The sequence below is a fragment of the Lissotriton helveticus genome, chromosome 1_2 (genome assembly GCF_964261635.1).
Source record: "Lissotriton helveticus chromosome 1_2, aLisHel1.1, whole genome shotgun sequence".
NCBI classification, from domain to species: Eukaryota; Metazoa; Chordata; class Amphibia; order Caudata; family Salamandridae; genus Lissotriton; species Lissotriton helveticus.
The window spans coordinates 347,251,832-347,396,010 of NC_136058.1; the positions used below are offsets into that span (position 1 = coordinate 347,251,832).

General features: G+C 48.1%; 1 long non-coding RNA gene and 3 other non-coding genes across 5 annotated transcripts; 1 reads left to right on the forward strand and 3 right to left on the reverse strand.

The window, feature by feature from the left end:
- Positions 1–26,426: 26,426 nt before the first annotated feature.
- Positions 26,427–73,102, reverse strand: LOC144803749 (uncharacterized). Of its 2 annotated transcripts, none has more exons than XR_013605502.1 (3): positions 72,965–73,102; positions 28,456–28,493; positions 26,427–27,008 (listed from the first exon to the last, which is right to left on the reverse strand). It is a non-coding gene; the product is annotated as an uncharacterized LOC144803749 (long non-coding RNA). The 2 variants fall into 2 exon arrangements; XR_013605501.1 differs by lacking the exon at positions 72,965–73,102 and adding an exon at positions 55,144–57,701.
- Positions 73,103–108,635: 35,533 nt separating this feature from the next.
- Positions 108,636–108,708, reverse strand: TRNAM-CAU (transfer RNA methionine (anticodon CAU)). The gene has a single exon. It is a non-coding gene; the product is annotated as a tRNA-Met (tRNA).
- A 1,064-nt stretch (positions 108,709–109,772) lies between these two features.
- Positions 109,773–109,845, forward strand: TRNAV-UAC (transfer RNA valine (anticodon UAC)). The gene has a single exon. It is a non-coding gene; the product is annotated as a tRNA-Val (tRNA).
- An 8,207-nt stretch (positions 109,846–118,052) lies between these two features.
- On the reverse strand, positions 118,053–118,125 carry TRNAM-CAU (transfer RNA methionine (anticodon CAU)). Its single transcript has one exon. It is a non-coding gene; the product is annotated as a tRNA-Met (tRNA).
- Positions 118,126–144,179: the final 26,054 nt, after the last annotated feature.

Here is a 144,179-nt window from a genome sequence, read left to right on the forward strand (position 1 = left end):
ACAGGCAGGCAGGCCAGGCCGGGCACCGCGCTGCTGGGCAGAAAGTAAGTGAAGGGTCAGGGATGCGGGAGGGGCTGCATCGCTCCTTGGAGTGGTTTCAGGAGACTTGAGCTTGAATCTGGTGTCCGGGCCCTATGAGGCCTAGAAACGGGGACAACTCGATGAATTAACGTGCACAATGTAAAGACGTTGGCAACATAGGCCTAATACTCGTTGCTTTCACGAGGACTGGATAACTGGTATACTAACGTTGGACACAACTATAATTGCGTCTTTATTCGGTCAAGGGGGTAAATATGCATATCGATCATGCACATATAACATATAATGGGGAACACGTAGGGACACATGACAGGGCAAAATTCAATTTTCCTCAGCACCCTGCCCTTGGGCCTACCATAGGGGTGACTAATATGAAGTTAAGGGAAGGTTTGGAGACTGGCAAGTAGGTGCACTTGCCCAGTCAGCATGACAGTACCAGATTGCACTCAGGTTCTGCAATGGCAGACCGTAGACACATTTTACCAGGCTGCTTCTGTGGGTGTCACAAGTGCTGCAAGCCCACTAGCTGCATTTGGATTTACAAGCCCTGGGCACTCCTGGTGCACTATACTGGGGTCTGACAGTAAACCACATACGCCTATCATGGATTCCAATCAATGTATACATTTTATACAGGGAGCACTTGCACTGTGGCACTGATTGGCAGTGGCACAGTGCTCTGAGCAGCTAACACCAGCCAAACAAATGAGGCAACAGCAAAAGAAATGAAAGGGAGACCCACGCCAATGGTGCCAGGTCTAACAGCACAGGGAGCAGACTGCGGACAGCCACGCAGCCCACAAGAACGCCATCCGCAACCACCATCACCTCATCAGGACTGCCAAGAGGACCTCCTTCGTAGACAGCCTCGATAACAACACACACAATAGCAAGGAACTCTTCAACATCGTGAAGGAACTTTCCAACCACAGCTCCAACACCAACGACATCCCGCTGTTGCAAGCTCTGTGCGACTCCCACGCCACTTTTTTCCACCGCAAGGTAGCAGACATCCACGACAGCCTCAACAGCCAGACAGCCCCAACAGACATCAACACAACAGACTCTCTGCATACCATCGATCAGGGCCCCCTGCTAGCCTAGGCCAGCGTGAGCATCGATGACACCATCAAGACCATGCACACAATCCACTCCAGCTCTCCATCAGACCCATTCTCGCACCACATCTTCAACAAAGCCAGCAGCTGCATCGCACCCCATCGCACCCCATCTGCGCAATGGCATCAATCTCTCCCTCGAGACCGCAACCTTCCCAGAGAGCTGGAACCACACCAATATCAACGCCCTGCTCAAAAAACCCAAGGCGGACCCAAGAGACCTCAAGAATATCTGGCCCATCTCTCTTCTTTCGTTCCCGGTCAAGGTCATCCAGGAGATCGTCAACCGACAGCTAACCCGATACCTTGAAGAAAACCGAATCCTGGACCCTTCCCAGTCAGGGTTCAGCAGCAACCACCGCACCGGGACTGCCCTCGTCACTGCCCCCGATGACATCAGGGCCCTGCTGGACAATGGTGAGACCGCTGCCCTCATCCTCTTGGACTTCTCCGCCGCCTTCGACACCGTCTGCCACTGCACACTATGCGCATACCTCCACACCGTAGGGATCCGAGACAAGGCTCTGGAATGGACCACATCCTTCCTCTCCGGCAGAACCCAGAGCGTCTGCCTCCCCCCATTCCGATCCGAAGCCTCAGACATCATCTGCGGTGTACCCCAGGGATCTTCCCTCAGCCCAACACTGTTCAACATCTACATGTCCCCGCTCACACACGTCTCCCGACAGCACGACCTCAACATAATCTCCTACGCCAACGACACTCAACTGATCTTCTCCCTCACCAAGGACCCCATCACCGCCAAATACAACCTCCACAAAGGAATGAAGGCCTTCGCCGACTGGATGAAGATCAGCTGACTGAAGCTGAACACGGACAAGACGGAGGTCCTCATCCTCGGCTCCAACCCTTCCGCCTGGGACGACTCCTTGTGGCTGACAGCACTGGGGGCAGCCCCGACACCCACCGACCACGCACGCAACCTGGGAATCATCCTCAACTCAACGCTCTCCATGAACAAGCAAGTCAATGCCGTCTCCTCCTCCTGCTTTAACACCCTCTGCATGCTCCGCAAGATCTACAGGTGGATCCCGACAGATACAAGAAGAACAGTCACCCAGGCCCTCGTCAGCAGCAGACTCGACTACGGAAATGCCCTCTACGCGGGAGCCCCGACCAAGCTCATCAAATTACTACAACGCATCCAAAATGCCTCTGCACGACTGATCTTCGACATACCGCGCAACAGCCACATCACCCCCCACCTGAGAAATCTGCACTGGCTCCCCATCAACAAGAGGATATCCTTCAAGCTCCTCATCCACGCACACAAGGCACTTCACAAGACTGGCCCAGACTACCTCAACAGACGACTTTCCTTCTACATCCCCAACCGCCAGCTCTGCTCCGCCGTCCTCACACTCGCCACCGCCCCTCTCATCCGAAGAATAACCACCGGCGGGAGATCCTTCTCCCAACTTGCCGCCAAGACCTGAAACACACTCCCACTGAGCCTACGACAGACCCAAGACCTGCTGACCTTCAGGAGGCTACTCAAAACCTGGCTGTTCGACCAGTAGCCCCCCCCCCCACCCAGCGCCTTGCGACGCTCATGGGTATGTAGTGCGCTCTACGAATGACTGATTGATTGATTGATATAAGGTGTAATAATCTATCCAACTGCAAGAACGAGCAGCTTAAGAAGCCTCACACTCACTCTTCACTCACCAGGTAGCCTACAACTTCCTGGAAGGATGTGATCAACATACATATCCCGGGCTGACCAATGCGACGGCAGCCCAATCCAAGATGGCCACTGTGCAGAAAGAAGAGGAAGCAACCTACCACCCTCTCCATACCAGTCCACTGGTGGGTGCCATCATGTACAGCCGCGCACAAGGGACATTTCATACTAAAACAGGAACTTGCCCCAAACCCAGCTAGGAAGGGAGTTCGAATGGTTTGTGCATTTTTGCCTGGCTGCTTTTAGTTCCCCTCTTCCCGTGTTTAATTTGAGTTGGTGGTTGCCAGTGAGGACTACAAGCACTTAGTTTTGGAGATCTGCAATTATTTTTCCTCCTCAAATATTTGCTGAGAGCAAGAAAGAGAAGAAACACACAAACAGGAAAGAAGGAGGAAGACAACGACGGAAAAAAGGTCTGGGAGAAAGCAGGAACCAGTGAGGTGAAAATCCGTGCACTGCAGGCCGACCGACTCGTCGCCGCAGGTGTCCCTCATAAGAGGGCGGACACCATAGTGCCACAAGATGGCAAGCGCACCAGCCCTATAGATCGCCAGCTGCTAGCAGCTAGCTGCAGGCGCGTCACTTTCAGCGGGTGGGGGGGGGGGGTTCGGGGTATTTAGGCTTCCCCCTCCCTCTAGGCGGCCTCTTTGTCGTCCTTCTTCCCTCGATGTTGGTCGTGCCCAGGGAGTCTTATACTGAGGTGAGCTGATTTCCCCCTTCGTGCCTGCTTCCCCCATTATGGGGGTTGAGCTGGGCCAGGCGGCCTGCATAGTAGCGGGTCGCGTAAGCTGGGGCACGCAATTTTCTTCGTTTTTGCATTTTGGTACTTGTTTATGTGTTGTATTTATTGGGTCTGGGCACGGCGAGGTGTCCCCCCCCCCCTCTGGGCTACTTTCGGGGCCTTGTCTCCTGTTTTGAGGGGGTTTTGTCACAGGAGTGGGGCGAATTTGGGCTTATAATTTTTAGCTGCCCCGGGGCTTGTGTGGGGGTTGTTATTCGTTATCCTTTTCTGGTTTGTGGGTTTCTGGATGTTTTTGTGCTGGGCTTAGAGGGGTTTCTCTTCTTCTTCGGGTAGCTACCGGACTTGTTCTGACCGGGGACTGCTTTGCGTCTGCCGGGGCGCTTTCATCATGAGCCTACTTTGTATCTTTACTCTAGCGGAGCGTGTTTGGGGGATTTATTTCTTCTGCTCGGATGCGGGTGTCGCTGGAGGGTTTGTGAGTGGGGGACAGGTTTGCCGCTTGGGCGACACAGGCCAATGCAGCGCGGAGGAGGTGTGTGGAGTGTGCAAGCACGGACTGTGTCCACACCCCCCCTCTTTTGTTTTCTGTAAGATGCGTACCGGTGTTCTAACTAGCTGATCTTCCCCATCGGTTTGATCTTCCCCTACGTCAGAGGGGAGATTAGAAATACAGCACGGAGCTACCTAGCTGATCTGCCCCATCGGTTTGATCTCCCCCTACGTCAGAGGGGAGATTAGAAATACAGCACGGAGCTACCTAGCTGAAGCTTCCCCGTCGGTTTGATCTTCCCTTGCTATAATGTGCTTTGCTGTATTTGCGCTCCTCCTACGGGGCTTATTAATTCAGTTAAAACCTGGTTTATTTGTTGCCTGGCTTTTGTCTATGCCTCCCGTAAAGCGCTGCTGCTATTTGTACGGGTGCCTTATTTATTTATTTATTTTATTTATGGTATTTTATATAGCGCGAACTTTACCCGAGGGTGTCAGAGCGCTTTAAATAAGAACCAGTTGAAAAACATAAGGACTTAGTATTACATGCGTTACATAAAGGATACAAACATAAAAAAATTGCAAATATACAAGATGTAAAGACACACAAGGAGGAGATACAAATGGATATACTCTAAGAGTCACATAGGAATGTTAAATAGCACAAATGTCTACTGCATATACTAGTGATTAGAGTTATCTCTATATACATAGGGAAGGGATACACATGGATATACTCTAAGAGTCACATAGGAATGGTAGAGAGCACAGTGGACTACTGCATATACTAGTGATTAGAATTATCTCTAAATACATAGGGAAGGGATACGAATGGATATACTCTAAGAGTCACATAGGAATGGTAGAGAGCACAGTGGACTACTGCATATACTAGTGATTAGAGTTATCTCTATATACATAGGGAAGGGATACGAATGGATATACTCTAAGAGTCACGTAGGAATGGTAGAGAGTACAAAGGTCTACTGCATATACTAGTGATTAGAGTTATCTCTATATATATAGGGAAGGGATATGACTGGATATACTCTAAGAGTCACATAGGAAAGGTAGAGAGCACAACGGTCTACTGCATATACTAGTGATTAGAGTTATCTCTATATACAGAAAAGCAGAGTTTCATTAAGTGTGGTTGGAGGGGGAATGCAGTCGGAGGGGGGATGCAGTCACAGCACCAGGGGAGGGACAGAGAAGTGCAGGAAAGTGAGACAAACGAGAGAGGGAAGCAGTTAGTAACGATTAAGACAGCGAGGAGTGTGTCAGAGGCAACAGGATAGACAATAGAAAGGTCTCTAGGGCAGAGAGGGGAGAAGTCAGAGAACGCTAAAATGGCAGAGGAGAGAGGTAGCAGAAGAAGTGAGTCATGAAAAGAAAGGAAAATGGCGGGGAGTGCAAAGGTCCAAGCCCGAAAGTCCAGGAAGAGGGCTGCCATAGCCAGGAAGTCCGGAGGTAGAAAGGCAGTCCGCAGCAAAGTCACAGCCTCATCGTCCATGAGGAGCTGGGGCTGAGGATTTCGATTTGGAGACCAGGGATCAGGGAAGGAAGACCTCAGGCGCCAAGGCAGCTGATCGCAGAACGGGAGGCAACAAAGTCAGAAAAAGAAAGTTAAACAAGGGGGACGACCCCGTGCTCACTCTTGTTTTTCGGCACCTTTCTTCCCTTGTTTTGTAACATCAGACGGGCCTGGTGATCACCGGGGTAGAATGGCATTTTTCTACAGCGCTCTCTACAGCGCAGCCAGGGCTCACCTTTCTCGGCAGGGGCTGCATGGTGACCCCCTTTAATGTTGCCTCCATACTGAGCACGGTAGGAGCCGTCACCTCTGCACCCGTATCTGATGTGCTCACTGTCCACGAGCGCATCCGTGGGGGGGGGCACTGCCTCTCCTGCCGCTGGCTGTTCATGGTGCTCTGTCTCCGAAGCGCTTGCCGCGCGGGATCGCAGTGCAGCCCGCACCAGCACCCGCTCTGCCCCTCCGGTGTGATTGCTGGGGGGGGTTCTCTGGGCTTATTTCAGGGCTTGCGGTTGGCAAAGGAAGCGGGGACACCCACCGCTTTGATCTGTCCCGGCTCCGTCCCGGCCATCATCCCAGCCGTGTTGCTCCACCCTGGGTGCCGCCATCTTTGCTCACCTCGCGGCTGTGATCGGCTCCCCGAACTTTGCCGATTTCAGCCTCTCATCCGGGATTTCTAAGTCTGCGTGGTACAGCACTACCTTGTGCAGTTGCGAGGGTGCACTGTAGAATCCCCGGATTTGCTCAGGGCGTCCGGATGACCTCGGGTGGCGGCCGACCGACCGGAGCTCGTGAGCTTGCTGCTGTAATTCATGCGAGTAGAGCGAGCCGGGGCCGCGTCCATCATCCCCCACTCCTCCCCGAGTCTTCCTAATTCTGCGTTAAACCAGCAGCCGTGCTCGGCGTCTCTGTCCCGAGTGGATCCCGCCGGATCGATGCACTCCGCCATGGAGGGCACGTCAAGGTTTGACCGAGCGAGGAGCTCGGCCTCGACTGACAGAAACTCTTATGGCCTGTGTAAACTTTGCAAATATTTACAGTTTTAATCATTAATTGTTAATCTATTTTCGTATATAAGCATATGGATACAGTAAAGGGAAAAAAAATGTCACCAAGTTTTTTGTTTCTAAATCATTTTTTTATTTTTACAAAAGAAGTATTTTTTGTTGTAATAATGCCACAATATTTTATATAAACGATTGATATATTTATACCTGCAAATATATTTCTAAATATTGATCCATATTACTTTACTTATAACAATGCGAAAGATGAATCCTGCAAATTATAATCAATATGGTTTTTGTTCTTTAATCGAGTACTTCTAGGTTTGTGCCGACTGCCTTAAACCTATGCGCTCCAACAACTAAGGAGGCGCTTTAAAAATGTGCAACTGGATGTCTTAATCATGGTAGCATCTTCTGTTTTTTTTACTTTAATGCTCCCTTACATTTTCTCCAGAAGCCATTATATTTAAAAAGGTGCTTCAGTCCATCTTGTGAGGCATATGGTCTCTGTTTTAATTTTTTACTTTTTTACTTCCCCATGTATTCAAGTGCTTGCTTGTTCTGTTAAATATGTGAGATTCCTTGACAGTCTGCTTTTAACCTCTCTTGTCCGCACCCTATCAGCCCACCACCCAAATGAACTCATCACCAACTTTATTTGCACTTTTCCATAGCGTCTCTGTATTAAATTATTTTATTTTGGGTTTGTTTACCAGTCTCAAGATTACAAAAGTAACTACAATACTGCCTTGTTACTAATATGTTTATGAATTAAAATATTGGTTTTTTCCTCTGTATATGCTTTTTAACAGTGTAACGGCGCTATGATTGCATGTTATTGCACTAGTTTTAATTAACTGCGCTAATGTAATAAATTAGAGTGCCATTAATTTGATTAATTGATTTTTTTTAAAGCACTTTATAAGTCTATTGGGAAGCACTATGTAAATATTGTAGCAGTTGTATTTTAACCCCTTTTTCTGCTAGGGCTATCCCCCTCCCCCCCCACTATTTCCACCCCCTTTTCTCATCCTTATTTTGTTTATTTGTGGTAGTTTGTATTTTGGCCATTGTAAGTTTTTGTCCACCTATGTTTTAATGTAAACTTTCTGCCCTTATTCCCAACACACGGATGATTTTAAAGGTACCCAGTGGTATTGTTTTCCCCTTCAAAATACCCATAAATATTTAAAAATACTTTTATAAAAATTCCTTTTTCTACAAATATTTGCTCTAAATTGCTTCAGTGGAGTCTTGTTTATTCTTGTAAACTGCATCAGTATTTGTGGTGATTAAATTACCATCATCTCACAGTTCTTGTGCAACTTGACTTTTGACAGTAAAACAAATATTTCTTTCAAATTTTTATTTTTCACTGTGACATAGTATTATGTTTCTGTTTTTTTTATTTCAACCTCCTTCCATGTTTTGGTAGTAATTGGTTTGATAACAAAATTCGATTCCAGTAAACTATACATTTCTGAAAACTAGACAAACATTTTAAGTCATTAATGTGTGCAAATTTCTAAATCCGCGAATGTATATTTGACAATAGTAAATATTTCACTAAATTATTTAAAAAATAGCCATTTGTGTTAATGTTTCAACTGGAATTTTTGTAATTTTTCCAAATAATGTAACATTGAATCGTCATTATCCTTCTCTTTTTGGGATATATAGGACTTATAGGTTCTCCAATAACCCAAGCAATCCAGATTGAAAAACTGTCCAGCGTCTTGCACTTGTTTATCATTGTTTACTGTGTTTCTTGCAATTCATTTGGTAAATATAAACAGAGTAAAACAGGAGGATATAGAAATGTATCAATTGAAATCGTGCATTTCTCGTGCTCTTCCTTGCTCGCTTTAGTAGTTGCGCCCAAGTAGTGTCAGGAATCTAAAAAAAAAAAATAATATCCACATTTGTAAAGCGCACAATCAACCGTTAGGGTCTCTAGGCACTGGGGGCCGTCGGGAAGATTAAGCAAGCTATTGCCCAGAGTCACATGGTGCTGGGCTAATCTGCCGCCGGTGCCGGGGATCGAACCGCGATCCCCAGATTCCGGAGTCAGTCGCCCTGGCCGCGGCACCACACCTCTTCCCCACTTAGCCTTCAGTGTTATTAGTGGTTTTAACGTTTCTCGTAGCATTCGAGAGTAAAGGCAGGTCACTGCCTTATAGGTGCCAGCTGCCATCATCGTGTACTGGCAGGCCATGGATGTAGCGGGTTCCTGCAACCCATCCCCCCAGTGCGCCTGCATGGCTCTAGTCACAGCAGCATGCATCAGATAGTCTCCTCTCGGCACATCGAAGCGTTCCTGCAGGGTCTGGTATGGGAGTAATAACCCGTCCTCGTATAGATCACCTAGCATTTGTAGCCCCGCATCTTCCCACCCCTGCAGGCGCGACCAGTCGCCACCGTGGGGGAGTGCTGTCACCATTCCCAACGGTATCTCCGGTGCGTACATCCGGCGTACCCCTGCTCTCCGCCGCGCTCGATTCCAACATAGTCTAAATGTCTGCTCCTCCAGGGAGAGGTCTCCGATGAGGAGCCTCTGCTGCAGGGTGATGTAAGCAAGCACATGCCGGGGAGTGCCCCCGTCTCTTTCTAGTTACGGGCCTCGATACACCCTCGCTACCTCCTGTGTGAAGATCTGCAACTGAGCCGCCAGGTAGTAGTACTCAAAATCTGGCACTGCCATGCCCCCCTCATCTTTGGGTTGAAGCAACGTGTCGAACGCTATTCTGCGTCTGCCTGTTCCCCATAGAAAGGATATCAGCATTGATCTCAGCTGTCGAAAAATAGAGCTCGGTATCCACACCGGCAATGTGCGGAAGTAGTAAAGGAGACGCGGTAGTGCTATCATTTTGAGTAAGGAGATACGGCCTGTCACCGAGAGCGGAAGAGTGGCCCAGAAGGTCATGCTTCCCTTCAATGCACTGATACAACGGCCCACATTGCCCTCTAACATATCTGCCGCCGAATGGTATACATGTACTCCCAGGTATTATAAACAACTAGGCTCCCATTTGAGTATCTGGAGATTAGCAGGTCGCTCCTCCCCCCGTCGTAGCGGAAATAAACAGGATTTGGCCCAGTTAACCTTTAAGCCTGATAGCTTTCCAAAAAGTTCGAGAAGTCTTTTTGCTCCCTCCAGTTCCTCATCCGCGTTTTCCAAAAATAGCAAAAGGTCATCCGCATACAGTGAGAAAGCCTGCGGTATCCCCCTGTAAACTAAGCCCTTGTAATAACGCCCCGTCCGTGCTTCCGCCGCAAAAGGCTCCATCGCCAATGCAAACAGCAGAGGAGACAGCGAGCCCCCCTGCCTAGTTCCACGGCCCACGTGATATTGGCTCGAAATCAGGGAGCCTATCCGGACCCGTGCCTTCGCCGCCGTGTACAACACTTTGGTCCAACCGATATAATTATCTCCCAGGCCGAAACGCTCCATTACCCTATAAAGATATTCCCACTCCAAGCAATCAAACGCCTTCTCGATGTCAATTGATAATACCAAAGGCATGCTCGTCTCTGACATCGGGTCTCCAAGTAGCCGTATCAGTCGGCGTATATTGTTGGTGGTGTTCCGCGCGGGAATGAATCCTGATTGGTCCCTGTGGATCAGCTCCGTCATATGGCCCAACAGTCTATTGGCCAGTATTTTGCTCAGGATTTTATAGTCTGTCGTCAACATGGTCAGCGGACGATGGGAGGAGAGTTTACTACTCTCCCTCCCCGGCTTCAGCAACGGGATCATTAGAGCTTCGCACATGGACTGAGGCAGCCTCCCTCTCGACTTAGCTTCGTTGTATACCGCTTGTTGTTGCGGAGCTAGGAACACCAGGTATCTACTGTAAAACTCTACGGGCAAGCCATCCAGTCCCGGTGTTTTGTTTCGAGCCATCTGCTTCACTGCACTCCCTATTTCCCCCAGTGTAATGGCCCTACCCAGATCATCTGACTGTTCTTGTTCTAGCCGCGGCAATTGCAGTCCCTCCAAAAAGGTGTCAATCTCAGACTCTTGGCCATCTGTATCCGCTCTCGTATAGCCTTGCATAATATGCTCGGAACCTGTCCAAAATCTCTGCTTGGGTATTGTAGGTGTTTCCTCCGTCTTCCTCAATGGCCAGGATCGGATGGCTGCGCCTAGTTGGGTAAGCCAGCCAGGCAAGCATCGTTCCCGCCTTGTCTCCCTCAGCGTGTGCCCTCGTCAGGTAGACCTTATGATCAAAGCTTCGTAACCGTTCCATTTCCACCGCCACTGCCTCCTTGGCCTTGCTAACTGCTTCCTGGAGCTCAGGGTGATTAGGGCGCTCCAACTCGACTTTCCGCAGCTCTCTCTCAGCCCTATCAAAGTCGTCCAAGAGTGTCTTACGGGCTCCCGCATATGCCCCTATACAATTACCTCGGATGATAACCTTGAAGGCATCCCACTCCATCGCCCTGGAGGTCGTGGTGCCACTATTTTCCTCAAAATATCGAGTGAGTCTCTCGCCTAGTGCTTCCCTGAACAGCAAGTCGTCTAGAGTATCTGGTCGCAGTTGCCAGGTCGGGACTCGCGAGATCTCGGTCATCCAGTTTAGTGTCAGCAATAGGGGATTGTGGTCAGATAACGTGCGGGTCAAGTACTCTGCGTTTGCCACAGTAGAAATTACAAGCGAGGAGCACAGAAACACATCCAGCCGGACGTGAAGATCGTGTAGACTAGAGTGATATGAATAATCTCTCACGGTAGGGTGCAGTGGCCTCCAAGCGTCTATCAGTTCCCATCTCTCCTGCCATTCTAGCCTGTGCTTCGCTAGCCTATGCACTGGTGATGCTCTTAATGGTGGGTGATATCTGTCTAATGTAGTGTCTGCCACAGAATTAAAATCCCCTCCCATGACTATAGGACCTGCTAAGTAGCTCGCCAGCGTGCCTGATGGCTTCGTCAAAAAGGCAGACTGATCAATATTGGGAGCGTACACACTGCATAGTATTATGTCCCGACCTCTAAGTTTCCCCTCTACGGCCACAAATCTGCCCTCTGGGTCAATCATTTGCTTAGTCACTTGCAAGGGAACCCCCGCCCGAATCCATATCAGTGCCCCCCTTGCGAATGCAGAGTATGTAGTGTTGAACAGCTGCCCTCTCCATCGTCGCTGTAGCGCTATGCCCTCTTGTTTTGTCAGGTGTGTCTCCTGTAATAGTGCAATCTGAACTCCTCTACGGACTAGATAAGCATGCACCTTGTGCCTTCTCGCCATAGTATGCAGACCCCGCACGTTCCAGGTCACACATTTCAGTGCTCCAGAGCTAGCCATTGTCCCTTGCAAACCAGTTCACAGTATCAACAGTCAGCTCCCAGGCGCATATGGCGGCTTCCCCCGATCCCTCCTCCCCCACTGTGCAACGGTTCCCCAGATCCCACATCCCTCGCCTCGAGCCCCCCCCAACTACTCTTGGCACCCTCCCCCCCCAGAACAGGACCCACCTTTACTAAAGCAGCTCCCATCCAAACTTTAACAAAAGGGTCAACTACCCCAATCGCTATCCCTGTATTCTGCAGTCTCCACTACGGTGACCTTAGGGGCCAGCAGGGCGTGATGCGGCTCCGAGGGTGGCTATCACACTCCCGTCCCCCCGCCCCAGAATACCCCCATAATCACTCACGAGTTTCCGTTCTTCTACACCACAGTCTTTTGCATCGAAGGGTCTCGGTCCCCCCAGGTTCATTGAATAAAACAGCACTTTATACTTTCCCTCTCAAGCTTCTATGATTTCTTCCGACGTTTGTGGCGTCACAACTGGCCCCTTGGCACCACCAAGATCGTAGAGTTCCGTTTCCGAGCCTGTGGCCTGGCCTTCAGAGTCCGAACCCATGCATGATTGGCTGTGCACCGTTCCCGACAAGTCCACCACCGCTTGAAGTGCCGCCTTCCTCTCCTCTTCCGTTTGCGATGCCGTTGGCTTCTTAGTCCTTTGTCGGTGCTTCCGAAGTCGCTGTGATTTTCTGGTCGGTTGTCTCAGCTGTTCCTCCTCAGCTCTAACTCGAGCTCCGTCCTTTCCAGCCTTATAAGTATCCCACCACGCCCAGGCATCCGCTGATGTGGGGAAGAAGAGTGTTTTGTCATCCACCACGACTCTGAGCTTTGCCTGGAAGAAGAGAGAATACTTTATGCCCTCTACACGCAGCTCCCGTTTGATCGACAAGGAGGCCCGCAGTTTCTGTGTTTCAAATGTGAAGTCTGGGAACATTGTCACATTGTTATTGTCCACCTGAAAGGGGCCCGCTTCTCTGGCCCTTTACAACAGCCAGTCCCTGTCCTTATAATGCAGCAGTTTGATCACCACCGGACGGGCGGCTGGCCCGAGGCAGGCGGCCTGGCTGTGACCCTGTGCGCCCGCTCCAGCGTGAAGAAAGGTGAAAGCCCTTCTGGCGCCACTTCAGTCCGCAACCAGTTATCAAGAAATACCACCATGTCGTCCCCCTCATTTTTCTCTGGAAGTCCGACCAAGCGTACGTTATTGCACCTACTGCGATTTTCCGCGTCCTCCGCTTGCCGTTCCAATGCTAGTATTCGGTCTAGGGCATCCCTCAACCGTCCTTCCACAGATTTATGCTCCGGGACCATCTCTTGCAGGGTGACCTCCGTGCTCTTGACCCTGTCCTTTAATTTATCGTGGTCTGCGTGTAGGAGCCCCAATCCTGTTGCTACTTGAGCGATATCGTGTTGTAGAGCTTCTTTCATGGCCGTGATAGCTTCCAATATACGATCTTGCATTTGTTTTAGTTCCGTATGGCCCTGCTCCGTTCCTTCTGTCGTCTCAGAGCTAATAGCTCCGTCCCCTTTCTCTTTTGGTTTCCCCATCTCGATTTGTTCGCCCGACGGCGGTTTCTCTGCTTGGAATCCCAAAAATTAGGGGTGGGGGTCCTCTCACTGCTTCGGGCGAAGGTTTGACCGCCCTTACGTGGACCTCCTGTGGCTCCACCGGCTCCAGGCAGCAAGTTTTCGGCCAGCTCTTGGTGTCTCCTCTTCCGGCCAGCTCCCTTTACGCCTGAGTAACGAGTTCAAGGGTGGTCTCTCGCTACAGCGCGCTGTCCGTCTCGGGCTAGTCAGCCAAGGTGTCTCAGGTCTCCCTTCAGCCGCTGCAAGGCCTATGCTCCACCAGGGAATAGGGGTCCCCCTATCTCTACCAGTGCGCTGCCCTGATTCTCTCCAGCGCTCGTTGAAGCCTCGGATTAGATATGGCCGTTCCTGTCGTCGTCCGCTGCACAGCCCTCCTGGCCTGCCAACTCCACCGGCGCTGTCGCAGCCAAGCTCTAATGGTCGTCTCCAAGGAAGCTCCCCTTCTCAGGTCGGGGGTCCCCCACGTATCCCCAGCCGCCACCAAGTTCTCTCTCAGGGTGCGTGGGTCTGCTCGTAGGCTTAGTTCCACTCGTGCCTCCCCCGGGTCAAGCCCCCGCCGTCTGTGTCTTCCACTGTGCCGCGGGAGTACCGGTCTTTCTCCGATCTTCGCCCAAGGCTCCGTATGCCCCCAGCCCTATTAGAGCGTTTACCTTATTCAGGTCTCTGCAGTTAGACGCGCGTGGTGCCGCTTCCCCTGGGTCTGGGCTTCTCGCGATCGTCGTCACCCTTCCGGATCTGGGCTGCGTTCTGGCTGTAAGGCTCTGGGCAGGTCGCTCCTCTTTGTAATCAGGGGGAACCCTTCCCTCGCCAGCGGGCTCCGTACAGCGTGATCCCCGTTCCCCGTCTCCTCAGCCCCTTCACTTTGCAGGGTCTTCAGCTCTCGTCTCCTGGGACCGCCGCCATCTTGAGTGTGCCACGGGGGGAGTCCGATAGTCGCCGACCGCCGTCTCTTCGTGGGTGGTAGGAGATGTTATTTACGATCCTCACTGTTGCGGTCGCACAGTAGATTCTCCGGCGGCGCCCCTTATTTATCCGGTGTCTCTGGAGAGGAGATCGCTGACCTCCTTCGGCTTGCAGTTACCCCGGCTCGATCCTCAATCCGCCATCTTGGGTCGAAGCGTCTCGCTCCCCGAGCGGTTCGCCGAGTCGGGTTTCTGTGCCAATTAGCGGCAATTAGCTTCAGCCTTGGGGCTCCGTCGCCCCACCGATGCCTTCTGCCAACAGGACGGTCTTTATCTGCCGGATTTCGTGCAGTTTAACAGGATTTTAGCCGGGATCGGGCGCGGAGCTCCGGGCTCACGCTGCCTAACTCCTCGGCATTCAAGCCACGCCATGATATGATGATAAAGACATTTGTACAGCGCACGTTCACCAACGGCTTCATGGCGCTTTGGACAGGCAAAGAGAAAAGACTACAGGCAGGGAAAGTCAATCAAACGGAGATCAGTCAAAAGCTTGGGTAAACAACCAGGTCTTCAAGGCCCTTCTGAATGAGTGATAAGAAGGGATAAGACGAAGATCGGGAGGCAGGGAATTCCAAAGGTGGGGAGCTTGGAAGGCGAATCTTAGTCCTCCAAGCCTTTTCCGTTTGAACGAACAAACGGACAGCAAATTGGAGCTGGAAGAACGGAGAGCTCGGACGGGAGTATAGCGATGAAGGCGAGAGGAAATGAAGGACGGACCTTGATGAGTCAAGGCCTGGTAAGTCAAGCAGCCCACCTTGAGGAGGCTGTGCTGGACCACAGGGAGCCAATGCAGGCTCCTCAGAAGAGGTTTGGCAGAACTGGTCCTGGGCTGACGAAAGACCAGTCTAGCCGCTTGATTTTGAATGAACTGAAGTTGATGAGACTGGTAGAGGGGAATTCCGATGTACAGTGAGTTCCCATAGTCAATACGGGAGATAACCAAACCCAGCATAACTTGAACTAGGGCCTCATGCGTGAGGAATCTGCTAATCTTTCTTATGCGGCGAAGATGAAAATAGCATGTCGACATCACAGATTTAATTTGGGATTTCATGGTCAGATCCTCACTGATGGTAATTCCAAGGCTCTTGACCGAGCTCACCGGGCAGGGGGCACTTCTGAGGGAATGTGGCCAGAAGCTGGAAATCCATGGGTTACCAGGAGGTCCAGTGAGTACGAGCTCGGTCTTTCCAGGATTGAGTTTGAGCTGGTTTGTACTCATCCAGTTGCTAATGAATGACATAGTTGACTGGAAATTCTCAACTGAGGCAGGGGAGGAATCGATGTTAAAAATAAGTTGGAGGACATCCTACTCGACCCCCACGTTATAGTTGACTGGTTACTGGTGTGCAGCTGTATTTGATGTGGATTAAAATATTTCTTATTAAATAATTATTATTTGTTGTTTATTAATATTAATTGGAGAATTACGTTTATTGTGTAATACTTAAAGTTATTTCTGCTGAGTTAGCGATTTCGATTTTAAAAACATGTCAATTGCTGTCTTTTTAAAACTTAAATAGAATGTTAATCTATAATACATAATGAAATATTAAACATTAAAGCTTGATATGTACTGCAGATAATGTGTGTTTGATATCATTAGCGTGACTTTTGTTATATATAAATATGAACACATGAAAGTAAGATAATTTTCCACATTGTAAGTTATATACTTTATTAATTTTACATATTTTTCAACTTACATATTTTAAAATATCACAGATTATTATTTTAATCATATATATATATTAATATTTGGTATCATTTCTTATTCTATTTCTTTTTTATATGTATTTCAATAATTACAAATAGAATGTTACATTATTATTTTGGTATTCACTTCTTATTTATATTCATTTATAAAACATGTACTAATTATCTTATGTTAATACTTTAGTAAAGGTATTTGTACTCGAATATCTGTTACTAAAGCGTATTCATTTTTTGATGTAATAATACATTTATTAATAGTCTTTTTAACTTTTCCAAGTTTCTTATGTTATGGTAAAGACTTTTTTCCTTTTTTTTTTTTTTTAATGTAACTAACATTAGCACGGATAACATTATTTAGGATAATGATTGCATTTGGAAGACTGTTTTAACGCCATTGCTGCAAGAATGTGATCGACTCACAATTAGTCAGTACTCTCACCCACCTATTTTGTGAACCGACTGCCTTTGAGTCATGTGTAAACCTCTCTATTTTATAAACACTTGTGCTGCAGCCTGGAAAAGGTCTGCATCACAAGCTTTAATCTGAACAGGTTTGTTTTAAAACATCCCTACAGCCCATGCTAGTCACAGCATGGAAGTATGTCCATGTGGTACACCAATTGAGGATTCCACCATTGAGTATGTATATGTTTGTTAGAAACTCTGATCGTGACCCGAACAAACAAAATTACTACCAGCTTTATAAATGTAGAAAAAGCTGTATGAAATGCATGGCTGAACGTTGCATCGTAATCCATTGTGGTTGAATGCAAAACGATCTGCAACCATGGTCCTTACGCATATTGAAATCTGTTGCTCGTTTGATGCTTTTTCCTATCCCATCTCACCAAATGCAGCCTGATGTGGATCTGTCTGACTGCTTCGACACATCTCTGTACTAAATACACCCACGGTACTATAGATATTTCTATTGGCCCCATTGTATTCAAAGTTAAAAAAAAATGATGTCAATGCTGGTTTTTAAATTTTATTATTTCTGATATTATCACTTTCAATATTTTTTCTTCACATTATATTTTAATTATTTAGTCTCAATGTATGTATTTATAAACACATTTTTAGTGATATTTAGAATTTTTTAAGTGTTTTATTTTCTTTAAATTATAATCCAATGTTTGTAATGTTCCACTTAATGTAATATTAAGCAATAAACGTTAACCTTATGCAAAACAATTATTTCACTGTTCTTGCACTTATTACTGTTGCAACACTACATTTTACCTCTACATCAAATAACACTTTTTATAATGTTCACGCTGCTTGGAATTGGAAAACTTAATTTCACCCATCCACAATCCTACTTTCCCACTAACTTACTATTGTCTGTATGGTTTATCCTACAATTTACATGTTTCAGTTTTCAAATTTTGCTCTCAATAATATTGTATTCATCCCGATTATACCATGTAAAATTAAAAATGTTTATACTATATAATCGAAATCCTTTTAGGTATATGATTATGTTTCTTATTACAGACAACTTGCAAATATAGAAGTTTTTAAATATGTTTTTTTTTATAAAAAAAATTCTTAGCATGTTTTGTAGGATTTAATAAAAAATTTTAATAACAAAAAACACATCTTTCATTTTTATAATTTTTTAGAATATTGGAGATGTATGTGGGACAGTCGGAGCATGTCAATGGATAACATTTTCCCCATTGTATTTACCTAAATAACTATTTCTGCTTTGCTTTCTCTAACTAAATAACTAAATATAAGTATATAAATATATATATAGACATTCATGTATATCTCTCTCTCTCTCTATATATATATATATATATATATATATATATATATATATATATACACATATATAGGTACATTTATATGAAGCCAAATTTGCTTTATTCGAGGTAAAAACTCATAAAAGCATAATACATTTAAAAACCATTTTGGTCCATAATAAAATGGATTTACAGAAAAAAGAAAGTCATTTACACAAAAAAGTTTTAAAAGAATAAAGCGTCATGGCTTCACAAATATTAAAATCAGTAATAAAAACATACAGTGTTATAATTATAAAACCAGTAAACACCCAGAGTAGGTGGTCAAAGCATTCCACTTGGCTAGGGGGGAAGATGCCTAGCTTGATCTCAGCAGACCTACATTTACAATAAGAATTTCTTTCTGATGGACCATGACCACCCCAAGAATTTGGCAACCGCCACAGAAATAACAGGCAAAGTGATGGTGCAGATTATTCTTAAAGCCACCTTGCTCTCTCTCGTACCAAGCTGTTTGCACATCGCCCTTAGACAAACGCATCGAGGGATTGAATAGGCCCCACAAACAAAAAGAAGATGGGCAATAGACTCGATTTCACTATTACAAGCTGAGCAAACATTGGAATTAGCTTCTGCCCATCTTCCCGTCAGCGATCTAATTGGGAGCGACCCCACTCTAAGCTGGAAATAAAGTTTCCTGTCCTCAGGCTTAGTTATTATGTCCCAATAGGGCTCCAGGGACGGGGAAACTTTTACTTCCAAGAAACGGCCTTCCATGGAGGAGGGGTCTGCATCATTCCAATTCCGGTGGGCTACCATTTCCCAGTACTTTGCTTTTAGAATGTCTTTTGACGGGAACTGGGCTAGCTCTGGGTTCTCCCACAACCCCTTCATGTCCATTTTCTCCAGTGGTCTGGACAATTCCTTTAGCCAGCCTATCATATGGAATTTATCAGTTTTAACTACATCCAAAAAAACCCGCGCATAATGAGAAAGTTCAGGAGTGACCCAAATACGACGCCAATATAAAATGGGTCGTAGTCTAGCCAGGTCTGATATGGCTTTCCTACTTAGTTCATAGCGCAATGGCTTCATGGGTGTGCTTTTAGGGAGGCCAGTAAGATTACGCAGGAATTTGTTTTCAGCAAGTGTTAACGGGGCTAAATTGTCATAATCCCAAAGCTCGGCACCGTAAAGTGCCGAGCTGAGTGCTTTAGCCTCGTACACTTGAAGTGCTGGCAGGATCGGTTTAGTCAAAGATTTTTTATGCTCAACACTTATAGCACCTGCATTTTGACGGAGTTTGAGGGCCCCCATTTCTGTGTGCTTCCCCCACTTTACGCCCTTTGCTATGTGGATACCCAGGTAGACGAAGTCTGAGACCATTTCCACCTTTTGGCCATCCATATAAAAATTCCCTTTGAAGCTGGCATGTGGGTTAAATACCATAAGCTTTGTTTTGGTTACGTTGACTTCTAGCCCACGATCAACACAAAAGCCCTCAAAAATCCTCAGGGCATGCTGTAGTCCACTAGGGGTTTTGGACATAATGAGCGTGTCGTCTGCAAATAATAGAATTGGCGTTTTCACTCCATCCAAAGTGGGAGCATCTACGGCTCCAGACAACATAAGCTCCACTACACCGTTAATATATAATGAGAAGAGCGTGGGGGCCATGGCACAGCCTTGGCGTACCACCCGCTGTACCGGAAACTCAGCGGTGACTTGCCCATGCCTCCCCCACTGAATTTTTGCAGTTTGACTCATGCAGTCTCATCGCAAATGACAGAATTTCCAGCGGCATACCCATCTCGGCTAACACTTTCCACAGCTGTGACCGAGGAACTATGTCGTAGGCTGCTCGAAGGTCGATAAAAGCAGCATAGAGGCTACCCTTCCCTAGCTGCACTGTCTTCCAGTGGAGTAGCGTGAACCTGAATATTTGTTATATGGTGCTAGTAAGCTTACGAAAGCCTGCTTGGTAGGATGACAAAACATTGTTTTCTTCTGCCCAAATCATAATTTTTGCTAGGGTCATTTTACCTATCACCTTTTGTACCGTATCTATTAGGATAATAGGCCTGTAATTCACAGGGAGTGTTTTGTCTCCTTTCTTATACACAGGGATTATTACAGCCCCTTGCCAAGACTTTGGTACTGGTGCCCCAAGCACCTCCGCATTGGCCAGCTCCAATATGTACCTGCCCCATCGCGTTTAATCATACAGAAAAACATCAGCAGGAACCCCATCAGGTCCGGGAGCCTTCCCCCTTGGGACTGAATCCAGAGCTACTGCTACATCTGTGTTATTGAAAGGAGGGACTAAAAATATAGCAGTGTCTACAATTTCCCTAGTCTTATCCTCAGGGCGGCATGAATATTGGGGTCCAAAGTATTCTAACCAACTGCTCTGCGAAACATGATTAGTCGGTGGTTTGGGGAGACCTCCTTTCCCCCATTTAACGATACTCCAAAATAATCTGGAGTCCTTGGCAATGCTGGCAGCTTTGAGGTCTTGCCAGCGCTGGTCGTCCCATTGCTTCTTGGCCATATGTATGCTGGCCTTGTACTTCTGTCTTGCTTCCCTAATGACCATTGGGTCTCTATTTTTAATTGCTGTTCCCAGAGAAGATCTTGCCATCCTACAAGCCTCGTTATACCACCCCGTTATTTTTGGGCGATTATTCTTGCCTTAAGAATGGGGGACTACCTTATAAAAATGTCCCTTTCTAGATTCAAAAAAAGTCACAGTGCAGATCAATATTTTTTCCAGTTCATTTCCACTCTCAGTTCCTATCCTCAATATGGTTTCCATAGCAGAAGTAGTTTTATCCAGGTCTTCACTAATGCTCTTTAGCACCTCGCTCTTCGTCATAATTTGGGGCCACTTAACCCGCCTCATGTTATTCGTTGGAACGATCTCTGCTAGAACCTCTTTGGCGATTCCTTGTCCCTCCAGGTACCCCCCCCCCCCCCTTATGAGGTGAGTAATACACAAGGGGTTGTGATCACTCTCCTGTCTACTAAACACCTTCATGTCGCTCATCAGGTGCCAAATTGGCAGGTTGCAGATAGCATAATCAATCCTGCTTTGCGAGCGGCCGTTGTCGAAGGTGTTCTTACCCTGGCCGTCACTCGCTGTTCTTTCCATTCAGTGCTCTGAGCCCCCTTTCGCTACATATAGCGTTCATCTGGATTATGCTTTATGTCCATCTGCCTACCCGTTTTAAGTCCAGTTTGGGGATCCCCCACTCGGAATCCACATCTTCCCCAGAGTACCTGTCACCTACTGAGAGGAGTTCAAAGGTCATATTCAAGTCCCCTGCAATTAGTATGTTGCTCTCACTTGGTTGAGCCCCAATCAGATGGTCTAGGGCTGCCAAAACCTGGGATTTCCCACCACCCGACCCTCTTACGTACAAATTGTAGATGTCTAATGTATACCCCAAAGCCATGTTTAGCCTGATCAACTGGATGTCATTATTGCCAGTAGGGAGCTCTATTACTCTATCAAAGAGTGCCTGTCGGGCCCAGATGGTTAAACCCCCTTTCGGCTGGCCCTTGGGGCCCTTTAGCGCTGGCACGAATAAGGTAAAAAAAAAAAAAAAAAAAGGAGCAAGGGCTCGCAGGCCCACGTGTCTTGAAAAATGCAAACATCGAAACCATTTATAAAGGAAACCCATTCGGGTGAATGCATTCTAGAGCCCAATACCGCTATATTCCAGGATACTATTTTGCCCCCAGCCCTACTAGATTCGCACCACAGCGCTGGGGGGGCTATAGTCTGGACACTTGGGCCATGTACACTTAGGGAATTCTGACCTCCGGCTGCCCCTGGGCTAGAGACACCATGTCCCATCCCTCCAACATCACTGGGTACTTCAATCTTTGCTGCAGTAGATCCTGACAAACCCACATAATCAGTCTCTTTTACTATAATTCAATTTGCTTGGTGCTCCCTATCTCTGTGCCCCTGGTGTTCTTTGGTCATTTCGTCCGTCCCCCTTTTGGGTAGTCAATAATGGAATTGAGCCTAGATCTATTAGACCCATGCCTATTATCCTTGACTAAGGGAGGCAAGAATGGAAAAGGGAGCATCTTTCTCAGCTGTATACTCGAATGTATAGGGGGGCTTGATCTGAATTCTAGCATGAACAGATTCTCAACTAGGTTATCGGAAGACAAAGTTAGTTCAACAACATCATGAGTGGCCCCAGGATGGCTGAATCTCCTAGCTTGGACTAGGTCGTCCCTAATAACCGATCGACACCCTCTGACATTCCGCAGCCAGTGAATTGCCTTGTTAGTCAGGGAGTCTACCCCTTCCCTTGGGCAATCAGGTCTCTCTTTGCCTTGCCCCCCATTGGAGCCCCTCTGTGTCCTCTGGACGCTGGCGCTAGGCTTATTTACTGCCTTGGTTTGGATCGTGGAGTGGTCTGCCCTATTGTTGGTAGGAATAGGGGTATTACATATACTTGTCACTTCCCCCTCTGCATAATCAGCCCTATGCATTTTGCTACTTGTGGGAACGCTTTTCCCTACTAATGGGAGGGAACCTTGAGAAAGTTTAGTTGGATAGGCAGTAGCTGTCTTATGAGAAACCCCGGGTTGAAACCTAGGGTCACCTAGATTGTTTTTTGTAGTTACAGCTAAATTAATTATTAATTTTTTCATGCCCTCAATCTCGTCCCTAAGTAGTGAGACTAGATTAACTAAATCACTAATAGTTCCTAGGCTGTCTCTTTGGGTTATGTGGCCACAAGCATCATTTATGACTACTATAGGGGAGGTGTTCTTTCCACTACTAGGGGTATCTTTTTCTATCTCCTGTTGAATCTCTGCCAGTACCGTGAACCTGTTTGAGCATTGAGTTGGAATAATATCAATCACAGGTAAAACCTGGAAATTTTCCTCGCTTTCACCAGTAGGGATAACCTTTACCCTTTCCCCCTATGTGTAACCTTTTTACCCTTGTTGTTTCAGAGCAGTCATACTCGATTTAGCACTGGCTCTGAACATTTCAGGGATAGTAATAGTAGGGCCTTCAACCTCTGATGGATTAGGCTTTGGACACCCTGAATCCTTAGCCGGCTCTACGACCTCTAGGAATCCTAAATCAGAAGATAGGATTTCCTGGCAATCATCAATAATATTGTCCATAATGCAGTTCATTGCAGCATGCTTAGGTGTTCCCTTTACTTTCTTCTTTTTGCTCCGTTTCTGACGTTTGGCTGCCTCAATAGCACCCCCCTCCTTCCATGGATTTCCCCTTAGCCATCCTCAGTCACAGTGGAGTATAAATCCCACACCCCTGGACGGATATAGGTTACAGTACGCTCTATACCTTTTGCGTACCTATGACTTGCCCAGTTACCTTGAGGAAGAAGGCTCGTAGAGGGCGTTAGAGGTGTGGCCCGGCCCGTCCTCTGTCATCCCCGGACGGCCCGCCCTTTGTCCGGGCTTCGTCCTGCGCTGCGGAAAACGGATACTGATGTAAATGACGGTGGGCGTGCCTCCGCACAGGTGGGATCACGCACAGGCTCCTGGACAATGGAGTCCCGTGCGGCGTGCAGGATGAGCCCTCCTCAGCAGTTTGGCAGGCACTGGATACTGGATGCAGAGCCCCTCCGGGGGCGGAGGCAGTTTAAGTGCTACTGATACTTTCCACACGAAGCTACTAGATATTTAGAAGGATTTGTGTGTGTTTTAATTTTTGGAAGAAATGATAATTTTTTGAAATCTAAAAAAACATTTTGCAATTGGCTGTGTTACTACAATTGTGTTATCATTTGACTTATTTAAATGTTACTGTTGCTAATTTTCATTTTACAACATTTTTGAATACTTTTGGTAAAAACATAAAATTTGACTTCAAACATTCCTTAATGTATATCACTAGTATATCATTATTAAGTTTAACATATTCTTTCATAATATTGCAAAATGACGATATTTTGCGGTTTAACATTTCTTATGTAAACTCTACCTTACAAAGCTGTCTCGCTGACACCCAAAAGTAGTCAATGTGGAAATGTGTGCCATGGATCCATAAGGTCAAAGTGTACTCATTGGTCCCATTTAGGATGCCGGGCGGGCTTTGCCCGCCCCACACCCTTACGGAAGACAGGACAGCCCACCTTAAGGGTGGGTGTCCCGAAGTCTGCATTAGGATGCGCCCACCACAGTGGCGGGCGCATCCCCCATTTTTAACATTGTGGTGAGCGGTGCTCACTTCACCGCCCGCCACAATGTTAAAACTGAGTGCACGCATTTGCATAAACAAAGTGGCATGCACCGCGCGGTGCCTGTTGCTTTGTTTAGGCAAATGCTGGGGGGGTACCACAGGTACCCCGTGTGCACACCCCACCCCTCACTCACTCACGTGGCCTGCAGGGGGCCCCCCCGAGTGAACACCACATGCCTTTCCGTGCCGGCAACGCCGCCACGGAAAGGCATCAATTTTTGCACATTGCAATAAGGCAAGGCGGCCGGGGCAGAAAAGCGGCGGACGTTTTTTTCCGTCCGCCGCAGTCCCCCCCAACCCCGCCATACTAATATGGCGGGGGTGGATTTAAGAATGGCTGTTGAAAGGATTACCTCCACCAGACCAGCGGCGGCTACCGCCAGCTTGGCGGAGGCAATACGCCCGACATCGTAATGGGCCCCAAAGTTTTTCGTATGCGATCCATACAGATCTGCAGATACATTTTACAACTCATCCATTCAGATTTTGTATTCTGACATCCTTACTTACTTGGTATGTCCCCCACCTAAAAATGTTTTTTGACACTTCATGGGCTCTGTTAAGTCCACTCTACATGTTGTCATTTTGTCAAAAGTGAGATTTACCCACTATAGGCATTTGTGTTGTTGTTGCAAACACAGGCTCCCATCATACTGAATGACATTCCTCCTGAACATTTTTTGGAAGCATAGTATTCAGGCAGATTCAACTGTCGAACTCTAGTTTGTAAAATACCAAATAAAATATGTTTTGGGCCGCAATATTGCTGACTGATATTTTAATGATCTCATTGTTGTTTTGGCTAATAGGTCTTAAAAGAAAAAAAAATTAAAATACATTTTGATTTAAAGATGTCAAAATACTTAGTGTGGCGGGCGGACAAAGTCTGCCCGCCATTCTAATGAGGCCCTATCGGTATGCTGGACCGCCCGCCCTAAGGGCAGGGGGTTCCGTTGGGGGAATTAGGATATGCCCGCCACAGTGGCGGGCACATCCTTCATTGTTAGAATTGTGGCAGGCGGTGCACTCTGCACCGCCCGCCACAATGCTAAAAATGCTTTCTCACATTTGCATATACAAGCGGCAGGCACCGCGCGGTGCCTGCTGCTTTGTACATGCAAATAAAGGGGGGTACCTTCGGTACCCCCCTGTGCACCCCCACTTCTGCCTTCACCAGGGAGGCCCGCAGGGGCCCCCCAAAGCAAAGACCGCCTGCCTTTCCGTGGTGGCATCGCCGCCGCGGAAAGGCACCTATTCACACAAATCCAAATATGGCTGCCGGTGTCTGATAGACACCGCCACCATATGAACCCTTTTCCACCCCGGACGCAAGGCGACCGGGGCGGAAAAGTGGCGGGCGGTGTTTGCCTCCGCTGCGGTCCCCCCCACCATCGTAACGTGTCGGGGGGGAAAAGGGGTGTCGGGCGGGCATTTCTGTCGGGCGGATCGCCACCATGGCATTGGCGATCCGCCCGACATCGTAATGGACCCCTTAGTGTCCATTTTTTAAAATTTCTTTTATTATTTATGGAACATAGATATACATAATACATTTTTGATATTCTAATTTAGACATTGCAAACAACTTAAATTGAACAATTAGTGTTTTTTTCAAATGTTTAACAAAACATGTTTAAAAAAACTCGCTTTCCATCAGGCTTACCATGTCAGAAAGACTATGGGAAACCAAGCATCCTAATCCTAAAGGTGGAAACACCTTCCTATGGGACTACAGGCCGGTCTCTGAATGGCTTATGGGCTCCTGGAGCCAGTCGCAATCCAGCTGTAATGACAGGCCAGTTCAATTCTGACCGGCTGTATGGTAATCAGCTGGTCAGAAATGAAATGGGCTACCTCAGTTGTAAAGCCTCTGACCTAAGGTCGGAGGGTTTACAATAGAGATTGTCATAGGCCCCTTGGTCTCTAAATACATTTTATTTTAGCATTAAATTTCAATAATGTTTAATAGCACTTCTAGATTCACCTTTAGTGACAGGATATAGGGGTAATGGGCGGGGTATTATATTAATACCCAGTTAATACTTCATTTTTACCTACTAACTGAAATGTATTTTAGAGGGAAAAATGAATACAACAGTGAAATTTCAAGACATTTAATTTTTAAAACCACAATAATTATGAATAAATATTAATTACAGCGATACACTTTATTTTAGAGTCAGTAACAGGAAACAAAAAAAACCACTTTTTAATTTTTTTATTTGCAATTACTTGACAAATTGGCAGTTTGCGAAAATAGATATTTGTACAAGCCTTTATTACAATAAATAATATATATATATATATATTGTTTTAAATGGTAGTAGTTTCCCATGCGTTTAAATGGTGATAATGGTCCTTTTTTCCGTTGGTACGCAAAGTCAGACTCTCGCTCAGTGACGACTGGGAAACTGACCTTGTTGTTGCATATACAGATTGATACACCCAAGACAGTATAACGGAAAACCACAAATCACTTTTCAAATGTTTACTGTAAACTTTCCACTTATGGAAACAAAGGGGGCTACAATTGGTAGATAAATATGAAATAAAACTTTTACTTATGAAACCAGAACAACGAGCAACGCAGATATTTATATTATTGTAAACACATTAAGATTCTACCTCCTACATATCACGATTTCGTATTCGGTACTCTGAGAGCATAATGGGGTTATACCTCTGCATTTAATACTCAAAAGATTATTAATAACTACATTGGAACCCTTACAGCTTTAGTAAGGTTGCCTCTTCTGTTTGACAGCATTGTAAAGGTATCCATCTGAAGAATTAAACACATAGTACCTATTGGAAAAGGAAACGCATCAAACAAAAATTAATAAGTTAGTCAGTTTGCATATTATTCAGACCAAAACTTTTAACTTTGCTAACTTAAGGGCATAATTACGAGTATGGAGGTGGGAGGGGTGAGGGGGTTCCGCTGTACTGCAGATTACAACTAACAAAGTTTTATCTGTGCCAGTGGAACACCAGCTGCACAAGGGAACAGTGGTACCCTGTCAGTGGTGCAGGAGCCCCACAACACAATATACTGAGCAGGGACTGGCAAAGTCCCGAGCAGCATACTTGGAGTTCTTCCACCACCAGCAATTTCATGGCAGAGACCCACCATGAATAAGCTGGCGCTGCAAGAACTACAGGGCCCCCATGCCCTGGGAATACATTCAGGGGGCACAACATGCCCCCCCCCCCCCCCATGAATATATTTCCCCCAGTTAAAGGACAGCATGGAAGTCACAGTCCATGCCATGCCATGCTGGAACTTTTTGCCAGTTCCCACTGCAGTGCACCACCATGGGAATGGCCAAAGAACTGCCAACCATATTACAAGCTGCACATTTCCAACTCGTAATACAGTCGGCGGTGCTTGCGCAGCAAAGGCTGCATTGTGCCGTTGTTGCAGCGCTAAAGTCGTAATCAGGCCCTTAGTCATGCTTTTGTACATAGTTAGCCCCATGATTTGCCTGATAGCTGATGCAACTTTGAAGAGCACTGGGTTCCTGCTAACCAGGTTGCCAGTATTATTTCACAAAAATTATGTAAATGCCTAATTGTTCCACAATTGGCAAGGCCCTTTGCACCGCTGTAAGTCCCTAGTAAGGGGTACCTTTTGGTATGTAGGGCATGGGTCCTGAGGAGGGCCCCTTAGAGATGCAGCATGTATTGTCCTGCTATAAGGTTACTAGGTCTCTGAATGTACGCATTAAATTACTTGCTAAACTCACGCATGTGCATAGCACAGCAGTCAGCATTCCAGTCCACTGTACAGAACGGCTCTCCATAGCGGCTGCTGGTACTGCATACTGCATTACATGCCTAGATGCGCTTGTGTACCGGATAGTAGTTAGCATTCTAGTCACTGGCTGCTTTCCAGGGTTTCTGGACTAGACTGTCAATACAAACCACTTCCAGGTTACTTGACCAGCACGTCACACTCGAACTAAAGAGACACTCTGGCGGGAACTTATGCCCGACTGAGTTTCTCATCAAGTACGCTTTTCCTCCCTTCTCCGCCCCTGTCCCCGCAAAGCCCAGATATGTATTGCATGGATACCTTTTTTCAACATTTTTTTTTGCCATTTATTTTAATATACATCCATAATAATATAGTTCAGCAATTAGAGATAGATCACAATACAGCACTTCTTTGGCATATATAACATTGTCCTGTACTAACTTTAGTTACAATTCGAAGAATACCATAGAGAAGGTTATCCATAAAAGTACTTACACATAAAATCAGTCTCATACGTTCAAGTCTTATTTCACCTGTAAGTTTTAGGAAAAGGTTATTTTGGTAAATGTATACAGTCACATATTATTTGTCAGTCTGTAAATATCAGACAGTTAATAAAAGAAAGCAATACAACTGGTGAATCATACTATGTAATTATCTAACAGCAGTGGAGCTAAGGGTTTTGAATTTGCTAATACGTTAAGCAGGCTGTGTGGGGCGTGTGCATGAGATACGTGGGGCCGGGTGGGCGCTAGACAACCAGTGGGTCATTATACACACATCTGGCCGTAGGTTCGCAGTGTCCCCAAGTTTTATGTTTGAGCTGGGCAGTTTGTGCATTCCCTATCTGGCCATTGTCGTGTGGTACATCAGGGTCTGTTTGCAGTAGCGTTTTTATGAAGGTCAACTCAGTGTTTTTATTTAGGCGTCATATCTTTTGTCATCTTCGCCGCTTGTTTTTGTTCCCCCTTCACTCGCCCCCTCGGTCGCTCCTGTCTCGGTCTGTGTTTTCACATGCCTCCAGTATATGTTACAGGAGGTCAGCAAGGGTGCATTGCCTCAATCCAAGCGCCAAGGAGGGGATTTGAGGTGTAGGGTCCAAAAGTGGGGAAAGGTGGAGGTTGATAGCGGGAGTTGGTGAGTCAGAGGCGAAGGGAGAGTTGTCTTTGTTCGAGTTGCAAGAAGGAAGGGAATTAAGGACAAATTTAGGGGGAGCTCGGTACAGATCAGGGCGGTATGGTAGAAGGAGAGGGGAGGATTGTGTGGAGTCCTGGGAATGTAGGAGGTTAGAGAGGAAAAGAGGGGTGGTGGTTGAGGAGGTCCTGTCGTCGAGAGGAGGTGGCTGTAGGGGAACGGGCATCTGGCAGAGTGAGGGAGGTTGGGAGAAAGAGAAATTGAAGAAAGGAAGTGGTTCTGCTGTGCCCGAGGGAGGGAAATGGAAGGGGTACCAAGGGGGTAGCACAGCATAGTTGGAGGAGAGGGTGGAAGGAGAGAGATGCAATGGGTTGGAGGACAAATCAGTGAGAAAAACGAGGGGAGGAGGGGGTAGAGGAGAGGGGTGATGGAGGAATAAGGGGGAGCGTAGTGAGGGTTAACCTCGGGAGAGGGTTGGAGGAGAGGTGGACTCAAAAGGGGGGTGGCATGTAGGAATATGGGTGAGGAAGATATTGGGGAACCGTGATGGTGCAGATTGGACGAGGAGCGTATTAGTTAGAGGTAAGGCTGAAGTGATGAATGGGAGGGCAAACTGTGAAGGGTGAGGAATAGGAGAGGAGGGCACAGGGGAGGGAAGAGGGCCTGCCTGTGCTTCTCGAGGGTGCACCCTAATGGTATGTAGGGGAGTCAGGGGAGGAGAAAGTGAGTAGTGGGTGGAGCTAGGTGAGGAGTTAGGGGATAACCCAGTCGCAGAGGAGAGGGGAGTAGGGAGGGGAAGAGGTGGTCAAACAGCGAGAGACAGGAGTCTTTGCCTTGGATCATGACAGTACCGTTATTATAGAGTGAGATAGTGAGGTAGCCATTGAAACGCGCAGAGTGGGACATTTTTAGTTGTCTGCCATGAGGGATAGAGGAGGAGGAGGTGACGTTAAGGAAATTATATAAGCTGGTGGACCAAGAGGGGGTGTCGTGAGTGAAGAAGAACAAATCTTTTGAGCCTCCCAAGACGACCATTCTAAAATTGATTAACAAAAAGGGAATCAGGGAAACGTTCAATAGTATTATGTTTCAATCGTTTTACTGAAGCTTTCTTCTGGTTGGGAGGATAAATGATTTTGTAGCAATTAATTCCAGTCTTAACTCGAGTGGTAGCCATGTTGGGAAAATTAGCCGGAGGGAGGTGGGGGGGGGGGGGATATGAGAAAGGTGTTACTAGGAAGGCTGTGGTGATGAGAGGTAAGAGGCCAAAAAGGAGGCACATATTCCAGATGTTGGGTGAAGAAATCAGAACTAATGTGTCGTCCGGGAAGTGGGGTGGGTATTTGTGGGGCCCTTCATCTAAGTATGCATGGTGTCACTTGGCACTAGATAAACAAAGGAATAGTTTACATATGAAAGGACCAACTTGACCATTTTCAAAACCATCACAAAGCAAATTTGGTCAAAGTAGAACAGATTATCATGAACACCCAGTGACCACTGGTGATCACTGACTTTAACATCAGCCTGTAACAGAGGCACATTCGGCACCAAACGTGTTGCATGCCGATAATCTCAACAGACTACTATTGAACCCTAATCTCCTGATTAACATTAACATTAGGGGGAAAGAGCATGGGGTGGAACAAGATCTGACTAACAAGGTTTAAGAATGCACAACAACATCGTCATCATAAAACCACCTCTAGAGGTACTCAGAACAGGGTGCATAACTCGTACTAAATGGAAAACATTTCCTAGCACCACATGTCCGTATAAGGGCCTTGCGCCCTAAATACCTTGGAGACTCCCAGGCCAACTTGGCAGGGGGCACAGATGCCCTGAATCCATAATCCATAATGTCAAGGCTGCTGCCAAGGCAGTGGGAGTCCTAACTCAAACAAAACTGTCTTCACTGATAAAGTTGTTTAAAAGATGCAGCTGGCACTACTTGCTGCACAGCTGTAGAAGCCCTAAACGGTGCAACTAGCACTACTTGCTGCGCAGCTGTAAAAGGCCTAAACTGTGCAGCTGGCACTACTTGTTGCACCGCTGTAGAAGAGGCAACAGCATCCTCATGATGGTCATGTGGCCTCCTTCACGGCCAGCTTGACGGTCCGCGCTGTGCGTCAAGGTTGGAAAGTTGAACCCAGTTATACAGGGTTGCTTGAGCCACAGATTAAGAAAAGCGGCCACACGCTTGCCTCTGCCACCGGCCCAGCGGATTGCAATTATTTAATCCAGCGTTCAGGCCCCAGCTGTATTCAGCCCAGAAAACTATTTTCCCCGGACCGTCTGTGCAAATTCAACCCCCATCGGGCCAATAGTCCTCCTGCTACAGTGGTCCTCAACTCCTTCACACACACTTAAAATCTCTTTCACCCACAGGACCTCAGGGCAATACAGTCCGGCAATGATAGTAAGTTTGTCCATTATTCCTACCCATCGCCGCGTCTTCAGCACACTCTCCGTCTCAGGGAATCGGATAGCACAGCTCCGGACTGGTGGGGGGGGGGGGGGGGGGGGGGGGGTTAGGCCTCACCACTCACGAGCTATTCACTTTATTCAGTGCCCTGGCTATCTGAGCATTGCTGGTACTGGGCATTGGCACTGATTAGTACTGGCACTGAGCCTCACTGGCACTGGTCTCCAATGTTGATCACTGTGGGGCCTGGGTTACAGTCACAGAGCATGGCCGAGCATGGTGGTGTGTATTACAATGTCCCAAATCCGCCATCTTAAGGTCAGGCGGCATGGGCTGGTCGTGTTCGCTCAGGCAGGCTGCAGGCAGCGTTTTAGCAGAACGCATATGAGAGTCCAGTTGAGAATGGGCTTAGAGAGTGGTAAACTCGCTGCAATGGAGCGCAGAGGGCAAAATCGGAACAAATAAGGCAGCGCTTCTTCGCCGCCACGCCATTTTGCGGTCATGTGCCTCAAGATCGCAATCGGGACACCCCTCTCATCGCGCAAAAGTCAGGGAATCTAAGGTAGGCGCCGCTTCTCCTTGGATTGCAATGCGCTCACTTCGCTGGCTTCATGGGGTGTATCCGGATCAGGAGGGAGGGTTGTGGACCGTCTTGAGGTGGATCGGAGTCTGGACATAAAACGGCGGTCGGCATTGCGTCTCCTGGTCCAGCAAAAAGACAGCGGGCAGCCCGTTCCCTCGGGTGAAAAGTGGCGCCGAGCGGCTCATTTGCTGTACCAAGTGTTGCGGTCACCGAATTCACAGGTTTGGCATGATTTCGCGCTCTGCCCCACACTATATTCAGCGCGATTCGGGCTCGGGCCCCTTGCAGAGAGCCAGTCCCAAACTGGTCCGCTTGTCTGGGGGGGCTCTGCCCGCCTGCTCGGAACCCCCCGACCCCCCCCCCCCGTAGAAACTGCACGGGAGGCAGAGACCGCAGCGAGAAGTGTTGGAGGGGCCGGGCCCAAGCCCCAGAGCCACCCCCTCCACCCAGGGCAGTTTGTCTTTTCAGAGCAGGGGCAAGAAGGCGAGGGGTGACAGGATCACATAAAGCACTCTATGGCACGATCCCCAGCTTCCGGGTGGATACATTCAGAGCCTACTGTCCAAATCGCCATATTAGATCGGAAGGGTAAAGGCTGTTAGTAATTAGCCGGTTTAAGAAACTTAGAACAGGCGGCAAAACTGTTCATCTGGCCTCAAAATTATGGAACACCCTACAGGTGGACTTGCGTAATTGCTCCAATCTTATCTTTAGGAAACTCTTGAAAACTGCACTAGGAGTATAATTTCTATCTGCACGTGTTCGCCTGACTTTCCTGTTAAGATAGCACAGAGATACCCCTTTGGGGTTGATTTCTGCGCTTTATAAAACCTATACATACTGGGGGTACTTGGTCTTCCGGGATCTGCGCTTGCTGGCGCAGTGCAAGAAAGAACTGAAGTCAGCGCACATGGGTGCGTCTAAGCAGCTCCTGCGCAGTCATCTCAGTGACAAAGACGCCAACGACGCCTACCGACACGCAGGGGTACTGCTGATGAAAACTTTCCGGATCCAGTCAGATGCCTGGGGTTAATTCTAAGGTAAGGAATCTATCAGTATGTGTTTCTTTCAGATTCTAATATTTAGGTGGCTCACCCAGACCCTGAAACTAGTTTCTGTAATCTAATGACAAGAAGGACAAAGAAGATGCTGTGCAGATAAGACTCAACGCCCACCAACTTGGCTCCAGCCCTACTGGCCTGTTTCCAGCCCTTGAAGAAATGACAACTGGCCTGCCGTCAGCGACCTCCACCAGCCAGGGAAAGACTGCCTGCCTTTGAAGGAGGCCAGAACTCCAGAGGACAGCCACTCAGTACATAAGAAAGAACTGCAAAGGACTCTGGTGCAGTCCGGATCCGCAATTAATGACCACTTTGCACCTGATGCCTGTGTCCAGGTGGCCAACCGATCCAGAAAAGGTCACCCAGCAATCCTGATTTCAAGTCCAGTGATGGCTCACCCCTCCTGGACTCCACGACGAGGCCTGCAGTGTGAATCCAAATGCTCACCTCGACGGCGACCAACTCTGGTAAGAGAAACCTGACGTCAATGGAAAAACCTATACCCAAAGCCCCTTGGCCTTGAGGAGCTCGTCCAACGGTTTATCTATGACCTACAACATCACAACTTACCTATCCTGTCACTGGTTTTATCTGTGCAGACTCCAGTCGTCAACTGCAGCCTGTTTTCCAGTGTTTCCATTAAATTGCATTGTGCACACGACTGGGTGTTTTCTCCCTTCACCCGGCCAAGTCCGGGCCGCTGGTGGTGTAATATTTGTGCTGCCTTGGGTCCCCCATGCTTGCATAAAAACTCCAAAGCTTGAGCCCTGCTGACGCTTTACTTACCTGCAAGCAGTGTGTCTTCAAATACCCCACAGTCTCCATTGGTTAACATTGGGCCTGATCTTCAAATTTGACCCCTGCACCCGGCTGCCGCTGTGCAGCTGGTGGTGCAGTGTTTGTCCTTAGATGAACCTTGCCCTCTGCTCACCCAGCATCCCAAAGACTGGATTTGGTGACTGTTAGATTTGGGGGTCTCTGGTTGGCACAGGTAAGAACTTGTGACAAGCAGGAACCCTCTCCTCTAGTCAGGGCATGGGACTTACTCATTCAAATAACCCCTGCTCACCCTGTAGGTTGCGTGGCGCGAGCAGACAAGGCTAATCTCGGAGTGTTATTGGTTAAGCATTTGTAATCACACAGTAGCTCCGTGACAACACCACACTAGGGTTTGTATGAAAAATAGGTGTTATATCAGCAAGACTTAGTACAAGACCCAGATAACGTTTCTAAATCAGCCCACAAGATTATTTAGGCAAAAAGAGTTTTTAGTAAGGCGTAATTTCAGAGTCTGTGCGCAGCGTACTTCTAAACTCGGCCCGACGGTGAAGCCAACAGAGTCTGGGGCGCACGGAGGACGTTTCGGTCCTGTGCGCTTTGAATACAGCGTACGATGCGGGCACACTACCTTTTGCTTGGGGGGAGTTAGTCACGGACGATGCGTTGCTGCGCCAAGCGGCTCACGCAGCGGTGCCCTCCTTGTCGTGTTGAGAGTCACGGCTCGTAGGCTCTAGGTCGCGTTACTAGGAGGGGGGGATGCTTTGTGGATTCGGGGCACTTCGTTGAGGCGTCCGCGCCATACCTGGAGTGGAGGCGCTGGAGGCTCGGTGTGGAGCGGCAGTACGCTTCGTAGGTACGGGTCGTACCCAGCCGCTCTACGCGCAGTAGCCTATGGAAAGCAGCAGGAGGTGCATCGATCAGACCGATGCAAAGGGGGGAGAACAAAGCCCAAAAAGTGGAGTCCGGGCCGTACGTTGTGAGCTACGGCTGAAAGTGCGACAGTCTCGTTGCTCGGGCCAGGCCGGTCCAGACGTTGCGAGCTACGGCTCGGAGTGCGGCAGTCGCGTTGCTTGGGCCCAGCCGGTCCAGACGTTGCGAGCTACAGCTCAAAGTGATGCAGAAGTCTCGTTAGTCGGGCCGGGCAGGTCCATTCGTTGCGAGCTATGGCTCGAAAAGGGTGCAGAAGTCGCATTGCTCGGGCCGGACATGTGGGCACAGGGTTCTCAGAGTGTGCAGTAGTTTGGCATGAGGCGCGCACACAGTTCTCTCCTTTAGCGCTGCGGGATAAGGCAGCGCCCTCAGCAGTTCTTCTCCAGGTCGTTAGAGTCCACTGGTCCTGGGACTCTGTTCAGGGGGCAAGCTCACACACAAGCCCTTGGAGAGCTTTGAAACACAAGTCTTTAAAAGTAAATAGTCTTTGCAGGTTCTTCCTTTCCTTCAGCAGCAAGGCAACCACTGCAGGCCAATCTCCCAGAACAGAGACAGTAGTCGTCCTTCAACTTTCTTGGTTCCTTCTACTTAGGCAGAGGTTTTGTCTTGGTTCAAGCAGGATCGGATTTCTTAGGAGCAGGGCTCCTATCTTTATACCCAAAATCCTTTGTTCTTTCAGGCCAGGGGGGCCTTTGCCTAATCCAGTCCGTACCTTGAGCACTTTGTTTTGCAGACTCTGGCTTCTTCTTTCAGTGTGCAGGGCAGGGAGATCAGAGACTCCCCAGGAGGGGGAGCCAGCATTGTGGATGACAAGTACAGTCCAGGAGTACTCTGTTGACAGTCTCCCCTCTCTCCTTACAAGGTGCAGGGCAGAGACATCAGACGCTACACAGGAGGTGGAGCCAGCATTGTGGTGGCAGAGCACAGCCCTATTCAGAGCCCAGGGGCACTCCTCCCACCTATCCTGGTGTAATCTCTCTATTCACCACCTGGCAGCCCCAGCTGGTCTCTTGGAATCCCCCAGCCCTGTCACACACAGAAACCAGACAGCAGATACATATCAGAGCAGAGGCAGGCTGAAATGGTTAGGCAAGCAAATACCAGCTTTCTAAAAGTGATATTTGCAAACACAGGATATTAAAATAAACTTTACTAAAGGATGTATTTTATTATTCTGAGTTCAGTCATACTAAACTTTACTTTCTACCATGTTCCCTGAGTCGGTTAGGAATGTAGGATGTAACAATTCCAACAGCCCATTCTGGCCTATGAGAACAGGTAGCCTTGCAATAGTGAAAAACGAAAATGGCTGTAATTCACCATTAGGACATGCCACACACATCAGGGCTTGTTATACCTTATGCTTACAATGCACCGTGCCCTTGGGCCTACCATAGAGGTGACTAATATGAAGTTCAGGGAAGGTTTAGGGACTGGCAAGTGGGTGCACTTGTGCAGTCACCATGACAGTACCAGACTGCACACAGGTTCTGCAATGGCAGACCCTAGACACATTTTACAAGGCTGCTTCTGTGGGTGGCACAACCAGGAATGCAAGCCCACTAGCAGCATTTGGATTCACAAGCCCTGGCACTCCTGGTGCACTTTACTAGGGCCTGACAGTAAATCAAATAAGCCAATCATGGAAACCAATCAACATAGATACTTTCTATAGGGAGCACTTGCACTGTGATACTGATTGTCAGTGGCATAGTGCTCCGAGCAGCTAACACCAACAAAACACATGAGGCACAGTAACAAAAATGGAAGGGAGACACATGCCAATGGTGCCAGGTCTAACATTTACTTACCTGCGAAACCCAATTAATTTTCTTCCATAAGTTAACATAGCAAATACTGAAAATTGCAAGAGTGTCCATTTGAAACTGTACATAATTCCTATTTAAAAACACTTAACTTTTCGCAAAGATCTTTGTTTTACAATAAATCTTGAAAGAAGCTTATACAAAATTGGCTTTGGATTCCCTTTGAGTCGTGTTTTAATTTATTGGTCATTGTATGCACAACAAATATCTTATACTCTATGTTAGGCCTATGGCTGCTCGCCCACACTACCGCAAGAAAACAAGTTACTTACCTGTAACTTTAGTTATCCAGTATTGGAAGCTTTCATAGATTCACATGCCTGAATCATTCCCAGTCGTCAACACGGGAGTCTCCGGTACAAAAAAATAGCAATGCTTAGTAGTATAGCAAACTGAAAAGAGACCTAGGCCCATTTCCCTTTTGCAACCCATAACCTTCGTTATGTAAAAGAGACCAAACTTGTCCGTGAACCAAACACTCCTGAGAACCTTTTGCCCCTCAGATTTTCATGCACTTGTGCCATTAACACCTTTTGTGCTTAATCCGAGGTGAGCCTCTCAAGGGGAGGAGGGTGGGTTGCATGTGAATCTATGAAAGCTTCCAATACTGGAGAACTACAGTTGCAGGTAAGCAACTTGTGTTCTTACTCCTGTATTGGAGCTTTCATAGATTCACATGCCTGGATCAGAATAGCGAGCAGTAGAATAAGGGACTTATCTTTTATTTTTAGACTCCATGCAGACCTGGTATAGCTATGCAAGACATCATTTATCTATACAAATTGATTATGGAATTCTGCATATTAGAAATGTAACCACTCACTAAACATAATAAAAACTGCATTTGTATCCAAGAAACCAGGACGGAGGGATGAAAAGAGGGCTCACCGTTACTGGATAAGGTTTCTCAGCACCGCTTCTCCCACCACCACATCTCTTCCTGTGGCTGCATCCAAGCAGTAATGCCTGGTGAAGGTGTGTGTACTCTTCAAGGTCGCTGACCTGCAGATATCCTGGATCGGTACTCCCGCAAACAAAGCAGTGGAGGTGGACACTGCTCTTGTCGAATGGGCACGAACTTGTGCATTTAAAGGCTTTCCAGCTGTCTGATGACAATACTCTATCGCACTGGAAATCCATCTGACAATTCCTTTTTTTGATAAGGGAAGCCCTTCCTGGGTGTGCTGAAGGCAACAAACAGTTGTGAAGATTTGCGGAAGGGTTTTGTCTTTTGTAAATAGAATTTGAGACAGCGTTGGACATCCAGCAAGTGGAGAGCTCTTTCCGCTGCGGTTGTTGGTTGAGGAAAGAACCGTTTGAGCATTAGTGGCTCATTTAAATGAAAGTCAATTGGAACTTTTGGAATACATTTTGGATTAGTCCCGAGTATCATTCTATCCTCTTGAAATTGTAAGAAAGGGTCTTGAATCGTGAGAGCCTGTAATTCCCCCACTCTCCTGGCTATAGTGAGCGCTATGAGAAGCAGAACTTTCCATGATAGAAATTTAGGATCTGCCCTGTGTATTGGCTTGAAGGGCTGTTTCATTACTTGAGAAAGAATAATGTTCAACTGCCAGAGAGGTGGTGGAGGCTTTACTGGAGGAAAACCCCGGAATAATCCTTTCATGAATTGTTGGATGACTCTTGCAGACCACATAGTTGGTCCTGAGGAAGTCCTCCTGTAGAGTGATATTGCAGCTAAATGTACCTTTATCGATGCATGAGCCAAAAGTAAAATGTATGGAATAATCTCATGCGCTGCCAAATTCAGAGGATGAATGTTACATCTTTGGCACCACAGACGGAATCTTTCCCATTTCATTCTGTGGGTCTTGTCCGTACTCTCCGCTCTGGCTTTTGATAGGATGTCTTTGCATTCCTCTGAGATCTTTAGATGGTGAAACTTACAGTGCTCAGGAGCCAGGCCGCTAAGTGCAATAATTTTGGATCTGGATGTAGCACTTGTCCCTGGGACAAAGTCAGAAGCCCCTGTATTGGCCAGAGGCGAATCGGATGGACCTCCGACAGTAGAGGAAGCTCTGTGAACCAGTGCTGCCTGGGCCACCATGGGGCTGTCAGGATCACCCGGCACCGCTCCTTCTTGATCTTCATAAGAACTCGTGGCAGGAGGGGAATTGTAAGAAAGGCGTAAGCAAAGACGCCTGACCATGCCATAAAAAACGCATTCCCGCAGGATCCCCGTTGGGGAAGCCAGCTTGTGAAGAACCAGCATTTCCCGTTCTCTGCTGTTGCGAAGAGGTCTACTGTTGGTTCTCCCCCATCTTTGGATGATGTTGTCTAGAACCCCTTGGTCAATCTCACATTCGTGGCAGGTAGATTTGAGCCTGCGGAGTGTATCTGCTTGGAAGTTCTGGTCCCCTGGGAGATGTTCCGCTGTTCTGGATATCTTGTGTTGCAGTGCCCATTCCCATATTCTATGGGCCTTTTGCGACAGGGAGAGTGATCTTGTTCCTCCTTGTTTGTTAAAGTAATGCATAGCTGTTGTCGTCCGTTCTTACTAACACAGTTGATATTATTTTTGGTAGGAACGCCAGCAATGCCAAGCGGACGGCTCTGAGTTCCAATAACTTTATATGCATCTTCTGCTCGTGCAACTTCCAGCGGCTGCTGACTTTAAGGTCCTGAAGGAAGGCTCCCCATCCTCCTAGGGACGCATGTGTAGTAATTATCAGTGGGGCTGGCTCTGTGAGGAATGAAAGGCCCCGCGAGATGTTCCGCTCTTGGGGCCACCATTTCACCGCTTGAACCATGTTCGGCGTTACCTTGACTATGTCTTCGAAGGATCCCTATGCTCGAAGCCATTGTATATCTAGCTGCTCTCGCAACGGACGCATCCTTAACCTGCAGCAAGGTACGAGGGGAATGCAAGATGACATCGTTCCCAGCAATGACTTGTACTTGCATACTGAAAGGCACTTTCTTTTTGTGAAGTCTTTGAAAAGAGATGTAATTCTCATTTGCCTTCCTTTGGAGGGGAAATGCCTTGTGTCCAGTATCGCTCCCAAGAAGGTGATGTTTCTTGTCGGTTGAAGGGATGATTTTTCCTCGTTTAAAGTCAGACCTAACCTGGCAAACAAATCCACGCAAGCCGCTGTTGGCGATCGGGCGGATGCTGCTGATGGTGCCTTAACCAACAAGTCAGCGTGGTAAGGAAATACTTAGTGTCTGTTTCCTTAGAACAACCGCCATTGGAGCCAGGCATTTCATGAATATTCTTGGGGCTGATTTCAGTCCGAACTGCAGTACCTTGAATTGGTAATGTTCTCCGGCAACCATGAACCAAAGGTACTGCCTGTGGGAAGGATGGATGGGGATGTGAAAGTACGCATCCTGTAGGTCTGTGGTTATGTGATCTCCTGGGTCTAAAAGTAGAAAGATGTCCTGAAGAGAAACCATTGGGAAAGATTGCTTTTAGAGATAGGTGTTTAGGGATCGGAGGTCTCAAATAGGACGCCATTGGAGAGTGTTTTTCTTGACTAGGAAAAATCGTGAGTAAACCCCTTCCCCTCTGGGAGTTCGGCACCGGTTCTATTGCTCCCTTTCGGAGCATTGTCCGAATCTCCCGATGCATCTTAAGTAAGTGCCTGACCACCTTGGTGGTGTACAAGGGGGCGTTTGTGGAAGTTCGAGAGTGTGTCTTAATTGAATTATGTTGAGGACCCACTGGTCCGTAGTTATTTGCTGCCAATTTTGGAGATAATAAGCAATCTTTCCACCCAAGGGAACATGTGACGCAAGAGTGATAGGTGTAGCCGGATCCTGAAGGCTGTCTTTATATATAAAAATCTTTATTTGGATAAAAGAAAAATATCCTTAAAAGCGTAACAAATTGAATCCACAAATCGGTACATTGTAATTAAAAAAGCTTCAAAACATTTTTTCACAGTTAAACAGTAAAAATCTATCGACACCTGTTACTCGATTTATATTACCCCTTAAAAATTAAAACAATTAAGTATTAGACAGTGATAACACTTAGCAAAAGAGCAGGGGGATTTGATATACTGGCATATAGCAGCTAAGACTCATTTTTTTTTTTTTTTTTTTGCTTAAAGCTAAAGGCTAAGATGCAGCTTGGATTGGGTCACTGGACGGGACAGCGCGGGGGAATGCTGCTCCTTCCGCCTTAGCTGTAAAGATGCGATAAGCTTCCCATATATATGTTGTAAAGGCGATATTCAGAGCTATGTTTTCTGGGCACAGAGAGGTGATAATTGCCTGTCTACAGGTCCGAACACCCAACCTGTTCCACTCTGCTCCGAGTTTACGTCTACGTTGGGACGTAAGTGCGGGGCATAAGCAAACCACGTGCTCTAGCGTTTCAGTTGTCATGCCGCACCCTTTGCAAGTTAGATCTTCCGTGGTACGCTGCCATATGGGCAGATCTTTTTAAAAACGCCAAACCCCAATCTGATGGCCAGAAAACTCCGCTTTAAGTGCAATGAATAAGAACAGGAGAGGTAAGTAGCCGGGGATATGCGCCCATAAGAGTTCATGACTGACCATGCATGACTGCGTCTGCGGAGTAGCGCTTTGTCCATAATGAGCGAGCACATTCTGACGCTCTTTTTGATACATGTTTTAAATGCTGTCATGCTGGGATTGAGGGCCCATAGATCACCCGCAGCCATTTCGCGGATAGTGTCTGTAAACAGGCGGCCATACGAGCCCCCAGGGTTCTTCTGACTAATCTCCAACCAAACTAGAGACTCTAAAGTACCTATAGCTGCTTTTCTAAGTTTGTGACAAAGGTTTAGATATGTGCCGGTGTTGAAAGCCTCATGATTTAAAAAGCCCAGTTCTCGCCTGATCTGGGCAGCAGAGGCAGATTTGGGCGAATGTAGCACTTTTTTGTAAATCTTGGTCACAAGTTGGTTCAGAGTTGTGTTTAGCTTACCCCTAAATATTTCATTACCATACGTACGGATGGGTGCGATTTTTGCTCTAAAAATTTCCAGTAGGAATGAGAGGGTTGGACCGGACAGCTCTTTAGCAAGCTTAGATAAATTAACCTGTAGGATTGTGGCTTTTACTGCAATTTCATCACGCTGTTTGAAGAAGTTACCCCTGGAATCAAAGTGGACCCCTAGGTATTTATATGAGCGTCCTGTTAGATTATTATTGTTATATGACCACACACCGCCACCTTTGCGTTTCCTTCCAAAGGACACAACTTGGGTTTTCTTTAAGTTTACCTCAAGTTGATTCTTAATTGTGTAACTGTGTAGCCTGTCCAAAAGCCTTTGAAGCCCGACCCGAGTAAGGCTAAAAAGAACCAGATCGTCGGCATAAAGAAGATTGCTTATTGCTACGCCTCCAACCTTAGGGGGGTGACTGTTTATTTCATCAAGTGTGACCGGCAGGTCTGCAATGAACAGGTTAAAAAGGAGGGGGGCCAGCACGCACCCCCGTTTGACTCCTCTGGTTGTCATGATTTTCCGTGAGAGGTGCGTGCCGGACCCCAGCTTCACCTGAACCCAGGTGTGTGAGTGAAGTTGGATTATCACATCCAGAGGTTTTTCAGGGATCCCCATTTTTTCAGTTTACCCCATAGAGCTGCCCTTGGGACCCCATCAAACGCGGCTATGAAAATCAACAAAACAGTGCACAGATCTTGATGATAAAAGCGTTTTGTCGATGATTATAGACAATGTAAGCAAGTTAGTCTCGGTCCCTGAATTGGCAGTAAAGCCTGTTTGGTTCATTGGTAACAAATCACGCTGTTCTGCCCATCCCTTCAGCTCCTTCAGAAGAATGCCTGCGTAATGCTTTGCCTCGATGTCAAGGACTGCAATTAATCTATAGTTGCTTGGAGTGGCACGGGAGCCTGATTTATGGATTGGGTGAATTATAGCCCCGCGCCAGGAATCTGGAACAGTTGAAGTCCTAAGCACAAAGTTAAACAAGGTGGTTAAGAGCCCCGACCAAAGAGCTTTGTTGGATTTGAACAGTCTCCGAGGCAAAGCGTTTGGGCCCGGAGCCCCGTCTGATCTTGCTTTTGACACAGCGTTGGCGACCATTTCTTCGTTGATCTTAATGTCATCTGTACAATAGCCTGCACAGTTTGTGTTCTTGCGCCTGCAGATGCTTTAGGGTGCTTCTACCGCTTTAGGGGAGCTGCTTCCTGTTGTCACTGTGCTTTACGGGGACCTGAAGTGGTCGGTCAGGAAGGCAGCCCAGTCTGATTCCTGCATGTTTGCCGACCCATCTTTTGATGACCCCGAGTTGGAGCGGTTGATCAAGGCCCAAAATGTTCTCACATTGCGGGTTTTGCTTTCCCAAAGGAGCTTGGCCCATAGCTGGTTTTGATATAGACGTTTGTCTTTGTGTGGCCATCCTGAATAATTTTTGCGCTAATTTGTACACATGACTGAGATCATTATTTCCTGGGGATTTTGTAAGTGCCCGCAAGGCGTTGTTCCGGGCTTTCTTCAGCGTCCTCGACTGGGTTGTGAGTGAGAACTGCCGGATTGTGCTGGCATTGTGTTGGTGCGGTTTAACAGGAAAAAGCGTGACCAGTTGTACGCAGAGAGTCGTCCATACGGCAATCGGGGAAGCTGTCTGATCTGTGACCCCATTGATGAGAGCCAAACATGTCTTCATGATGTTAGGGCTTATATCATCGCTCCATTTTAAGCACCTCAGATTCTCGGTGTAGATCCCAGTACAAGTACTTTAGGCAGACGAATGGTACTCCGGCTTTATTAAGAATGATGACCTGTGGACGGTGATCACTTTCCCGTCGTGGTTGGATACTAAAGCTGGCCAGATGATGGAACAGGTCTGAGTTGCAAATAAAGAAGTCCAGGAAGGTTTTCTTGTGCCCGTTTGTCCAGGTCCAGTTTGGGGGGGGGGAGGATGCGGAAGGGGGGGGTCCAGTGTCCTTCCGTTCATTACCAGGTATCCAGCGCTGTAGAGTTGTAACACGAGGAGCTCCCCCAGGGCACAATGGGCTTGATTTGGAGCATTAGATTGGTCTGGCACCTCCAGTTGAGTAAATGGAGAAGGTCCGTCAAGATCTGTAGGTTTGCCCTGGAAGAGATGTGTTGGAAGTCCCCCGTCGCTATGCAGTCCGAATCGGGGTGGTCAGTGGCCAAATCGCTCATGATTGTGGATAAGCGTGCCAGATGTCCTTTTTTTGTCCGCGTGCTTGGGTTGATATACACATTGAGGAGAAGGAGTGAGCGTTGCTTGGACCATGATTTAATTTTAACCCCAATTAGCCAGTCTTCCTCAAAGTTTAGCGGAACAATCAGTCCTTTTAGGGTATTTGAAACATAGATTGACAGACCCCCTTTTGGGTGGCCATAGCGGCAGACTGATTCCTGGCTTCCATACTTCAATAAACCCTGTGACTGGTGAGCTTTGGGTGGCCCATGTTTCTTGCAGGGCAATTAGTGCATGCCCGTATATGAAGGAGTGTGTCTCTAGATTGGTTAATTTGTGCTGGAGGCCACTGATGTTCCATGAACACAATGTGAAAACGGAGTCTGTCTTTGTCACAGATTTTTGGAGGTATGGTAGTACCGGTGCTTTGTGTTTTTGATCCACTGAAAGCACATCCTGCGGTCAGACTGTTTTCCCGCATGACAGGACAGCCGGAAGCCATCCCCATCCCTGGATGTTGTCGGGGTCGTGTTCCCCAGTAGAGGGGGGGTGTCTGTGTCTGTGATCCCCAGCGCGTTTTTTAGGATTGAGTAAGGCTTAGTTTTGTTGCCAGCTGGGAGACTTTCTGCTTTTGTTCCTGCTCCTGGCCGATTTAAAAACACTGAGGGGTAGCCAGGGGTGGAGTAAGGGTAAATTCTGATGCCCCAATCCCGGAAAGTGGCTTTATGGTCTATGAACACTCCTGCCCAGTAAGGTGATCTAAAGAACACCAGGGTTGCCTCAGAAGGTTGGTAGCCCCTTGGGGGCAGGAATTCAATTGAGTCTATATCATCCGATAATAGTGCTTCAAACCCCGGGATGTCGTTTACTAGTTTTAATATATTTGACCTGTTAAGGGTATCATACCTCCCCCTTGATTTATATTCGGGGACTAATAGGATCGAAGTATGTTTTAGGTCACTTTTGATCCCTGTGTGGCCTTGGAATTTGGTTGAGCCGGGGACTTTTTCAGGGGGGACCCCTACATCTACTCTTTGATGGGTGTTAGAAGCGGCTGTCTCTAGTTGGCAGAGGTATACACTTCTGACAAATAGGGACACACCTTTTCTAGTAAGGGCAAGGGGATCACACACTTAGATAACCCCTGCTCACCCCCTTGGTAGCTTGGCAAAGCAGACAGGCTTATCTCAGAGGCAGTGCGTTAAGCATTTATGACCACATACAGTAATAAAGTGAATACACTACAAATGGACACAACACAGTAGTATTATAAAAAATAAGGATTTTTATATAAGGCTTAGCACAAGACCAAATAACGACAAAAATATACCACAGTCTTAATAAATACTCTTGGAAGGAAAAATAGTTCAAGCACGGTTTCTTCTTAGCACAAAGTCTTTAGTATCAAAAGCAACTCTTCTTCTTTAAAACACAGTTCTTGGCAACAATGTAACCCACACGGGAGTCACACGACGTCGAGGCAAAGTTAATCCAAAGGTTCGGCGTCGACAGCGAGGAGCGCTACGTCGAGCCCGGAGTCGCACAGACCCCAACAACACAGTACCTTGGAAAAGTGAAGCACTCGATCAGCGGCGTCGAGATGTCCGGTGTCGCGTCTTCGACGTCGATCGGGCCTCGGAGTCAGGGCGATCTGCAGCGGCGTCGACCGAAGTCAGGCAGGAGCAGCGCTCACGAGGTGAAGCAGGATACGGCGTCGTCGATGTTGCAAGAGTGAGCAGCGCTCACGCCGTCGAGAGGGCTCGATGTTGATGCGATCAGCGGCGGTGTTGACACAGGGTCACTTGGAGCTGGAGCCGAACTCGCTACTCACTGGCGTCGCTACTGGCGTCGATCGGGCCCGGCGGCCGGCGTCAAAGGTGCGGGACACTGGAGCCGTTACTCACGATGTCGAGCTGAATTCGGCGTCGTCGAGATTGCTGGATTCTTCAGAGGTGTTGGGTTTTCAGTTCCAGCAACAAGCACTTTCAGCAAATAAATGAAGTCCTTTGGCCCTGTGACTTCAACAGGAGACTGGCACTTCTTCCAGCCCTTGGAGATTTTCTTTAGCAAAGCTTGAGAGTACACACTCAGTTCCTCTCTCCTGGTTCCTTGGCAAAAATAAAGAAGCAACTGCAGGATTCCCCCTACAAACAGCACTCTGGCAGAAGGGGTAGGCAGTCCTTGGCTCAGCAGGCTTCTTGTCCTTGGCTCAGGTTTCCTTGTCAGAAGTGATCTGAATTCTTGGTTCAGGGGTCCTTCTCTTATACCCCTTTTTGGCTTTGATCCCTTTGTCCATGCAGGGGAATTTCCCCCCCATCTTGGGTTTGTTGTGGGTGTTGCCAGGCCGAGGCACCTGGCCTATTCACTGTGCAGGGCAGAGTCTTCAGCCGCCCAGCAGGAGTGGAGCCAGCATTGTCACTGGCAGGGGCAGGGCCATCAGTTGCCCGGCAGGAGGTGGGGCCAGGAAAGTCCCTGGCAGGCACAGAGTCATCAGTCGCCTGGCAGGGGGCGGAGCCAGCATTGTATCAGGCAGGGCAGGCTATCAGGAGCTACTCTTCCCCTACTCTCAATGCAAATGCCCCACTCATCCCACACTGACTCATTCAGACCTCTGGAGCCACCCAGCTCCTGTCACACGCACACCAGAACCAGCAGAGACCGGTAGACAGTTAGACAAGAAAATAGCTACTTCCTAAAAGTGCTATTTTCAAACAGAGTCCAAAAACCATCCACCCAAACGGATGCGTTATCAAACCCTGAGTTCAGGGATACCAAACTCGACATTGCACCATGCTCCCCGAGCCCGCTAGGATTATAGCATTAATAATCCCGGCAGCCCATTCTAACTGATGGAGAGCAGGTAACCTTACAATAGTGAAAAACGAATATGGCTGAAATTCACTATTAGGACATGCCAACCTTGTCAGGCTTGTCCTACCTTATGCTTACAATGCACCCTGCCCTTGGGCCTACCATAGGGGTGACTAACATGAAGTTAAGGGAAGGTTTAGGGACTGGCAAGTAGGTGTACTTGCGCAGTCCTCGTGACAGTCAGACTGCACGTGGTCTAGGAATGGTAGACCTTCAGACATACTTTTACTAGGCCGCTCTTGTGGGTGGCACAACACGTGCTGCAAGCCCACGAGCAGCATTTGTATTTACAAGCCCTGGCACTCTTGGTGCACTCTACTAGGGACTAATAGTAAACCAAATAAGCCAAACATGGAATTCAATCAATACAGCAATTTCACATAGGGAGCACTTGCACTGATCAGCAGTGGCACAGTGCCCAAAGCAGTATACCAGCAAAAACATCGTAAACAGAGGAGGCAAACAGAAAAAACTGGAGGAGAGACTCATGCCAATGATGCCAGTTCTAACAAGGGGGAAGAGGCTGATGTTGAGATCCTGGCCACGTTACCTGCCTGGTTTGCAGATTTGTTGATTTGTGAATGAAGATTGTTTTTAAAGGAGTGGTATCAGTATTGAATTTTTCTTGCTCTGCCAAAGGAGGTTGAAGGGCTGGTTGGGGAGGTAAAATCGATGCCTATGTGCCTCAAGGTGGGAGAATCCTTGAGTGGTGCCCTTGGCTTTCCTGTATCGAGCTGTGGATCAGGTCCCTCTGTTTGTGCAGGAGCCCCCGAGGGACCCAATGGGGTACTTGGGGCACGATCGCATGAGGAGGGATTTTGACCGGGACTTGGGGATAGGCCCCCTAGTGGATCATTGTGCGCTGTATTTATAGGGGTTGGAGGTGTTGATGAAATGTTTACACCTGCCTTCTTAAAAGTCGTTGTGAAGACGGGAAATAATTTCTGGGGGGCAGATGTTTCTTTGACTTTAAGTTTATTTCTATGTTTGCGTTGGTGTTTGCGCTCTCTCTTGGAAAGAGGAGGCATAGGAGCGGACTGTATTTCTAAGTTGAGGGATTCAGAGGTCACCAGGCTACCTTGGTGCTCTCCCCCGTTAGGGCAGGTGTAGTTTACTAGCCCGATTGGGACCGGAGCTGGGGTCCTTAAGGGCAATTGGTGTAGAGGTGGTGTTGTTTGGTTATTGTATTAAACAAGTGGGAGGTTCCCCTGTAATTTTTAGCAGGGAGGGGGATCTTGACCGCAGAAAAAGTAAGGTGTGCCTGACTCTTTTAGATTGGCGGATTTGAGATAGTCAACTAAATATTTATGGACATGGTCTAGCTTTACAGAAATAAATCTCTATATCTTCATATGGATTGCGGCAATATAACACTAGGCGGAGTTGAATTGCTGGGCTACAACTCGATTCAATTAAACACACAACTGAATATAGCACTCAAACAATTTAGTCATGTTAAAAAAATATAGAATTTATTATTACCCTCCCAATTGGGTTACAATCTAAAAACATCCATAACATCCATATAGTTAAAAACACCACCTGACGTGGTCATACAATGCAAGTATTAAAAAACAGTCAAAGTTACAACAACAGTCGACGCAGCGTTTCGGTGCTTTGTTTTCTTTTTGACACCTTCTTCAGGACCTTAAAAACATTTGACTCCAGTATCTGTGTACTTTACGGTAGATTCGTTTCAGATGATTGCTACACGTACGAGTTGCTCAGGTCTTTCATATATCCTCGAGCTTTCATTAACGAGATATATTCTTCTAGTTGCACGAAGGAGCCACCGTTGGTGGGGAAGGAACTTCTTATAGTCTTATTTTCTGTTTCTGAATCTGGCCAATTCGTGAATGGACACTGTTCATGTTAGTCTGGTTGCTTCTTACCATTTGTCCAGAAGCCGTTCTCCTTATTAGGATTTATCACTCTCGCATTTAGAATTCGGCCTCCCTGCTCCTCCGTGCTGTCGTCTTCCTGGAAATTCGAATGTTATATTGCCGCAATCCATATGAAGATATAGAGATTTATTTCTGTAAAGCTAGACCATGTCCAAAAATATTTAGTTGACTATCTCAAATCCGCCAATCTAAAAGAGTCAGGGACACCTTACTTTTTCTGTTGTTTGGTTATTGCCATCGCCTATTTGAGGATCTTGATCCCCACTTGTCTGGGGAGCAGATACAAGGGATGACTGGATGCTATCAGTTTCTAAACACGAGTTTGTAGTGGTTTGCGGTTTCTTGTGTAGGTTTTTTTGCGAGCCGCCTTCTTTCAGCTGCTTAACCTAGTCTATAACGATGGAGAGGATGGCTGGCAAAGAGGAGAGTGAGTCAATAATTGGTGAGCAGCAGCAAACCGACTGTACTAGTTTTGAGGATGATTGTGCGTCGATGATTAAATTATTCAGTTTGTCTAGTTTATTGACGATCCCTGCTGTAAATACTGCTAGTGTGTTCAATAAGTCAACCTGCGTGTCCAGTTTATCTGAATGGTAGTTTAATGCAATAACTGTCGATTGGAATGTTTGAAGTAGTTGGGGCCAAAGACTGTGTAGTAAGTACTTCTTGCTGTTTGATTATTTTTGGGCTTGTAGTAGAAGGGGTTTGCGAATTTTTCAGAAAAAGGGACAAGTCCGCTAGGTTGTGATCCTTTATATCAGGTTTAAAGGGAGATTTAGGTGTAGTTATTTTTGCTGTTAGTGGTGAAAGCAGGCATTGTTGTTGATTGGGCAGGACCGGACTTTCCTTTGGAGGACTATTGGTGTCCAGCTGGGGGGGGGGGGGGTTATCAATAACATTGTTAGATGCCTGGTTGGAGAACGTGTGAATTTGTGGAAAAAGTAATTGGCGGTGAGAAGCTGAAATAACCTCCTCTGGGATGTTAAAATGGTGAGATAACTGAGATGGTGAGGTCACTAGCTGGCTTGCTTGGGGGAGTGCGTCGGTGGTTGGCGGCCCAGCGGGCGGTGAGGTGCAACCGGCCTCTTGCTTGTTGGAGGCAAGTGGTGGATGGGGCTGTATCAATGGAGGCTGGTTGCCTGATGGCAAATCTTCTACCGTCCTCCCGCCACCCTCTAGGGCTAGTCTCAGGTCGTTAAATACAGACCCGAAGATGAATACTTCTTGGTCGGGGCCGACGTTTTAGTAGTTGTTGAAAACAGCATTTGCGGTGAGAGCGTGTTTAACTTTACCGATTTTGCCAAATATCCTGTATGTCCGATGCTGCCGGAGTTCGTAGCCTCCCCCAGTTGAGGGGGAGAAGTAGCCATTGGTGAACCCGGCACTTTTTTAAAGTAGTCCAGTAGCGACCGGGGTTTTGGCCCGCTCAAGGCTTGTGCCTGGCCAAGGATCTTGTTGTTCTTGCTGAGGTGTTGCTTCCCAGATGCGGGCAAAGTTTGGAGCTTCGGTGAATTACGAGGGCTCGTAAGAGTGGTTTCGAGGACCGCCTCCGGTTTAGCCTGCTTTTTTGGCGCTGTAGTGGTTGTTTTTCTAACTCTCCCCGATCTCATTGCTTCTGTTAGGAGGCCAGATCGCAAGGGAAGGGACCGCTGGTGGTGGAACCAATAAAATGGTGACTTCTTCTAGAGTTTCCGGTCTTCCCTTGGGAGGTTCTACTAGCTGCTGGCTCCTAAATTGAACGTAAAGACGTGGGGAGCAATGGGAGGCAGGATCACCTTTTGCCTCTCTGGCAGGATTTCCAAGTTTTACTTGTCTATCTTGTGTCGGAGGGGTCAAACTGCCAAGGAGTCTGCTGTTACTGCTGTTGTTGCTGTTTGTTACAGGGGACGCACGCGAGGCTGCCCCCCGACTACCCCTGCTCGCACCTCTCCCCCTCCCTGACTACCTCCCCTACCCTCTAGGTGTAGATTTTGTGTAGCCTCTTGACTGACGGTGCGTATACTACATACGGTAAGGCTGCGATGATGTAGAGTAGGATGAATACCTTCCCTGCTGGTATCCTCCTCTGAAAGAGGATTGGCCTCTACCTTTAGAGCCTTGAAAAGGAACTTCCTATATTGTAGTGTTCCTAATGATTGCGCTGTATCAGTATCTTTTTTGATACCTTGCAGTACCTAGCCTATGTGATTTCCGAAAACATCCTCTCCATTGAAAGGAAGGTCCAAGATCTTATTTTGGACTTCCGGCCTGAACGCGGTCACTCTCAGCCATCCTTGTCTGCACAGGACCGCCGCTCCTCCCAACGATCTGAAGGCTGTGGTTGCGATGTCCATGTCCATAGCACAATCTATGACTTCAGCCGAAGTCCTTTCTCCCTCTTGCAGAATCTTGGTCTGTCAGCCTCTGGAATGCAGGAGGCGAGAGGTCACACCACATCTGCCTATCGTACCTGCCTAGAATGTCCTGGGCATTCAAAGCTTTAACTAACAGGGCAGACAGAGGAAAACCTCTTTCCCGCATTGTCCAATCTCCTACGCTCTCTGTCCGGAGGTGTCGTAATAGGAGCGGACTGATTCCTGGTCTTCTGCTGAGCCGCCTGGGTTATGACGGAGTCCAGCTTGGGGTGGCCTAGAAGACAAGCTGGAGCATCCGAAGGTGCCTTATATTTTTTGTCCAGTCTGGGAAGTACTGGAGTCACCATTGCCGGTGTCTCCAGGACTTACAGGCCCTCTTTCCATAGATGATCGACAATCGGTAGGGACCGAAATGTACTACGATAAGGTTCCTTGAAGTCGTAAAAGAAACATTCTGCTTTGTCTGTGGACATGGTGAGTGTGAATCTGTTTGTGGCTCTCTCCATTAAATTATGAAAGCCACTGATGTACTCACGTGGTGAATCAACAGGTTTCGGTGAAGGGGAAGAAAGCGACTAAATGAGATAATCATCCCACTCCCTGCTAGGGTCCATTATCTCTCCCTCCTCCTCATCATCATCCGTGGTCACTGGCTCTAGTTGAGATCTTGCTGGTGGAGATCTAGGCAAGGGCTCTGGTAAAATTTATCACCTACGCACTGGCGTACCTGGTAGAGCGTGGTTGAGGCGTAGTCACCTGAAATTCTATAGAGGTATGAGGAACAGGATGTCTTATAATCCTCCAGCATGAACTGCAAATCCTTTAGCAATGAAGATAGAACACTCACCATCTCCTCCTGGCGGTATTATTGCTGGGGACGACATTAAAACCCCTCATATTCGTCCTCTGAGTCACCCTCTTGGTACTTTATTTGCAACTGCGACTGGCTACTAGCATAGCCAAAAGGACCCAGACGGCACAGATGCCGCGTTGAAGTACCGACTGAGAGAGCGGTGCTTCACCTATGTCCTGAGCCGCAGCCAGGTGGGGTGAGGTCTTTACTTCTTACAAATCAGTCAATTACTGAATTTGTAAGAAGAATCGGAACGAGTACACCTAGAAGGTTCAGGTGACATTTAAAACAATAACTAAGCTGTTCCGTTTATTCTTATTCTTCTTTAAGAAAACACTTCTTTACACTGTAGGGTTTTTTTTGTTTGCAGTAGCGTCATTTCTAGGTCCTGAAGAAAGCAAGGCCAGAGGGCCACTTATTGCTGAAACATGTCAGCACTGCACTCTTTTTTTACCCCGTCAGCCACATCGTTAGTACATATCTTTCTAACTTTCAACGACCATGCCCTGACCAACAGGAGGGCCAGTCCTTCCCTGTTAGAGAAAAGAACAGGTGCGTTGTTTGTCCTCGGAGCCCCAAATGATGAAGGGCGGTTCCGAGTGGTGACTGATGGGTGCCAGAGACCGGACACAAACCTGACCTGGCTGTCATAATTTTCATTGTTTGGCTACTGGTAACCACCTCTGTTCATAGTAATCACCTGTAGGAATCTGACCCTCTGATATTCTTTTGTGGTAAATAGCCAAAAGGACCGCCATCATCCTCCACTTCTTCTGACTCCCCCCAACAGGTGAGATGTTACCAAAGGGGTCACCTTACTTGGTGATGGGTTCTTCCTGGCAAGAACCCATTTTCTGGGTTTTTTCCCTCTCATCGACAAATTCGGCATCGCAACCACCGACGTTATCGTTGTCAATGCAGTCAACGGCGCAATTGTTACCTGTAGTCATTGTAGTCGATGCAGTCGTCACCACAGATCTCGGCATCGACACTGCCGCCGACGGTGATAAAGTCTTAGACATAAGTTTTACCTCCGATTACATAGACGCCGCCATCTTCTTCGTCGACGCTCCCGTCGACAGTGTAGATTTCTCCAATATCCCCTCAGAAGGTGTGGAGGCCGGCTTCTTGACTGAATGTTTGACTTTAGTGGGCGATTGTGGACTGTGAGCTTTTCCTCTTGTTATGTTAAGTTATATTAAATTTATACAGCGCACAGCTACTGAAAGTGTCCCGGCGCTAACTCCAGAAAGAATTAAAAATTATCCATACTCCGATGTCAATCTAAAACAGCAGCGTTTTTAGTTTTTTTTTAAAAAAGCAATGGGTCATGGATACTCCTTAGAGCCATCGGTAGTAGGTTCCAAGCCAGGGCGGCTTTGCGAACAAATGAGTTGCCGCCAAGCCTCTGGCGGATGAACCGAGGATTTTTCATTAGTAGCTGATCCGATGATCGCAGGTGCCATGAAGGTTTATAAAATCGCTTCTGCAAATAGCTAGGGCCAAGACCATGCAGAGCACGGTGAGCCATGGAAAGCATTTTAAATTAAATGCGAGACTCCACCGGGAGCCAATGCAGAGTATGTAAATTAATGCGGCCTCTCTGTCTACGAGGCAATCCCAGTAGCAGTCTGGCGGGCGCATTTTAGACTACTTGAAGTTTCCTGGTCAAGTAAGACAGACTGCCAGCCAGCAAGGCGTTAGTGTAATCTAGGTGAGACAGAATCATTGCTCTGACCACCGTCTCCTTAGCGCTCACTGGCAGCAAAGGAAGGAATATCATCATGATTTTAAGGGTTCCCAAACATGTCCCTGTGAGCTTTTTTATCTGAGAAGAAAAGTTCAAGTCTTCATCGAACCAAACCCCTAGGTTTTTGGCCAGGCCCTTGCTCACAGTAGGGCATGGAAAGTCAGGGGGCCAGAGCCTAGCCCTGAAGTCCTTGGTATGTTTTACCCCTGAAGCATGACCCATGCTCTCCTTTTCTTTGCTTGGGGGAGGTTTAGAGGGACTGCAGCCAGAAGACCCTAGACAGAACTTCCTTCCTGGCTTTAAGCTTTTGAAGACAAAGTAATAGCCTTCCTTCACGAGCCCTCAAAGTTTTATTTGAAAAGGTACGACATACCTTACAATCCTTTGCTTGATGATCTGGATAAAGGTAGTAGATGCAATCCTTTAAGGGTCGTCTGCATAGTGCCTTTTCTTTGAACAGGTGGCACAGGCTCTAAATAAAACCTTTTTTCTCCTTGTCAGCCATTGTAACAGTTGGAGAAATCGTAGGTAGTAAATAAATCTGAAGAAGAAAACTCAAATCCAATCGAGATGGAGTAGAAATTGAAGAGTTTGAACAGAGCTCAAAGGAGACGCCCTAGCAAAACGTGCGTTTGAAAATCTGAGGGGCAAAAGGTTCTCTCAGAAATGTGTTCTAGAGGGTGAGGAGTTGCTTATTGGTTCAGGGACAAGTTCGGTCTATTTTACATAACAAAGGTTATAGGTTGCAAAGGGAAATGGGCCTGGGCCTCTTTTCAGTTTGCTATACTATTGGGCATTGTTTTTTTATGTAACGGAGACTCCAGTCTCGACGACGGAGATATAATCAGGCATGTGAAACTATGAAAGCTCCAATAGTGGAGTAAATAGAGCACTTTGGGTTTCATTGAGCCCTGAACACTTCTGGGGGAATCTCTGGACTCTGTGCATGGTATAAACTCCAAGTGGTATACCATATACAGAGCCAGCTTCCTACAACATCCAACTATTTAAACAGGGCCACACTCTGCTCTGGATCCTTTCGAAATATACACTATCGAAAAGCGAAAAAGCTGCTGTTCAGTTTTATATTGTTATGGAAACCCTAGGTCGTTTGAACAGGTCGTATTCTTCCTCCTTAAACCTCTTTAGCTTCCAGCTCACTATGCAACAGTGAAAACATTCCGACATATAATTCCTGCCATTTTTTTTTTCTGTGGTGTGCACCCAGTGGCTTTGTCACATGTATGACAACTTTTTTCAACTCCTTTCTTTGAAATGCCCTATTTTGACCGTGCATTTCTACCTCTCATCACAATCTGTTCCACAGCATCAGTTCTCATGTTCTAAGCCATGTCCCCTTGTTGTTCTCGTGCTTACTTACCGGTTTGTGTACAAGATGCTCCGTCCCTTTGTGCAGACACTTTTTGTGTACCCTTTTGTAGCGGACCCGTTTTCCTCCGTGCCCAACAGTGTCCTTAACTTAACAGTACATCTGCAGACATGTAGTTTACTCCTTTCCATTCCCAGCCTCCACCACAATTGACAACATAACCGGGGCAGACAAAGTCACCCTTACATCCTTACCTGGCATTAAAGTCAGTGCCCGCTCCGTAGTCTGCTGGCTTGCTTCTGCTGCCTTAACAGTAGAAATCACCTGCCCGTCGACCTGGTGTCAGTGGATTTGTGTCTTAAGCCTGTAAAACACTAAGTGGACACTGATTAACAAACCCACCCACCACCACCCATGGACCCTCCGGCCCCTTTTTGCCACCTCCCCTGCTACGCCTTATCAATCACCTCACTGCCCAAAACCTAGTCCTTCCCTCTACTAGGAGCATGTGGAACATTCTAAGAACAAAAAAAAAAAAAAGACACGTCTGAAGTACCACAAAAACCTGTCCTGGAGGGTGGGTACTAGGGTAAGAAGTGGGATTTCAAAAAGACTTTATGTTTCAATTGTAAGGCAAATGGACACCTAATTGGGGGCTTTCCTGGTTCCAAAAAGGCTTCTACTAGTACACCCGCAGTTACAACTGAAGTGGTGAGTTTACAGATGGGATTCTACCGTAATCTAAAAAGTGTGGGGTTGAAGCAACTGCTCTGGCTGTCTGGCTCCGTAACCTGGACAGCCACACATCAATGGGGTTAGAGTAGAAGCACAGAGATATAGGTGCAAGTGTAACCATGGCGACTAAAAAAAAACTGGTATCCCTAGAGCAGTATTGCGCTGGACAAACTTAACTAGTCACCAATGGTGAGAACTATACTAAAGTTCATCTCATGGCTACCGTGCCCTTAAAGTGGGGAGGGGTTACTGGACAAAATTAAAAAGGTGGTTGGGTGCTTTGCCATCCCATTACAGTGTCATCTAGGGAATGATCTGGAGCCCTTAGCACGGGCCGAGGTAGAGATAATAATTCCACGCAACCATGCTGGGAATACCCGATTAGGCTGGTGTAAAAACAAGGAACACAAAGCAAAGCCCAGGGCAGAAAAGAAAAGGGGTATTGGGGCTGGAATAATGCTCCAACACTGCAAGAGAAAAGGTAAGAAGTCTGGGAAAAAAACTTCAGAGCAGCCACAAGTTTAGGTCTCCTCTCCTCTGGGAGAACACTGGTCAGACCTGGAGGAAACTGAGCCCTGGGTATCTGGGCACTCCTCTGTGGAAGACCTGTGCAACAGACAAAGATCCCGAGACCGCAAGCTGCCTCACATGAAAATGGATATTATTTTATTTTATAGTTTCATAGAGTGCAAACCAGACGCGTGAGGGTATTCCAGAGCTTTACAGGATTACGGGTGGTATACAAAGCGTACAGTAGGGAGGGACCGCTTGGGTAAAATAGGTGGATACATTATAAAAGAAAAAGGAAAAAAAAAGAGAAAAAACACGCAGTCTGAGGCCACGGGTACTTCTGGGATAAAAATTAAAACAAGTAGATACATTATAAAAGAAGGAATGCAGTCTCAACTCTTGGGTGGGATGCCCAAGAGTGCAGGAATTGGTATCATCCGTAGGAGCAGTGGATAATGCAGAGCTGGAGGGTGGAACATGTCGCTGAGGTAATAGAAATGTTATCGTTAGATGATGTATTTGCCCATTAAGAAGGATTTGGTCTCCTTTTTAAAGTGCGCCAAGGACGGAAGTTCTTGGGTAGCCCTGTGAGAGTAGAGCATCCATATTCAAGTCTGGAAATGACTAGTGCCTGGATTGCAGTTTGAAAGTAGAAACATCGAGGAAGGGTTTTAGGTTTCTGAGGTAACTCAGGTGGAATCTGGCAGTTTTGGCCAAAGAGTTCATATGGCCACGCATGTTCAGGGTGCCGTCCAGGGTTATTCCAAGGGATTTCACAGAGTCAACAATGGTAGAAGGGCAGTTTAGTGCTGTGTTGGTCTGGATTCATTCCTGGATATCCGAATTGTTTGTGGGTGGGGAGATTAGAATAAATGCAGTTTTATTCGCGTTTAAGCTGGTTGGCGGTGAGCCAATGGACTGTCTGCTTCAGGGCCTCATTCTGGGAGAAAATGTCCCCAGGGGAAGAGATTTTGATGCAGATCTGTATCGTCGGCGTACGTAAGGTAGGCGATATTGGCAGCACCTCAGTGAGTGGTTCAAGGTAAAGGTTGACGAGGGTAGGGTAGAGGGTTGATCCTTGGGGGACTCTAACCGGAGAGGGAGCGAATAGATTACCGTTGATGAGGACTCTGAGCGATTTTGGAGGAAGGATCTAAACCATTCAAGGACTGTGCCATCCAAACCCATCCTGAGTTGGAGGCGTTCAAGGAGAAATTCGTGGTTAACCGTAACAAAGGCAGAAGATAGGTCTAGGAGGATTAGCAAACCGGTTTTGGCTTGGGGGGAGGGGGAAGTCATCCACAATGTGGGCAGGATGGTTTCCATGCTGTGTCCAGGGCTGAATCCGGATTAGAAGTAATCTAGAAGGTGGGAGTGGTTGATGTGCAGGCTCAGCTGCTGTTACACACATTTTTCCAGAACTTTGGCGGCAGCTAGGCAGTTAGAAGGGGGAGGATCATTTAAGTGATTGTTCAGGTTTAAAGAGGCAAGATTTCGAGAGGAGTGTTAGTCATCAAATAATCAATACAATTGTAAAGCGCACTAATTACCCATGAGGGTCTCAAGGCGCTGAAGTGTGTGTGTGGGGGGGGGGGGGGGGAAATATGCTGCTACTACTCAAAAAGCCAGGTCTTGAGGAGTCTTCCGAAGGTTAGGGGGTCCTGGATCTGCCAAAAGAGGGGGGGGGGGGATGGGGAGGGTGTTCCATGGTCTTGGTGGCGAGGTGGGAGAAAGATCTGCCGCTGGAGGTTGCTCTTCGGATGTGGGGGACTGTGGCAAGGGCAAGGTCTGCAGAGCGGAGCTGGCAATTGGGGGTGTAGAAGCTGAGTCATCTGTTGAGGTATGCTGGTCCAATGTGTAGTGCTTTGTGTGCATGGGTGAGGAGCTTGAAGGTGATCCTCTTGTTGATGGGGAGCCAGAGCAGGTCTCTCAGGTGGTCTGTGATGTGGCTGCGGCGAGGGATGTCTAGGATCAGGTGTGCGGAGGAGTTTTGAATGCGTTGGAGTCCTTTCTGGAGTTTGGCCGAGGCTCCTGCGTAGAGGGCGTTTCCGTAGTCCAACCTGCTGCTGACGAGGGCCTGTGTGACCGTTCTTCTAGTTTCTGTGGGGATCCACCTGTAGATCTTGGAGCATGCAGAGGGTGTTGAAGCAGGAGGATGAGACGGCGTTGACCTGTTTTGTCATGGGGAGACTAGAGTATGAACCATAGGTTGAGTGCATGGTCGGTGGGTGTTGGAGCTGTTCCCAGTGCGGTCAGCCACCAGGAGTCATCCCAGGCCTAGGGGGTGGAGCAGAGGATGAGGATTTCCGTCTTGTCCGAGTTTAGCTTCAGTCTGCTGTTCTTCATCCACTTGGCAACGGCTTTCATTCCTTCGTAGAGGTTGATTTTGGCAGTGAGGGGGTCCTTGGTGAGGGAGAGGATCAGCAGGGTGTCGTCGGCATTGGAGATGATGTTGAGGTAGTGCAGTCTGGTGATGTGGGCAAGCGGCGCCATGTAGATGTTGAACAATGTTGGGCTGAGGGATGAGCCCTGGGGTACGCCACAGATATCGGTGGCTCTCGGTTCTGCCGGAAAGGAAAGATGTAGTCCAGTCCAGAGCCTTGCCTTGGATTCCAGCATCATGAGGCGTGCGTAGGGTGCGGTGGCAGACTGTCGAAGGCGGCTGACAGGTCCAGGAGGAAGAGGGCCGCGGTTTCTCCGTAATCCAGCAGGGATCTGATGTCATTGGTGGCTGCGATGAGGACAGTTTCGGTGCAGTGGTTGCTGCGGAACCCGGACTGGGACGGGTCCAGGATGCTGTTCTCCTCGAGGTAGCGGGTCAGTTGTCTGTTGACAGTCTTAATTGATGACCTTTGCTGGGAGCAGGGCGATGGGGCGGAAGTTCTTGGGGTCAGCCTTTGATTTTTGAGCAAGGCATTGATCTTGGCGTGCTTCCAGCTCTTCGGGAAGGTTGCTGTCTCGAAGGAGATGTTGATAGCCTTCCGGAGATGGGGTGCGATGGTGGTGCTGGCTTTGTGGAAGATGTGGTGTGGGCATGGGTCTGACGGAGATCCGGAGGGGATGGTGTTCATGATTTTGATGGTGTCATTGTAGTTTATGTTGGTCCAGGAGCGCAGGGGGTTGGTGCGGATGGTGGACGTGCGGACGGAGGTCTCAGTGGTTGTCGTGGCGGTTAGACCTTGAAGCGGTCGTGGATGTCTGCGTTCTTGCTATGGAAGGTGGCAAGGGAGTTGCACAGGTTTATTTTTTTTATTGAGTTTTCTATAACGCTGGCCAGACCCGATGGCATTGGAACGCTTCACAACCAGATTGGTTGGTCAATATAGCGAATACAATACACAGAAGGCTAAGCGATCAACAAGTCCAACACGTACAAGTCATATAATGATTCGAAAGCGCACAGAGTGAGTATACAGCAGGACCACAAATAGAATACGCATACCAATAAGAGATTCAACTGGCCCTGAGGCAGTGAGGACAAAGTCATATCCGTAGCGAGGCCGACCCCAGGAAAAGGGGAGGGAGAGGTCAGTTGCAGGAACGTGCGATCTGAAGGCAACAAAAGTTCGGATTAGAGGGTTATGTAATTGGATTCGGGAAGGCACGTTTGTGGTAGCGGTCTTTTTGTTGGGGTTTAAACTTTAGAAAGGAGGAAACAGTTCAGATGTCAACCAGGATGGCGCTCCATATTTTCGGAGCATTCCCAGCAAAGGAGCGGTTTGCAATTTTCTGTTTCCGAATTCCTAGGGGGATGAGCAGGAGGAAGTTTGAGCTTCTGAGTGTTCTTGCTTGACAGCCTTTCTTGAGTTTCGAGGCAAGGTATTCTGGTTTCCCTGTGTGCAAGGCTTTGTGAGTCAGGCAGGCTGTTCTAAAGCTGGCCCGCATTGCTACTGGGAGCCATTTTAGATCTCTGAGTGCGGGAGAAATGTGGTCAAATTTTTTCACTCCCGAGACCATTCTGGCCGATGCATTGAAGGTGGTTTTTAGAGGAGCTAGGTGGGAGAGGGGGGTACCAGAGAGGGTTGCGTTCCCGTAGTCCAGTCTGGATAACTCAAGAGATTGGGTGGCTTGTTTGAGATCCGCAGGTGGAATGTAGGGTTGGACTTCGTTGAGCAGTTTCAAATTGAAGAAGGAGCTCTTGACAGTTTTTAATGTGGTTCGCCATAGATAATTTGCGGTCTAGGATGATGCCTAGTGATTTTACAGAATTATTCAGAGCATCACGTTGAGTGTCAATAGCTTTTAGCCACTCGGAAACTTGCGGGTTTTCTTCCTTGTTGGAGATCAGTAGGATTCCTGTTTTAACTTGATTGAGTTTCAGGTGGTTTGAGGATAGCCATTCTTGGACTTCTTTGAGAGTATTATTGAGCCTTAGGATGTCATTGATGGAGGAGGATTCCAGGTAAATCTGGGTGTCATCTGCATATAAGTGGAAGGGGATGTTGGCTTTATTCAGAATGGAAGCGAGGGGTAACGTATAGTTTCTTACCTGCCGGTGTAGTTTTGCAGCTTGAAGATCTTTCTGGATTCACTATGCTGTGCATATTCCGCAATCTGGTGGTTGGGTCCGGAATCGTAGTCTTTTTTTTTCCGTAGCCCAGGTGGGCGTAGACGTCCCATCATTTGGTGTACCTTCGGTGACGTCGGCGTGCTTCCGGCGGAAGCTCCCACCCTTGGGCGCCATCTTCGGATTCTTTTTTCTTTTCTGTGCTTGCAGTGAATCCATGGCTATGTTTGTTAATCCTTTTTTAAACGGAATTCTTTTCACGTATCTTGTAAGCTTCAACTTGCTTTCTTTTCTATGTGTTTCCACCTTCTTCTCCAGCCTCATCTTTCTGGCGGAGGCGGGTGGGTTCGCTAGTGAATCCAGAAAGATATTCAAGCTGCAAAACTACACCGACAGGTAAGAAACTATTCGTTTTGCAGCGTGAATCTTTCTGGATTCACTATGCTGTGCATAGATTTTGTAGCGGTTTTGTTAATTTTGTGGCGGCTGGGTGGAACATGAGCGTTGGTTGTTGAATATATGTTGAAGCACTCTTTGTCCTACTTGTTCATATGTACATCCACGCAATAGTGCTTAGTGAATGTGTGCACTGAAGCCCATGTTGCTGCCAGGCATATGTCCTGAATTGGTGTGTTGGCCAGAAAGGCAATTGTTGCTCCTTTCTTCCTGGTCCAGTGGGCCTGTGCCCCTCCTATTAGCTCCTGCCTGCTTGCTTGTGGCAGAATTGTATCGTTTGTGCGATCCATCGAGCTATAGTGTTCTTAGTCACTGGTCTACCCATGTAACTGTTTGCGAAGGACACGAAGAACTGTTTTGTCTTCCTGTGATCCTTCGTCCTTTCAATGTAGTGCATCACTGCCTTTCTTGCGTCTAGAGTGTGGAGCGCCCTCTCAGCGCTTGTCGTGGGGTTCTGGAAGAAGCTAGGAATCTGAATACTCCGATTCATGTGGAACCTTGACACCACCTTTGGCATGAAGTGCGGGTCTGTTCTCGTCACGACCCGGTCACTGTATCTGGATGTAGGGTTCCTGCAGTGTTCGTGCCTGTAGTTCGCTCACCCTATGTAGCGAATGATTGCTACCTGAAAGGCCGCTTTCATTGTCAGCATTTGCAGTGATGCCTTGTGGATGGGTTCCAAAGGTGCTTTCATGAGCTCGGTCAGTACCACATTCAGGTTCCAAGCCAGCGGCGGCATCCTTTTTGGTGGCGCTATTCTGTTAGCCCCTACCAGGAATCTTTTTACTACTTGAGATGTAAAGAAGCTAGGATGAGCTTAGCTTGGCTCTGATTAGGTGCGAGAGGTATCTTAGCACAGTGGATTCCTTGGTTAGCTTTCTCTGGAGTTTTTTCTTGCAGCACCATTGAGTGAATCCTTTCTATTTTTCCCCATAGCACTTGCGTGTGCTGGGCCTCCTTGCCTCTCGCAGCACCCGTAGGGTGCTCTCTGGTAGTTTCAGATGTGCAAACTCCAAGTCCTCAGGAGCCAAGCTGATAGGCTGAGGCCCTTCGGCTCTGGGTGTAGAACTTATCCCTTTTCCATGGAGAGTAGGTCTTTTCTTTTTGGGAACTTGTGGGGTGGACCCTGTGCCAGGTCTGCCTGGCCCATTGTGGTGCCACCAGGATGAGCGTCATGTTGCTAGTCATGCATTTTTTGAGAACCCTGGGAATCAATGGTATCGGGGGAAAAGCGTAGGCAAATGTTTTTGACCAGCTTATCCATAGGGCATTCCCTTGGGATAGTGCCTCTGGTTGTCTGGATGCAAAGTACTGGAATTTTGCATTCTGGCGTGTTGCAAACAGGTCTATTGTCGGAGTGCCCCACCTCCTGAATAGTGTCTCTGTTTCCTGTATGGGGAGTTGCCACTCGTCGGATGCTGAAGTTTACCTGCTGAGCTAATCTGCTTCTACATTGTCCTTCCCTGGCAGGTGTATGGCTAGCAGGTCTATTTTGAGTGGTATTGCCCATCTCCAGATCTCCTGTGCCGAGCTTGACAGAGGGAATGATTGTGTTCCCCCCTGCTAGTTGATGTAAAACATTGTTGTGGTGTTGTCTGTCTGTATCAGCACCTTCTGGTTGTACAGTTGTTTCTAAAAGGCCTTGAGGGCAAGCACTGTTTTCAGCTCCAGGAAATTGATGTGTTTGACCGCATCCCATCGGCTCCATAGACCCCTCACTCTGAGCTTGTTCATGTGTGAGCCTCATCCCTTCTGGGATGCGTCTGTGGTGATGGTCACTGTTGGGTCCGGTGGCGTTAGAGGCTTTCCTATTGTTATCCTTTCCTTGGTCCACCACTTTATTTCTTCCTGCACTTTGTGCATTACAACCACTAGATCCTCCCAACTTCCTGTAGCTTGTGACAGTTGCTGTTGCAGCCACTCTTGGAGTGGTCTCATCTGCAGGCATACATTGGGGACCAGGTGTATGCATGACGCCACCATTGCCAAGATCTTGCTCACTGTCCTCGCCCCTTCTGGTAGTGACATTTCTCCCTCAGTAGGCTGAGTGTCTCTTCTCGCTGGTTAACACCCTGCATTGGACGGTGTTGATTTGAGCTCCCAGGAAGATCTTCACTTGCTCCGGTTCCATCGAGCATTTTCCCCAGTGTATGGAGAATCCCAGGCTTGCTAGCGTTCTTGTGACCTGTTCTGCATGATCTTTGCATGTCTTGTAAGAGCTTGCCTTTACGAGCCAGTCGTCGAGGTAGGGGTACACGTGTATCCCCTCTCTTCGCAGATGTGCGGCCACTGCTACGAGGCATTTGGTGAATACCCTTGGTGCGGACTTTAGACCGAATGCCAGGGTTCTGAATTGGTAGTGATCCTAATTTACTGTGAATCTTAGCATGTGCTTGTGCTTCCTGTTCATGGGGATGTGAAGGTACGCATCTTTGAGGTCTATGGTGGATAAGAAGTCCCCGACCTTTATCTGTGGGGTGACCTCTTGTAGGGACGTCATCTTGAATTTTTTAGTCTTTACATATTTGTTTAGAAACCGTAGATCCAGGATGGGTCTTAGGCTTTCGTCCACTTTTGGCACCAGGAAGTAGTTTCAGTACACTCCCCTGTTCCGTTATTTGAATGGGACCGGTTCAAAGGCCTCTTTGAGGAGGAGTTCTTGAACTTCCTCTTGGAGCAAATGCAGCTCCCTTCCTGAGTGCTCTCTTTTCTTTGGCTTTCTGTTTGGTGGTCTCTTTTCCAACTCTATGCCATATCCGAACTGTATGATGTGGAGTATACACTTGTCTGTGGTTATTTTCCTCCACTCGGAGGTACAATCTCAGCCTGCCTCCTACTGGTGTTACATGTTCTTTTGTGTCTTGTCCGTGTAGCCCTCTCCTCTTTGCTTTTCCGTGCTCTTCCCTCGGAGGGTTTGAGTGGGTGGGCACCTTTTCCTGTGTGAAGTCACTTAGAGGGTGGTTGTTCACAGCCTCTCCTTCTCTGGCCCGCCCGTTTCCTCTGCCGCGAAAGGACTGGCCCCTGTTCTGGTAGTTCCAGTTTTGCTTCTGCTGGCCCTGGTTGTCACTTTGTTGACCCTGGTGGAACGCCTGGTGTGGTTGTCCTTGCTGGTTTCCACCCCTTTCGTTCGGCCTCCGCGTAGGAGTGCCTCTTCTCATCCCCCTGAGTTGCAGGACCCCCATGGACCTTGCCGTCTTGTGGTCTTTCTTCAGTTGTGTGAGTTCCTCATCAAATGGGGCACCGAACAGTATTTCTCTATTGAAAGGGGTGTTCAGGATGTTGTTTTGAACCTCAGTCTTGAAGCCTGAGATCCTGAGCCAGGCTTGCCTTCTCTCTGAATCCTATAGCCATCAGCCTGCTGGATATTTCTGCCCCGTCCAAGGCGGTCTTCAGGCACGAGTTTGCGTTGCTTTTCCCCTCTTCCACGAGGTGAGCGGCTCTCTGCTGGTGTTCCTCTAGGATGTGTTTGAGCAATTGGTTCATCTCGTCCCAATGCTGGTACTGGTGCCTGTTGAGAAGGGCGTTGGAGTTTGCCATCCTCCAGTGCATTGCTGCGTTTCTCTCAATTTTTCTGCCTGTTAGGTCCATTCGCCTGCTTTCCTTGTCAGATGGTGGCCCAGATGTTGTTGGGACGTTGGCCCTTCTTCTGGCCGTTGCGGCTATAATTGAGTCTGCTGAAACTGACCCCTGGATGTAAGGGGGATCCTGGGAGGAGAACTTGTACTTCTTCTCCGTCCTTGGCGAGACGGACCTGCAGGTAGCTGGTTCTCTGAACGCCTCTTTGCCCTGTGCCAGAATACTCTTGAGCATGGGCAGGAAGTGGCTTTTTGTCTGTGCGGGGAGCAGGAAATCTGCCTTAGCCTTCTCCTCCTCCAATTTGGCTTCATAAGCTGCTGCAGCATTCTTGACGACCTCATAGTAGGCCCCAATGTCATCTGGCGGTGATGGCCTCGAGGGGTATGTCTCCACAGCCTCCTCCGGGTTTTCGGCCTCAATGTCCTGCCAATCCTGGTCCTAAGCCGTCAAGGATCCAGAGTCGTAGCTCGAACGCGGGTCCCCATAATCACCCTCTGTGTAATAGAGGTCCTCCTCTTCTCCCTGCTCCGAGGGCTCCGGAGTTTTCTGCAGCTCTTCGGCGTCGAACTCCTCGTGTTCTTCTATCTCTTTGAGGACAGTCGTGGGCTTCGAGGGGAACCTGAAGCTTTTAAATTTTGTCTTCGAAGTCCTTCTTCCTCTGGATGATGTTGTGAATCTCTGCCTTGAGCCTTCTTTTCTTTCTCTCCATCTGTGCGGCCTGCTCGGCGTCGAGCGTTTCGGTCGCCCTCTTAGGCGGCCCCGTCGACGTCGGAGCGGCTCTTTCGAGGTCGAGGATCCCTTTTCGGGAGCTTGCTTTGACAACCCTTGTTTTTCGCTGGTCTTTGCCGCCTGGGAGTCCTTCTCGAAGTATCCGCTGGGCTGTTTTTCGGGGACCGCAGCTTCGGTCGAAGATTGACGCCGGTGCTCCCTTCGAGGCTCTAGACTCTGATTTTCAAGAGTCAACCTCAGGTTTTCGAGGCCCTGTCGAGGGTTTCTGAGTCGTAGACTCTCCTACCTTGTCTGACGATTTCTTATCGGTCTCTGCGACCGTGGAGACATCTGGACCTTCGGCGATGTTGTCCTAGTCGTCGGAGAGGCCCAGGTCGTACAGCGATGGGGCCTTGCCCTTGCCCTGCATCGTGTGGTGAGCGGTTTTTCCCGAATCCTCAGCTTCTTCGGCGTGAAGACTGAGCAGGCGTTGCAGTCCTTGCTCCCGTGGTCGATAGGCAGACAGAGGTTGCAGACCGGGTGCTGGTCTCTCTGCACGTACTTGCGGTGGCAATTACGGCAGGTTTTAAATGGTGTGTTGTCCATTACTGCGCTCAGGGGGTCCCCTGTGTGTGCATTCTCCGTCCCGGCTCTGATGATCTCCTCCTGGTCTTCGAGTTTTTTCCTGAAGAAATTCACTTATTTTTCTCCTCCAAAACTTCTGGAGCTTCACGCGACGATCCAGACCTAACGGCGGAAAAAAGAATCTGAAGATGGGGCCCAAGGGTGGGAGCTTCCACCGGAAGCATTCCGACGTCACCGAACGTACACCAAATGGTGGGACGTCGACGCCCACCTGGGCTACGAAAAAAAAAGAAAAAAAAAAGACTACGATTCCAAAACATGTAGATATTGAACAGTTGCAGAGAGAACAGAGCTTTGGGGGACGCCTCTGTTCACAGGGAGAAGGTCGGAGGTGTATGACTTGATTTTGACTCTCTGGGAACGATTCTGGAAGATGGATGAGAACCATTGTAGAACCTGGTCTTCAGCCCCAACTCTCTCCTTGAGGGCCTTGATGAGAAGATTATGATCCACTGTGTCGAATGCTGCTGACAGACCGAGGAGGATGAGTAGACAGCGGTGGTCTGAGTCAAGGGAGTGACTGATGTTGTCGACAATGTTAAGGATTGCAGTTTTGGTGCTATAGCCTTTTCTGAAACATGATGGATGTTGATCTAGCAGGTTGATGATGTCATTCTGTTTATTCAGTTGGTGGAGCACGCATTTTTCCAGAAATTTTGGCCAATAAGGGGAGATTGGAGACCGGTCTAAAGTTGTTCACGTCTTTTTAGTCAAGGCCTGTTTTTTTTAGGAGAGGGGTAACTTGTCCGATCTTGAGGCATTCTGGTATGGTACCGTTTTTCAAGGAACTGTTTATGTTTTCGCACCAGATAGGAGCGAGGGCGAATTTCAGATCTTTGACCAATCGGGAGGGTAGAGGGTCCATATTGTGGGATGAGGCCTTCGATGAGGCGATTAAGTTGAGAATCTCAGTTTCCGAGACGGGATCGAAGGCGGAACAGGTGCGTGCAGGAAGCCTACTGGAGGAGGATTAGATAGTTATAAGGCTGTTGCCTGGAGGAGGTAGGTTAATGTCAAGGGAAAGTTCGATCTTGTCGATTGTCGTTGAAAAAGTTGATGAAGTTGTCGCATAAGGCTTTAGAGGGATGGACGAGGGAATTAGACGGTTTGGAGGTTTGCTTTTTAACTATGTCAAATAGTTCTCTTGGTCTGTTTTTTAAACTTGTCGAGCGCATTGAAAAAGAAGTTGTTTTTTCCTTTAGTGATGTGGTTTTTGTACTCTTCTTGCTAATTTGAGCTTTTCACAGTGGGTGGAGGAGGCGTTCTTTCTCCAGAGCCGTTTCTTAGGCTCAGAGTTTCCTTCTTTCATCTTTAATGTCCTTGTTAAACCATGTTCTTGAAGGGATGTTCCTGTTTTTTTTATTTCACGGGGCGAGTTGATCTAAGATGGAGGGCACTGTTGTGTTGTAATGTGCTGTGAGTTCAGCGGTAGAGAGGTCTGGGGAGATGGGAAGGAGGGAGACTTTTTCTTCTAGATAAGTAGTGCAGATCTGCAACAGATTCCTGGACCACTTGCAGTGGGGGGGGGGGGGGTCTCTAATGGGGAGCTGGTGAGCGAGCGAAGGTGGGATGTCGTTATTGTTGGAGCTGGGGTTGGAGAGTTCCTTCACAATGCTGAAGAGCTCTTTGCTGTTGTGTGCGTTGTTGTCTAGGCGGTCTTTGAAGGAGGCTCTTTTGGCGGATCTGATGAGGTGATGGGTGTCTGCAGGTGGCGTTCTTGTGGGCTGTGTTGCTGTCCGGGGTCTGTTCAGGGAGCAATTTCTTCTCTTAGTTTCAGAAGGTTTGCTTGGAGGCCTTGAGGGAACCAGCTGGCTTTATTGTTGGTGTGTTTGTTGGAGGGTTTCTTGATCGGGGAGAGGGTGTTGACGCAGTCGATCCACTGTCTAAGGTTGCGGGCGGTGGTGTCAGGGCGGGTCGGTGGGCTCCGGGCGAGGGTGGTGGTTAGCTAGTCTTTGGTGACTTTTATCCAGCAGCAGCGGGGGATCTGTGGGGTGCGGTGGGTTTCCGGAAGGTGAAGTGGATGCTGCGATGGTCGGTCCAGTGGAGTTCGGTCGTGTGGTTGAAGGAGAAGTGGGCACTTGCGGAGAAGATGGGGTCAAGCGTGTGGCCAGCGGACCGGGTAGGTGTTGCGACGAGTTGTTAGAGTCCGAGGTTGTCGATCACGGTGGTGGAATTGCAGTCGTCGTTGTTCGAGGTGGAAGTTCAGGTACCCGAGAAGGATTTAGTCTGGAGGCGAGAGTGTGTGTACTGACTAGGTTAGCAATGGAGTCGCTGAACTGTGGTCGAGGTCCGAGGGCTCTGTAGACTAGGGTTCCTCTGAGGGTGTTGGGAATCGGTGTGGATCTGGAAGTACAGGTGTTCGGCAGTGCTGAGGGTGTCGTCTGTGTTGATCAAGAGAGTGTTCCTGTGGACGATGGCGATTCCTCCTCCTGCTCCGTTGGTGCAGTCCCTGCGGGTTATCTTGTAGCCGTCCGGGATGGCTATGGCGATGTTGGGTGCCGAGGCGGGGTTCAGCCAGGTCTCCGTCAGGAAGGCGACATATGGGGAGGTTGAGTCAAGTAGCCCCCAGAGTTCAACAGAGTGTTTGCTGGTGTTGAGGAGATTGCATCTGAGGTAGTGGAGTTCTTTCCTGGTGGGTGGATTAGCGGATCGAATGCTATTGAAGCTGCAGTTCTGGCAGGAGAAGGGTATTTGGTGCGCTTCGGGAGTCTAGGAAGCAGGTGTGTGATCGTCTGATGTTGAGTGCGTGGAGGGGTACTGCTATCGTAGCAGCATCTGGTGTCGTGGCGTTCGTGGGGGCCAGGGATTCTGTAGCTGGGTGCGGTCCAGGCGCAGACGGGCTTGCCTTAGGCACGCCTTTGGCGCGCCCGCCATAAGAGGGGGGAGGGGGGTGGGAGGAGCAGCTGGGAGCAGACAAATGAGAGCGGGCGGGAAACTGGAGTGAGGAACAAGGAGGGGTACAGAAAGCAAAAGAGGTCACAGGGCACAGAATAGCGCAAGAGGGGAAAAAGGAGGAATGAAACGAAGACAAAATAAACAATGACAACAAAAAGCAATAAAGTAACAGTGAGCAACCAAGGGCCTACCACTGGCCACTAGGGATGAGGCGCAGGTTGTAGCCTGCAGGTGGAGGAGGGCCTCCAACTTCCTCCAGCAGCAGCGGCAGCTGGGCTAAGGCAACAGGCGGTTAGATTTTAAAGTTGGACCAGTGCGCTTGGTTTTTGTGTGAGGTATGGGAAGACATCGCGGAGATAAGAGGTAGAGCCGGCAGATTTTGATGGTTAGCTAGGGATTTAAGTTCATTTCACAGGGCAGAGATTTTGTTGCCGAAGAAGGATGAAAATTCCTCGCTTGATATTAGGGGTTTAGGTGTTTGTTTGGAGGTTTTCGCTAGTTTGTTGGATTGGTGTTTGACCAAGTTAAACAGCTTGCGAGGTCGATTTTTGGCAGCAAGCTCTGTTCAGAAGAATTCTTATTTTATAGTTGAGGATTTTGTTTATTGTCGGAATTCCTGGTCTGGCGGAGAAGTTTTAGATGGGTTGCTGATGGGTGTTTCCAGTTTTGTTCAGTCTGGCGAAGGTATCTCCTCTCCTTGTTGAGGGATCCGTTGAACCAGGTCATCAGGAATATCAGATATAGTGGAGGAAGTCTCACAATGTGCTGCCACTTTCCCGTGATCAAGGTTCTTGGTGTCTCTAACCCATCGTTTGGTAATCCCAGGTTGTGCTGTTCATGTCTCGTGGGTGCTAGGCAGGGGGATGGTGATGGCGTGGTGGTCAAACCAATCACAAGGGTCAATAGAGAAGTTTGACCTAAGCAATGATATGTCAGAGGCTCCAACAAAACATTGGGAGGAGGGATGGCGCCTCAGCAATACAGAGTTCTCACTCTCATTGGCCCATTACATCCCCTTAGCTGGGCATCTTGGCCAGGCAAAGACTTGGAGTAGGAAAGTTGTCCACTTCTACTGTCCAAACATGTACCAGAAAGTGAAGGAGTTTTGCAACAACTGTGTTACCTGTCAAGCCAATGGCAAAACGGGTACCAACCCTAAGCCCTATTTTGTTACATCCAAGTTAAGATTTTGGCATTTCACAAACATAATTCTAAAAGAATACATAAAAACGCATTAGAGATATAGACATAGTAGATACATTATCATCCATATAGTTACACATTCAGCTCATGATGCATCTGCCACCAGCTGCACATCTTATACTTTCGGTGGCCTAACTGGACCTCATCGATCGGTTTCTCATGGCTGGCTCACCAGTCCACCCCCCTCCACCCTTACAATAAGGCGTGATTCCGGCAACTTCCAGTTACGGACGATATCTTGTTTGCCCAACAATGTGGCCATCCCAATAACGTTTCTCTCCAGTCTCAGTCATCTAACTTCCTCCAAGAGGCACAACAGGGCTGTCCTCAGGCAGCCCCGTTCTGTCTCTTGGAGGAAGATCACAATGACATACAAAAAGCGTGAGATGCACATCCTCTTAAATAAGGCTACCCGTCCTATAGCGATTAGAGGCAGGAGGCCCCATTTCCACAGGACCTAGTCAGGGTGATCATAAGGGGCTGAAAACTAAGAGTCCAGGCCAGGGCTTGGCAGTGAAGAATATCTAGAGATCTAAATATTTGAAGGAGACAACATATCGAGATCGCAGGGTGCCAAGAATGTCCTCTTGTGTCTTCAACTGGTACCAACATCGACCTGTTCATGTTTTTCTGCAGACCACATGCTTCACAATATGGGTTGAGGCGTCTGGTGCTGAAAGACTGCAGGTCAGCCAGAAATAATAGGATGTTATCCGCTTACAGAGCTTTGCGCTTTTCAGGATCCTCCTCTTAAAGCCAACCCAAATGTGGGTGTTGCATCTGATAATACGTGCAAAGAGTTAGATTACTAGGGTAAGTAATGGAGACAGATGACAGCCCTGGTTGGAGCCCCAGACTACTGAAAAGGGCGGGGGATAGAGCTCAATTTACCTGAACTTGGGATGCAAGGGAATTGTATGGTAGGCTGATGAGTCTGAGGAAGTAGGTTCCAAAACATGCATGCTTCAGCACAGCTTCCAAGGTCCACGCCCCAGTCTAAAGGGCCTTTTCAAAGTCAATTTGGACGAAGACCAGGGAGCTGCTCAAACGGGACAGCTGGGACAGGGAGAGTTGTACCCTCCGTGCACAACAGCAGGGGATCCTGCCAGGCATGAGCCAACATTTGTTCTGGGTGGACAAGGTAACTCAGTTTCTGACTTAATGTAATCACTCGGACTTCCGCAAACACTTTGATGTTTCTTTTTTTGAGAGGGATGGGCATATACGAGGTGCAATATTCTGCCGGTTGGTTGGCCTTGAAAAATAACAATGGCAGTGCCCAGGTTTGGGGGTGAAAGATCCATGCTCTGCCACCTCAGTTTAGAGGGCCAGTAGGTGAGGGAACAAACGGGCCAGGTTGCTTTAAAGGAATTTCACGGAGAACCAGTCTGTGCCAGGGGTCTCGCCCGAATTGAGATCTGAAATAGCTAGGTTTATGTCCACAGTTGTGAGCGGTTGGTCAAGTTCTCGGGCCAGAGACAGCAGGGAATCAAGTGTAGGGGGAATGTCCTTTAGCAGTGGAAATGCAGCTCCTGTGGGGGTAGAGGGGTTGCCACTTAGAAGTCTTGATACACCGCGAGGACCTGAGCTACCTCAGGCATACTTTCATGAAGCGTTCCATGAGAATTTCGAATGGCCGGTACGGTTCTAGTCAAGGCCGCATAAGCTGCCGGACAATATAAGAGCTTGCTAGATTGGTCTCTATGTTCGGAGACCAGCTGGGTCAACGCTCTCCCGCACTGCCTAGCATCCTCTATGAAGATCTGCTTCAGGGTGGCCAGAACAGATTCTCTCTATGGACTGGTGGTCCTGCAACTGTCGCTCAATGTCACAGAGGCCCAGCCACAAGTCCACCACTCCAGATAGGATCTGGGCTTCAAAATCCCTTACCTGTAGCAGTTGGCGTATCTCCTTTCCACTTACATGTCCCTTGGTCAGACCCCCTTGAGGTGGGTTTGCTGGACACCCATAGGGGTTCCAGCAGAGGGCTCAGTATTACAGTTTAGCTTAAATGAGATCTGGAGTTCCTCCGTTATAAAGTCAATACAGTCGTGGTCTACTAGATGCCAGGCGTTGAAGCGCCACATAGCTCGTAAGTAGACTGAAGAGTTTCCATTACAGAGATGAAGGGTGTGTGATGTGAGATGCCTCAGGGCAGGAAGTCAATGGATGGGAGCCAAATCTGACTGATTCAATCAGGATTTGTAGAACACAGCAGCTTCACCAGTGAGGGTCTCTAGGTCTGGAACCCATTTTATGCTCTGCTGACACGTAAGTGTACAAGCGTGAGGGGTTCCATAATCTCCAAGCATCGCTTAGGACATTTGAGTAGGTCTACAATGTAAGTTGGGATGAGAGTGTAATTAGGCACAGCCAAAGGGCCTCGGAAATATCCAGAAAGGGGTCGGAGAAAGCGTTAAAAAAACACCACATCTACCAATCAGATAGTCCAAGTAGCGGGGGCACCACAAGGTCATGGGGTGCCTGCAGTGTCCAGTGCAACATATGTTGGGGAACATAGGCAGATAAGAAGTTCTGGTGTCTAGTCTCTAGAGTGCCCTCCGTTTCTATGTACCTCCCCTGCAGGTCAATGTAGGAGGAGGACAATGCCATTGGGAAGGCCTTGTGCAGCAAGATCGCAACCCCTCATGAACCTCTGAAGAAACAAGCATGAAAAACTCAAGTCACAGCCAAACCGGATGAGCAAGGGACAGTGGGACCCTAAAAGATGTGTTTCGTGGAGCATGACCACATCCTAGCGAAACCGCTTTATATAACAAAGTACAGGCAATCCCTTATCGATAAAGAACATAGTTTACATTCCAGGAAATTACCATTACCATGTGTGGCAGGGCTGCAAAGTGGTGTACTGGCCACTCTCCTCATGAGAGGCCTCCCGGTCCAAATAGGGATAGACTCAGTGGAGCCATAGAGCATGTTGTATGTGAGTGGACCCAGTGGAGGAAATTTGTTGTTGGTGCCTGCAAAAGAAAGTCAGAACAATAAAGGAAAACAGAACATTAACCCATCCCACCACACCGCCCCCCTCAACACATACTCCTAACTATGAAGCATCTGTCGCCAAACATTCAAATATAAAGAAACTAGTAGGGTGTCAGGATTAAATCCTAGGCTCCCTGTTGCCCAATAGAAGGATCATGGTAGCTGACAGCAATTTCTGATTATCACAATAAAACAACAAAAGAACGTAAGAACACAGGATAACACTCCCTCCAACCCATAACCAAAAAGACGACATGTAATACAGCAATAGAGTAGTTCACAGCTTATGTAGCAATGGTTGGCCATCCATGAAAGGGTTATTCTGCACCTCTCCATCTGCGGGGGTCAAGTGAGTGGCTCATGTTCGCCATCTCGAGTCTGAAAGATTGTGGGGGTGCCAGAGAGCGACACCTTTGGATCAAGAGCTTCTGATTCACTCCCAGTAGGAGATGAGCTCACAGGGCTCGAAAAATCTGAATAATTGTATTAGTCCTGTAGGTCTAATACCTTGAAAAATCACCTTGACCTAACTGCAACCTACTTGACCTCAGTCTCTGAAAGCGGAGCAAATGTGACAAGATTTAAAGGCATCTTTATTGCTCATTAGCTTGGTGAGCAATAAAAATGCCTTCAAATCTCGTCTTGTCACATTTGCTACGTTTTCAAAGACAGAGGACAAAAGTTTGTTAGTTTTCCTATTCGGCAGAAAGGGTGAGTAGGACCTAAAATTAGCTCTTCCTTAATTCTACCTCGCAAATGCGAGCGGGCGAGTGGATTGGTCGAGCCCTAGCCAGTAACCCTTGTCTCCTGTGCTGGTTCGGTCGGCCCCTGCTTGAGTGGGTTGTCTTTCCCCCATGGTACTCGAGAGAGCTCTAGGAGACCCAGCTGTCCTAGAGTTTGTGCATCTTCAATTCTGGTGGATCGGAGTAACCGTTGCCCCATTGCCCACTTCCATGCTTGTTGGGGAATGTCAAAGAAATAGGTGGAAGAGTTGAAAATTACTTTCAGACGGACCAAGAATAGGAGCATATATTGGATATGATGGGCCAGGAGTTTGTTGAACACCCTCAAACAAGCATCTGTGCGGCAGGACCGCCCGGGTGTAGTCTGAAGACCATGAGCTTCGTGTTGAAGCGCAGATCTTGTTCCTCCTTGAAGATGACATTCCGATAGTGGGGGTTGAAGATGCAGCCTATCATGGGGCGAGAAACCATTACAGGCGGCCTGTTAGCCATGACCCGATACTCCCTCTCATCCAAAAAACAAAGAGACAGCTTATCCAATGGGACACAAGAACAGAACCATTGCTCCAGAAAGCAGTCTGTCCCGGAGGTCTCAACCCCCTCTGGGAACCCAATGAGGCACAGGTTGTTTCTCAGGAATTGCTTTCGGCACCCTCTTTTCGTTCTTCCAGTGTATCCATTGTGGAGAGCAACTAGAGACCTGCAGTTTAAGGGTTGTCACTTCATCTTCAACCACGGAGACCCAGGCTTTAGCCACCCTACCTACTATTTTGTGAGTATCTTAGTGCAGGAAGATACATCCACCCAGAACTTATCCACTTTTGTCTGTACTGCTTCCCTGGAGCCTTGAATTGCTTTGAGGAGGATGGGCATGGCAGTTTATTGTTATTGATGGGAGAGTTGGTTTGCGGTCTACCCGGTATGTGCAGTAGGTGCAATATAGTAGTATTTTTGTGGCCAGTCTCCAACTGCAGAGACACATTCGCCATGGGAGGGTATAGGCACAACCCAAGTGGCCCACTTACTACAGGGCAGCGCGAGCAGCCAGAAAAGGCAGACACGAGGTGGATCTTTGAGAATCATCGTTGCAGTGCAATACCCCAATTAGATACAGTGCAGGATTCAGACTTCGGCAGTTCCCCACACTTATCCAAGCACCACAGAGCCATTGAGGCAGTCTATGACCTCTTAATCAAGAAAGGATATATAAAGCATGGCATATCACCTGTGAGTGTCTCAAGGCACTGGAGCTGCTCAACTGCTTTGTGGTGATTTGTTGATTCGAACAGCCAGGACTTGAGCAATTTCCTGAATTGCCGGGGTGATTGGGGTAGTCAGGGGGGTATACACCCGTTACAACGGATCTTTTACTCCGCACTACCATTACAACGCGACCATTACTCCGCATACCATTACAACGCATTGCGCTGGGGGGCGCTCTAGGATAGGGAATAAGTATAATTTACTATCCAACACCTTCCCTAGGGTCCACGGGGACTGGAGTTAGAATAGTAAATTATACTTACCACTATCCAGCGCCCCAAGGCGCTATGCGTTGTAACGGTATGCGGAGTAAAAGTCGCGTTGTAATGGTCTGCGGAGTAAAAGTATGCGTTATAATGTCATACATCCGTCAGGGGGTGCAGTGGAAGGCCGTTCCAAGCTTTGGGCACCAGGTGTGAGGAGCGCCATCGGCCATTAACTTGGCAGATCCGAGAAGTTGTGTGCGAGAAAGAGGGAAGAAGATGGCAGGTGTCCGGTCGGTTAGTGGAAAGTTATGCTTTTGTTGATTTATGTTGGTCCTTCAATGTGCAGGACTTTGTATGAGTAGATCAGCATCTTTAACTGGAATCTCTTCTGTATCTGGAGCCAGTGGAGCTTCTGGAGGTGGGGTGTGATGCTGGTCTGTCTGGGGAGATCGAGGAAGAGTTTTGCAGCTGAGTTTTGTATTGACTGTAGTCTCTTCAGGAGATGTGCGGTGAGTCCTATGTAGAGAGTGTTCACACCGTCCAGCCAGCTGGTGACAAGGGCCTGCATAACAGTCCTTCCAGTGTTGAGTGGGAGCCAACTGAAGACCTTGCCAAGCATGTGTAGGGTGTGGAAGCAGGCAGATGAGAATGAGTTTACCTGCTTATTCAGAGATAGCTTGCTGTTCCAGATGACGCAGAGGTTGCATACGGGGTCTGTCAGGAGGGGGAATCGGCCAAGTTAAGCAGGCCATCGTGCATTGCTCCATGATGAGATGTTGTTCCCAAAGATCAAGACTTCCGTCTTGTCAGGGCCGAGCTTGGGATAGTTGTCCTTCCAGTCAGCAGCATATATCATACATCTGTGGAAGTTGCCTCTGGTGGTGGAGGGGTCTTCGGACAGCGAGAGGATGATGTGGGTGTCAAGTGAATAGGAGATGATGTTGAGTCTGTGCGATCTGACTGTGTTGGCCACGGGATCATATGCATGTCAAAGATTGAGGGGCTGATGGATGATCCATGTGGGATGATCCGTGTGGGATGTAGATCTGCTCAGGTTCTTAAGTGAATGGTGGGAGAAGGATTCTCAGAGTTCTTCCGTGTGAGGTGATCCATTTGAGAGGGTCTCACTGGATTCTCATGTGGTGAAGTCTGTTGATGAAGAGGTGAAGGGAGACTGTTGAAGAAAGCTGATAGGTCCAGGAGGAGGGCTGCCATTTTGCAGTAGTCCAGGAGGGCCCGGATGTCGTTGGTGGCTTTGATGAAGGCTGTCTTGGTGCTGTGATTGGTTCAGCATCCAGATTCAAAGTAGTCCAGGAGACTGTTGTGTTCTAGTTGTTTGGCGAGTTGCTGGTTGAATGTCTGAGACCATCTGGTGGGAATGGGCAGTTAGATCTTCAGTTCCGCTGGGTCAGCAGATGATTTCTTCAGGAAGGGCTGCAATTCAGCATGTTTCAAGTCTTCAGGGAAGGATGCAGAGGTAATGAAGGTGTTCAAGACTTTGAGCTCATCGTCAATAGTCCTGCTCCTGAGGTTGCAGGTGGGGTGGTGACAGTGGTCTGTGTGTGAACCTGAGTACACAAAGTTCATAATGGTGATTGTGGCTTAACTTGTGAGGGTCCCAATTGGTGATCAGGTGTTGAGGGTGCAGTTTACGAATGTGAGCAGGCTGATGCGGTCGGCGATATGGGGTTACGGTTTTGAAGTGTTCATAGTTGACAGATCTGGTCATGGAAGAAGTTAGTCAGGGTGTCACATTTCTAGGGAGGGGATGGTGTGGTTCTTAGTGGCTGCGGGGTTGGAGATCGCATTCATGATGATGAACAGCTCCTTGCTGCGGTTTGTGCTGGCTTCTATGCGGTCTGCTTAAGCGTACGTTTTTTTCTTTCAGGGTGGGGTGGAAATGATTTAGAGATGTCTTGAAGCTGCTATGGTTGCCTGTCTCTTTGCTAGTGTGCCACTTCCTTTCAACTTGCCTGCAGGTGCATTAGGTGGATTTCAACTCAGCAATGAACCAGCTGGCTCTTCTGAAAAGTCATGTGGATCTGGCTGGCTTGGCAGTGGTAATTACGTCAACTCATTCTATGATCCACTGGGAGTAGTTCTTAGCAGCCGTTTCTGGGTCAGGGAGGTGAGCGTTTAATATTGTCCCACTGTTTTCCGGATATATTTTTACAGTTTCTGCGCATGGAGTTGGGGGCATGGTGCCAGTGTTGGTAAGTCTTGAGATGGTGAAGTGGATGCGGTAGTGGTTGGCCCAGGTGAGCTGTTAGACCAGGTTGAGCTTGACTAGGTCTTTTAGATGTGAAAATGGGGTCTAGCGTTGTAGGTAGGGTAAGTGACAAGTTGTTTGAGGCTAATTCGGGAGTGGATGAGGGTGTGGACGGGGGGGGGGGAAAGAAAGCACAATGAGGGAACACAATGTAGCAGATTTTTAACAATCATAGTCTAACAATACGGAGTGGAGAGACCACATCATAATGAAAAGTCGACAACAGTATCATCGTCGGGTCAGTAGGGAGAACACAGCACACTAGGAGCAGATCTAATAAATCAGGCAAGAAAGAAAACAGCACACTTGAGAGATAGTATATAGCAAACAGGCAGAGGAGAGAGTGAGGCACCCAAACAAGTCATGCCAGGTATAGGCATATGACTTCTTGGCTGTCAATAGTGGCCATCCACCAGTAGAACCAGAATGCGAGCCTTGCCAAAGTGCAAAAGGCTACTTGGGCTCCATGCCCAGTGCTCAACTGAGAGGCTGCATACACCTGGTGATATTGCTATATGGCAATTAATGAGGGATTCTTTAAGTGCATTATTCACCCATGAGGGTTTCAAGGCGCGGGGGCAGCTCCAGTCAGTCAAAGAGCCAGGTCTTGAGGTTCTTCCTGAAGATGTGCAGGGTGGGGCATGTCTGATGTCAATCAGGAGCTAGTTCCAGGTCTTGGCTGTGATATAGAAGGCTCTCCTACCCATTCTTGCTCTGCAGATGCACATGTGGTTCGGCGAGGGCAAGGACGGCGGTTCCTCTTGGGTACATGGAAGGAGATTGTCGTTGAGATATTGGGGTCCGGTGTTGGAGACATTCGTGGCCATGGGTGACTATCTTGAAAGTTAGTCTCTTCTCAACGCGGAGCCAGTGGAGCTCAAGCAGGTGTTATGTGATGTGTCCATGTTGAGGGACGGCGAGGACAAGTCTGGTTTCCGGTGTTCTGTGTGGTCAGAGACTTGTTGATAGTGGTGTGGAGGGCGTTTCTTTAGGACAGTCTGATGGTTATGAGAGCTTGGGTGACAGGGGGTGGGGTCAGGGGAAAGAGTCCATTTGAAGGTCTTTCGTAGGATGCAGAGGCTGTTGAAACAGGTGGAGGCGACAGCGTGGACTTGTTGGGTCTTGGAGAAGGAGGAGTAGAGTACGATGCAGAGATTCCGGACGTGGTCAGTGGGGGATTGGGAGCAGCCGAAGGCAGTCAGCCACTAGATGTTGTACCAAGCCAAGGGGGGGTGGGAAGAGTCAGAGGACCTATGTCTTCTCTGAGTTGAGCTTCAGGCAGCTGCTGCTCATCCGGGATGCAACGTCCTTCATGCCTTCCTTCCTGAAAGTGGAGTCTGCTGGTGAAGGGAGAGGATGAGCTGGGCGTCAGTGGCGTAGGATACTATGCGGAGTCCGTGCTGTCCAATGATGGCAGCAAGGGGGGCCATGTAGATGTTGAAGAGCGAGGGGCTTAGTGACGATCCTTGGGGTACTCTGCAGTTGAATTCTGTGGATTCGGAGAGGAAGGGTTGTAGTCTGATTGTTTGGGTTCTGCCAGTGAGGAAGGAGCGGAGCTGGTTGAGGGACATTCCCTGTATGCCGTTGTTGTGGAGTCTGGCGGTGAGTGTGTGGTGGGAAACAGTGTCGAAGGCTGCTGAGAGGTCGAGTAGGATCAAGGCTTCAGTGGGTCCTTGGTCGAGGAGAGTGCGGATGTCGTCTGTGGATGCGAGGAGAGCGGTCTTGATGCTGTGGAATCCGGATTGAGGGGGGGGGGGGCGGAAGAATTGAGTTCTCTGCAATTAATTTTGTTAGTTGGACATTACCGGTCTTCTCAGTGACCTTAGCCGTAAAAGGGAGGAGTGAGAGGTGTCTTAGTTCTTGAGGTCCGTGGGGTCTGCTGAGTGTTTCTTTAATAGGGGTCTGACTTCTGAGCTTTTCCAGTCCTCAGGGAAGATGCTGGTTTTGAAGGTGGCTTGGATGGTGCATCGTAGTTCGGGAGCGATGGTGACTGTGGAAGATCCTGGGGGTCCGGGGTGGCTCCGGAGTGAATGCTTTTCAGGTTTGATGCGGTGTCTTTGGTGGTGACAGGGGTCCAGCTGGCGCTGCTGGAGGAGGGGGTTGTTTCGGAGTCAGGCATCCGGTCGTTGAAGTTTTCGTAGAGTCCCTTGATTTTCAGATGAAAGTAGGAGCCAAGCATGTTGCAGAGGTCCTGGGAGGTGCTGATGTCCGTGGTTTCGCTGATGAATTCCTGGAGGACGCTGAAGAGTTCCTTGGGAGTTGCTGTAGTTGGCGAGGATCTCGTTCTGGATGAAGGTCCTCTTGGCGGACGTGATGTGTTGATGGTATTCCGTCATGGCGTTCTTGAAGGTGGTAGTCTTCCGCAGATTTGCTGTTTCTCCAGTTCTTCTCGAGACGTCTGCAGGCGAGTCTGGCATCTTGGAGGTTGATGGTGATCCATGTGGCCTTACTGGGGCGCGGTGTATCGGGAATACATAGGGGTGCAAGCTCGTCTGCACAGTTTGTGGTCAATTTGAGGAGTTATTTTGCTCAGAGGTTGGGTTGGTCCTGGTGGTGGGGGCATCGCGGGTGAGGCTGCAGTTGAGCTGCTCCTCTGTGACCATGCTCCAGTTTCTTGGGTTTATTGATAAGGAAGTGTACACAGTGGTGGTCCATCCATAGCGGTTGTGTGGTGTGGCCGAAACAGATGTTCCCACCTGTCAAGATGGGGGTTGAGGCTGTGTCATGCCTTGTGGGTAGGTGTGGTGACAAGCTGTTTCAGTTCGATGTTGGCGAGGTTTTCCAGGAGAATAGTGGATTGGGAGGGGTGAGGGGGCGCTCGTGTTGTCGAAGTGGAAGATCAGGTCTGTGATGAGTATGTAGTCCGTGGAGGAGATGCCGTGGGGTGCAATGAGGTCAGTGATGGTGGCGAATGAAGTCTGGAGTCCAGGAGGGTGCCAGGAGACGTGGTTCTAGTGCTGGTCTGGATGGCACTTTACTCATGCATGCCCAAGCAGGGGGGGGGGGGGGGGGGGGACAAAAACATCCCAGAAGGAGAGTGCTATTAGTGATGGGTGAATAGAGGCAGAATGCTAGGTTTCTGCCGCCAGACAGCCTCCCTTCAATAGAGGCATGAAAGAGGGTTCATCACACCACTATGAAAGTGCCACCGTAAGCAACTAAAAAGGACACCGCATTGGGAGGCAGTCGCAGGTAGATCGCCGCAAGCGTCATACATGTGGCAACCATTCAAAACAGCCATCAGCGCGAACCCGGATAGAACTTTTGCAGTCTTGGTGCCGGAAATGCCAGCCGACAGAGGGTTAACAAGGTGCTCAAATCAGTGTCTCGCCTCAATCTCGGTCTCAAGGTCTATCCTCATGCAGCGCCAGGGGGGAAAATCAAAGGGTGCAGCAGCCATTGTGCAGCTGCTTCGTTCACTGGTGTGAAGGCGGCAGCCATATTGTATTCGGTCCTTCCCTGTCAATGATTGGGTTAGCAGGAAATTATATTGCCGTGTCTACAACAATTATGCAGCTTAAAAAGCTATAGATGCCCTGACCTAAAGGGAAATCATACGGTATACTGGCAGGACGCAAATCTGGGGAAAAGTCAGTCACACAATAACAAATAACATCAAATGTAAATGTAATAGCACAAGACCCTTCTAGGAAACCCATTTGACTGCAGGCTACCAGGCATTTAAAACTTACTCCATCAACAATTCTGTTGTTGCTTCCACATGAATAAAAGATCACCTGTCTCTCACCTAGTTGTCTTTGGATCCTAAAACTAATAATCAAACTTAAGCAGATGTGACACAGAAAAGTAAAAAATGGTGAGAATGCCAACAATGTGTGATAGTGATTGAATAGTGAACATTATTTGGCATACATGGAATTCAGAGAAATCGAATGAGGAGGGGGGAGCGGGGGGGTTGGGGGTTATGGAGAAGTAACCTAGGCCTTAAGGCAAACAATAGAAGTAGGTCACCATGCACTGGGTGGATAGCAATAGACTTTATTTGGTACAATGGGCTACATAGTACTCATGGTCCACAGTGCCATTCCAACAGCTGCCCTCTGCATGCCACGCTAGGACCTCACACTATAAGAAACAAAGCAGCAACACAATGTAAAACAGGCAAGAGACTAATCATCAACTCAATGTATAATGGACAAGAGAAAATGTGACGTAAAAAGTTGAACAACCATGTTTAAGAAATCAAGGTGGATGATTTTTAAAGATACATCATCTGTCATGTGGATTCTGCCCATCACGCTCAACTCTAAAAAAGGTACAATCGTTAATATATAACGGGTGGGGGGCGGGGGATCAAAGGAGAGCAAAATCTGTCACATGTTAAAGAAATGCGGAGAGAAATACCAAAACACGAAATTTGCCAGACTCGCTGTGGACACAAAGCAGCAAGAAATGTGGTTATGTAAATTTTGAAAATACTTCACCTGCTTAGCGTGGCTTCTGCCTGCCACACTCAAACTTAACAAAGCAGAACACTAAGTGTTTACCTGGAGGAGGGTAAACCTGATGTCCAAAGGTAAATATAATAGACATTTCAACCGCATGTTTTAGTAAACATTAACGCTTAAATACATGTTTAAAGCTCAAAGCCGCATCCTTCAATGTGAAACCTGGGTACTGGACTGAGACCAACTCTACGGCTGCTAGAAAGGATGGCCTCCAAAACATCAAGTGGCAAATGGGGCTATGGAAAAAGATCTGAAATCTTTTTGGGCCCAACATCAAGGGGACATCTCATACTAAATTGATATTTTGGAAGACACTGCAAGAGCCTTCTTCTTATCCCTCTAAAGACCTGACAGTGAGGAATGTGTTGCTTATGGGTTAGGGGTGCCCGTCTGTGAGAGGTGGAGAAAAGTGGCCTCTGGCCGAGTTCCAGCCCCACATCAACCTAAAAAAGTGAAGGGCCAATAAATCAATCAGAGCTGGTAAAGCGCAACTACTCACTGGAAGGGTATCAAGGCGATTTTGGGTGGGGGCCTAATTTGAAGAGCCAGGTCATGAACTAGTTCATGAACCATGGAGAGTGTTTGCGTCTGTTGGAGGTTGAGGGAGGATGTTCCATGCCCTGGCAGCGAGGAAGAAGGAAATGTCTTCTGTTCTTCTTCATGCGTGACACTATCAAGGGGAAGCTGAGCAATCTTTGGGGTACGTGGAACAAGAGTCGGTGGTTCAGGTAGGTAGGCCTGGAGTTGGAGGCTTATGTGGGTGAGAAGCATGAAGGAGATTCTCTTCTCAACGGGGAGACAATGTAGTGTCCGCAGGTGTTGGGTGACGTGGCAGTCTCGAGGTAGGTGTTGGACTAGTCTGGTGGAGGTGTTGTGGACGTTCAAGTTTGTGGGTGAGGTTTTTGTTGATCAAGTCGTAGAGTGTGTTGCTGTAGTCGTGTCTGCTGTTGGTGAGGGCATGGGTGACTGTTTCCTGTGCTAGAGAGGAATCCAGTTGAAAGACTTTAATTGAGTTTGGGGGGTCCCAAGAGCAGGAGGCCACCATGTGTCATTCCAGGTGTATGGGTCCATGATGAGTACTTCAGTTTTGTCCATTGAGTTGTAGGCAGCGGTTCATCAACCTGGCGACAGCTGCCATTCATTCTTGGAAGTTGTTTGGAGATATTGGGTTCGTTGGATAGTGAGAGGATGAGTTAGGTGTCGTCTGGATAGGATACAATGTTGAGTTTGTGGGATCTGAAAATGGGTGCAAGCAGGCCATGCAGACGTTAAACAGGGCAGGGTTGATGGAGGATCCTTGGGGGAACTCCGCAGGCAGTCAGTGTGAGATCCAAGAGGAATAGTGGGAGTGTGAACTGCTTCGTTCTGCAGGATAGGAATAAGCAGATCCAGTCAAGGACCTTGTTCCGAATTCCTGCGTCTTGTAGTCTGTGGGCCAGGGTGCGGTGAGATACAGTCTCAAAGGCTGCGGAGAGGTCCAGGAGGATGAGGGCCACAGTCTCTCCTCTGTCGAGGAGGGAGCGGATGTCATCTGTCACGGCAAGAAGGGTGGTTTCAATGCTGTAGTTTTTCCTGAAACCAAATTGGGAGGAGTTGAAGATGTTTTCTTCTATGAAGGAGGCAAGCAACCTGTTTACACTATTTGATGGCTTTCGCCGGGTAAGGGAGTAAAGAGAACGGTCTGACGTTTTTGAGGTTGGCGGGGCTCTGCTGAGGGTTGTTTCAGGAGAGGGTTGATCTTGGCGTGTTTCCAGTCATTGGGGAAGAAGGCGGTCTTGAAGGATACGTTGATGATTCATTGAAGCTCTGGGCGATGATGTTGGAAGCTCTGTGATAGATGTGGTACGGTCAAGGGTCTGTGGGAGCCCCGGAGTTGGCTGACTTCATAGCCTTCAGGGTGTCATTGATGGAGAGGGCAGTACAGCTGTTGAGTGATGGCTGCGTAGAGTAGGGAGTGGTGATTATAGGTTCCGTGTGTAGATGGTCTTGATCTTGTGGTGGAAAAAGGTGCTGAGTCTGCTGCAGAGGTACAGGTGAGGTGAGGGGGGGGGGGTATTGGTCGTCTCTCTGTTGGGTTGGGCAAACTCTGTTGATGCCGGAGAGTTCCTTGCTGTTGTGTGCGTGGGTGCAGAGTGTGTCCTGGAGTGCTTTCTTCCTTGTGTATCTGATGAGCTTGTGGCGAACAGCAGTGGCTGCTTTGAAGTTGTCAAATTTTGCTGTGGTTTTGGAGTTCATCTCTTTTTGAGGCGTCTGCAAGTTACTCTCAATTCTAGGAGTTAGGCGGAGAACCAGCGAGCTCTCTTGGCTTGTGGGTTGATAGTTTTCTTGAAGGGGTGGGTGATGTTGGCGCAGTCGGTGAGCTAACTGTGCAGGGTTCAGGCAGCGTTGGCTGGGTCGTCATCCGTGTAGGTGGGAGTGGAGCTTCTGAGGGAGGCAGTGAGCTGGTCACTGGTGTTCCAACTCCTGCGTTGGAGCTGGTGTGGACGTTTGCGGTTGATGTTGGTTTTGAGTGTGTGGGTTCTGGTAGGATCTGTTGGAGTCCAATGTTGAGGGGGTAGGAGGAGTTGGGGTCTTGGAGGTTGTTGAGGTGGGAGTGGAGTTCTCCCAGCAAGGTGTAATACGTGGAGGTGATGGCTTGCGGGATGATGTTGGTGATTGAGTTGGAAAAAGGTGCGTGGGGTCTATAGATGAGGGCGCCTCGAAGGGTGATAGTCTGGTTGGTCTGCATGTTGAAGTGAAGGTGTTCCATCAGGTCTGTGGGCCTGTCTGTGTGGGTGCTCTGTCGTATGTTGGATTTGTGAGCGATGGTGATGCCTCCTCTGGGGAGGTCCTTCTGAGTGATGTTGCAGCCTTTGGGGATGGCGATTGCAACACCAGTTCCAGGAGTCGTTTATCAAGGTTTCTGTGAGGATGGCGACATCGTAGGAGGTGCGGTCGAGGAGGTCCCAGATTTCCTCCATGTGTATGTGGAGGGAACGGACACTGAGGAGGATACATTGCAGGGTTTGGGGTGCAGTGAAATTGTGGCAGTGAGTTGAGGTGGGTCCTGGGTCCAGGCGAAGGCGTGGCGACAGTGGCAGCAGATAAAAGGTCCGGGGGTGTGAATAGATTAAGAACCCTTGCAGTTGTCCTGGCCTGTGTTGAGTGCCTATAGGGCAGAGTAGATGCTGCACTGGCGGCCGGAGGTCCAGGGTCCCTGGTGATGGCCGCGGTTGGGACGCGCATATATGCCACAAATAATTATTATTAAATAGAGGGTTAGCAGGGAGAGGGCGGGACCATGCTGGAGGAGCCGCAGCGGAGAAAAACATGGGGAAGAGGCGAGAAATATGAAAGGAACAGAAAAACAAAAAACAAAAAAAAACAAAAATAATAAACGGTAAAGGCAAGGAAATGGGAAGCAAAAAATGAAAACTTAAAGGGCAGAATTAGGAAAGAATAAGGCATACAAGGGGAGACTAGCGGGAGGCACAGAAGCCTCAAACACATTTCTTGCAGCGTTGGGGGTAGGCAGTTAACGGTGGAGCTGCCTGAGGGGAATAGCAGTATTCTGACCAGAAGGTCAGAGGTCTAGGCGGATTAATTCAGCAGTCAGAGCCTAGGAGGATCAAGAGTGGCAATAACACATGGAGCAAGGTCAGGTTCTCTTCCACAAATGGGGATAACCTTCGCTCTGTTTGCCACCGTCAAGTACAAGCAACGTCAGCACTTCTGCAGAATGGTGTTTCAAAGGCATCTGTCACTCAGACATGCGTTCCGCCTTAGGTGGATTGTGGGACTCCTGTATGCCTTCTTGTGGATACCACTCCTGTCTCACGTTCAAGAATATTAGGACCAACTGGTTCAAATTTTCCAAGAGAACCCAAATTGAACACAGAAGGTAATGCTGGAGTATCTGTCCTCTGATGAGGCTACGTCAACGGGAGGACCTGCTATTGCAGTAGCAGAGCTGGGTTCTCAGGCCAGGCATTCGCAAAATCCATGTCCATGCATAGAGAATGAGCGGCGACAGCTGAACATGTTTGATCTTACTCCAGAGGTGATGGACATTCTCTTGGCTGCGAGGCATCCCTCAACAATAACTAAACTATATATGTATGTTGCTGTGAACAAAGTGTTGACTGGTGCAGTACTTGGAACCCAAAAGTGTGGATCCTCGATACAGATTTGCCCCAAAGACCTCCAGGTGGGTGATCAGCTCTTTGTGGAGTTCACTGTAGTGAACAAGCATCAGCATAGCCAATAGGTCTCGCTTTTGTGACTTTACATGTTTTTTGCCATGAAGCACATTATCCTGGAAGCTGTGCCACCGGGGATTGAAGAGCTATACAATTATTACACACTGGATCATGCAGCCTGATTCAGGAATACATGCTTGCCTCAGGAAACAATAATGGACATATTCCAACGCTTTATAACGCACAGACAGAAAGACAAGTGCATTGATGCAATTCAACCGCTCAAAATATTCGGTGTGCAACTGAAATACTAGAGCAGTGAACAGCCTATGAAAAAAAAAAATGAAAAACATTCCAATGGCGGAAAAGTCATAGCCCTCCTCCCCCAGGTCTCTATTCACCAGGCGCCCTTCTCCAGAGTTTTCCACAATTCATGCACCATCTGTTTACCAGCAGGGCATGGTCCCGAACTGTGTCCCAACCCCCTGGGTACAGGAGCACTAAACATGGCAACAGCATCCAAATATCCCATTTGTCAGGCACGGAACAAATAATAAATAAACAAGGGTGGCAATGTCTGGGAGTCCTAAACTATCTAAAGGAAAAGTGGAGAATTTAGAGCAATGACAAAAGGTGGCTTAAAATGACGGACAATCTACAAACATTGCAAGTACCAAGAAATTAGTGAAGCAATTAATCATATCAGAACACCACATAACTACAAGGGGGAGGTCTATGTGATCAGTCCCACAGTAGTAGGACCAGTATCTGCAGTTTTACTGCAGCCAGTACACACCAGACTGTTGCAGGTGAGTGTTGCCTATAAAATCTGATTTCCTGGCCTACTTTTTCCAATTTCATCACAAGTAGCAAAGCCAACTACCTCTTTGGCAGTATCCACATTCCCGCTGAGTGCAAGTAATGTGAGATTAAACTAAAAAGTGTGCAGGCCAATAAGGCTTGGCCCAGATGCCTAGCTCTGGTGCCGCATGGGGGCCCCTTGAGAAAAAAAAGAATCCAAGCTTTCATGTGGCTCCTGGTTGTCGCCCACACTAAACTAAAGCACCACAAATTAAACACATTATTAACATTAACCTTTGATGTAAACTATGAGAGGGCACACGATGCTCATCCAGTGGCTGAATGAGCAATGTAAAATCAGAAAACCTATAATTTCTTCCAAGCTTCTCCGCTTAACCAATTAGTTAAGAATGCCAGTGTCTGAAACGTGAAGCTTGAAATTTTAGTTTGGTGTGTGTGCAAATCCTGCATTGCCAATCCCTGGCGAGTTGCTCTCCTACTGCTGAAACAATGACAATGGTGGTACCAATGGGTGGGGCGGACTGGCCTCAATGGTCCTGTGACCTCCGTGACAGTCAATGTTGCTCTAGGGAGTGCTGCTTCGTGAGATTACCCACAAGGCTGGAGATGAACTTCAGTATGGATTGTAGTGGACAGGCCTTCAAGCTTAACCCACACTTCCACTGCTAGGGTCCACCTGCTAGTGCTAGGAGAGCAGGGCTTCAAAGGTCCAGTGAAGCAATCTAAATTCTAGTATGGAAATGTGCTCCCTCCAGAGAGTGGTCTGGTCATTAAGGCTTAACCATGGTTCCTCAGTTCCAAATTGAACAGCTCTGGCCGTAGTGCCACATCCTCTCTCTCTCTCTTACTGAACACCATACTGCCCCGCTGAGAGAAACATGCAGTTCTTTCAGCTACAACCCAATTGGGCCCCGCTATAAACACCTGGTTGCGACTCAATTCAAATTATGCACTAGAAAAAAGTAATATGCAGCCTGAAAAAAAGTAACATCGTAGAAAAAGCAAACACTCGTAGTGAAAGCAAGATTTTGTAAAGCGTGTCAAATATAAGCAGGAACAACATGGTAAACTTAACTTTTACATTTTTCAGAAATCAATAAGTATTTTTGCCTGATAAGTTAAGTACATGACAGCAGTATGGTATATAAAGACCACATTCCTGAAAACAGAGCAACGGTATACATTTTATAAGCTAAAGTAAGCAAAAAAGTAGACATCATATTAAAAGTTTAACACTCCACGCATCACGGAGTATTGAGTACCTACATGAATAGTGCACTTACCCACCCGGGGAAAACAATACTTTTCAAACAAAAAGAGCAGAAAACAACAGTAGCGCGTAACTGGCAAACTCTGTAAAGTGGCCCTAATGTGTTGGGGTGTGAATAAAACCCAATCAGGCCACTTTGCGATCACTCTGGCTTGTTTCATTTAATTATTTATATTTCGAACCTTTTTTCCCCTCTCCATCTCGAGGCTGAACTTTGGAATTCAAAAACGTTAGAAAGACATTTCCAGCAAAAATGTTGCTTTGTTTATCCATTTCACAGGGGGGGAAAATGAAGGAATGGAAAAAATAGAGGGTAAGAGTCGGTGTTCTCACTAAGTGAGGAGCGAGACAAAGAGGGAATAAGGGGGGGGGGTTGCAGCGGCAGCGCATAAGTGGAGAATGTGCTTGTCTGATTTGGGTAAGAAGGAAAAGACAGTCAAGTCTTTGTCCTGCTCTGCCCACCCGTCCTCGAACGGCCAGGGAGGGCTGAGTCTTATCTACAGGCCTTAGTTATTACGGACTTTCTAGGGCGCATTTTAAAAATAAAAAGGAGGGGGTGAAAGAGTGATATATCCATTTGAAGGTCAAGGGAAGTTGAGGATTAGCATTGGCGCGTTGTGGGCGTGATGGCTGGCTGTACTAAGGAGCACTAGGGGGGACATCAGTTTGACCTGTTCGCACCAGGCCGCGTTATGGCCAGAGCTACGTAAGATGTGTGAATAAAAAGACCCCGCAGCTGAGCATAGCAGGGATTAAACAGGACACCTGGGTACTGCGATCATTTGGTTCACCCACATCATCCTTGCAAAACTACAAAGGCGACATGCAGGCCTCGACGAGCCCCTCTCTCCTGCGCACTGAGACCTCACATGCCTTCCCCACAGCGGCAACCACGGAGAGCCCTGCGGCGGCCACGGAGAGCCCCGTGGGGGCCACGGAGGCCCTCGGAGACGCCTTCCATGAGGCTGCCATGTGTCCTCTCCGGGCCGAGGGGAGTACCATCACACACTCTGACACCTTCGGGTAAAGTCCGCGCTTTATAAGAATGCATGAAATAAATAATCTCAGAGGGGCTCGACCGCTTCTGGGTTGCCTGCCTAGCCCCAGGGGCCTTCAGCTACGCGGCCCACTGACAAGAAAGTGGTGAGCACAGTTAGATGCGTTTATAACAAAGCCTCTTAATGACCGATAAATTACACAACGTGCAGTACCTGAAGCAGCCTCTCCTGTCCTCTAGCTGGGCTTCTCAAGGGACGAAAGTCCGGTCCTCGTCCAGCAACGCGCCGCGGTCACAAGCTGGTTAACTGCCACTATCACTGCCCCGGGAGTTTCAAATGGAATAACAAGGACTTACTGCGCATGCGTGAAATGACACGCATGCGCACTAAAAAAGACTGCAGCTGGGGAGCACAACTGGCAATGGTGGTAACGCTGCCGCGGGAGCTTCAAACGGAATGAAAAATTACTTCGTGCGCAAGCGTGAAATGACACGCATGCGCACTAAAAAAAGGCAGAACGGGGGGAGATCGAAAATACCTGTACTTACAAAAAGGGCTTCCTGCGCATGCGCCTACTGATACGCATGCGCACAAACGAGGGGGAAGATCAGCCCGATAGGAAGATTGAAACTACGGTACACCGGCACGGAGATTTGCGGGGCATCAGAACACCTACGGTTGGCCAGGCAGGGTCACGGGGCACATTTTCGGAGTGTTCCTGGCACGTTCGTTACTGGGCTAGCCTTCCTTTTCGGAGTCGAGTGTGTCCGGGCACCCGGGGGCGAGCTTGACTGGCCAAGCCACGGGATGTGCGAAGTTTCAAATAGGGACTTTGAGATGTGCTGTGTTGGATATTATTTTCACTTTCGCCCACGTGGTAATGGCGTCCAGGTGCAGCCATTTTGAGGGGCACTGTGTCCGGTGCAGAGGGTCAATGGCGCACAGTGTGGCCATTTTTAGGGGCAGGTTGGCTGCTTTGTCCAACCTCGTAGTGTAGGTCGATTGTGGGCGGCCAGTTATAAGGCACTTTTATTATGGTAGGGCTTGTGTGGAAATGGCCGGGGTGGACTTAGGCTATGCAGCTCCTTCGGTTTGTATGGAGTAAGGGGGATACTGTGCACATGTTGCCGCCGTTTTCATCTTTTGTTTTGCTTTCGAATTACACCAGCATGATACGTTATTCCTTATTGCAGGCGGGTCGAGGCTGATGCCTTGCGTGGGCGCATCGTTAGGCTCCTATGAGATTGGTCTAGAGATTTTGTGCGACCCTTCGACACCCTTGGGGATTAATTTACATCTCCCTGGGGTGCGCCGGAGAAGAGCGGGATGCTTTCATTTATTCACCAATCTGGATCCTGTTTTGGGGCGGTTTTCCCGTGCCGCTCTGCTCGAGTCACACTGGAAATTCTCTCTGCGCATTCCATGGCGATATCACAGCGTCTTTCGCCCTCGTGTTGCTTGGTTGGGGCGCTCTCAGGAGTGCACAGCAGGGTCCTGGTTTTCCCCCGCAGCTTGTTTGGCGATCGGGGGCAGGCTATCCTTTAGTAACACAGGAATGAGTCGAAGGCAGAGGGGAGGTCACGCATGCGTTGCTCTTGCCAGCGCTGGGGGGAAGTGCCCGGTCCCGTTCGGTACATTGTGGAATGGAGTGTGGCATAGTGGCACGCACACCGGGTTTCTCTCGCGGCAAAAACTGTTAGAACGTGCATTAGACTCCTTCACGTAGCTAAGGTGATTTCTTCACAGGAGACTGCTTCAGTGAATGCTGGGTAATTAGGGCGTCATACCCAACAATTTCCTAGGGATTCTTTTCAGGGGGAAGTTCCCGAGAGCCGGGTTCGTCGCTAGAAGGACGGTGGAGTCACGTCAGGCACTTAGACCTAGGGTTTTCCGTTTAGGCCTGGTGGACACCACATTCCCAAGTGGGGAGGCTATTATGTATCGATTCGACCTTCATTTTGTGGTACTAGGGCCGGGACCAACCCCCCCCTCACCGTTTTATCGGGCCCTTGCCCTGGGACGCTTAGGGAGTAATGAATAAGGGCAATCAGGGCTGACGTATGTTGTGTATAAGTCAGCACTAACATGTGTGTACTTTCAGGAAATGGGTACGAAATGTACGTGAACGGCTGACGACGACTGGCTGGAAGGAAGCTGGGCTATGGTGGCACGACGCCAGAAGCTGAAGGAGCAATACAGATTAAAGAGCTCAGCTGAAGGAATGAAAGGAACGTTATGACAATGTCTTTTATCTTTCAGGATTCAAAGCAAAGTAATCAGCGCAAAGGAAGAGGAATCGGTCCAGGGGGCAATTGGTGGGCTAGATCCAGGTATATGGTTAAGGACCAGTCCTTGGTGTGGACACAGAGGGAGGGGGCATGCACACAGAAAGGGAGAGGGAGCACGACATGGTGATGTCAGAATGATTGTCACCTACAAGTGCGCCAACTAACGTTAATTATTTCCCTCCGTTGCCCCTTTCGCCGAATTCCATACTGGGGAGCCAGGTCAAAGCGCAGAGCAATGCTCTTCCTACTTCGGATGCAGGACCAGAGGTTAGGCGCTTGTTGGTACAAGCAGTCAATTTGGGATTCTCCTTTTCTTTTTTGTTTTCTCCCTTTGGTGAAGTACTCAGCCAGGGTTGGCGCGGGTTTTCACACCCCCAGGCCTGGGGCTTTTTACGCTTTGCCCGCTTTGGTGGTGAGCGCGAGGCTGCGCCTCACGTTTCAGCTTGGAGTCTTCTTCTCACATTCCGGGGTGACGGCCAGGTCACACAGCAGGTAGCGCAGAAGGGGAAGGACTTGGGGGGTAGTCCAATCGAGCCTGAGCGTGCCGTTAGAAGGGGGTTAACCGCCTAAGCCACAGAGCTAGGGTAACCTTTTGCGGGCACGGTGCATGCCACATACCTTATGTTGGTGATATACTCGGGAGTACAATGCGCACCTTCTTTGCGCTGTATAAGTGCTGCCCCCCCCTTTACTGGTCTGCAGCCCTGGGGCGTCAGGGGTAAACTAATAGTGGTGGACAGGGCTTACAGCATTTAAATGTAAAAAACGGGCCTAACATGTGTGTACTTGCAGGAAGAGTGTACCTTGTACGGCTGCGGAGGACTGGCCGGAGGAAAACTGGGCTGTGGATTCACGACGCCAGAAGCTGAAAGAGCAAAGCGGATTAAAAAACTCAGCAGAAGGAGTGAAAAGAACGTTATGACAATTTCTTTGATCTTTCAGGAGTCAAAGGAAAGCAGTCGGCGCAACGAACGAGGGGATTGTCCTGGTGGCAAAATTGTTGGGCAGAATCAGGTATATGGTTAAGGACCCTGTCTGTAAGGGGACAGGTGGGGGTAGATTGCCCGCTAAAAGGGAGACCGAGCCAACAGAGGGTATGTCGGTAAGAGCGTCACGCTCAAGTGCACCACCTATCGTTGATTATTTCCCTCCGTAGCCCCTTTCGCCCTCGCTCGCTGAGTTTCCACCGCATCGTGCGCACGATGTATGAAGTAGCAAACAGTGTGTCACAAGATAAAAGTGATGTGTACATGTCACAAGAGAGTCCCAAAATAGGTTGAAGGATATTACTGCAATATATGGCAGACTCTAAAACCACAAGTCTCGTGGAAGACACTTCCATAGTCAAGGAGAATAGAACTTGCTATAATAAGAGGTCCTCCACCAGATATTAGAGAGGGCACGTATCGCATTTGGAAGTGTCTTTATAGGAGGAGAACGTGGAGGTCAGTTTGAAGGCTTCGGATGAGGAGGTGTTCCTGGGTAGAATGGTAAGGGGACGAGGTAATATGTGATTAGCAGTCATTCACACCTATGTGCAATGGTCAGACTTGGCTGTTGAATTTTGGGTCAGTTCAAGACACGTTACTACATTTCTGCCTCTGGCACTGGAAGTACGCAAGTGTTTGCCCCACCCAACTCCTTATGAGAAGGTATTTTGGTCAAATTAGTTCTCGTAACTGACATACAGGCTTGGCCTGGGTAGTGTGGGGGGCATTGTTGGCCCCTGCATCATTGCAGAGAATATATATTGGTATTGAGGGGGGCAGGGCGTCTAACGGATATTACTGTCCCTGTTGTTGGGGAGCGCAGGTTACGCCCCAGGGAAGTAACACATTGGTAGTTTGTTGATTTACTAGGCAGATATTGGGGTTTCGCTCGGTAAGCAATGGCAGACTGTGGGCAAATCTTACATCCCTTGGTCAAAAACAAAAAAAAATGATTTGCTTTTCTTTTAAACATATGGCTTGTCCTCAACATGTATTTGTATACTGCACGGGAGAGACTCATTCCCAATTTCTCTTGCCTTAATATGACCCAGCATTCACACTATTTTGTCATGCGTTTCAGGCCTGGTAGTTACTGCCTCCGGGATAGCAATTATTTCATTGCCTTGGCCCAGATGCACCTGGGGGCCTCACTTCTGAGGCTGGAAAAGAGTTTTTCACTCTATACTATTATGGGGCATGTCCTTTTGACATGTACTAGAGGTTAGTACATGTAGACAGTTGGCTAATTTACCCAAGCATAGGTTACCAGCAGGCGATGCTTTGCATACTCTTGATAGGGTTCCTAGGAGTGCACTTACGCTACGGTGTACAGCTACCAGTTTTGTGTTAACAAGCTCTGGACTGCCCTAATCAGCTATTGGTGAACCCCGCGATGTTGCTGTACGAAAATATTCCTGGTCATAATATAATAATAAAATACATCTTTCCTGGCATAGCAATTCACCTGTTTCGCACAAGGGGGAGGGGCCCTTACAATTTTGCCCGCCTAGTGTTGCGGGGTACACACTTGTCACCGGGTAACTTGTTAACCCCACTAGGGGAGAGTCCGCATGGACTTCCGTAAGTGCAGCTAGTGCCCGCCACTGCTATTATAAGCAGCAAGTTCACCGGCGCTCTTTTTTACAAGGTGGTTGTTTCTGGCGCGTGGCAACATCCCTCTTTTTTCACTACAGAGCACTGTCTGTCTTTCAGAGAAGACCGCTACTACCGCCACGGGGTAAGTCAAAAGCTTTGGTGATTTTTGCCTTGGTTATTGGTTTGCGTAAATACTGGTGCCCAGAATAGCTTGTGGCACTTCGGCCAGAGAGGGTGGTGTCTTAGCAGGAGGGCCTGCGATTGATATTGCTGGGTTTCACTTGTAGGGTCCGGACGTGGGCAGGAATAAGCAGTCTTTTAACGAACTGCTGGGTTTCAAGGGCAGTGGAGGGCCTTTGGCTAGGTGCACTAGTAATAGTTTGGCCCGAGTCACATTTAGTAGTGGTTAGTCAGGACCTAGGTGGGGAGATCCTAGGCAGTATCTCCACGCCGGGAAGTACACAGTGGCAAAATAGTATTGCCCAAGTTGCCCATCTCTATATCTACATTTGTTAATAGACGCCTTGGGTCCAACGAGTGCCTAATCAGGGTGACGGGCCAAGTGACAGACAGTATTATTTCCCAGCACCCCAGGTCTGGTTGTTACATTAAGACTCTAACTGGTTTATTTCACCGGACACAGGTGGTGCGTTGCCATGTGGCGCTTGTTTCCTTACTTCACTTGAAGGGTCCGGTTAGGCAAATTTGTACAGTCAAAGATTTAACAGCTTGGGTGGGCACGCAGTGGAGGGGACCTGGCTATTTCCACTGGCAAGCTTACACCTTAGACAGTAAATTAGGTTGATTATACAGGTATTAAAGTAAGGTTTCCCCTTGCAGTTTCACACACCAGGAAACACGAGTGGTGAAGTATATGTTCCCCCAGTAACACAACATGTATATACAGTTATATGGGTTGCTGGTTTAAGCTTCATAGGGTCCAACAAGTGCCAGGCAAAGGGGGACGAATTGTACGAGGTGATACTGTACACAATACTAGAAGGGACGTGCCTAAGCTACACGCACACTGGCCTTTTACTCATGTCAGAGGTTAGCGGCCAGACAGTGGGCGGTCCAACTTGGGTTTTGGGTAAAGTTACATGCAGGCACCATGAGTTGGATCCCCAAGTTCAGCCCGGACGGAGATAGGTTAGAAACCAATCGGGGAGCGCTGTGCGCAACCCCCCCTCACTTTGGTAGTGGGGGGTATCAGGCTGTAGGTGCCTTTGAGGGGCAGGGTAGGCCATTATAGGGGCGAAGAGGGTGACGCAGCTTTGGCTGGGACACAAGTTGGGTCCCAGCGAATCCACCAATAGGAGGATAGCTTAACATATGACACACTATCTTAGAGTGGCACCACCACTGGTTTAGTAGGTGGATAACAGGGTCCGGGCACCTGTAGGTTGGCACTTCACGATAGGGTGCAGTGTCTAATTCCGGACACCACCTCATATTCCCTCAAACCAGTGTGTCATCATTGCGATAGGCACCAGGGATAATTTAGTATTTATATGTGGCAAGGTAGGAAACAGGGATAAAGTCCACTATGTCCACATGAGCGAGTATGCCACCTAAGGGGGACAGGTAAACGTCAGTGGTAGGATATCACCCCTGGCTCCTGAAGCAGGTAGCTTGGCAGGGGAGGCGTTGGAGCCTGCGCGCAGAAATTCTGCGTTATGCGTACATTCTCTGGGCTGAGGAGACTTGGCCTCATCAGACATGGGTGCTACACGCCTACTTCCCTGGGTGTGTCGAGAGCGAGAGGTACACCTGCCCAGTATAGGCATGAACTGTTTCCTGCTGGTTAGGGGAGAAGCCCTAGATAGAGCAGGGTGTAAGTAGGAAAGCCGGCCTTGGTGGGGGGCCCTGGCCGCGTGGTTTTATTGTGTGTTTAATAAAGAGTAGTTTCAGACACCACTTCTCTTTATCTTACCAAGAACAACGGTCTGGGTGTTGGGCCACGAGGGTGTCTCCAAGTTGGCTCTTTGGGCCGAAAGCAGGAAGTGGAATCATGGGTTTAGTAAACTCATTTGTTTGGCGCGGATGCAATGGCTTGCGTTGGAATGGGGTTCGGGGCATTTTGAAACAGGAATTACAGAGGAGCCCCCATCCCCCAGACGTGCTTGCACTGCACCTGGGAGGGAATGACCTGCCTATTTTAGGTAAAAGATTCCTGCTGAGAGACATTAGGATCCTGCGAGCTGTGGAGATCTGAGATCACACCACGCCTGGTTTGGCTCGGGGCACGCTCTGGGCAAGCGGTAGAAGTAGTGCGAAGGAAGGTTAACTGCGCACTGCGTAAATTCACAGAGCTAATGGGCTTTGGCTTCATTAGACATGGGGAACTTCACGCCAAATCCACAGGATGCTTTGATGAGGAAGGAGTCCCCCTCTCCAGTGTAGGCATGGATTTATTCCTGTTGGACCTTCAGGAAGCCCTTTATTTCAGCAGGCTGCGTTTAGGAAGGATGAGCTCAGGTGGGGGGGGGGGGCCCTGACTGTGACGGTCGCCACATCCAGGGCTGTGGAGGAGTTACAGGACGATTCAGAGGCGAAAGGTACTCAGGAGTACCCTATTCAGAAGCACAAAGGGTGCTGAGGCCCAATATCCCTGGGAGATCTGTGCGGTGGACCCTGGGGTGCGACGGCGCCCTGTTATCCTACGGGCGGTTGGTAACCTGGACATCCGGGGGTCGCTTGAACGCTCCGCCCCTCGTAGGGGGGGGTGTGAGCAAGAGGGTGGACCAATGGTTCAACGGATATGGGAGGGGCTATCCTCTCACCACAACCGCTGAGGACCGTCTGGCCAAGGCCGCGGGCTACCTGGCCTATCAGGTGGCAAGCTGCGAGGGGCGGCTTGCCTTTGGATCGTCTGTAAGATAACCCACTATGTTTTGGCATAAGTTATGCTAATAAACCTGTAGCTACTTTTTTTCCACCAACAAGTTGTCTTGTCTGTTTATTTATTTATGTGCAACATGTTTGATGGGGGCTGGTGTGCGGGCCGATATTGGCACTATGCCAGCTCTATAGGTAATCTAATATAAACTTTTTGTTTAATCAATCAAAGCAGGAACCTTAATTTGAGGAAATGGCTTTTTACAGGTTGCCCCCTGGAAACAAGGCAGCCAACACAACTACGCCTACACAACCTCCGATTTCATGATCACTCGCATTATTCACCACTGGAGTAAACAAGCATTTACAATGCAATGGTTTCACCTTTGGAAAAGTTAGAGCTATTGGCATTGTAAATGACAACATTTGTATTTATGTGTTGGTTTTGAAAACAGATAAATAAATGGCATTGTCATTTACATTGCCATTAGCTTAATCTCTGCAGTCACTCTGCAGTCCCTAGCACTCCAAAGGACAGGTGGGTTGGGAAACTAATCCAAAAGTCAGCAAATTTTAAAAACCAGAATAAATCAGGGGACCGTCTAGAACTGAATTGACCTCCGTTATCCGTGTTCAACCATTGATTTGTTGATTGATGTGCTGTGGCCAATGCCTTTCCGTGGCGGCAATGCCGCCACGAAAAGGCATACAGTCTTTGCTTTTGGGGCCCGTTGCGGGCCCCCAGGGTGAAGGGGGGGTGGGGGTTTCACATGGGGGTACCTATGGTACCCCCCTGCGTTTCAAAATACAACATGGCAGGCACCACCCGGTGCCGGTCATGTTGTGCTTTGAAACGCACTGTTAAATAGTACAAGGGATACCCAAAGGAGCAATATGTCAGGGACCTTAGGTGTATATATTATTTCAAAGAACAGTGGTCCTTAACAGGTAGCGAATAATAAAAATTCATGTAGATCAAGATTGAAATCCATATAGTCTGTCCAGCCGGATAGGGTTTAATAACACAAATGTAGGTATAATCAATCAATTCAGTACAATATCAAAGTGGGACACAGCCTGTGTCCTACTACTGTACATGGACATTTGTGACATACATAGACAGGTGAGGCAAGCTTAGGTAGTCTGCATATATTCAAAAAGAAAATAAATGTGTTTGGAATACAAATCCAGTGGCCACGTGGTACATATGGACTGCGTTTCTGTAGAATTTCTTTGTTAATTTTCCCTGTCCAGCCAACCTTTTCTGTTTTCCCTGTTGTTGAGATGTAGATGGGTAGATGTAGGATCCAAAACCTTCACTGTTTCACTGTTTGGTAGAGCGGGCTCTCGCTCGCAAGGTTCTTCTTGTGTTTCGACATAAAAAAATGTATGGTCGATTCTGTACATTAATTGATTACAGGAGGGTTCGCCTTCCTGTGAATTTCACATGGCCGAACAGGATACGCTGTCGTTCAGTGAGGATCATATTAAAAAACTCCTCTCTGACTCCACTCTTTTTTCTTCTGTTAAACTCAGCAGCTCAGCCAAACAACTCAACTATGCAGACAAACTGATCAGACTTCGGAAAAAACATGTCCGAACGGAGCTCCATGGCCATTTCTTACTTGCCAACCTTAGAGCTGGAACGATCCCTTGGGGCCTCCAGATCAAGAACGTCCCTGTCATTTTTACTGACGATCCAGTCTACCGTAAAGGGTTTAGCTTCATCAGTACTAAATGTAGTAGGGATTTGATGGTACACACAGTGGAAACTGCCCAGCAAATCCTTAAAAAAGAGGAGGAGGAAATTGAAGAACAACTCCAAGCCATTAGGGATAACCACACCGAAACTGAGGCAAAGGCCCTTTTAGAAAAGATCAAAAAGGAATTGGTCACATTTAGAGACAATACCATCAACTTTAAGACCTCAAAGTTTGAAAAAGACCAAAAAAACTTTAACATCGAGACCGTGTATCCCTACTTGAAGGATGAGTTCTACAGTAGATCTGATTCCATTAGGTACTTGAATACCAACCAGGGGAGATCTAAGAGAAGATTCACCACATTCTCTGAGACATCCTCCTCGGAATCGATGGAGGACTCCGATGCAAGAGAAGGCACCTCGAATAGGAATCAACAGAACAGAAACACTCCAAAGAGGCCTTTTTTAGGCCAGGGCCAACAGCAGAAGCGGACGAGATTCAAACCCCAATGGGAAATGACCACACGCAAGAAACACTACAACTCGTGAAACCGTCTGCCATCATTAACATCTCCGAAAAGATTCTGTCAAGGGCTGAGCAAGAAGTTCTAGAAATGGGCCTTTCTTTTGTACCCGGGGTTGCTATGGATTTCACCAAAATCAAATTGGAAGTAATGGAATTCTTCCGAAAGGTTCGTTTGAGATGGTTTTTCAAGGACGCGACCGATCAAGTTTCTACCAGGCCTCAGGCTTGAGGAATATATCCTCCTTCTGTCCCCCCAACCACAATGTCTCTAAAAACATCTTAGCCTTCGAACGCTCAGTAATGTCATCTTTGAATGTGTTGGAGAAGAAACGTCCCTTTGTTCCTAGAAACATCACGAAAAAACACAGAGAAGCTATTCAAGAACTCAAGACTCAACAGGAAGCTGTCATCAGGCAAGCTGACAAAGGGGGCGCGGTTGTCTTTTGGTCCAAAGACTTATATCGCACTGAGGGTCGGAATCATGTGTACAATCAGGAGTGGTACCGCCGCATCACCCATGATCCTACTGCCCAGATCCAAGATGAAGTCAGAAGACTTGTTAATGCTGCCAAGGAAGCAGGGATACTTGGACCAAAAGAATCTGAATACCTCGTCAAGCAACACCCACGGACCCCGCATTTGTACTTTCTCCCCAAAGTGCACAAAGACCCCAAAATACCTCCAGGACGTCCAATTGTGTCCGGTTGCGACTCTGTGTTTGAACCCATTTCCAAATTTGTGGACGTCTTTTTGAAACCCCTTGTGGTCCAGGTGCCATCCTACCTGAGGGACACCATGGATTTTATAAACAAGGTCGAAGGCCTGCCATTTGATCCTTTTTGTCAACTGCTAGCTTCTATGGATGTGTCATCTTTATACACACAGATTCCCCAGCAAGATGGCCTGGATGTCATGGAACTTTACTTGGATAGTCGACCACGTCCACACAGGGTTCCTACCGAACTTATAATCTCCTTTGCGACTGTGGCTCTAAAGAAGAATTTCTTCACCTTTGAGGACGAGATGTTTTTACAAATCAAAGGTTCTGCAATGGGCTGCCCATTTGCCCCCGAAATGGCCATCTTGTATATGGGCCAATTTGAGGAGAAATATGTTCTGAATAACAACCCCTATAGAGGCTATATTGGACAATGGCTCCGATATATTGATGACGTGTGGTGTGTGTGGAACGGAACGTCGAGACAACTGGAAGAATTCCATGTATGGTTGAACGATAGAAGCCCGGACATAAAATTCAGCTTGAGCTATCATGAAAGATCCCTTCCATTCCTGGATGTCGAAATATCAGTCAGAGATGATGTGCTGTCATGTTCATTATATCATGAAAAAACGGACAAGAATAATGCACTGCATTATAAGAGCTACCACCCGCGGAGTTTAAGGGATAACCTCCCTTATGGACAGTACCTCCGGGTAAGACGGAATTGTTCAACTATCCAGCAGTTTGAGTTGCATGGACAAGGACTGACCTCCAAGCTACAAGAAAGAGGTTACCCTCATAAACTTTTGAAGCACTCTATGAAGAGAGCTAGATGGACACCCAGGGAACATCTTCTTGAGAAGAGACCAAGACTAGCGACTGAGAGGATGGTATGTGTATCCACCTTTGGCCCTCACACCAACCAACTCCAAAATATCATCAAAAAAAGTTGGCATTTGGTGCAGGAAATTCTTCCAGACGTAGGTGCCCCCCTTTTTGCTCTTAAAAAGAACAGGAGTATTGGTGAAATGATTACATCTACCAGACCACCTCCAAAAAGGGACTCCCAAAGTACGATTTTTGGACCAATCCAGTCAAAGGGCACCGCAAATGCGGGACATGTTCCGTCTGCGATCTCACAATAGAAGGCTCACTGTTCACGGATGGTAACAAGTTTTGGCGTCACAATGAACACACGAACTGTAAGACCAAGTACACTGTGTATGCCATACAATGTCCGTGCAAGAAGCTGTACATCGGCAAAACCACGCAGGAGGTCCGCCAAAGAATTATTCGGCATCGGTCAAGGATCAACAACAAAAATATGACAGCACCTCTGGTCTCTCATTTCCTGCAACAAAAACACTCCTGCCATGACATAAGATGGACTGTTCTAGCCGTTATCAGGGGTGGCATTGGTGACCCTGATCATCGCCTTTCCCAGAAAGAGGCGTACCTCATATTGAAATTCGATACATCCAACTCCGGTCTGAATGAAATGTCCGAAACTGCCAGTTTGTGAATTCATCTCGATCTATGCTGTTGAGTTTGGCTGGGCTGCATTTTTTTCATTTTTTTCATTTTTTCCATTTTTTCCATTTTTTTCTTTCTTTACCTCATTAATTTTTAGGTCTCGTCCTTTACCATTGCGAAGCAATGGGAAATGGGGGAGAATTCAAGTGCTCAAACGGATTGTCAAACCACCGCTTTTTTCCGTGGCGTTTTCTTCGAGTGCACGTACAGGCACGCGCATTTGGCCCATACACTTTCATGGCCATCTGTTCCTGTTCCTAATGGCCCTCCCCCCTCCCCAGCACAGAGCGCGCATCGCGGCCGCACAGCACATCAAAGGGCTTCTCCCAGCGTGTGCTGTGCGGCTTCTCCTCCCCTAATTATGTGGCCGGCCGTACTTGTGTTTCCTGGCCGCTTCCCGGCCGCTCTTGTATTTAATTAGCAGCAGCAGCATTTCTCCTGCGCCAGGCCACATCAAAGGCTCTGTGCCATTAAAACTTAACTTATCTGCGAGGTAAAAGACTGCGAAGTAATGAAATCCTAACCAGGAAGTAAAACTCCTGATGTACTCACTTGCAATGTAACATCCCACGATGGAAAACCTATGATGCAATGGTGACGTACATACACCCACACCCTACTGCCCTGCATATCTGTGAATCCCACAGCCGAGTCCAAGTGATCTTACACTCAGGTCTTGCATCAATCATCATTCCGTGTAAGGTGCATGTTTATTTCCCGCCATGCCGCACGCTGAATCACAGTCTTCAAAACTTTACAGATTTATAAACCTTGTGTAAAAGTTCCGCAGTGTCAGCAGGAGCATCCCGTAATACCATGGTTACACATTTTACAGATTAAATTCATTTTCATGCCCTGCATTGCTCATTTGTTCTGGACCGTAATCCTTCAAGAAAGAGCTGAAACCTGTATTGCGCTTATCTTTCTCCATACTCTTCCAGCAAGAAGTGTATCCTAAAGGAAGCCAGACACACACAAAGGTCTCAGTAGCCTCGGGGGACCGGATGTGTTAGGGATGCCACTCATACATTATTGGCTCGAGAGCATCCTTCTTAGACAGACTGCAGCAATGAAGAGGCTCACACAGAGAGAGAACAGAATGTAAATCTCCAGAATATGATTGCAGAAGCACTGACTAATGCTCTGGCGGGTCCGTCGCTTTGATAATTTGTGCACACCCGGTGGAAACATAAAATATTAAGACATACGCGGTTCTTGTGCTATTCGCCGTTTTACTGTTCTTCCCGGTAATTGAATATGGGTTGGCTTGCCCAGGCGGTTTCAGCTCCCTTCCCTCCTTGTCTTCAAGGACAAGCCTGGTACATTTTACAGGACAAGCCTGGTTATTCCTTGCATAACTACTTAAGATATGAGGTTAATACACATTTTATCTTGTTTTATTTTGATAGATGTCTTTTTTGTTTAGTTTCTTTATAATTTCAAGAACGCAAAAAAAAAGGGCATTATCATTTACAATGGTAATAGTTCTGACTCGTGCTATTGCGAGACCTATTGCATTTTCAATGCTTGTTAAACCTGTGTCTGTTTTTGTATAGTGAGTCTTCTACACGATTATATAACTGGGTATGGGAATATAGAGTTGTCTCTACAGCTTGTGAATTTGTGCCATTTCCATGCTAAAAATTTGGGTTGTAAATATGTTTACGATGTGTTCTCGTATATACATGCAGCAATGTAATTGTTGAGAATGTGATACTACACAATCAGACTGTATTTCTTTATATGCGATTTGTTGTGTCAATTACGAGTAATTTTGACCTTTATGAAAAATGCTAGTGGTTCCCAGACTGCGACTTCTGTGTTTTCGAGTTTCGCTGCGAGCGCGGTACATTCAAACTACATGGTCCAGCATTCCATAGGGGCCCCCACTGGCCACTCCCACCAGCCTCATGACCCGGTTGTTTTAAATACTTCTGTAAGGCGCCGCGCCTTATCCACAGACTGAACTTCGCTTGGAAAGGACCGATTGACTCCTTCCATACGAGTAAGTGTCTCGCGCAAATTGTTAGTATTCTCCTGTGCCGTCCGCTTTTCCGGCCATTAGACCATGAGACTAATACGTAAACGTTCCCATTCCTCTTGTAGCGGGCTCCGGTGAAATCGACACCGCCTGCCGGCTTGAATTGGGTTCTGTGCCAAGGCGCCCTTATTATCGTCACTTTGGATTTCAGGTAGGAACGTTTTTCCTTGCTCCTTGCCTGTGACTGGTTGGCTTTACTCGGTCTTCACAATCGGCAGTCGTACTGACCTTGGAATTTTTCATTTTTCTTTTGTGGTCACTCACTCAGCTAATTACACCTGTGCTGCAAAATGAGAGCTGTTCATCAACCCTGAGTGTGCACCGCGTGGCGGGCATCACGTTTTCAGTCCATCACTGTGTGAATTACAGGTATGATTCACATTCTCTAAGGCTTCACGCTACTCAATTGTTGCGCTAATATCCCATACACAACGGGTTATTGACCGTGCTGAGTATTTCTTTGTATGTTTTTTCAGAACTGACTGCTTTTTGAGATTTACCCACACTACGGCAACGTTTGTGGTCTTGTGCAGGTAATTATTTCCCCCCTTTTTTTGGAGCCAGAGTAGACCTTCATAGTACTATGATATACATATCTGACACCTACTCCGTATGTCTTTACAGATTTACCGTCCCCAGTCCCTGTCCTGAAGAGAACCTACAACATCTAGGTTCGAAACGCGTCGACACTCCCACCCTGTGGCAATTTCAAAGGGTGCCGCTAGGATACAACTAATTTCACTATTTTGGACCCTAGTAGTGCAACCCTCTATAAATACTTGACCACAGGCTTTGGTAGACAGGCAGGCACCCATTTCCATCTCAATCCCGCCTGTCCCTTGGTTTCATAGTTCTAAGGACTGGTTCTCCTCTCTGTTTCATGCATTTATTATTGCACTGTATATAACTGCAATTTAATTGAATCACTTCATGTTTTATTGTCTTGGTGTGTTATTATTTGCCTCGTTTGACTCGATTGTTGTAAGTACTGTACATTTGTAAAATTGTATTTTTGTAGATACTGTGTACATGAACCCACTGTTTTGATGGTCATTTTGTTTGTGCTTGTGTTTTTTTGAAACTTTAAGAATCTTAGTAAAAAAAGAAAATAAATGTGTTTGGAATACAATTCCAGTGGCCACGTGGTACATATGGACTGCGTGTCTGTAGAATTTCTTTGTTAATTTTCCCTGTCCAGCCAACCTTTTCTGTTTTCCCTGTTGTTGAGATCCGGGCTGGGTAGATGTAGGATTCAAAACCTTCACTGTTTCACTGTATATTCAAAGTTTAGCAGACAAATATTTACAGAGAATACACTGTTGTGATTTAGCAAATATTGAAATCAAATCATCTTGTGTAAGGCGTCGACGGCGTTTCGATCCCCTTAAAATATAGCGGGATCATCATCAGGACATTGGTCATTCATGCCTTTAAATTACACACTGGTACGCGGAACACATCTATGAAACAGTCCGCTTTATAAGTTTTTTAACATGGACCGCAATTGCAGGTCTGCTTAAAGTGGGGATTCAAGTGTTGCCCCGGGGAATTGCCGCGATGGGATTCCGCTGCCAAATAGCCGATGCTCAACATGCATTTTTAGCATTTAGCATTTTAGCGACATGCATTTTTAGCATTTCAGCACCGCCCGCCACAATGTTAAAAATGCGGGATGCTAATTCGAGGCACGGAACCTCCGCCCCTGTGGCGGACGGTCCCGTCCTCCGACAGGAGTGCGTCCGCCATCCTAATTGACCCCAGAGTGTCAGGGGAGCGCCAGGTGCGGCTTGCTTGTGTCACCTCACGTGTTTCGGGAGACTGGAGGGTTGCACTAGACTTGCTTATTTATTGTAAATTACAAAAAAATCCAGCTTCAATCACTCCCAGTTCACTGAGGCAATTTAGGCAGCCGTAGAGGAAGTGATTTTGCCGGGATCACTCAGTTTGGTTATGTTTTTTGTACAGCACAGTATTCACAAATTCCTTGGACTAGTGGCACCATACGCTCTTGGGTTCGCTGTTTGTCGGGTTGCAAATCTGAGAGACTCAATGTGGGCAATGGGCATTGGGGTACGTTTCCCATAGCCAGATACGTTTGAGGGATTTGGTTTGTAGAGTGAAGTTATTCCAAGGTGAGGGAAGACAGAGGTAAGGGGGTGGGGAGGGGGAGGGGTTGCAAGCTTGATCTAGGGGAGAAAGAGCAACATTCAGAGGCAGGTGCCAGCGGGGAGCGACTGACACACAAATTAAATCAGAGGAAAAGCCGCCAGAGTTACAGCATCTGGTGGTACTGGAATGGAACAGGCGTTCTGCTTCTTAAAGTACAGAAGGCAACGCCAGCACGGCATGAGTCAGGAATGAAGTTTAAATTATAGGGGCACTGCAGGTTTATAAACACAACTTAACATAGTCAGCGAACTGGGGGCCCCAGGAAAAGGGATGCCGTGCCACAAAGACAGCTTGTGCCAGTGAGAGCCTCTAGCAATGAGAGATTCCTCATGCTGAGGTCAACGGGAAACAAGCCAAAACAGGCAATGACATGAGGGGGACACAATAACTAGCTTGATATAGGTGTCATCCAGTAGGGAGAGGATGTGGCATAAGGGCCAGAGATACCGACTTTGTAGCTGGAGAACTTGAGTCTCGGCATCGGCTCACCGTTACTTTTCTTTCATTACGCGGACTTGGAGCAGAATATCCTTGAGGAGCTTGCCAGAATCAGTATGTGCTTTTTGGTGTTGGTGAAAGGATTGCCAACTACTCACACTGCACCCGGGCCACACTTGTCCACAGAGCACACAACAAGCAAAGAGATAAACGTCAGCACTCTGATGACCCATTCAAACCTTGGCCTCTCTGCATATGCTGCCACCACTCGTCATGGGGTGGGGGAGGTGGCGGTCGGACATTATAAGGACCTTGGAGACCATTAAAAGGTCTGCAGTAAAAGGGGGGCATAGGAGGGAACAGCAATGGAAGATGCCATGCAGGATGCCAGAGAGTAGGGTGGAGGTAGAGTAGTGAGGGGAGGGAGGGAATCCCCTGTGCTCCCCGTGAATCCCTGCTCCTGTGAGCAAGTGGTGCTGCGGAAATGCGTGGAGATGGTGTGGTGATGTCTAGCCGTATGTAAATGTGCTGCGAAAGGTTTGTTGTGAGGATGAAAGGGATGTAAAGGCGTAGGATGCATGAGCCTTAGAAGGTGTATTTGAGTAGTACATGGAACGGTATGCTATAGTAAGTGAACATACGATTGTGTGTGCGCATCTTTAAAAACCTCCCAGAAAACAAAGCGCTGTGGAAAGCTCTGCAGTGTCCAGCAGCACTTAAACAGTACAAAAAACATATGCTTGTGTGTGCGCATCTGTAAAAACCTACAGGAAAACAAAGTGCTGTGAAAAGCTAAGCAGTGTGAAAAACATATGCTCGTGTATGCACATTTAAAAGGGCAAACCTAACGGAAAACAAAGCTTGGTGGAAAGCTTTGTACTGTTCGGTGAATATATCGTCGCACACAACATTTATTACATGCTTGAACATAGAGCCCCAATTGTATATGCTGCAGCTGCCAACCGGAAAACAAAGCGCTGTAAAAGCTAAGCAGTGTCCAGTGGCACCTAAACAATCGGAAAAATATACGCTTGTCTCTGCGCCTCAAAAAGGTAAACCTACTGCAGAACAAAGCACTGTGAAAGCGCAGCAGTATTAGATGTGATGCAAGCGCTTTACAAACGTTTATTACAAAGGTGACATATAGAAATGTAAACAAGCAGCAGTACAGAATATAAAGGTGTTGTGCTATCCAGCGCTTTACATATTAGCACAAGAGTTGGCATGGAAACCACAGTCAGGAAAGGGGTGCAGTGGTGGAGACGTATGGCATTCTGAACTGCATTCATACGGGGAGCTTTAGGGCAGCGCTCTGTGTTGTTTCAAGAAGGGCAATGAAGTTCTGTGCTCACTGCAGGGCAGTACGAGGCTGCCCTGCATTTCTGGTAAAACCCGTTCTCTCGGCTCAAAGAAGCAAGGCTTGTTTTGCCGTCTGCAGAGCTCCCTCCCCTCTGCAGAGCTGGGCACACCTCTCTGAAGCAGTCGAGCCGTGCCACATGAGGCGACAGTGTGCCAGGCAAACACCTCCCGCATCAGTTCAAGGGACTGCCTTAATACGAAAGGACGAGCCCATACTTTGGGAAATGGGAGAGCACTGTGGGAAGGACAGGGACTGGAAAGGCAAGCACTCTGCCCCAGCGCAGAGCCACATATCGAGTTCATATTCGACATAAGACAAGCTGTCAATATTCGGTAATTTAGAGGCCGGCCTAGGCTCGTCAGCACATGATCCAGACCGGATTGCGGGCTCGAATCTGAAGAGCAGAGCAGCACGCTGTCTCACTTCAATAGCAACTAGAAGGTCCCGGCACACTCTGACCCATCGGACCCCTGACGGCCGCGGGCGCCTGCTGAACAGAGCCTGGGTGGCGATGGCGAAGAGGCCGGCCCGACTTGCTTCCTTGGGAAATGGATCCAAAAACAAAACAAGTGGGGCTGGGGCCGGAGACACGGACAGCGGGAGGGGGGGGCGGGAACGGGCATAAGGACAGCAGGAGGGGGGCGGGAACGAGCATATGGACAGCAGGAGGGGGGGCGGGAACGGGAACGGGCACACGGACAGCGGGAGGGGAGGGGAGCACTCACCAGGACTTCTTCCGGCGGCGGTCGGCCGTGGAATGACCAAATGAAACCTCGACGACAAAAAAAATAAACCCCGCCCACCGCCGCACTGACGTCCTAAAAGGGGCTGGATGAGAAAAACATCGCAGGGAACCCCACGAATGGCCTCGGTGAATGACGGACGCCTCTCTCTTCCAATGGCTAGCCTCCATTTATGGAGCTAGCCAATGGAAGACAGAGGCGGGAATGAGCCACATATTTGTAAACAAACGTTTTTCGCCTGCGCGAAACGCTGCTTGCGCAGCTGTTCGCAGGCGAAACCTAAAAACAGTGTAATAAGTACAATCAGAAAATAACAACACGTACAGAACCCTTTTACTAAAACATGTGCCCTCTGTGAGGCTCGAACTCACGACCTTCAGATTATGAGACTGACGCGCTGCCTACTGCGCTAAGAAGGCTCTGGATCTTAGGCTAATGACTTCCTTTTAAGAGTCTGAAGCAGCTATGGGGGTTTCAGGTTTTTTATATATATACATTTGATTGTGAACTCTTACATCCTGTTATCAATGCCACTGCTGCTACGCCATACTCTTCCCAAAGCGCCCACCGACTATACGATCATTAATGATCACAGGGAGGCCGTACTGGATTTATACAAACTCTGCAAACCCTGGCCCTGTCCAAGCAGGTCTGCTGGAACATTTGCCGGAACATTTGCCTTGATTGTTGACAGACACTGGAGCCGGAGAGACCACCGGATCTGCAGCTCCCTTTGTGACCACGGAGGGCGGCAGTGAGCAGTGCACAGGCTCGGGTGGGGGCGTTGCCCGGCTGCAGGGGTCCCTGGTGCAGACACGTGCACTGGCAGCCAGCGCTCACGACCTGCACGTGTGCACACCAGTCACACTGGTGCTCGATCAGCCTTGCAGGGTTGGCTGGTTTCAGCCCTTCCCTGTCGCACGAGCAGGGTGTCACACCAGCATTAATGGTGAGATGAGGAGCAGCAATTACACCAGCATTCATGGTGAGATGAGGAGCATCCGTCACACCAGCATTAATGGTGAGATGAGGAGCATCTATCACACCAGCATTAATGGTGAGATGAGGAGCATGTTACACCAGCATTACTTTCTGAGAGGAGGAACATCTGTTACACCAGCATCAATGCTGAGATGAGGAGCAGCAATTACACCAGCATTAATGCTGAGATGAGGAGCAGCAATTACACCAGCATTAATGCTGAGATGAGGAGCATCGCCTCGCGGTTCTCTTTGTTCGGTAACTTGACGCGATGAAGCCTCCAAGTTTCCATCAGCTTTTCTCTGTTTTGGCTTCTTCTTCCTATACATTCGGACAGTCTCTCTACACTCCTGTCTCCCTTCACCTGGACTACATTTTTTTCCTAAAATGCTGACTATTCTCTATTTTTTTGTTGTTAAGGTGAAATAACCGAATTATAGGGATGAAATCATTACACGAGAAGTCCACAAAAACAGGTACGAGCTGTGGTGAAAGCATCGGAGGTTTCATAGTGTAGTGGTTATCACGTCTGCTTTACACGCAGAAGGTCCTGGGTTCGATCCCCAGTGAAACCAATTCGATTTTCTTTTGCAAATTGTATACATTTATAAATGTAAAGCACAGAGTCGCTCACGATGCAAAATATATATCTGAAATAATAAAAGAATAAGTACATCGAACAACCATAAAGCAATGGAGCAGTCGGTCTTTCAAGGTGGAGGGTTGAGTGATGGGGTGGGGGCCTTGATAGATAACTCATCACTGAACACTTTATGTATTTTATTTTTTTAAGTGTATATTTAATGAGTCTACGAATGTCCTTTGGAATCGAGAGGTCAGGCCGGGGTCTTGGTGGGCCAGTTGACCTAAAAGGCATTGGATTGTTTTTTTATGAAAGAAGTGGGGGTGTTGTTTTATAATTTATTTGATGAAAGAGGTGGGGGTGTTGTTTTATCATTTATTTGTAGAGCGCTTTATGAAGAAGCTTCATGGCGCTTTATGAGGAGACATTCTTAAAACCGAATAATGGCCAGCTGGAATATACTGAATTATTAAGAAGTCAAGTTTTTAGGTAGAGTATGAAACAGAGTATAGTTCCGCCGTTCGCCGACTGTAGAAAAGTAGGGTCTCCATAGGGTCCTAGTAGGGACAAGCTGGCATTGATTAGCTGATCTGAGGGCGCGGATGTCCAGAAAGGAGGGTGATCTGGGGGGTAGAACTCTGTGTGTTTGTGGGTATTTTCTTCTCAGACTTTCAGCTGTGTTCCAGTCTGATTCAGAAAAGGGGGTGGTGATGAACAGAGTGCCTGAAGTAAGCAGACCACTCTTACCCAGTCCAAAGATCAGGGCTTGATCCATCACCGTTTTTTAGCTCACTGCACCATCCCAGCTCAGAACCTGGCTATATGCAAATTAGTCTGTTCCTGTCCCAGTGCATGATGGGAACAGGGCAAACCAAACTACCAAGCCAATTCTTACACTGGGAAGGAAACAAGCTACCGGGGACCGGTTTCTGGCATTACAGCCGTCTTCGGCCCGGCTTGCTTGAATCCTGATGGTGCAATGAGCAAGGGACTCACATCTGAGTATACCCTTCCACGCTTATGGTGGACAAAATGATTCAGAAAAGGGGGTGGTGATGAACAGAGTGCCTGAATTAAGCAGACCACTCTTACCCAGTCCAGAGATCAGGGCTTGATCCTTCACCGTTTTTTAGCTCACTGCACCATCCCAGCTCAGAACCTGGCTATATGCAAATTAGTCTGTTCCTGTCCCAGTGCATGATGGGAACAGGGCAAACCAAACTACCAAGCCAATTCTTATACTGGGAAGGAAACAAGCTTCCGGGGACCGGTTTCTGCCATTTCAGGCGTCGTCGGCCCGGCTTGCTTGAATCCTTTTTTTTTTTTTTTTTTGGCAGAGGCATAAAACATACAAGGACGAAACAAAGTATAAAATATAAAATATGTCTTTACAGATACAATCATTATTAAATTTAAATCCAATTATCAATGGGGGACCATAGCTTCCGACCAAAGATCTTCTTTTTATGTCCCTTCAATTTGTAGACTGCTTTATCCATTCTATAAACATTTAACAGCTTTCCCAACCATTGTTCAAATGTTGGTGGGTCTATATCCAACCATCTAGAAGTAATACAAAAACGATATATAGACATTCCAATAAATAAAAAGTATTCTTGATCAAGAGATAGATTCTCAGAAGGAAAATAAACACCAAAAATAATCACAGAAGGACGAAGCGTGATATGGACATGTAGCATATTGGTCAGAAACTTTTCAATCTTGTCTATATATACCACCAATTTAGAACAGCTGTAGAACATATGATATGAGTCTGCTGCTAAAGTTCCGCAGCGACTACAATTAATGCCTCTTGTGGCTTTCCATTTGGCCAACTTGGCAGGTGTATAGTAAAGATCTAAAATAGACATGTAATGTTGGCTTTTGAGAGAGCTATTGATTAATATCTTATTACTCATCTCAAAAGCTCTTGCCAGGTCTATCCCTTCTATACATAATTTTCTTTGCCATTTCTGGGTTTGATGATCGAGATCGTCCTGCAGCCTATTAACCATTAATTGGTAGATTATGCCAATACGATTATTCTTCCTACAGCTCTCTAAAATATCAATAGTCTCCATAGTATCAGTATATAACAAGTTTTTTTTTCCAGAAAACTACGGATCTGTAAATATTAAAAAAATTCATTCCTGGAAAGGCCAAATGTCTCTTGAAGTTCAGAAAAGGACATAAAGACCCCATTTTGATACAGTTGCCCAATTAGGTGGATCTGTCTCATATGCCATCGATATGTAGCAATATCTTGAAAAATCTCAGATAATGACATATTACCAAAAATAGGTGTGTAAAAATTAAGTTTTGAAATTATACGTAAAGTCTTATTCATTTGCCTCCAGACTAAAAAAGCAGAAAGAAAAACCTTAAATTTTGTTTTTTTATAGTAGCTGGGTTCCATGAATTTCAGTAAACACTGCCGAGCGTGAGTGCCCAAAAGCATTTCAAAAATAGAGGGTGCCATAGAAGATTCGGTAACATGTTCATGGAATAGTAGGACCCTGATTGTTTTAAGGGTAATAGCCCAGTAGTACATTCTAAAATTCGGAAATCCCAACCCAGCACGTTCTTGTGGAAGAGTACACCATTTTATGGATCTTCTAGAGCGACGGTACCCCCACAAAAACCTGGACAACATCCTGTCTATTTTATTAAAAAGAGACATTGAAAAAAATAAAGGAATAGTGCGAAAAAAATAAAGAAATTTTGGAAAGATCATCATCTTGATAACATTGGTTCGTCCGTATAGAGATAAATGTAAGTTATTTAACCTTTCTAAGGTTCTATTAGTAGATATAAGTAAAGGATCTATATTTAATCCGACAATGTCATCAACCTTGGGAGATAGAATTACACCAAGGTATGTGCCAGTAATATTTAGTGGAATATCAGTGGGTTTACCCGTTTCAGAATGTATAATCTGAGTTTTTGAAATATTAAGCTTATATCCGGAAAATTTACCAAACTCTCTAGCTACATCAATGATTTTAGGAAGCGCAGAAGAAGCGTCAGAAGTTACAATGGCCACATCGTCTGCGTACGCTAGAACTTTGTGGTCAAACTCATAAAGTCGGACTGATGGGATGCCGGGTTCCGAAATTAATCTATTCAAATAGGGTTCTAAATATAGAGCAAATAGGAGCGGGGAACAAGGGCAGCCTTGTCTAGTCCCCCTGGTGATTGAAAAAGGTCTAGAATTGTCAGTACCTAGTCTTATTACACCCTTAGGATTAGAATAAAGTGATCGTACCGCTTGAATGAATTGTAATGGGAACCCCTTCCATTCTAATACAGTCCAAAGGAATCCCCAGTCTACTCTGTCAAACGCTTTTTCAGCATCAAGTAAAATCACCCCAACTGGGGATTCCTTTGCCTGAGCCCAATCCAGTAATGTAATAACGCGTTTGACATGATCTGTAGTATCCCTATGTCTGATAAAACCGTGTTGGATGTGAGAAACCAAACCAGACATTACATTATTTAGTCTATTTGCAAGGATTTTGGAATAGATCTTACTATCTGCGGTGATAAGAGAAATAGGGCGATAGGAACCTAATTCTTTTGAGTCCTTATTCTTTTTTAGAAAAACAACTATAGTAGCAATAGACCAGGAATCAGGGGATTTACCTAGAAATGCTAAATTGAAAATTTTTAACAGCTCTGGTTTCAGCATGTGTCTGAACGTCCGATAGAATTCGAGGGGTATCTGGTCGGGTCCCATAGCTTTACCTGCCGCAAGACTCAAGATGGCATTTTCAATCTCATCCCAACTTATTGGCCTTATGAATGAATCAGACTCCTCGAGACACAATGAAAGTTGGTTAGCATTTTGAAGATAATTTGCAGGGTTAAGAGTCTTATCAACTTCATTATTAAGGTCGTTGTACAATGTCTTATAGAAATCATAAAATGACTCTAAAATTTCTTCCCTACGTTCGTGGAAGACACCATTCATGTCTTTAACACCTTGTATTTCGTTAATGGAAGATTTTTGTCGGAGGCGTTGTGCTAGAATTTTACCAGTGCGCTCACTATATTCATAACGTTCAGTTTTATATCGCTTAAATTTTGATGCTACTTCATCGGCAATATGAATACGCAAACCAGAACGTTCAGTAACTAAGCGTAGTTGAGCGTCTTCTATACCTGTATTATTTTTACATGCAGTTGATAGGTCCATCTCGGCTATCCTAATCTTATTTAACCTCTCCTTAAAATCTGTTTGGATTTTTTTCCTCTTGTAATTTGCAAAACTAATTGTCTCACATCTGAGTATACCCTTCCACGCTTATGGTGGACAAAATGATTCAGAAAAGGGGGTGGTGATGAACAGAGTGCCTGAATTAAGCAGACCACTCTTACCCAGTCCAAAGATCAGGGCTTGATCCATCACCGTAGGTGTGGCAGGGTATACTCAGACATGAGTCCCTTGCTCACTGCTCCATCAGGATTCAAGCAAGCCGGGCCGACGACGCCTGAAATGGCAGAAACCGGTCCCCGGAAGCTTGTCTCCTTTCTGGTGAAGAATTGGCTTGGTAGTTTGGTCTGCCCTGTTCCCATGATGCACTGGGCCAGGGACAGACTAATTTGCATATAGCCAGGTTCTGAGCTGGGATGGGGCAGTGAGCTAAATAACGGTGATGGATCAAGCCCTGATCTTTGGACTGGGTAAGAGTGGTCTGCTTAATTCAGACACTCTGTTCATCACCACCCCCTTTTCTGAATCGTTTTTGGCCACTATAGGTGTGGCAGGGTATACTCAGACATGAGTCCCTTGCTCACTGCTCCATCAGGATTCAAGGAAGCCTGGCCGACGACGCCTGAAATGGCAGAAACCGGTCCCCAGAAGCTTGTCTCCTTTCTGGTGAAGAATTGGCTTGGTAGTTTGGTCTGCCCTGTTCCCATGATGCACAGGGCCAGGGACAGACTAATTTGCATATAGCCAGGTTCTGAGCTGGGATGGGGCAGTGAGCTAAATAACGGTGATGGACCAAGCCCTGATCTTTGGACTGGGTAAGAGTGGTCTGCTTAATTCAGACACTCTGTTCATCACCACCCCCTTTTCTGAATCGTTTTTGGCCACTATAGGTGTGGCAGGGTATACTCAGACATGAGTCCCTTGCTCACTGCTCCATCAGGATTCAAGCAAGCCGGGCCGACGACGCCTGAAATGGCAGAAACCGGTCCCCGGAAGCTTGTCTCCTTTCTGGTGAAGAATTGGCTTGGTAGTTTGGTCTGCCCTGTTCCCATGATGCACTGGGCCAGGGACAGACTAATTTGCATATAGCCAGGTTCTGAGCTGGGATGGGGCAGTGAGCTAAATAACGGTGATGGATCAAGCCCTGATCTTTGGACTGGGTAAGAGTGGTCTGCTTAATTCAGACACTCTGTTCATCACCACCCCCTTTTCTGAATCATGTTCCAGTCTGGGCTCAGAAGCTAAGAGGCCCTACACAATCTTCTCTACACTTCAGAGGGTCTGTGTTTCTGAGCCTCTCAAGCAAATGACAGGCAGCTGTTGTATACCAATCACTGCCACCATCCAATCCTCACTGAAACAGCAACACATATAGCACCTACCTGGCAGATGTTGGGGGAACACCCAATTGTAATTCCCCACACCTACAATGTACAACATTCTTTCCTTAATGGCAAAGACCCCTGCTATATGAGTGGCCAGTTCAAGCTTGTTTAGAAGTTTACAGTAGTAACATACATAAACTGGGCTTCTCTTGTCCTGTGCCACTGGAACCAACCTGCACCCAACTGAAGAGGCCAAGTTAGGCAGAAAATGGTCTTGGGTTGTTTTTGTTTCAGTTCAGAGTGGACCTGGCATGGCAGTTTGGGCTGGACTCTTCCTATTGGAGCAGGACTAACGCTGATACAGCTGGGTCTAATTTGAGGTGGTGTGATCAGCAAAATGATGATGGTCTGGGATGTGGCCCGAGTAATTACCGGCGGATGAAATTTATTCAAGCATTCCATCCATCACTGTTTGTTTCCCTTTGGAAGTGCAGGCCTACCATGGCCACTGCATCATACGCACTCCTTTTCAAGTGTCTGTGACCATCCCCCATGCCATCAGAGGCAAGGACCCCTGTATTCCCACAACTGATACCGAGGTATGTGAAAAATGCCCGGCAGCTATCACCCCACACGTCCAGCAACAACTGTTCCTTCCTCTCTTCCTGCGGAAGAGTAACATCCTCTGAGAAGAAATGTACCCTGCGGAATGCGGCCATAGCAAGCAGGCCTTTCACACAGGAAATTATTGCTGTGACGCTCGCAGAAAAGAGCTTCTGTCTCTCTGACTGTCCGTTGCAGACCATCCCCACCAAGAGCACGGTGCAAAAGAGGCTGCGCCGGGACTGGAGGGCATAAGAAAAGAGCTCTAAAAAACAAACGATAAGGAATGAAACGGCAGAGATTGTAATTGGCCCTGAGCGGAAGCGAGCTCTCCGCTGCAAGGAGTCAGGATGCAGCAGGGGTGGAGCAGCAGGGGTGGGTTTGTGTCACGCATGGAGCAGTGGGGTGCGGGCAGTTTGTGTCTCCCATTCAGAGGTGGCAGGCTGGTGCGGGGGGGCTCCCGGTGCTCCGGTGTTGTCTCCCCCCGCGGTCACAGCTGCTGAGACTGAACCGGGCTCGACAGCATTAAGGCAGATCTTCTAACGCCCCCAGCCTCCCTCACTCAGTACCTTCCTCCCCGGGGGACGCCATGCACACCACCATCTTTCTCCGAGGTGAGGCAGGAATGCCTTGGAGAAACCAGCATCATTTTTGGGATTGAGGGGCGTGTTTTCGTTCTCTCCTCTTCCCATTGGGTGGAATGTTAAATTCCAGCCAATGGGAAGAGGAGAGAAAGAAAACAAGAAAGAAGCTTAAAAAAACGCCCCGAATCCGAAAAAGACGGGGCTTGAACCAAGTGACGCCCCTCTCCTCCAATGGCTGGCCATCATTTACTAGGCCAGCCAATGGAGAAGAGGGGCGGGTTCCAAGCCCCCTCTAAGAAACATTAAATTGTCGGGCTCCGCCCACACTGCTTACGCAGTGCGACGGAGTCCTCGACCTAAAAAGTGAGTTGTGTCCCTCGGAAGCTTGGTCTGCAGAGTGAAGATTAGCTAAACATAAATTTTCCACTCAGACAAGCTAGATTTAACCACAGAGATTTGATTTTACAGGAAATCACCAAACCAGTTACACTTTGTGGCGGGATTGTTGGATGAGGGTGGGGAATCTCTCAATCCCAAGAGTGGCAACAATTCCAGCAGAGATGTCAGTAGCTCAGAAAAAAAATCTGGAAAAACAATATTGAATTATATGATTTAATGGCCCCATTGTAATTACAACTGAACTTTTGCTAGGAACTAATCCTGATGCAAAAATATCCAAGAGTTCATAATGTTTAATACACTATACAAATCATTGTTAAATCAGCGTTTAACCAATTTAAGACATTTCAAGGAACCGTTTCTCAGTGGAGCATTCTCATCTAAAGATGTATTAAGTTTTCCAAAATAAAACTGAAAGAGCAAATTAGAGTCTGTGACTCCACCATGGAAGGCAAATATTCGGTGGACACAGTGCTCCATTTCCGATGAGCAGCAGGAAGTGAGTGTTCACAATAGTTTTTTGGTGAAGGGAAGTGATATTACTTAAAGTGGATTCAAAAGTGATCTGCCCAGGTTACAGCGATTAGGAAGAAACCACAGCCGATAATCTCTGGCGGACACCAATATATATATAGGTAAGGGCAAAAAGCCTTATAGTTAGATGAATAAGAGAAATTGTATCCTTAAATTTCTTTGGAAATGTGTCTGCAGGCTTCCCTGAACAGAGCTGAGACAAAGTAGTAGCCAAGAGGTTATATGACTCAGATCTACAGTAAGAAAGTATATTAAAAATAAATTCTAGTCAGAGTGAGGTAAGTCTGAAATTTTGTCGATAAGATTTCATTATATAGGTACATTTTAGAATATCATTTATAATGTTTCAAATCGTTTCTCACTGTGAGACCCCCACCCCTTCCCCCACATACATTGTTTTCCCCCATGCCACAGAATAGTTACGCGGTCAGTAGCAGCAGCAGCGCAAATTCCTTTCCCCTTACAATAAACATTGCATAAAGTACTCAGTGAAGAAAAACCGAAACAAAAAAAAGAAAAACATTTATAGCTTCAAAACATGTGCCCTCTGTGAGGCTCGAACTCACGACCTTCAGATTATGAGACTGACGCGCTGCCTACTGCGCTAAGAAGGCTCTGATGTTGAAGTTATCCACAGTGAATATAGCCCGTGAAACTCGAGGTGGCCATAGTCTAGATGAAAGTGTTTTTCAATAACATTGTCTGCTTACGTCAACATTCTGACCAGTCTGCCTCTTGTATTAACACCAAACAACATTATTAAAGGTATGTGTGTCACTTCCGTCGGTGATCAAGCACAGACCGGCGCCTCCCACCCACAGCAGCTGCAGCTTCCACCAGGGGTGGCGCAGCGAGTCATCCACCCAGACCGAAGGGCATCTTTATCCTCAAGGCGGCGTCTTGGGCAAGTTCTAAAAGAGAACATGAGTTTGGGGGAATTTGATTCAATGTACCATATTAAAAAATAAAATGAAACAGCAACATATAGTGTATTAACTTTAGAATGAAACATAATGAAAATGCGTTTAAAGGAGACATCTGTTCTGAGTGTTACCTTTTGAAAGAGAATACCCCAAAATGTTTCGTATATATATAAAGGAAATCTGGAGTGGTTTATGTCATGAAGCAAAAACAACGTGGAGTCAAAGTCAGTTCTTCCAAACATGAGTACCAGTAGCAGATGTTCCAAGCATTTTTATTGTCGCAAATGCTCCGATTTGGCGCTAGGGACTGCAAACATGCTTTTTCGGATGTACTAGTCCCATTTTAGGTTTTGGGAAAAGTTCCCCAAATACCAAATCTGTATCTTATCTTCTGTATCAGTGCTTGTGGGATCAAAATCCATTCGCACAACACTGAATTTTTACTGAGCCCCAAGTTGTTGTGGTTTCTCATTCACAAAAGGAGAGGGCCCCCTTTAGTAATTAATCCATTGTGAATTATAAAAAAAAAGTTGTTATGGAGTAGCCATTGGTCCACCGCCAAATCTAAAAAAACGAAAGAAAAGCTTAACTTTTCTTTGTAACCGCAGCCTTTCCTTCAAGGAAAACAGATTCAATCAATCAATCAGGGTTTTGTAGAGCGCAGTACTCATCCGTGAGGGTCTCAAGGCGCTTAAGGAGGGGGATGTGAGCAGCTTCGTTGGGGTCATTCAAAGAGCCAGGTCTTGAGGTCCTTCCTGAATTGGTGCAGTGTCGGGCTCCGTCGGAGGTGGAGGAGGAGTTTGTTCCAGGTCTTGGCTGCGAGGTAGGAGAAGGATCTTCCACCAGCTCTGGTCCTGTAGAAACGAGGGACAGTGGCTAGGACGAGGTCGACTGAGCAGAGGTTTCTCTTGGGGGCGTGGAAGGAGAGTTAGTCGTTGAGGTATTGGGGTCTGGTGTTGCGGAGGGCTTTGTGGGTATGTGTGAGCAGTGTGAAGGTTATTTTCTTTCGAGTGCGAGCTAGTGGAGGTCTCGAGGAGTTGGGTGATGTGGTGATGTCATTGGATGTCGAGGATAAGTCTGGCTGCGGTGTACTGGACGTCTGACTTTTGTGGAGTCGAGGTTTGTTGACTCCGGAGCAGAGGGCATTCCCGTAGTCCAGCCTGCTGGGGATGAGTGTTTGGGTGATGGTTTTCCTGGAGTCGGGGAGGCGGGGGGGATCCACTTGAACGTCTTTTGAAGTATGCGGAGGGTGTTGAATCATGTGGAGGATACCGCGTTGATCTGGCGATTCCTGGTGAGTGAAGAGTCGTGTATGATGCTGAGGTTATGGGTGTGGTCCGCTGGGGTGGGTGGGCTTCCGAGGGGAGAGGGACCACCAGGTGTTATCCCATGCGGAGGAGCAGAGGATGAGGATTTCTGTCTACTTCGCGTTGAGCTTCAGGTAGCTGTTGCTCATCCAGGTGGAGACGGCTTACATCCCTTATGGTTCGAATCTTTCTATTAAGTTTCCCAATAACAATAGCCACCACCTACATCCAATGGCCAGTGGGGAAAGCATTATAAAGCTAATTGAGAAGTTAAGAAGGAATAGTTATAGAATAGAAAGAGAAGGTAGAGGGAAGGTGCTATAGGGCGCTAATGCTGGTTTAGGGTTAGGGAAGCGGTGTATGCAGGGCTCGAGTCGGTGTACCACACGGGTGGACAGCATCCCCCTCACTTATTTTCCAGGGGGGACGCCATCCCCCCTGCTTATCAAAACGCCGTCCACCCTGCGCTGGTCTGCTCTTTCAAAATGCCATAAAGCGTGCTCGGCACGCACAGACCAAACCATGCATTTCGGGGTGAAGCTTCGTACTGCTTGCTGATCACCACGTCCCTGCACCTAGGGTTAGGTTAACTACGCCTATTGCAGCTCTTGCAACCCGCCCTATCCCTTCTTAACCTTGCCAGGGAGTGGGACCTACCAGTAGAACAGAGACATCTGCGACCAATCAGTGGTCATAGAAGACGTCACTAGATTGGTGTTTCTGCACCTCAGCAGTCCCGCCCTCGTGCTCCATGCCCTTTATTTTTCGGACTTTTCTTGCTCTGGCTCCTTTCCTCTTTGACCGGATCCGGATATAGACGCGGCTCGCCCTCCCTTCCTGGCCTCGCCTGCTGCCTGACCTGCTGGAGATTTCCCTTCCTGCATCTACGACCTACACCATCACCTAGGAAAACATTTTTGACTTGGCGACGTTGGTGACAGTTTCACTTTTAAGGTAAGTGTAAGTTTATTGGCTCCACTCGTTTTTCCCTCGTTTTTTTGTGCCCTTCTGCCCTCTGTTCCACTCATTTTTTTGTGCCCTTCTGCACTCTGTTCTACTCAATTTCCCCTTGTTTTTTGTGCCTTTCTGCCCTCTGTTCCACTAGTTTTTCCCGCCTTTCTGCCCTCTGTTCCACTCGTTTTTTTGTGCCCTTCTGCCCTCTGTGCCACTCGTTTTTCCTTCGTTTTTTGTACCTTTCTGCCCTCTGTTCCACTTGTTTTTTTGTGCCCTTCTGCCCTCTGTTTTATCCGAAACCGGTCACAGGATGCTTGTTTCCGGTCCATGGAAGACATGGCTTGGCAGTTCGGGCTGGACTGTGCCCATGAGGCGCAGGGTCAGACTGATTTGCATATAGCCATGTCTGAAATGGGGTGGCTGAGTGGGCTAAAGAATGGTGATGGATTAAACCCAGATCAGTTGACTGGGGGTGAGTGTTTGATTTGCTCAAGCGCTCCGTCCATCATCCCCTTTTGTATCGCTTTGTTCGCCCTAAGTGTGGCAGGGTATGCTCAGACGTGAGTCCCTTGCTCACTTGGCCACTGGATTCAAGATAGCCTGGCTGATGAGGATTATGAATCCGAAACCGGTCCCAGGATGCTTGTTTCCGGTCCATGGAAGACATGGCTTGGCAGTTCGGGCTGGACTGTTCCCATGAGGCGCAGGGTCAGACTGATTTGCATATAGCCATGTCTGAAATGGGGTGGCTGAGTGGGCTAAAGAATGGTGATGGATTAAACCCAGATCAGTTGACTGGGGGTGAGTGTTTGATTTGCTCAAGCGCTCCGTCCATCATCCCCTTTTGTATCGCTTTCTTCTGCCCTCTGTACTACTTGTTTTTCCCTCATTTTTTGTGCCTTTCTGCCCTTTGTTCCACTTGTTTTTCCCTCGTTTTTTGTGCCCTTCTGCCCTCTGTTCCACTCATTTTTTGTGTGCCTTTCTGCCCTCTGTTCCACTTGTTTTTCCCTCATTTTTTGTGCCTTTCTGCCCTCTGTTCCACTCGCTTTTCCCTCGTTTTTTGTGCCTTTCTGCTCTCTGTTCTACTAGTTTTTCCCTCGTTTTTTGTGCCTTTCTGCCCTCTGTTTCACTTGTTTTTTTATGCCCTTCTGCCCTCTGTGCCACTTGTTTTTCCCTCATTTTTTGTGCCTTTCTGCCCTCTGTTCCACTCGTTTTTTCCTAGTTTTTTGTGCCCTTTTGCCCTCTGTTCCACTCAATTATTTGTGCCCTTCTGCCCTCTGTTCCACTCGTTTTTCCCTAGTTTTTGTGCCTTTCTGCCCTCTGTTCCACTCGTTTTTCCCTCGTTTTTTGTGCCTTTCTGCCCTCTGTTCCACTTGTTTTTCCCTCGTTTTTTGTGCCCTTCTGCCGTCTGTTCCACTCATTTTTTCCTCATTTTTTGTGCCCTTCTGCCCTCCGTGACACTCATTTTTCCCTCGTTTTTTGTGTCTTTCTGCCCTCTGTTCCACTCATTTTCCCCTCGTTTTTTTGTGCCTTTCTGCCCTCTGTTCCACTAGTTTTTCCCTCGTTTGTTGTGCCCTTCTTCCCTGTTCCACTCGTTTTTTTGTGCCATTCTGCCCTCTGTGCCACTCATTTTCCCCTCGTTTTTTGTGCCTTTTTGCCCTCTGTTCCACTTGTTTTTCCCTTGTTTTTGTGCCCTTCTGCCCTCTGTGCCACTCGTTTTTTTGTGCCCTTCTGCCCTCTGTTCCACTCATTTTTCCCTCGTTTTTTTGTGCCTTTCTGTCCTCTGTTCCACTTGTTTTTCCCTCGTTTTTTGTGCCTTTCTGCCCTCTGTTCCACTCGTTTTTCCCTCGTTTTTTGTGCCTTTCTGCCCTCTGTTCCACTCATTTTACCTTGTTTTTTGTGCCCTTCTGCCCTCTGTTCCACTCGTTTTTTTGTGCCCTTCTGCCCTCTGTTCCACTCGTTTTTCCCTCATTTTTTGTGCCTTTCTGCCCTCTGTTTCACTCGTTTTTCCCTCGTTTTTTGTGCCTTTCTGCCTTCTGTTCCACTTGTTTTCCCCTCATTTTTCGTGCCCTTCTGCCCTCTGTTCCACTCGTTTTTTGTGCCCTCCTGCCCTTTGTGCCACTCGGGCTACCCGTTTCAGCACAGCTTGGGTGGTGGCGGACTTCCTTCTGCTCCCTGTGAATAGATAGAGAGATGCGACTGGAAGTGGGGGCGCCTGGTGAGAGTAGGAGGGGTGAATGTTATTGTAATTAGCCGATGTTGACGCTACTGTATACCTCATGAGTTTTCTTCAAACTCCACAATTGGATGTCTTTTTCGTTTTAGTGTGACCTAGCTTCAACTTTGTTACCATGATCTTATGATTTGAAGCAGTTCTTTAACGTCTTAAATCGTTTTCTAGGTTTTGTTCTGGCATCAGTCTAAACCTAATGAAGATACATTTTTGACACATCTCTATATCAAACTTTTTCGAGGATTCCGCATTATTCAATCAATCAATCAATCAATCAGAGTATTTGTAGAGCGCGCTACTTACCCGTGAGGATCTCAAGGCACTGAGGTGAGGGGGTGCTGCTACTGCTCGAAGAGAGACAAAGGGAGTAGAATTTTGATAATTAATATGTATTTGGGAGGACCGTTTTGTCCTTTCTGTCTGACATAGATCTTTGAAGCAACAACTCCTTCTAGGGTAGAAAAGATGTTCATTTATAGTGATGTAGGTTTAAAGGCATAGGTGTACTTCTGGAGAGTGGAAGTTAGGTAAATGAGTTGACTTTCACACTAGTTGTCTGTGGATGAAGAGACTCTAAAATGCAACTTTCGTCTTCACTCATATCTCATTCTTTCCTGCTGTGATGCCATCGAACCTCCAGAAATGACTAGAGCCTGGGTACCTTAAGAGAACAGCTTTTTATATCGAGATCATCCTAAACCTACCATGCTCAACAAACATTGGCATAGCCAATAGGTCTCGCCTTGGGGAACTTGTAATTGTTTAGCCATGCAACGGTTGATGTTGTTGCACCAAGGATATTGTGCTGCATAACTAAATACTTAGAAGGTCCCAAAAGCGAGACTTATTGGCTATGCCAATGCTTGTTGTTAATTTCCCTTGAGTATTGCTTTTTTGGCAGTGACTCTCAGGTAGCTGTGGCTAACAGATCAATAGTGCCTACTCTCCAACTCTGTGTAATCCTATGGAATAGGTCTATTGTATCACTTTGAGACAGGTTCTTTATTGCTTCTCATTGCTGAATAGGGCGCAATGATGGATATCTATAACTTAGCACTTTGTAGCTTGGTTTTCACTGAGTGGAAAGTGTCACTCTAAGTGTCACACATACACACTGAAATCATGGAAATGTCACACATAAGTAGGGCTCCCAGTTTTATGGTATTTCTTTTTTAACATTTCCATCTGTAGTTACCCATATTTATCTTTTGGCCATTTTATCTGTATTTATCCATAATTATTCTGTGCTTTGCACATAAATGAGGTTGTCAAACTGTACAGTTCCATATTTATTTCACTGAATGACGTGCACTCATACTTTGCTGTCTGTCGAGTTTTAGCTATTTAAGCTGGCAATTATTACATAACAATCAATCCACTGTAATACCAGCATTATACCATAAATGTACGTTGACATTTCCAATTGACTTTCCTCTTAGTTCCCTAGTGGAATTGTTGTTAGGGCAAGGAAGCATGTAGGTTTCTAAGTTTAGGGTTAAAAATGATCTCTTTTGAAAGGTCTCAATGCGGTCAATAAAGGAAACCTGCTGTGCCGCCAACATCCAAAAGCGCTTTAACCTCTTCAAATATTAAAATGTGGGTGCTCAAGATTGATTGAAATCTATGGAGTGCCTCAGAATCATTTCTAAGGATTGAATGACCATGGCAGCAGGATGCCACCATTCCTTCAACTATGAAAATGCTTTGAGTTGCCTAATGTGGAATATTTTATTTTGCACTACAGCTTACAGTATCTTGGAAGCTATCATATTCAACAGATCTCTCTGCCTTGCATTTGTCCTGCTCACACCTGCAATGGTCCATCCTGCAACACAGCAGGGCCACATTGGGTCCCACGCTCACCCAGGACACAACACAGATCACCAGGAAGTCACACAGCCAGCTGCTGGCAGACCGGAAACTTTACCTTCTACCCCTAGCACAGAGGCTGCAACAGTGGTAGCCAAGAGAGGTACAAAGTGCTGGTACTCCTTGCCAGTAAACGTTTGGTTCATTTATGACCACAATTCATTTTAATTCAATGTTCATACAGATTCCAGAACTTTCCACCACAGAAATGACAATTTTTATGGGAAACTTTCTCTTTTTTTTCTATTGTAATACCACCACAAACCGGGATGGGTGGCTCATTGGACCACAAACATTTTCCTAAGTGCCAAAAGTAATACAAAAAATATTTTTGCAAAGCAATTTTGGATTTTTTTCTCCTCGCCAACCATCAGTGAATATGAGCGTGACCAATGCAAAAAATATAGATTACCCAATGCTTTCTGCTTTCAACAGAAATAAGCAAACGCAAATCCAGCATCATGGATTTCTTTGCAAATGCGAACAAGAGATCTCGGTTTGATTCGGAAAGTAACTTAATACAGCCCAGTGTGTGCTTGAAAGATGTACCTGCACAACATACGGAGAGTATGATGCCAAGCCAAGGATCGATTCAACCTTCTCCAAGGTAAGACTCTTCAACAAAGATCCTGGATGCGGGCGCCAGTTTTGAAAGGGATACCAGCTTGCCAGAGTGTTGGGACCACAATCAGTGGGCTCAATTTAAAGAAAAGTATCCATGGCTAAACAGTGAAAATGGCCGCCTTGGCTGCAACATATGCAGTGAGGTTAAGCTACTTGGAACATCACAGGGTGGGCTATGGTTAGAGAATGGGTCACTGGGATCATTGCTGCAACTGGCCCAACAAAAGCGAGCCAGTTAGGCTCACTACGGAAAAAAATACATAAGGATACAATTTCAGAAGCACATTGTAACGCATGTGATATCCGAGCTGCATCCAAGAAGGAGGTACTGCGGTCAACGATCCTATCCTGGGGCAGCAGAGGCATTGTCATGCTTCAATGGTAAAGGTGTTTCACACGCTTTCCTTTTGTGCAAAGAAAACAAATCGCCCCTTTTCAGACTTTACAGGTCTAGTAGTCTTGCAGGTTGCTAATGAGTCAGATATGGGCTCGATTCTACACAGCGATTTCACTGCAGCACAGATAACTGATTGCATTGCTAAGGAAATGTGGAGTAAGCTTTGTATGAGCATCGTTGAACAGGCTCCAAAAATATCTGTTTATATTGACGAGTCAACAACCCATTCTTCCATGACTGTTTTAATTATTTATGTGCATGCTGCAATCAGTGGAAAAGAGCCCCTCACCTTTTCCCTTGGCTTTCTTGAGTTGCCTAGGGGCAATGCAGAGTGCATTAAGTCCTCACTGTTGAAATGTCTTGAAAAACATGGGTTTTGCAACAAGTTGCTTGCAGACAATTGGATACCCTCGCCTTGCAAATTGGCACTGTCTACGCCACCGGCTTGAGCTCAGTGGAGCGGACACGGTTGATACAGTGTCTGGCCTTAATCACCTTGCATCATTTTTCGAAAAACTGTATGCCGTGTACCACCAGTCTCCTAATAATCGGCGAGAACTCTCTGCATGTGCGAAAGAGTTATAAATTGCAATACTGAAAATTGGGCGAGTATTTTCAATCCGGTGGATTGCTTCTAGCAAAAGGGCAATACGAACCGTGTGGGAGTCATACTCAGCCCTTCACCAGCATTTTGTTCAGTCCAGCTTGAGTACTTCTTGTGATGCCAAACACCGGGCTACTTTCAGCGGGCCGAATAAAATCCTGACATCTTCTGATGTTTTGCCGATTCTCGCCGGTGTTGCGGATGGGGTTCATGAAATTGGAACTCTGTCAGAAGCACTTCAAAGGGATGAAGTAACTCTGCCACGAGCTTACCAGCTCATCAATTGTACAGTAAGGGCACTTGAAAAGCCTAATGAGTTTCCAGGGACACACAGGAAGGAGGCTGAACAAGCTGTAAAGAGTGGCTTATTTAGAGGCGTGCCAATCAGCTGGGAGGACTCACGTGGGCAAGTAAAAATAAACCTTCCCCAGTTTTATCAAAATCTGGCAGATAACTTGAGCCCCAGGTTGTATGCACAGTCTGCAAGCAATAGGTCAGCCACATCATCTCGGACAGATGGATTTTTAGCTCTTACATCAGAGATAGATGTTATCAACCCACAGAAGTGGCCAAACGACATTGAGAGCCCATGGTATGAAGGTGAGAAGAAACTACAAAACCTGTGTAGGAGATTTGCTCTTAATTATAAAGGCATATCTGAAGGTTTCAGAGACTATGTTGATTATGGTGATAATGAGATTCCAGAGCAACTGCAACCAGTTTTGAGGGCTGTAAATACACTTCCTGTTACTTCAAGTGACTGCGAAAGGGGTTTCAGCACAAGGAACTTGATAATGTCAGCCATACGAAACTGCCTTGGTATCGGACGTCTTTCCTCATTAATGTTCATAAACCTCATGGGCCCTCCTCTGCCTCTTTGGAATCCTATGCCGTATGTCAGCAGGTGGTCGAGTGCTCATCGCCATGCAGATGATACTCAGTCTAGAAAGTTAGATCCTACAGCCCAGCACAATAAAAGATATGCAGATGCATGGGCGTTTTTTAATTGATGGTTTTCAATGCTATAAGCGGTCTCACAAATGTTCCATGGTCAAACATTCTGTGGCAGTATAAGTTGCCCCATAATGTCTGCAATGACAGATGTCCAGAGTATCAGGTTGAAACTGTACAGAGTGCACCTTGCATTTATTTTCTCATGTTCACAGTGTATTAAACTTGTCAGTATATTTAAATGTGGTGTTCTAGGTAGCGTAATAATTTTTATAGTTTTGATAATCACTATTGTAGTTTCTAGCATGTGGTTTTCTTTGGGGTTTTTCAACGCACAAACTCTGCTTTTGTTCATGGTGCCATGGTTTAGTATGCCTCACTTACAGCACTTAATGGCTTGACTAATGTAGTTGTATGCCAAACTTTATCCCTATTTGGGCTGTTAATTCCCCCACACAGGGACCTTAAGTCACAGGCTTAAGTACTGAGCAGCTTCAATTGTTAAATCTTGCAATATGTGCAAATTATAGATCTGCCTCACATGTGATGCCACTTCCTGCTGTGATGTCCCTTCCTGCCGTGATGTCACTTCCTGCCATGATGTCACTTCCTGTCGTGATGCCACTTCCTGCTGTGATGTCACTTCCTGTGACACCACCTAAATTGGAGAGTCCCCCTACTTCTTTTTTTAGGACTTGCTCCCTGGGTATATGCCTGTTCTGTGTTCAAAGTACAGCTGAGAGAGATATCCTATTGGTCCTGTATATGATCCCTGGTGAATCCTAGCACCTGAAGGTACCTGGGTTACGTGAGCTCATTAAATTCAGTTGACAGAAACTCTGAGGTGGAGCCCCATGTTTTATCAAAGCGGGGAAGCGGTGTGTCAATCCTACTTTAATCTTTTAAATCCCGATTAATTCCCACAGCTTGTGCAGCCAGTCCAGCCTCATTTGCACTCTTACTTCCACCTATGCTGGTGTCTTAATTTGCTGTGTGGGTGCAAGCAGAAATGAGTATATATCCAAGAGCAGTCGTTTGTCTGAATGTCTGGTAATAAACCATTTTTCAAATTTGGTTAAAGGGTGACTTGCATGAGCGCTGATGTTTGGTTTCGTAACCCAAAGCCTCAGGGCCAGGTATTGCCAGTATGTTATCTTAGGCAGGTCATAGTTTGTAACTAATTGGGGGAAGTCCATTATCCCATCCTCATCAAAGAGATCGCCCACCCTTTTGCAATTGGCCTCCAGCCACTTAAGGTAATCCTGCCTGGTCTGGGTAGGACGGAAGTCTGGGTGAACAATGAATGGGGTCAAGGGAGACATAGGGGTGGACAGTCCACAGGACACCTGAACCCTATCTCACACCATCATTGTGGCTCGCATAACTGGAGAGATATAGCAGGACCCCGGCAGGGCGGTGAAGCCTGGGGAGCCAGGGCACTTTCCACACATGTATGCCCGCTATTGCACGGTTGATAAAGCACCAATGCTTTTCCGACCTTTACTTGTACTATTCGGTCATGTACTGAAGCTGCGACGCTTGGCAGTATCGCTCTAAGTGTGGAACTCCCAGTCCTCTGTCCTCTTGCTTCAGATACATTTGGGGACGTGCCATCTGAGCCTTCTTTCCACCCGAGATAAAATATGCTATAAAATTCTGCAGTTTGGCCGGGACCTGGGGTGGAGGTTGCAGTGCCAGGGTCTGCATTATTTACAGTATTGGGAGTAGCAGCGACATCTTTATAGCTGCTAATCTACCTAGCAAGGACAGTGTAAGTCTCCTCCAGTTTTGGAGCTCTGTCTGGGTGTTGGACAGCTGGATACCATAATTCTCACGTGCCGTGCATTCCACCGTTGGATATATCTGTAGGCCCCGGTATGGAATACCTGCCGTGCCCCACCAAAAGGGGATTTCTATCTTTACACGTCCCAGTTCGGCATGAGGGATGGTTAGGCTAAGCGCTTGTGTTTTTTGTATATTAATCTTGAACCCGGAGACCAATCTGAACTCAAGTTCCCACATGGGGGAAGGCAAGGAGGTAAGCGACTAGGTGAGAAAGAACACGATGTAGTCGGTGTACAAGGAGACTGTATGCTCCCTATCCCCCATATGAATCCTGGTGACCGCATTGTGTTGGCAAATGCTCTCTGAAAAGGGCTCCATATACAGAGCAAATAAAAGGGTGATAAAGGGCACCCCTGCCAGGTACCTCTCTGAATCTGAAATGGTCTGGACCGGATGCCATTGACGCTGATTTTGGCTTCCGGTGGTGTGTAGGTGCTGTTCACCCACTGAATGAACCACTCCCCCAGGCCAAACCTCATCATAACTATTTGTAAATAGGGCCAGTGGACTCGGTCGAAAGCGTTTTCAGCATCCACTGATAAGAGTAGAGCCGGCTTCTGGGAGCACTGGGTCTTGTCCAATAAATGGCACATCCGCCTGGTTCCGTCGCTACAACCGCGTTCCGGTATAAATCTGGACTGGTCCGGGTCCACTAGACCCTGCATATAAGGTACCAGTCGAGCTGCTAGGATGCTAGTAAACATTTTAAGGTCAACATTCAGCAAAGAAATGGGCCAATATAAGGCACATTTAGGCTGATCCTTGCCCAGCTTGGGCAGGACCACCACTGAAGCCATACGCATGGTGGGAGTAATGGATCCATTGTCGCTAAATTAATTTAAAAGTTGTGCAAGCAGTGGGACCAGATTAGGTGCAAAAACTTTATAGAATTCAGGGGAAAATCCATCTTCCCCCCAGCACTTTACCTGACGCGAGGCCCTAAATCGCCCGCATCACCTTGTCAGGCTAGATGTCCACATTCATTTTGTCCGCCTCCCCAGCCAGGAGTGAAGATACTGGTGCCTGGGAGACATATAGTACTGCTGCCTCCTCGTTGAGGATGTCAGCTGTATAGAGGGCTGTCTAGCATCTTTCAAATTCAAGAGCTGTAAGATCTTTGCTTGTACTTTCTCCCCTCAGTTGGTCTCAATCCCAGTAGTCCAGCGCTTGTTTATTTAGGTTCTAATTTGGTGCGCTAGAAGCTTCCCGTCCTTATTCCCCCCTTCATGATATTGCTTCTTAGTGCTTTGTATAGCATATTCGGCCCGGTCAAGGTGCAACACCTTCAGCTGTTTACAGGCATTGGTAAGATGGCGGAGTACCTTTATGACGCCGTGTGACGATGCACTATCTCAAATTCCCTGACCTGACCATCCAGTTGCTTCCATTTATCCCTCCTGTCCTGATTCAGCCTTGCCGAGATTGCGAGGAAGTGACCACGAACGACCGCTTTCTGCGTGTCCCATAGTAAGTGAGCAAGGGTAAGCCCATCGACGTTAGTGTCAAAGAAGGTTTGTATTACCTTCTGTACCTCCCCGATGTTCGCATCATATGCAAGTAATTTGTGATTTAATCTCCATACCCTCTGTTTATGAGAGCCTCCTTCCAGGTGCCAAACGAACATGATAGGAGAGTGATCTGAGAGGGATGCAATGCCTATATCGGTGTCTAGTATCCCTAGCATAACGAGTGGGATAGTCAGAAAGAAATCCAAGCGGTCATAAGATTGATGCACCACCGAAAAGAAGGTGTATTCTTGGGCGGTGGGGTTGCGTCATCACCAGTCGTCCACAAGACCCACCTTCTTCAACCACTGCTTCATAGAAGCAAAGAGGGCCCCCGTATTTCCCACTCTCTGCCTGGATCTGTCTGCTGTTGAGTCCAGTACTATGTTGTAGTTCCCCCTACTATAAGCTTCTCGTCTGGGGTTTCAAGGATTGACCTCAGTGCCACCCTCTAAAAATTCTCTTGGCCCTCATTTGGGCCATATATAGATACAAGGGTGTAGGCGTGTCCCACAGATCCCCACTTTCAATGCCAGCAATCTCCTGGGTATCTCTGCCTGAGTGGTGAGTATGAAGGAAGTGACCCGATTAGGGCCACCTGGGTCACTTGCAACCACCTCAGCCTTTCATACAAAAGGAAGAGTCGGTCAGTAGAGAATACAAATCAAAGGTATTTATTAGAGATACACTCAAGTGGAGTCCGGTCTGACCAGCCTCCTTGGATTGCTGCAGAGGGACTGACTTCTGCTAACATGGTAACTGTAAGAAATGGGGTTACCAAATCTCCAGGGGGGTAGCACGGAACCAAGCGGGCAGACCAAACTTCGGAGGACATGTAAAGCACTCACGCAGTACCCACAGACGACACACCAGGCACACCACAAAAGAGGCAGGAAACCAGTTTGAGTTGGAAAATTAGTAAGTAGTTTAGTATATCTCCAACCTGCAAGGAAAAAAATGCATAAACAGTGGTATCACAACACGGTGCCAACTGGCACCAGAGCCAAGTGTATCAGGGGGGATTATTTACATGGGAAGTAAGGGCTGAGTCCGTAAGTAGATGGCTGAAAGGAAAAGAATGTGATTAAATTGACTTTAAACCTTGGGTCAATTTGGCGGGGCCAACTCGGGCTCTCATCCTTAGCAGTAGACTGTAACTGCAAAGTACAACATTAGCATCAGGACACCCCATTCAGTATAACTCCAACAAGACCCCTGTAAAGGAAAACTTCATGGTTTCACAGCACATATTAACAGACAGGAGCACCTGTAACAAATCACAACAAGGTTTCTTCCACCATCCACCTGTGGGAACTACACATCAGGCAGTGCCAGCTCACGCCTTAATCCTTGGTAGTAGGCGGTAATCACAGAATACAACATCATACATAACCCCTGTAAGGAAAGACATCTTGGCATCCCAGGATCTAATAGCAGGCGGGTATAACCATAGGACCATTAGGCCGCCTTCGCAAGATCTACAGGGCATGCAGAACCCCAGTGCTGTAGCCTTAGGGAAAAGACTTGGGAAACATGACTCCTTAGCCACTAACCTGCAACAAAAACATCAGGCAGTGGGAGGAGGAGCTTCGCGCGCAACCAAGATGGTCGCGTGAGCACAGGGCTCCCGGACCTTCGGCACCTCCGCCGTTTATCCTGTACCCTATCCTGACTTAGAGGACGGGTAATTCATGGCACAGCCCTGCTGATCATTTATTTGTTTTCGTATCTCGATTTGGACTCCGGGTGCTGAAGTTACGAGTCTCTGAACTTTGTTGGCCTGCTCCCTGGTGCCACCCCGGGCTCTGTTTCCCTGCCAGCCGGACAGCAATCGAACAACAACGGATTGCCCGAGTCTCCCCGGCTCGGTTGTCTACTTTCGGTTTCGTTTCTCACCCTGAGACCTCTTCGACTCTGTCTGGATCGGCCCGCTTGGGTTGTCTTCCACCCAACCATGACTCAACATTTGCCGACCTGGCCTACTGCGGCTCACTGAATGGTGTGAAGTGCCCACTCTCCTTTTTGAAATTGTTGCGGGCACATAGAGTGTAGCCATTTTCCCCAGGTCTCAGGCTACCCTCCGGGGCACGATATCTAAGATGGCCAAGCCAGAGGGCGAAAAGCGCAAGACCAAGCCGGCTCTCCGTGGGGGTCCTGTACAGTCGAATGCCATGGACAGATACACTCTCGCCAAAGGTTCTCCGGGGGGACCGACCAAATCCCCGAATAATGTCGGAGAGGACTCCCCGACGGGTGAGGACTTGTCGCTAAAAGACGTCATGGGCGCCATTGATGGCATGAAGGTAACACTGGGTCAACAATATGAAGCCCTGGCCCATAAGCTGGACACGGTTGCTATCGATGTTACCCTGATCAGGGCAGATCTTGCGAAAACCAACGAGAAGGTCAAATCCCTCGATCTAAAGACATCCAGCCTCGTTACTGACGTCTCCGATTTACAGGTAGAAGTCGGCAACCTGCGATCCTCCCATAACTATTTCTCTCGGCGCTTGGAAGACTTTGAGAGCTGTGCACGACGGAACAATGTCCGTCTGGTTGGTGTCCCGGAAAAATCGGGAGCCTCTTCGGTGGACCGGCTGGTGGAGGATCTTGTTCTAAATCACCTTGCACCCAAGGGCCTCAGCAAGTTCTTTGCTGTGGAACGAGCACATAGGATACCGGGAGGCCTGCCTAAGCAGGGAGCCACCCCACGTCCCATCATTGTCCGGATTTCCCATTTTCGGGACAGAGATGCGATTCTGCAAGCATCGCGTCAGTCGGGCCCTATTGCTTTCGAAAACTCTACAGTCAGCTTCTACCCAGACTTCACCCAGCAGGTGCAGAAGCAATGACTCGGATTCCAAGGGGTGAAAAGGAGGCTGAGAGACAGAGATATGAAATATGCTATGCTTTTCCCGGCCCGGCTGCGTGTGGTGTACAATGATCGAACATTTTTCTTCGAACATCCCGGGGCTGCCAGTGACTGGCTCGGCACGTTGCCCTCGAGACAGGAACACTCTGACCACTTTGGACATTCCGGAGGGGCGGAGAGCAGCCCGGTGGAGCAGGAATAGGGAGCGACACCGGCTCCCGGTTCACCGTATTGACTTTCAGCTGTGGTTTGATGCTACGCAACTATTGCCGGCAACTGTTTTGTCTTTTCGGGGTGTGGGCGGGGGGTGGGTGAGTCTTGCTCCTCTAGGGTTCTTCTCGTAGATTAGTTGTATGTTGGGGCGACAGGCACACTGCAAGTTGGGGTGGCTTTTGAGTCTCACGCAGGGGTGCAGGGTGGGGGATGTGGTGTGTAGGGTCTTTTTGGGGGCGGGGGGTTGCAGTTTTTGTTTCTTTGTTTTCTTCGAGGAATGGTATTGATGATCTCCTGCTATATGGTGTTACGTCTGGTTTGGGGTGGATATGGGGTCGGATTCTGGGATGGGGGTAGGGGACTTAAATTGTTGTGTTGGAACGTCATCGGGTTGGGGGACAGGATAAAACGGGGAGTGGTGTTGCAAATGCTGCGACGTTTCTCCCCTGATGTAGTGTTGCTCCAGGAGACGCACTTGATTGGCAATACGTGCCACGCAATGAATAGGCGTGGATATCGTCTCCTGGCACACTCCGGTTTCACTTCTGGCTCCAGGGTGGTGGGTGTTATGCTTCGGAACTCCCTCCCTCTTGCTGTTGACGACGTCATCCTTGATGATAGGGGGCGTTACGCTGCCATTGTGGGGCGCTTGGAGGGGAGGGTTATCACCCTGCTCTCCGTCTACGTTCCGCCTGGGTTGCAGACTACTACCTTTGCCGATCTGGGAAGAGTAATCCTTGGATTCCCTGAGGGTCAGCTTGTGGTGGGCGGGGATTTTAACTCTGTAGTATCGGGGATGTGCGATCGGTACCCTCCCCGGGAGACTGCAAGGTCTTAATCTTGGTTGGGGGACTTCTTAGATACTCTGGGGCTCACTGATTGTTGGCGACTGCTCCACCCTGGGCAGTTGCAATACACCTTTCACTCTGGGGCCCACGGCAGTCTCTCGAGACTGGATTATGTGTTGATGCCCTCCTCACAGGCCTCCTCTATAAGGGAGATAAAACACCTTGCCAGGGGTGTATCGGATCACTCCCCTTTATGGTTGGTCGTAGACACGAAGCTAGGGACTAGGGGACGAGTGGCTCCGATTAACCCCTGGTATCTCCGTGATCCCAGGGTGAGGACAGAACTGATTAAAGCGCTTGATCATTACTTCGCTGAGAATGTGAACTCCGTATCCTCCTCTGTCACATTGTGGGAAGCGTACAAAACTGTGATTCGGGGCCAAGCACTTTCCTTGATTAGCAATGTTAAGAGGGTTAAACAGGAGGAGGTTGTTCGAATTGAGAACGAAATCACTGCCCTCGAGGGGGAATTGGAATCCGAGGTCACCCCGGATAGACTACACCTCCTGGGTCTTAAACAACTTGATTACAGAGCGCTGGTTACTGATGCGGCGAAAGAAATGGGCAGGGAACAGCAGGGACGTCTGTATGATGTGGGTGACAAAGCTGGGAAGCTGCTTGCTTGGCTGGATAAGAGGGAGCGCGCGAGTCGTGTGGTCCCTGCGATATCCTGTTGTACCTCACGTCGCCTCGGAAGTCGTTGATCGTCCTCTTTGACGTATTGACCTCTTTCCACAAAAACACTGGCCTCGTCATCAACTGGTCTAAGTCATGTGTCTACATTCTCTCGGGCGAGGCTCCTCTCTTGCCCCGTGGCTGTCCTATTTCGATTGTGCGGGAAGGTTTTAAGTATCTGGGGATTTTTACTTCTTTGGACCCCATACTTCGTTATGAGCGCAATCTGCTGCCCCCGCTCCAGCGTCTTCGAGCTGATGTAATCACGTGGGGTAGGCTCCCTCTTTCCCCCTTGGGGCGAGCGGCGCTGTTCAAGATGATGTCGCTGCACCGATTCCTTTATGCACTACAAAACACACTCGACACGGTGCCTGCTAGCTACGTTCGGGAGATTGAAAGTCTACAGAGACAATTGATATGGGGGGGGGCTGTTCCCGCATTGCTCTTGCGAAGCTGACGCTCCCATGGTACGATGGTGGCATCGCGCTTCCCGATATTCGCAGTTACTATTGGACCTCTCAGCTGGGGGCGATTAACCATGGTACTTACGGTCCTTCGCCTAACCCAGCGTTTGAAATGGACAAGTGGCTACTACCCGGCGGAGACTATAACAGGGCTCTGTACACGAGATCTGTCTGCAAGACTCTCACGGGCCCTACCATGACGGCCGTACAGGTGGTGTATCGTGCAACGGCGGCTCTGGGCTGGGCTGACAGGCCGACACGCGCGACTCCGCTTTATGCTTCTGATACGCTTGGGTCCCTTTGGAAGTCGAAGGGTTTTGATAAGTGGGATGTTATCGGTATCAGCAGGGTTAATGATGTGTGGACCAAGGGTAGGGTCAAGACGTTTCAGGAGCTGAAAGCTGAGTATGACTAGAATGATAGGGAGTTTTTTCGCTATGCGCAAATCCGGCATGCAATGTTATCTGTCTTCCCCTTGGGCACGGATATTACGGAGGCGTCTCCGCTGGAGGACCGGATCCTGGACGGATACGTCCCGGACAGCACGATTTCACTTATATATAAAAAGCTGATCAACAACAGGATTGACCTCCTCTGTCACCTCCGTGAGGTTTGGACCAGTGATGGTTTGGAGCTTGACGATGAGGATTGGCAGGCTGCCATCCCTTCCCCGAAGGAAGTGGCAATCCCGGCACGCCTTCGGTTTGTACAGCTTAAAATTCTCCATAGGGTGTATGTGACTGGTCCCCGTCTGGTGCGCATGGGATTCTCTTTGGATGGTTTATGTAGGCGTGGCTGTGGTCTTGTGAGTACGTTTTTCCATATCATTTGGGAATGTCCAGCGGTGACGCGCTACTGGACTCGGGTGCACGAGGTAATGAGTGAGGTCACGGGTGTGCAGTCAATGCCTGAAGCGAGGAGATGCTTGCTGAATGTCTGGGAGCCGAATGACTATGACGTGGCGCAGCTTCGCTGGGTGACCCTGGGCAATATGATTGCCAAGAGAGACATAGCCCAATTATGGGGTGCTCAGAGGCCACCAACGGCTCTGCTGTGGCAACAAAACATGGATTGGTGCATGTTTCGAGAGAAGACAGTATATGTTGCCCGTGGCACACCCCGTAAGTGGGGTAAGATTTGGAATCAATGGAACACGTACCGTGGTGATATATGTACCCCCCTCCCACAGACTTGGAAAACGACCTGTCTTCCCCCCACCCTGATGTCTCCTCCACGATTAATTAGACATTTTGCTTTCTCCTGATCTCTCCTCCCCCCCAATCCATGTATGATTATGCCGAATTGGACTACATGTATACTCCCTCCCCAGACACCGAAGTGACACATCTGTAATGTTATGCCTTGTGTTTTGTTTTCTTCTTTCGTTTTTGTAAGTTTTGAATATAATAAAAAGATTTACAAAAAAAATAATAATCAGGCAGTGCATTGACATCAATAACGTATGAACCAGACAGGAGCACCTGTAATAAAGCAGCAGGCTTGCTCATTAACATGGGATGTAACCAGAGGCCTGGAATGACACGTCAGGACAGCATAGGGGCAGGACACCTGTAGTAAAACATCAGGGAATATACAACAGCATACATAACCCCCCAGCAGGCATTAATTCTAGGCCATCAGCACACTGGGCGTGAAACCATCTGCCTAAGCATCACCCCAGCATTAACATAAGACTTGGCCCTAACTCAGGGAGGTCATGCAGGTAGCAGTCACATTAACACTAGGCCCAAATCACATTGAACCTGGGGGCATTTATCCATTTAACATGTGCCTGACTCTAGGCCTGTGAACCTCAACATAGGACAATCCCTCCCCGGGGCATAGACATGCAGAAGGGACATCCATAATTCCTGGGGGGACCCTGGGGCAGGTGACGTATCGGGGCAGAAGTCAAGACCCTTCCTCTAGCCAGGGATTCACTCTACCCACTGTCTGTCACTCAGCACTTAAGGCGGGCTCCTGCCCAGTTCAGTCGCCTTGTGGGGGGCCACCGGGGCCAAGCAACAGTCTCCCAAGAGAGGGGGAGGGGGGCGAGCACCGACCCTGTGCCCCGTTGCCCTCTCCACTCCCCCGACAGTCTAATTAAGGCCCCACTCACCGCAATCCAGAGGATGACTCCTCTTCCCCTGCAGAGCTCACTCTCCTCCGTGGCTGGTGCGGGGCTTCCCTGTCCAACCGGGAGCCCCGCGGGACCCTTGCAGCACCTTCTCGCTGCTTCCGGTTTCACCCGGGCCCCTCCTACCTCACGGGGACCCGGGGCTTCAAGGCGGAGGGGGCAGGCACCGGCAATGTGCCTCGAGGCCCCCGCCGCGCAGCACTCTCTGACGAAGCTCTCCTCACAACCGAGGGCTCTCTTCAGCTTTGAGGCGGAGGGGGGCAGTCACCGGCAATGTGCCTCGAGGCCCCCCCTTCCTCTCCGGGGCTCTGGCCACAACACTCGGGGCACTTCTCTACCGATGGAGACGGGGTCGGCTCCCGCCCTCCGGTCTCTCTTCACGGCGTTGTCACCCGGGTACACGAACGGGGCTCCCTCCTCACCATGGGAGCCCCGCAGCGCCGTCGGCTGGCTTCCTCTGGCTGCCCGGCCGAGCAACCAATCAGCTCGCGGCTTCTGGGGGCCCGGCGCTGGGCCAATCCGTGCATGGCGTTGGCGGGGGCGGGCCGATGACGCGGCCGGCGCCCCCGTCACGTGGTGGTGGTGGCGATGGCTTCAGGCCTAGTGCGGCCTGCTTGGAAAGCGCGGCGGTCTCCTCAAGGCTCCGGGGGCCGCCGCGGGAGACTCCACGCAATCGGGCCGGGCGCGGCCCTCGGCAACACGGCGGCGGCCCTCTCCTGGCACCGAGGGCCGCCGGGGGCAGACAACAGCGCTTCGGTCCCAGCGCTTCACAGGGCTGTGGCGGTGAGTGGGGAACAGCAGCGCTTTAAAGGGGCAGCGCTTTCAGGACACACACAGCTCTTGATGGGCCAGCGGCGCTTCGATGGGCAGGTGAGCGCTTGGCCAGAATAGCACTCGGGGACACCCAGCGCTTGGAGGCCCAACAATTGTCTCTGGAGCCACAGCAGGTTTGCACAGTACAGCGCTTCTCAGGGGGCACGGCCGGAGAGCACTTGAAGGCAATTTAGGCAGTTCAGGACCAAAGCTCCCAGGGCCCTGGGGCCTCAAAGGGGCACAGCTCTTTCAGTACACTCAGCTCCTCACAGTCCAGCGCTTCCACAGGGGCCACAAATTCCCAAGGGGGGCGGACAGTCCCACTACAGTTCCTCAGGGGCCGACTCCTCACCCCCTGGGCGCTCCTTTCGCGCAGCACTGGCGTAATTCACGGTCCCTAATAGTGACAGGGACAGTGGGCCCTCATAATTCAGGAGCCCAGGGGACAGCAGAGGGGAGGGGGTTTTTGAGGGGTGCAGGGCCCAGCTCACAGGCCCATGTGGCGGTAGCACCTCGCAGCAGGTCCCCTCACGTTCCTGTCCCCGCTCTGACTGACTCTCTGGTGGCACATCCCCCTTACTTATACCCTCCTCCCAGGCAGTGCCAGAACCTTCTAGAATGTTGGCAAAGCTGGCCTAAACTGGCTCAAGGGGAGGGGTTTTGCACCCTGGGTGCCAGGCTTTCCCTCCAAAAGCTAGGGGTGGCTGGGTAATAATATCTAGACCGCTGACCTACGGCAGTCCGGTGGCAACATTTCAGTCAGGTCAGGTGCATTTCTAAAATGGGGGAACATTTCCTGCAGACCATTTCGTGACATTACAATTTTAAAACAGGGCAACTCCTACCACACATGGTCTCTACAGGTTTATTGCCATGGGGGAGACTTCCTAGACAAGGGGGTCAAAAGCAAAACATTTCGGGGGAAAGGCCAAGTCCAACAGTAACACATAATGTACATCTTCAGAACCTATAAAGACACACCCAGACTGGAATTTTCCAGTTGGTAGCTAATGAACAAAGGAAAAAAATGGGCAAGTAGGCTCTCACTATTTTGAAATTGCATCAGCATAACGCTCACCTGATAGATGAAATACAGTATTGTATTGTAATTGTAATTGCATTATAGAGCCTCCCTGCGTCCAAGTTACTTCTTTATTGAAAAATTATTTCTTATTTAAGATCAATCCAATCAAGTAGTCAGCCAACGCGTTTCGCTCACACATTGGGAGCTTCCTCAGGGCAAAATGAATAACAGTCGGTAAAGACACAATTCCCAAATGTAATGGTCGAAGTGAGAGTGTCATAATCCCAATTTTGAACAAAGCAACGTTTCAACAACTTGCGGTCATCCACCTACTCCTGGAAATCATACAATAACCGATTCCGTCCAGAAGCTCATGAAGATCGCAAAGCAGGCTGGAACATTAAGAAGCACCCGTCCCTAGGTCTAAAATAATGATTAGTGACTGTTAGAAATGGAATCCCCACCTGGCTGAGGGTCGCACCCCAGTCCAGTAGGAACCCCACTCCTACGTCAGGAAGGGCGGGGTCCTTCCCCAATACTGCCTGCTCCCCGGGGTAGGACGGTAGCTAGGGCGGGCAGGCTTGTAGCGTGCCAAGCATTTCGGACTGTACCTGGTAGTAGGCGAGACTACGTACAAAATCGATACGACACAGAGATCAAGTAAAATATTGGTTTCTTTATATACGTTCTTATTAGCGATGTAACCACACAGTTCGTACAGTACCTCACGGCAGGGCCGTGGCTCTATGATCAAAGTTCGTGGCGCACCCTTGGTGCGGCCCGGCGTATACTTCGTACTCGGGGTCTGCCCCCAAAGTTCGTGGCGCACCAGCGGTGCAGGCAGGAGTACCCGGGATACTCATGGTTGGAGTCTCACAGTTCGTGGCGCCCTCAGCAGTGCGTGCGGGAGTGCGGAACGCACTCGATGTTGTTGCTGGTGAGGACAGGTGAGCACAGACGGGAGCCGCGGCCGCGTCGGCAGGACTCAAGTGATGGTGAAGTCTGGGAGCCGCGACAGCGTCAGCAGGGCTCGGGAGATGGGGCAAGCGTGGAGCCGCGACAGCATCAGCGGGCTCAGAAGATGGTGCAAGCGTGGAGCCGCTACAGCGTCAGCCGGCTCAGATGATGGTACAAGCGTGGAGCCGCGACAGCGTCAGCCGGGTCCGATGATAGTACAAGCGTGGAGCCACAACAGCGTCAGCCGGGCTCAGTAGATGCGAAGGTCTTGGAGCCGCGACAGCGTCAGCAGGGCTCAGTAGATGCGAAGGTCTTGGAGCCGCGACAGCGTCAGCAGGGCTCAGTAGATGCGAAGGTCTTGGAGCCGCGACAGCGTCAGCAGGGCTCAGTAGATGCGAAGGTCTTGGAGCCGCGACAGCGTCAGCAGGGCTCAGTGAATGCGAAGGACTTGGAGCCGCGACAGCGTCAGCATGGCTCAGTGGATGCGAAGGACTTGGAGCCACGACAGCGTCAGCAGGGCTCAGTGGATGCGAAGGACGTGGAGCCGCGACAGCGTCAGCAGGGCTCAGTAGATGCGAAGGTCTTGGAGCCGCGACAGCGTCAGCAGGGCTCAGTAGATGCGAAGGTCTTGGAGCCGCGACAGCGTCAGCAGGGCTCAGTAGATGCGAAGATCTTGGACCCGCGACAGCGTCAGCAGGGCTCAGTAGATGCGAAGGTCTTGGAGCCGCGACAGCGTCAGCAGGGCTCAGTAGATGCGAAGGTCTTGGAGCCGCAACAGCGTCAGCAGGGCTCAGTAGATGCGAAGGTCTTGGAGCCGCGACAGCGTCAGCAGGGCTCAGTGGATGCGAAGGACTTGTAGCCGCGACAGCGTCAGCAGGGCTCAGTAGATGCGAAGGACTTGGAGCCGCGACAGCGTCAGCAGGGCTCAGTGGCTGCGAAGGACTTGGAGCCGCGAGAGCGTCAGCAGGGCTCAGTAGATGCGAAGGTCTTGGAGCCGCGACAGCATCAGCAGGGCTCAGTGAATGGGCACATCCGTCGTGCCTTAGGAGGGCTCCCGGGGGTACCTCTTCGGAGGTTCCCCTAGCAGATCTGATTCTCTAGTTCCAGTGTCCTTCTTTTATCTCTCAAAATGTCTTTGATCTTCTTTCATGTAGGCCAGGGGGTTTCTCTCCCCCAGGCCCGGTTGGGGGTGGTCCCCGTCAGGGGTCACCTCACCCTTTGGAGCAGGAAGGCAGGGTCGTCAGCCGCCCAGCAGGAGCGGCGCCGGCATTGTGGAGGACAGGACGCAGCCCCGAAACTACTCCTCCCCTCTAATCTAACGGGCAGACAGCAGATGCCAGATGGCGGAGTTTTCCCAGGCCCTGTCACTGTCTCTAGACGGGGAATACACATCCTAGCAGTATCGTCCAGCAAGAATGCCTGGAGGACAGTCCCGGTCCAGAAGTCCTATTTCTAGACCTAGGAGGTGGAGAGCACTCTTCCTAAAGAGTGTATCGCGTAATTCTGACTCTAGGGGTGTCAGTCTCATATTTTTCCTATGTTCCCTGGGTCAGATACATTTTAAGGGGAATGGATCGGAAAGCTACTAAACAACATGGCTGCAAACCACTACGAGGTCATGCCACCCGCACCTGGGCAGGGCCAGGTCCAACAGTGACGTCCACTGGAAAAAACCAACGCCATTCAAATTGACCGTAAGTGTAGATTAGATTACGACATCCTGTCTCAAGATGGCCACTGTGGTAGCAATGATTGTGGTATCCCGATCCAAGATGGCTACTACATTAACGAGACCGTTTTTGCCCTTAGTAACATGATGTCATTTTATTCTAGACCTCAGTAATAGTGAGTTTAATTTCGACGATTGAATCTCTGCTTGATGTATCAAATTATTTAAAGATTATATTTTATCTATAAGTTTCGAGCGCGATATGTAAGATTACAATATCCTGTCTCAAGATGGCCACCGCGGTAGCAATGATTGTGGTATCCTGATCCAAGATGTCCACTACACTAACAAGACCGTTTTTTGCCCTTAGTGACTACTGGCAGAGATATTTCCATAGAGGTATGTGATAGTTGCGATGATTTACCTCGAAAATTATCATTCTGCTCGACCATTTCAAATGAATATTTAAAAGCTCGAAACATTAGTATTATAATCTTATATAAATATTTCGATAGATGATAATTTAGAATTCATACACTTATTTCAGTGTTTCCCAATATTTAATTGGCATACTGTGGTATCACGTATAAATCACCACAGAGTGTGTGGACTAATAAATTGAACTCTGACCCCCAAGCAACGTATTTAAACAGACGTGGCGGTAGCTACAAGATTAACTGGAAACCGGAAGTGCTTTTTGTTGGACACATGGAGGCCGTATTTTATCTATCAGGTGAGCGTTATGCTGATGCGATTTCGAAATAGTAAGAGCCTACTTGCCCGTTTTGTTCCCCTTTAAAAATTGAGAGTATAGACTTTTTGAGGTAAAAAGGAAATAATTCTGGGAGTATGTACGATAATATAATTTAAAATAATGGCCTAAGGGAATGCTTGAAAGAGTGCCACGATAAAGGGATATCTAGGTAGTGAGACTCCACCCGCCCGCCTTTTTTCCGCTTTTTTCTCCTTTGAATTTGATAATTTAGGGGTCGATTATGATGGCGGGCGGATTGCCCCAGCCGGTCTGGCGGTGGTCACTGCCGGCTCGGCGGGGGCAGTCCGCCTGCCATCCTGAGTGCAAAGACCCCCCGCCATATTATGATGGCTGGGGGGTCCGCGGCGGATGGAAAGACCGTCTGCCGCTTTTCCGCCAAGTCGACTAGTCGACTTGCGGAAAACAGGTGTAATATGGTGGAGGTGTCTGGAAGACACTGACATCCATATTACGATGCAGGCTGTGATTAGCCTTATCGTGGCTGCATTGCCGCCATGGAAAGGCTGGCGGTTCCTGCTGTTGGGGGCTTGTTGCATGCCCCCAGGGTGTTGGAGGGGTGGGGGTTGCACATGGGGGGGTATTGCGTTTGCATGTACAATGTGGCAGGCACCGAGCGGTGCCTGTCACATTGTGCATGTAAAAGCACAAAATGTATTTTTTACATTGCGGTGGGTGCTGCTTGCAGCACCGCGGGCCACAATATAAAATACACAGGATGCACCGGCCACGCTGGCGGGCGCATCATAATTCGTATGGCGGTACCGCCGCAACTATGGCGGGCTGTCCCTTTTGCAGCTGCGTAATCGGCCCCATAGGCTTTTAGAGTCATCAAGGAAATAAGTTGAATAGACTATACTAGAGACAAATTCATAAGCCAGCCAGTAAAATAAAAAAAATGTGTGGCCCGTCGGGTGGGATTATGACTCTCACCTCAACTAGGCTAGCGAAAAAGGTTAAGTTAATCAGCACATCATGCAAATGGTTGTTGGTTTGTAAGGTATTCCATTCG